Source organism: Euleptes europaea, chromosome 2 (genome assembly GCF_029931775.1).
Source record: "Euleptes europaea isolate rEulEur1 chromosome 2, rEulEur1.hap1, whole genome shotgun sequence".
NCBI classification, from domain to species: Eukaryota; Metazoa; Chordata; class Lepidosauria; order Squamata; family Sphaerodactylidae; genus Euleptes; species Euleptes europaea.
The window spans coordinates 123,567,061-123,711,239 of record NC_079313.1 but is presented as its reverse complement, the minus strand read 5'-3'; the positions used below and the strand labels follow the sequence as shown (position 1 = coordinate 123,711,239).

The 144,179-nt window shown below is 45.4% G+C and overlaps 3 protein-coding genes across 4 annotated transcripts in view; 1 reads left to right on the top strand and 2 right to left on the bottom strand.

Moving 5' to 3' along the window:
* Window positions 1–63,029: 63,029 nt before the first annotated feature.
* On the bottom strand, window positions 63,030–136,385 carry RTF2 (replication termination factor 2). Of its 2 annotated transcripts, none has more exons than XM_056844979.1 (9): window positions 136,276–136,385; window positions 133,540–133,634; window positions 133,346–133,439; window positions 131,841–131,980; window positions 129,064–129,142; window positions 75,358–75,471; window positions 66,608–66,662; window positions 65,170–65,262; window positions 63,030–63,251 (listed from the first exon to the last, which is right to left on the bottom strand). In XM_056844979.1, the coding sequence occupies exons 1-9, from the start codon at window positions 136,342–136,344 to the stop codon at window positions 63,061–63,063; spliced, it is 930 nt and encodes a 309-aa protein (XP_056700957.1). In that variant the 5' UTR covers window positions 136,345–136,385; the 3' UTR covers window positions 63,030–63,060. The 2 variants fall into 2 exon arrangements, with proteins under 2 accessions (XP_056700957.1, XP_056700958.1); XM_056844980.1 differs by having other exon boundaries at window positions 63,030–63,248.
* On the top strand, window positions 94,412–102,282 carry LOC130473454 (beta-1,3-galactosyl-O-glycosyl-glycoprotein beta-1,6-N-acetylglucosaminyltransferase 7-like). Its single transcript, XM_056844978.1, has 4 exons — window positions 94,412–94,545; window positions 96,419–97,455; window positions 99,134–99,229; window positions 102,051–102,282. Exons 2-4 carry the CDS (start codon window positions 96,477–96,479, stop codon window positions 102,275–102,277), a joined length of 1,302 nt encoding a protein of 433 aa, XP_056700956.1. The 5' UTR covers window positions 94,412–94,545; window positions 96,419–96,476; the 3' UTR covers window positions 102,278–102,282.
* A 6,124-nt stretch (window positions 136,386–142,509) lies between the features above and the next one.
* CASS4 (Cas scaffold protein family member 4) overlaps window positions 142,510–144,179 on the bottom strand; it is an 18,294-nt gene continuing 16,624 nt past the window's right edge. Inside the window, exon 6 of the mRNA XM_056844888.1 lies at window positions 142,510–142,939. Within this exon, the coding sequence (XP_056700866.1) occupies window positions 142,526–142,939 (414 nt within the window). The 3' untranslated portion in view covers window positions 142,510–142,525. The remainder of the gene's footprint in view (window positions 142,940–144,179) is intronic.

The window sequence follows — 144,179 nt, the reverse complement described above, 5'->3', positions numbered from 1 at the left end:
ACAAGACGGCTGCAGCAACATTATCCTGCCTGTGTTTCACAGCACCTAATATAATAGGCATGCTCCTCTGATCCAGGAAAGAATAGGTATGCATCATGACTAGTATCCATTTTGACAAGTAGCCATGGATAGCCCTCCATGAACATGTCCACTCCCCTCTTGAACACATGAAGCTACCTTACACTGAATCAGACCCTTGGTCCATCAAAGTCAGTATTGTCTACTCAGATGAACAGTGGCTCTCCAGGGTCTCAGGCAGAGGTCCTTCCCATCACCTACTTGCCTAGTCCCTTTAACTAGAGATGCCGGGGTTTGAACCTGGGACCTTCTGCATGTCGAGCAGATGCTCTACCATCTAGCCCTAGCCCCTCTTAAAGTCTTGCAAGTTGGCAGTCATCACCACATCCCCCCTAGACACTGCCCCCCAAATCTCCAGGCATTTACCAAGCCAGAGATGATAACCAGTGAAGCTTCATTGAGATGATAACCAATGAAGCTTCATTGAGATGATAACCAATGAAGCTTCATTGAGATGATAGCTCAATGAAGATGTCAACCCAGTGTGCCCCTGCTGTAAAAAAGGCAAATTTCATGCTAGCAATAATTAGACGAGGAATAGAGAATAAAACTGCTGATATCATACTGCCCTTGTACAAATCTATGGTGAGACCACACTTGGAATATTTCTGGTCACCACACCTAAAAAAGTATATTACAGAGCTTGAGAAGGTGCAGAAAAAAGCAACCAAAATGATTAGAGAACTAGAGCAACTGTCGTATGGGGAGTGGTTAAGACACTTAGGGCTGTTTAGCTTGGAAAGAAGGCGGCTAAGGGGAGACATGATCGAGGTCTATAAAGTTATGCATGGTTTGAAGAGAGTGGACAGGGAGAGGTTTTTCTCCCTCTCCCATAATACTAGAACACGGGGTCATCTGCTGAAGCTGGAGGGTGAGAGATTCAAAACAGATAAAAAGAAGTATTTTTTCACACAACGCATAGTTAAATTGTGGAACTCCCTGCCCCAGGATGCAGTGATGGCTGCCAACTTGGAGGGCTTTAAGAGGGGAGTGGACATATTCATGGAGGAAAGGGGTATTCATGGCTATTAGTTAGAATGGATAGTAGTCATGCTGCATACCTATTCTCTCTAGTATCAGAGGAGCATGCCTATTATATTGGGTGCAGTGGAACACAGGCAGGATGGTGCTGCTGCGGTCATCTTGTTTGTGGCTTCCTAGAGGCACCTGGTTGGCCACTGTGTGAACAGACTGCTGGACTTGATGGGCCTTGGTCTGATCCAGCATGACTTTTCTTATGTTCTTATGTTAACCATCTTCAAGTACTTGAAGGACTGTCATATAGAAGATGGTGCTGAGTTGTTTTCTGTTGCCCCAGAAGGTTGGACCAGAACCAAAAGGTTGAAATTAAATCAGAAGAGAGGTTCCTCAGTGGAACAGGCTTTCTCGGGAGGTGGTGGTAAGTGCTCCTTTCCTGGAGGTTTTTAAGCAGAGGCTAGATGGCCATCTGTCAGCAATACTGGTTCTATGAACTTAGGCAGATCATGAGAGGGAGGGCATCTTGGCCATCTTCTGGGCATGGAGTAGGGGTCACTGGGTGTGTGTGTGGGAGGTAGTTGTGAAATTCCGGCATTGTGCAGGGGGTTGGACTAGATGACCCTGGTGGTCTATGATTTATGAGAGTTGGCAATCCTAGCTGGCATCTTAAAGGCTAGCTCTGGCCCACAGAAGCTGACTCTGGAATACCCTTTGTTAATCTTTATGATGCCACTTGGCTCCTGTATCCTTTTGCTGTTACCATTCAAGCCAACTTGGCTACTTCTCTGCAATTATCTGCATGAATCCAGTTTTTTTTTGGAGCGGGGGGGGGGGGAGTGAGCTGGTTTGCATTAACTGAGATACTTAACTCAGGTAACATTGAAACAAAGCCCCCTGAATCAAATCACAAAGCAGCAAGGGATGCTTAGACAGGTTTAATAATAGAGATCGCCCCATTTGATAAGGGTTGCATTTAAATAGGCCCCAAGGAGCCTTTGAAACTTGAATGGAGGGGAGGGGATGAGCTGACACTTCTGCTGAGATGACTATTGTTTAAGTGGAGACAGTTTTCTGCAAGACTGGTTTAACAAGGTAACAGTCCATTGACTCCCAAAGCGGCCGAGGCCGCAACAAAAGAAGGGGGTGGGAGATTTTCTCTGGGAGCCAACATTCCAACCCCCCCCCCTCCCAAAGACTTCTGTCTTGGGCCCAGATATCCAGAATTGCATTTCATGCACAAGGAAAACCTCTCTCTCCTGTCTCCTGCTTTTAACCCTGGAAAATTTGCTTTTATCCTACAAGCATTCGGTGGGACCCTGCTAAGATCTGAGCACCGGTTTTTGGAAACACCTGTTGACTTCCTTGGTTGGTCCTTTGGATAAGTTCTAATACTGGAGAATCTTTGGTCAGGTGCACTCATTATCAACTTTAAAATACTCTTTTTAAGACCGGAACACCGGCTTTGCAAAGAGTTTCAGGTGGGGAACCGCGTTGGTCAGCAGTGGAAGAGCAGGATTCAAGTCCAGTTGCACCTTAAACACCAACCGGGTTTCCAGGGGATACATTTTGAGAGTCAAAACTTCCTTTGTCAGATAGGAAGGCAGCTCTAACTCTCAGAATCTTTTTTTATAAGCTTTTTTAATTTATACTTACAAGTGGCAGACATTACACATCAAACGCATACACACCATACAATCTCAGCACAGACTGTTACATCTTAATCAAGGTTAGTTCTAGCTTAGTCTCATAAAATCTTGCATACTCTATTTTACATCAAATATATCAAATCTTACTCAAAATATTGCTATTTTCTTCCACCATCCTTCTTTGGCAGCATTTAATTATAAAATATATTTTCCCAGCTTGCTGGGGGTAAAGGAAAGATGACAGGGGAAGGCACTGGCAAACCACCCCGCAAACAAAGTCTGCCTTGGAAACATTGGGATGTGACGTTACCCCATGGGTCAGGAATGACCCGGTGCTTGAACAGGGGACCTTTAACTTTTATATATATATAAAAGGGTGAATCACTAGTTGTTTTATATATTATATTTCATTTATATATATATTATATATAAATAAATAATTCAAGAGCAGAGAAGAAAAACGACTAGTGATTCACCCTTACTATTTCTAATGATATATATATATATAAAATTCATTTATATATATATAAATATATATTATATATATAAATAAATAATTCAAGAGCAGAGAAGAAAAACGACTAGTGATTCACCCTTACTATTTCTAATATGATTATATAAGTAGATCTTTATGATTTATGTGACCATAGTTATTTATATTTGTATTTAACTATCAGAAACTTGTGTGTGCCGACAAGTCACTTCTGACTCATGGCAACCCTATGAATCAGTGTTCTCCAAAATGTCCTATCCTTAACAGCCTTGCAAATTGAGGGCTGTGGCTTCCTTTATTGAGTCCATCCATCTCTTGCTGGGTCTTCCTTTTTTCCTGCTGCCCTCAACTTTTCCTAGCATGATTGTCTTTTCCAGTGACTCATGTCTTATAATCTGACCAAAATACAATAGCCTCAGTTTAGTCATTTTAGCTTCTAGGGTCAGAATCTTATACCCTGGAAATCTTAATGGTTTTTAAGGTGTTACTGGACTTGAAGCCAGCTTTTGAAAATCACCTTTCCATCCTACTGTTCTTCCAAGGATTTGAGACTGGTATGCATGTCTTCCCTCCCCCCTTTCAGTTCTACAACTAGGGTTGCCAACCTCCAGATAGGACCTGGAGTTCTCTGAGCATTACAACTGATCACTAGACTGCAGGGTTTTGTTCCCCAAGAGGAAAGAGCAGCTTCAGAGGGCGAACAATGGTATACCATAGATGCTCATTGCAATTCCTCCCCAGATTTTTATTTTACATTTTTATATCTCACCTTCTCCTGTATGGACTCGGAGCAGTTTGCAAGAAAACATTCCACAATAGACATTCAACAAAACTCATCTAAACATTAAAATAGCACCTGCTAGTCCAATATAATAACAATTAAAGATTCATAAAACATCAATAGTATAATTAAACAAATTCCAAGAGAGTAAGCCAGTCAGCAATTACCAGGTATGAGGAGTGGGACAGTTCCACAAAATTTAACCAAAGACCTGGAGGAATAAAAGTGGCCTTACATGCCCTGCAGAATGCAGGAAGATCCCACAGAGTGTGGGCCTCATCAAAGAGCTGGCTCCAAAGGGCGGGTGCCACAACCAAGAAGGCCCTGGCGGAAGATAATTGGGCAATTTTGGGACCAAACACCTGCAAGAAGCCCCTAAATGCTGACTGGAGGGGGTGTAGGGAGTTAAAGTGAGAGAGAAAGGGCGAAAACACATGGTCGCTTTAGCCTCCTTTATTCCCTGTTTCAGCCAGGATTCGGCCAGGATCGGACGCATGCATTTTGCTGAACGTGCGTTCAATCCTCACTGAATCCTGGCTGAAACAGGGAATAAAGGAGGCTAAAGCGACCATGCGCTTTCGCCCACAGTCTCACAGTTATGAAGGGCTTTTATAGGCCAAAACCAACACCTTGAATTGGCACTGGAAACTAATTGGGAACCAGTGCAGAAGAAGAAGAGTTGGTTTCTATATGCCGACTTTCTCTATCACTTAAGGAAGAATCAAACTAGCTTAAAATCACCTTCCCCTCCCCACAACAGGCACCTTGTGAGGTAGGTGGAGCTGAGAGAGTTCTAAAAGAGCTGTGACTAGCACAGGGTCACTCAGTTGGCTTCTTGTGTAAAAGTGGGGAAACCAACCCAGTTCACCAGATTATCCTCCGCTGCTCATGTGGAGGAGTGAAGAATCAAACCTGGTACTCCAGATCAGAGTACACCGCTCCAAACCACTGCTCTTAACCACTACACCACGCTGGCTCTCCCACATAGTGGTGATATGAGCCAACTGTGGAGACCAGTCAACAACCTGGAAGCTTCATTCTAGACTACCTGCAGTTTTCGAAGCATCTTCAGGGGTAGCCCTACATTGAGCGCATTACAGTAGTCCAATCCGGAGGTGACCGTTGCATGGATCACTGAGGCAATGTCCGACCAGGACAAACAGAGGGCCGATTGATGCGCTTGGCGCAACCAATAAAACAGTAAAAGTCTTTGCCTCTATGGACACATGCATGCCTGAGACAAGGGAAGAGGCAGCGTGGTGTAGTGGTTAAGAATGGTGGTTTGAAGTGGTGGACTCTGATCTGGAGAACAGGGTTTGATGATTCCCCACAAAACCAGTAAGTTCCAGAGTCATGTGTAGAGCCAGCTTCGGGTAGGAAATACCTGGAGATTTTTGGGGCGGAGCCTGAGGAGGGTGGGGTTCGGGGAGGAACTTCAATGCCATAGAGTCCAATTGCCAAAACAGCCATTTTCTCCAGGTGAACTGATCTCCATCAGCTGGAGATCAATTGTAATAGCAGGAGATCTCCAGCTAGTACCTGGAGGTTGGCAACCCTAGTCATGTAACAGGAAGAGAGATGTTCTTACTGGTATGGCCAGCAGGCCAGGAGATTTGGTAACAGGAAGCCCAAGCTGAACAATTAGCCACAGGTCAGAACCATGAGCAGGTCTCTAGAGATGTGACCCATGCCTTTTCCAAACCAATAAATGGAAGAATTCTGTCCACTGTCCTCACTGTCTTGCAGCTCCATGTGCATGTGGAAGGTGAGGCAGGAAAGAATGGTGCCTTTGCTTTCTGCTAGGGTTGCCAACTTCCAGGCGGGATTTAGGGCTCTTCTGGAATCACAACTGATCACCAAACTACAGAGATCAGATCCCCTGATGCATTGTGAACAGTTAAAAGGCCATGAAATGCAAGACTGCAGAATGCAAAATATACAAAATAAGCACAAGGACCGTTAACTGCCTGGCTGTAATCTGTAAACTGCAATACTGCAGTAAAAGCTCTGCTCATGACCTGAGTTCGATTCCGGCAGAAGTCAGTTTCTGGTAGCTGGCTCAAAGTTGATTCAGCCTTCCATCTTTCCGAGGTTGATAAAATGAGTGCCCAGCTTGCTGGGGGTAAAACACAAATGACTGGGGAAGGCAATAGAAAACCACCCCGTAAACAAAGTCTGCTTAGTGTCTGTTGTTATAACACCCCCTCTTTTAATTTTTAAAATTGGTTCTTTTTTGTTAATCCCTTTCAAATGCCAGGCAAGTAATTTACCTGCTTTGTTTGCATGCTCAAAATATCTCTTGTCTATTAAACAAAACCTTTTTTTTCAATCTCTGTTGTAATCAAAACTGCATACTGTTGTTGTAATAGCTTTAATTCATTCTGTATTTTTGTTTACTAGTTTTATCTTTGCTCTTTATAAGGAGCCTTTCTTTTTGCCTTATATTCTCTAAAATGGAATTTTTATTTTTCTCCTTATTTTTATATCAAATAGAATTTTGTTGAATCAAGACCCCTCTAATAACTGCTTTCCCAGCATCCCACACCACTATATCTGGAGTTCCCCTATCTAAATTGTTGATTAAATACTCTTGTATGGCTAACTGTATTTTTTCTCTACACTCTTTCCTCCTCAATAAGTTTTCATTGATCCTCCATATTTTTCTTCTATCAGAACCCATTTTAAATTTAGCTCTTATTGTATTGTGATCAGTTAAGACCTTTGGTAAAATTTCTACTTCTAGCTTGTTCATTAAAGCCAAGGAGGACCAAATCATATCAATTCTTGATAAGGAAAGATGTCTGTCTGAAAAAAGGTATAGCCTTTTATTAAAATTCTGACTTCTCCAAGTGTCATACATATTCCAATGATGAGCCATATTACAAAAAGCACCTGGGAACTTCCCTTCCCTTTTGTCTCTAGATTATATGAAAGAGGAGATGTAAATGAGCAACAGATAAATAGATATCTTTTGGAAAATAAATGTAATGAGATTAACCAGACATTAAAAAATACCTTGGAAGAACCTATAACTCAGGAGGAATTAAATAAGACAATTAATAAAAGTAAACTTAACAAATCACCAGGACCAGATAGTTTCACAGCATTATATATAAATGTTTTAAGGATCTTCTTAGCCCACTCCTTCTGAAGGTAATGAACGCTAGTTTGGAGACTGGTGTAGTACCACAAACTTGGAAGCAAGCTAATATTACCCTAATACCAAAACAAGATGCAGACCATTTGGAAGTAAAAAACTATAGGCCTATTTCATTGCTGAATAATGATTATAAACTGTTTGCTGACATTTTAGCAGACAGGCTGAAGAATGTATTTAAAGAGATAATTCACGAGGACCAGGCTGGTTTTCTACCTGAAAGACAAATTAGTCATAATGTTAGAGTAGTGCTGAATTTAATAGAATAGCAGATTAAAAACCTGAATTGCAATTAGGATTGTTCTTTCTGGATGCTGAAAAAGCTTTCGATAATGTTCACTGGAGTGTTATGAAAAAAGTATTGCAACAAATGAATTTTGGCCCCAAATTTAGGAGGGCCATAGATAGTATATATAATTTTCAAACAGCTACTTTACTTATAAATGGGGAAGAGACACATATGATAGAGATTCAAAAAGGTACCAGACAGGGTTGCCCTCTTTCCCCACTTTTATTTATTTTAGTGTTAGAAGTATTAAATAAAAGAATTAGGGAAGATAGAACATTAAAAGGGGTTAGAGTTGGTAAATATGAATATAAGGTAAGAGCTTATGCAGATGATATAAAAAGATTGGCAACCACTGCTCTAGGGGAAGTGATCTCTGCAATCTGGTGCTCAGTTGTAGTTTCAGGATATCTCCAAGCTCCGCCTGGACTCTGGATACCCAGTGTTGCTTGTTCAGGCTCTCAGGTGGAGAAACACCTTCTCCAACGCTTGGAAGGCTTGAAGAGGGGAGTGGACATGTTCATGGAGGAGGGGGGTATTCATGGCTACTAGTAAAAATGGCTACTAGTCATGATGCATACCTATTCTCTCCAGGATCAGAGGAGCATGCCTATTATATAGGGTTGCTAGGACCCTCTTCGCCACTGATGGGAGGTTTTTGGGGTGGAGCCAGAGGAGGGCGGAGTTTGGGGAGGGGAGGGACTTCAATGCCATAGAGTCCAATTGCCAAAGCAGCCATTTTCTCCAGGTGGAGACTACCATATGTGAGTACCTGGAGGTTGGCAACCCTGCTATTATTGGAACACAGGCAGGATAATGCTGCTGCAGTGGTCTTGTTTCTGGGCTTCCTAGAGGCACCTGGTTGGCCACTGTGTGAACAGGCCACTGGACTTGATGGACCTTGGTCTGATCCAGCAGGGCCTTTCTTAGGCTCTTATGTTTAACACCTAGTCCCCAAGATCCTTCAACTGGAGTATCCTGGGCTTGATCCAAACTCTTTCCCACTGAGCCACAATCTCCTCCCCAAACCTGCCTTTATCAATCCTCCAGCTCTTAAGAGGAAAATAGCTGTCTTTCAGTTCCTTGCTTTTTCAGGCATACCAAAATTAAGTCCGCAGATTCACAGGCTGCCACACCAGCTCCTCTTTACAGTCGTCTCTGCATTCTCCGTGAATCACCACATTCGCTTGTGGTCTAGCATGCATTTTAGTGCACTCAGTTCTACTGTTTTCCCGTGGGGGTTAATTTGCTTAGCTATGTCATAGATCTGCAGCCGCAGACAAAAGAGTTTTCCAATAAATGGCATTGGTAAGCAATTTGGTCCTTATGAAAACACCTGTTCAGATCATCAATTCGCCAAAATGCATGTGCGCTCGTTCGTTTGTTTTAAAAAATCATCACAGATTTACCCTGGAGTTTTGATAGATAAAACTCAGCGTTGACTTTCAAGAAAGTTAACTGCTGAATCTTGAAATTTCTTTTGGCATGGAATCCTGCAAAATATTTTCAGAGAACACTGAATCCTAGGTACCAGTTTATTTTGATGGAACAAAACCTACTAGAAAATAAATTTTTGCAATGGTGATTGCAATTTTTTTTTTAAAGAACAATGACATTATCAACTATTTGCATTGCAAAATTTTGGCAATTCCAGCTTTTGACCCCACCCTTTCCCCTATATCCTTACAAAAGGCAATCATGTTAACTGTTTAAATCCCAAATATTATGCAACTGTGTAACTGTTTCAGTGCTGAAGATCAAAGCAGAAAGATCTAGGATGGAATCCTAAAGCAGAATTGATCCATTGCAGTTAATGGCTTAGAAGGGTGTAACTCTCTTTAGGATTGTCGTGTTCCATTGACTCTCCCAAGAAAACATTCCAGTCTTTCAGATGGATGCCCATTTGGCAATGACTATGCATGCTTCCGCCTGTTAATCCTGTGGGAATATCACAGTGAGTTAATCTGGGGTGATGCAAGGTCTGATCAAAAGAACATTTGCCAGCTCTGGGCTGGGAAATTCTTGGAGACTTTGGAGGTGGAGCCTGGGGAGGGCAGCATTTGGGAAGAAGAGAGACCTCAGCAGGACACGATGCCATAGAGTCCACCCTCCAAAGCAGCCATTTTCTCCAGAGGAACTGATCTTGGTTGTCTGGAGATCAATTGTAACAGTGGGAGATCTCCAGGGTTGGTGGCCCTGCATCAGAAGTAGGGTTGCCAACCGCCAGGTACTAGATGGAGATCTCCTGTTACAACTGATCTCCAGCCGATAGAGATCAGTTCACCTGGAAAAAATGGCCGCTTTGGCGATTGGACTCTATGGCATTGAAGTCCCTCCCCTCCCCAAACCCCGCCCTCCTCAGGCTCCACCCCAAAAACCTCCTGCCGGTAGCGAAGAGGGACCTGGCAACCCTATACTAGCCGAAGATCTCCTGCTATTAGAACTGATCACCAGCCGGTAGAGATCAGTTCACTTGGAGAAAATGGCCGCTTTGGCAGTTGGACTCTATGACATTGAAGTCCCTCCCTTTCCCAAACCACACCCTCCTCAGGCTCTGCCCCAATCTTGGCTGTTGTTGCCAGGGTTAAATGGAGGCAGGGAAAAATATTTTGCGAGCCATTCTGGGTTTCATGTGGACACACAAAGCTGCCTTACACCGAATCAGACTCTTGATCCATCAAGACCAGTATTGTCTACTCAGACTGGCAGCGACTCTCCAGGGTCTCAGGCAGAGGTCTTTCCCACCATCTCTTAACTGATCTTTTTAACTGGTCATGTCAGAGATTGAGCCTGGGACCGTCTGCATGTCGAGCAGATGTTCTCCCACTAAGCCACAGTCCCTTCCCCATTGGTGATAAAGCCGGAGATCAACATCTAAATAAATAAATCTATTTCAATATGTCGGTTAGTCCTAATAGAACATATTCTAAAACTTTTAACTTTAGATGTTTTGTTTGCTGGTAATGGATCTGAGCCGTGTGGCGCAGAGTGGTAAGCTGCAGTACTGCAGTCAAAAGCTCTGCTCACGACCTGAGTTTGATCCCGACAGAAGTCGGTTTCAGGTAGCCGACTCGAGGTTGACTCATCCTTCTGAGGTCGGTGAAATGAGTACCCAGCTTGCTGGGGGTAAAGGGAAGATGACTGGGGAAGGCACTGGCAAACCATCCTGTACATATAATCTGCCTAGGAAATGTCAGGATGTGACGTCATGGGTCAGTAATGACCCGGTGCTTGCACAGCGGACTACCTTTACCTTTAATGGATCAAGACAGCAACCTGCAATTTTTTTGTTCCAATAACAGCCTAGGAAAAGAGCCAAGAAAAACAGCAGCAACCTTCCCGACAGGTGCAGCTTTTCTCAGCCTGGCAGCCTTCGACCCAGAGCAGCTGCACCAGCCTCCTTCTGCAGCTGGTTGCTCTCGTGTCCTGTTATAAAATCTCGCCAGCTCTGGCAATTACAGCACTTGGTGTTCACCACGCCCGTCCGTGAAGTGCTACAACACCACAAGCCCAGGAAAGAGGCTCCTCTGAGCCAGCACTCAGCCTTAAGAGCCTGTTTTCAGGCCCAAGACATGCCAGAGCATCTGTTGCCCTCTTCCCTGGGAGACTGCGACTGACTATGTGCCACCACAATGTCATGTAGTTAGAGTATCGGCCGAGGATCTGGGAGGCCCTGGTTCGAATTCCCACTCTGTCATGGAAGCTCGCTGGGTGACCTTGAGCTAGGGTTGCCAGCTCCAGGTTGGGAAATACCTTATGGTTGCCAGGTCCCTCTTTGCCACCAGCAGGAGGTTTTTGGGGTGCAGCCAGAGAAGGGTGGGGTTTGAGGAGGGGAGGGATTTCAATGTCATAGAGTCCAATGGCCAAAGCAGCCATTTTCTCCAGGTGAACTGATCTCTATCAGCTGGAGATCAGTTGTAATAGCAGGAGAACTCCAGCTAGTATCTGGAGGTTGGCAACCCTAAAATACCTGGAGATTTTGGGGGCGGAGCCTGAAGAGGATGGGGTTTGGAGAGGGAAGGGACTTCAATGCCATTGAGTACAATTGTCAAAGCAGCCATTTTCTCCAGGGGAACTGATCTCTATCGGCTGGAGATCAGTTGTAACAGCGGGAGATCTCCACTACTTTGGTAATAGAGATCAGTTCACTTGGAGAAAATGGCTGCTTTGAAAATTGGACTCTATGGCATTGAAGTAGGGTTGCCGGATCCCTCTTTGCCACCGGTGGGAGGTTTTTGGGGCGGAGCCTGAGGAGGGCAGGGTTTGGGGAGGGACTGCAATGCCATAGAGTTGAATTGCCAAAGCGGCCAGCTAGTACCTGGAGGCTGGAAACCCTATCCTCTCCCCCAAACTGCCCTCCCCAGGTTCCACTTCCCAAATCTCCAGGTATTTCCATACCCTGACCTGGCAACCCTATGACTAAGGTACACCAGTAGAAATTAGGGGGTGGGGACAAACTGGTCTGCATTGTGTCAACACATGACATCTCTTCTGGCACAAAACCGGAAGTGGCATCATCATACTGGAGTATCTCTCCAGGATTTGCCCCAAACTCTATGGTTTTGTGGCACCAGTGAGCCCCCCCCCCCATTTCTTCCCTGCTAGCCTGTGATGCAGCAGTAGGGAATGGTCAGGGGGCAATGCTGGGAGCTCCCCATAACCACATTTCTCAAGCCCCTTGTAGGCTACCATTCTGGGTCGGCAGGTTATGAACATAAGAAAGGCCCTGCTGGATCAGACCAAGGCCCATCAATTCCAGCAGTCTGTTCACACAGTGGCCAACCAGGTGCCTCTAGGAAGCCACTAACAAGATGAGTGCAGCAGCACCATCCTGCCTGTGTTCCACTGCACCCAAAATAATAGGCATGCTCCTCTGATACTAGAGAGAATAGGTATGCAGCATGACTAGTATCCATTCTAACTAATAGCCATGAATACCCCTCTCCTCCATGAATATGTCTCCTCCCCTCTTAAAGCATAGGGTTATGTTTTGACTGGAGAATCTCAAGTTATGCAGCAAAATAGGACAGAAGTCCAATGGCAATTTAAAGATTAGCAAGTTTTATACCAGCATAAGATTTTGTGAGTCAGAATTATCAGATGCAGTGGAGTTAGAGTTGCCAGGTCCCCTCTAGCCACCAACAGGGGATGGAGGCTTGGGTTACCAGATCCAGGATGGGAAACTTCTGGAGATTTGGGGATGGAGCCTGTGGAGGGCAGGGACCTCAGTGGGGTACGATGCCACACAATCCACCCTCCAAAGCACCCTTTTTCTCTAGGGGAACTGATCTCTGTAGTCTGGAGATGACTGGAATCCCCAGGTTCTACCTGGAGGCTGGCATTCATAACTAGAGTGTATATCCATTACGTTGGATTCACATTCAAGCTGTATCTGAAGAAGTGAGCTGTGGCTCACGAAAGCTCATACCCTACCAGAAAATATTTTTGTTAGTCTTTAAGGTGCTACTGGACTCTTGCCCTTTTTGACTACTGCAAACAGACTAACACGGCTACCCACTGTGAATTATCCATTACGTGATATAGTCACAAAGGAAAGGTGGGTGGACACACATTACAACTGAGAGGTCAGTTTAAAATAATAAAAAGAGTAATCAGTTCACTCAGAATAGGTGAAGGTAGGGCCACTCCTGACTGTTGTTAGTTAGGAAAAGACTTGTACAAGATAAGTAGATGCAACAGTACAAGATAAGTAGATGCAACAGGAAGTCACAGAAAGATATCAAGATGCTGGTGTGTGTGTGTGTGTGTGTGTGTGTGTGTGTGTGTGTGTGTGTGTGTGTGTGTGTGTGTGTGTGTGTAAAGTGCCATCAAATCACAGCTGACTTATGGCGATCCCATAGGGTAGGTTTGCCATCTCTGAGTTCGGAAATACCTGGAGATTTTGGGGATGGAGCCTGAGGGCACGGTTTGGAGAGGGCTGCCATAGAATCCAATGGCCAAAGAGGCCATTTTTCTCCAGGTGAACTGATCTCTGTCGTCAGTTGTAATAGTGGGAGATTTCTAGCCACCATCTGGAGGTTTGTGGGAAAAAGGCACCTCTATGCTGGTACCTGCCCTGACCTGGATGGCCCAGGCTAGCCTGATCTTGTCAGACCTCAGAAGCTAAGCAGGGTCAGCCCTGGTTAGTATTTGGATGGGAGACCACCAAGGAATACCAGGGTTGCTGTGCAGAGGAAGGCACTGGCAAACCACCTCTGTTAGTCTCTTGCCATGAAAACCCCAAAAAGGGGTTGCCATAAGTCGGCTGCTACTTGACGGCACTTGACACACACATGCTGGTACCTAAGTTTGGAATTCAGCACAGATGCAAAAGGTTAAACACAGGACAAAAAACTTTATGGTGCTACACACTTATACAAACCACAAAGGTGATACAATGGATGAAAACATGATAAACATGAACAACAACAATGTAAGAAGAACATACAAAAGCAGTTCATACACAATCCAAAGATAAATGCCTTTTGAAAAATGGAAGTCAACAGTCCTTAGTAAGGTAAGTATTCATAACATGTACAATCCAAAGGCAGAAGCCTTTTGAGAAGAGAAAGTCAACAATCCTTAATAAGGTAAGTGCTCATGTTTGCTAATGGTCCCTCGAAGGTTGCCAAGTAGTGAAGATATAAAGTGAAGGGGAAACGGCCGTTTCGGTTTCTTATATTAGACTCCTTCTTCAGTCCCCAAAACAGCTTGTCTATAGTTGCTACACTTCTCTTATCCCTCTGTGGAATTAACTGACGTGGTCTAAAGAGTGTGAGAGCAGTCAAATGTTACTATAGACAAGCAGGTACTAGTTTAGGATTGCCAGGTCCCTTTTCGCTACCAGCCGGAGATTTTTGGGGAGGAGCCTAAGGAGGGCAGGGTTTGAGGAGGGGAGGGACTTCAATGCCATAGAAACTAATGGGCAAAGCAACCATTTTCTCCAGGTGAACTGATCTCTATCGGCTGGAGATCAGTTGTAATAGCAGGAGATCTCCAGCTAGTACCTGGAGGTTGGCAACCCTATACTAGCTGGAGATCTCCTGCTATTACAACTGATCTCTAGCCGATAAAGATCAGTTCACCTGGAGAAAATGGCCACTTTGGCAATTGGACTCTATGGCATTGAAGTCCCTTCCCTCCCAAACCCCACCCTCCTCAGGCTCCGCCCCAAAAACCTCCCGCTGGTGGCAAAGAGGGACCTGGCAACCCTAGTAAGTAAAGAGGCCTGCTTTAAATACTTGCAGGGATGCAGCCCTGTTAATTGGTTGTAGTGGAATAAAACAAAAGTGCAGAGGCACCTTAAAGGCTAACATCATTTATTTCAACAGGAACTTTACTGACTGCTGCATGTTATCATCGATTGTGTCAGTTTGCATTTTAAAAACTTAAAAGCAGGTTTATTCTGCCTGTGCTTAGGACTCCACTGGGGGTGGGCAATATTAACTGATTACAGCCAGGCTGTTAATGGTCCCTGTGCTTATCTCGTTCATGTGCATTTCACATGAAACAGTCGCAGATCTCTTGCATTTTATGGCTTTTTAACCATTCACAATGCCTGCCTGCCTCATGTTAATGTATAGTTGTGTAGTGAGCTTTGTCTTCAGGCATCTGACAAGGGATTCTAAGTCATGGACAGTTATGTTAAAATCAAACTGTTCACATTTTGAGGTGGGCTGGAGACAGTAGACAGGGAGAATGCCCCCCTCCCCCATGCTAGCACTTGTGACTTTGGGGCCCCACCAGGGAGAAAGGTGGGATACAATTGTGGAAATTTTTTTTGAACAAATCATCACTCAGTCCTTGAGCATTTAGAAAGGATGGATCTGATTACTAAGAGCCAGCATGGGTTTCTCAAGAACAAGTCATGTCAGACTAATCTTATCTCCTTTTTTGAGAAAGTTACTACCTTGCTGGATCAGGGAAATGCTGTAGACATAGTTTATCTTGATTTCAGAAAGGCTTTTGATAAAGTTCCCCATAATATTCTTGTTGACAAATTGGGAAAATATGGTTTAGATCCTGTTACTGTTAGGTGGATCTGTAATTGGTTGACAGATCACACCCAAAGAGTGCTTGTTAATGGTTCCTCTTCCACTTGGACAGAAGTGACTAGTGGAGTGCCTCAGGGATCTGTCCTGGGCCCTGTGTTGTTCAACATCTTTATAAATGATTTGGATGAAGGAATAGAGGGGATGCTTACTAAATCTTCAAAAAAGATAAATGTAAAGTTCTGCTTTTAGGTAGGAAAAATCAAATGCATAATTATAGGATGGAGGAGACTTGTCTGAGCAGTAGTGTGTGTGAAAAGGATCTTGGGGTCTTAGTAGATCAAACACTTAACATGAGTCAGCTCAGCAGTGTGATGCAGTAGCTAAAAAGTCAAATGCGATCTTGGGCTGTATCAACTAGTGTCCAGATCACGCGAAGTGATGGTATCGCTTTACTCTGCTCTGGCTAGACCTCACCTAAAGTACTGTGTTCAGTTTTGGGCACTGCAATTTAAGAAAGATGTAGACAAGTTGGAACATGTCCAGCAGAGGGCAACAAAGATGGTGACAGTTCTGGAGACCAAGTCTTATGAGGAAAGGTTGAAGGAGCTGGATATGTTTAGCCTGAAGAGGAGAAGACTGAGAGGGGATATGATAACCATCTTCAAGTACTTGAAGGGCTGTCATATAGAGGATGGTGCCGAGGTGCCCTACCTGGATGTTGGCAAAGCTAATGATCAGGGAAACAGTGAGTGTTGAGATTCTCTGTGTGTGTAAAGTGCTATCAGGTCACAGCTGACGTATGGCGACCCATTAGGGTTTTCAAGGCAAGAGACTAGCAGAGGTGGTTTGCCATTGTCTTTCTCTGCATACAACTTTGGTATTCCTTGGTGGTCTCCCATCCAAATACTAACCAGGGCCGACCCTGGCTAGCTTCTGAAATCTGATGAGATCAGAGTAACCTGTGTCATCCAGGTCAAGGCATTGAGACAGTGAGTAGACCATATTTCATTAATGAGGAGGGTTGCACAATTTATTTTGTTTCCTTTCACATTACTGCAACCTTGCTGCTGCAGCTGTCCTTTGACCATCCAGGGCTGCTAAATAGCAGGCTGATTTGCATAACCCAATCACAGTGACAGGCCATTCACTTTGCCACTCTCAAACTTAGGCTGTGAACCCAACGGTCAGTTGACAAGTAGTTAGCATTTAGCAACTGATTGTGAATAAATAAATCCAGCCAATGGGCCCACGCCTCCAAGAAAGATAGAGTGCTGCTGATAACTAAGGTGCTTTATTTGTTGTGTTGTTGTTTTTTAAAGAAGATAATCCCATTCCACAAACCAAAGTCAAGTCTGGAAGAAGAGAAGTATGATCAAAGGCCACAAAGAGGGTGAAACTCTGAAGTGTGACAATTGCTTTTAGGATTGCTCACACTCACAGGTTTCGATCTTGGCCTCTCAAGTACAAACGGGGCCTTTTACATGAATTGGTCACACAGTACCTCCAAAGTATTAAAAGACTTAGCTTAGTGGTTCTCACACTTTTCATCTTCACAGGCAAGATTATCACTGAACTCCTCCCAAACCACAAAGAAAAAGATTAAGACATAAAAATAAGTACTCCAGACAAGGGGAGTTTATTTATGTAACATTTTATGATATAGGCATATAATACACCAGCAATTCATATATTCAGAGGATGCTTTGTGCTGGACAGCTGTCAGCTAACCCTTAATGTTAGGTTTGATTCCTGTTTGTCCCTTTTTGAAGTATAAATTTGGGATCTGGGATCTCATCCAGGAGGCTGAAGTTGGTCCCAGTTCATTCCTAGTTCCCAGTTCCTTATTCACATTTCCTAGTTCCTGAATCCAACCACAAATATTGAGAACATAAGAACATAAAAAAGGCCATTCTGGATCAGACCAAGGTCCATCAGGTCCAGCAGTCTGTTCATACAGTGGCCAACCAGGACAATTTAAACGCTCTGCACCCCAAGATAAGGTTTGGACCATCATATACCCATACATTCAGGAAACTCTGCCCTCCAAGGGGACATGTGCTGGATCCTAGTCCAAAGTCCAGTTCTTGTGCCAGTTGCTCCAAAATGAGGCGCCCCCAGGACCAATGCACATACAGACATTGGGGCCCATCTGAACCCTAAAACAATCTTTGGACCGCCCCGAACCACATATCCCCCCCACACTACAGAGACTGTCCCCTGCAAGAAGACATACTTCTCATTGCAAGTGGGGAATTGCTTCAAATCCTCAAATACCAAATGTCCCCACAAATTCTGAATCCCCCACAAGATTTTTAGACACATTTGGGAGGTATATTTCCCTCCCCCTTGTTTTAAGGACTCAGCTACCAAGGCTGAGCATTCCTGCCTGGGGAACAGCAGTTATCATTCAGTGGTGCTGATCATGGCTGTTTACACTAGGGTTGCCAACCTCCCGGTGGTGGCTGGAGATCTCCTGTTATTACAACTGATCTTCACCCAATAGAGATAAGTTCCCCTGGAGAAAATGGCCGCTTTGGCAATTGGACTGTGTGGCACTGAAGTCCCTTCCCTCATCAAACCCCTCACTCCTCAGGATCCCTCCCCTCAAATCTCCAGGGATTTCCCAGCATAGAATTGAAACCCCCATGACTGCAGAAAATGCACCCACCCCCCAAAAAAATCAGTAACAAATTTGCATAACTGAAAGGGGGGTACTGTGACTTCAAAACATATGCATATTAGTTTCTATAATAATATTTGTTTGTTTGTTTGTTTGTTTACGGCTATTTGCCACATAAAACAGATGCAACCCTTACAAAGAGTAAATTTACAATCCAAAACAAATCCCTTTATGAAAGTGGGGTGCTATGACTAGGGTTGCCAACCTCCAGGCGGTGGTTGGAGATCTCCCACTATTACAACTGATCTCCAGCCGATAGAGATCAGTTCACCTGGAGAATATGGCCGCTTTGGCAATTGGACTATGGCACTGAAGTCCCTTCCTTCCCCAAACCCCACCCTCCTCAAGGCTCCGCCGCAAAAACCTCCCTCCGATGGCAAAGAGGGACCTGGCAACTCTAGCTTTGACCTCAAAACATATGCATATTAGTTTTTTATTATTATTATTAGATTTTTTATAGTACCCTCAATGTAGAAGCTCTTCACTGGGTGCCACTTTATTTCTGAGCATAATTTGTCAGCAAAGCCCTAAACAACCAGAGACAGAGGGTATCTGACTGGCTGCCTCCTCTATTTAGGGTTGCCAGCTCCGGACTGGGAAATACCTGGAGATTTTTGGTGGAGCCTGAGGAGGGTAGGGTTTGAGGAGGGAAGGGACTTCAATGGCGTATAATGCCATAGACCCACCTTCCAAAGTGGCCATTTTCTCCAGCTGAACTGATCTCTGTTGTCTGGAGATCGGTTGTAATAGCAGGAGCTCTCCAGACACCACCTGGAGTTTAGACAAAACTAGAAATTCATGCCAAGTAAGCCTGTACAAAAAAAGGAACAGCACCTAGGACCACCCTAAGAGGAAGCTATGCACACATGTATTATCATTTGAAGACTCATTTTTCTAGCATGACGGTCCTATCGGCAATATTGGATACAATTCGTCTTTATTTACTGCCAGATAATTCATAGCGCAGAGTGTTAAGCTGCAGTACTGCAGTCAAAAGCTCTGCTAATGACCTGAGTTCAATCCCGACGGAAGTCGGTTTCAGGTAGCCGGCTCAAGGTTGACTCAGCCTTCCATCCTTCTGAGGTCAGTAAAATGAGTACCCAGCTTGCTGGGGGTAAAGGGAAGATGACTGGGGAAGGCACTGGCAAACCACTCCGTAAAAACAAAGTCTGCCTTGGAAACGTCAGTATGTGACGTCACCCCATGGGTCAGGAATGACCCGGTACTTGCACAGGGGACCTTTAACTTTTTAAATTCATAGCACCTTGAGCTGAGGAAGCCTTTCGAAACGTGGATGCAAGACTAGCCACACGTTCTCCAGCTCTTTATTGTTGGACCTTGACCTCCGGGTTTTTCCTGGACTGTGCACACACCCCGGAGCGTGACACACTTACCTTGATCTGATTAGACTCGTGGGTGGGGTGTTGCTGTATGTCTAAGGGCTTGTTGCCCCAGTTGAATCATTGTGGTTGAGCTTCTATGTGTGATATTCCGTTTTAATATAATTTGGTTTTGTACATTTTGACTACAGTTTGTTGTATTGGTTCTTGTAGGTTATCCGGGCTGTGTAACCGTGGTCTTGGTATTTTCTTTCCTGACGTTTCGCCGGCAGCTGTGGCAGGCATCTTCAGAGGAGTAACACTGAAGGACAGTGTCTCTAAGCATCTTAACTGCTCCCCATAGGGCAGTTGCTCTAGTCCCCTAATCATTTTGGTTGCTCTTTTCTGCACCTTCTCAAGCTCTGTAATATCCTTTTTTAGGTGTGGTGACCAGAACTATGCACAGTATTCCAAGTGTGGTCTCACCACAGATTTGTACAAGGGCAGTATGATATCAGCAGTTTTATTCTCTATTCCTCATCTAATTATGGCCAGCATGGAATTTGCCTTTTTTTTACAGCAGCCACACACTGAGTTGACATCTTCATTCAAGCTATCCACTACCAGCCCAAGATCCCTTTCTTGGTCTGTCGCTGCCAGCACAGATCCCATCAGTGTATATGTGAATTTGGGATTTTTTGCGCCAATATGCGCAACATTTACTCACATTGAATTTCATTTGCCATTTTAATGCCCATTCTTCCAGTATGCAGAGATCCTTCTGGAGCTCTTCACAGTCCAAGTTTGTTTTAACCACCCTAAATAATTTGGTGTCATCTGCAAACTTGGCTACTTCACTGTTTAACCCCAACTCCAGGTCATTGATGAACAGGTTGAAAATCACCGGTCCCAGCACAGATCCCTGAGGCACCCCACTGCTCACATCCCGGCTTTGTGAGAACTGACCATTGATTCCTACTCTCTGCTTCCTATTTTTCAGCCAGCTCTCAATCCATAAGAGGACTTGTCCTCTTATCCCATGACTATGAAGTTTGCTTAGCAGTCTTTGGTGGGGGACTTTGTCAAAAGCTTTTTGGAAATCCAAACACACAATATCCACAGGCTCATTCCTGTCCACATGCTTATTGACACTTTCAAAAAATTCTAATAGCTTAGTGAGACAGGACCTACCCTTACAGAAGCTACCCTTATGAAAGCTCATACCCTCCCAGAAATTTTGTTAGTCTTAAGGTGCTACTGGACTCTTGCTCTTTTCGACAGCCTATATTTGGAATCACATGGCCCTTAGGAGAAAACCTCACTTTAAATCAAGAGTTCGGCTCTCTCTCCCTCCCCTGACTGCATCATAGGATCTAAGAACAGGTAGTTTCAGTCTTCACACCTTATCCCCTGAACATCTGAATTCATTTTTTAAAGTCCAGTATTCCTGGTGGTGGTGGAAAGGGCTGTCAAGTCACAGTGGATTTATAGTGACCCCGTAAGGTTTTCAAGGCAAGCGATGCTTGGAGGTGGTTTGCCATTACCTGCCTCTGCGTCACAACCCTGGACTTCCTTGCTGGTCTCCCATCCAAATACTGTTTAGCTTCCAAGATCACATAAGATCAGGCTAGCCTGGGCCATCCATGTTAGGGCCATCCAGTATTCCTGCACAATAATAAAAGCATTAAAAACTGTAAACATCTGGTTCTGTTTCAGCTTAAAAAAGAAGGTTGCATTTTATTCTTTTTGTTTTACATTGCCATCGACAAGAATGTATCAGCATTCTTTCCTACATAGGTTAAAAGGAAATTTTAAAAAATTAAATACTAACAAAATTATCCATCTACAGGAGCCACTGCTGCTTAAGGTTGCCAGCTCTGGGTTGGGAAATACCTGGGGGTGGAGATTCAGGAGGGCGGGGTTTGAGTAGGGGAGGGACTTCAATGGGGTATAATGCCATAGAGTTCACCTTCCAAGCGACCATTTTCTCCAGGTGATCTCTGTTGCCTGGAGGTCAGCTGTAATAGTAAGAGGTCTTCCAGCTAGTACCTGGAAGTTGGCAACCCTATCAAGGTGGCATACACAGTTCTTCCCACCTCTGTTTTTTCCTCAACAATCCTGTGAAGAATTTGACTGGCCCAAGGTTAGGGTGAGCTTCATGGCCGAGAGAGGACTTGAACCCCGGAATCTCCTGCCCTAGTCTGATACTAACCACACCACCATACTGCATGCTAATTCCAAACTAAAATACTAAAGTTTTTAAAAGTTTAATTGAATGTTTTAAAACAATACCTTATTTATAAAATGTGCCATAGGGATAGGGTTGCCAGCTCCAGTATGGGAAATACCTGGAGATTTTGGGGGTGGAGCCTGAGGAGGGCGGGGTTTGGAGGGGGGAGGGACTTCAATGCCATCAAGTCCAATTGCAGAACTGGCCATTTTCTCCAGGTGAACTGATCTCTGTCGCCTGGGGATCAGTTGTAATAGCGGGAGATCTCCAGCTACCACCTGGAGGTTGGAGCAACCCAAAACAGCACTATGACAATTTTTATGCAAAGAATAAGTGAATTTTATAAAAGTGCTAAAGTGAAAAATTATATACAAAATATAAACAAAATGGAAGTACAACGAGATACAAAATTTACAAAATGCAATCCAATGAATATGACTATCAAGAGGATATCACAGATCCTAATTCAACAGGTAAGTCAAAGTATACGACCCTTTAGGGTATCTTTTGATGCAAAGTCTTTGGTAATTCCAAAATATTTTATAAGTTCCAAATATTGGAGCAAAGCCACGGGAGGAAGATGTCAGAGACCTATATACAAACTGTTTGCGGTCCTCAGGAGACGTTACCTACTAGGGCATTTATATATTTATTACTGATACAGGTCGCTGAAGAAGCCATATGCGAAACGTGGTCCCGATCTAGACGACACGTCTGACATCTTCCTCCCGTGGCTTTGCTCCAATATTTGGAACTTATAAAATATTTTGGAATTACCAAAGACTTTGCATCAAAAGATACCCTAAAGGGTCGTATACTTTGACTTACCTGTTGAATTAGGATCTGTGATATCCTCTTGATAGTCATATTCATTGGATTGCATTTTGTAAATTTTGTATCTCGTTGTACTTCCATTTTGTTTATATTTTGTATATAATTTTTCACTTATTCTTTGCATAAAAATTGTCATAGTGCTGTTTTGGGTTGCTCCAATTATCCTTACAGCACTAAGCCTTAGTTTTGCAGGCGACCACCTGGAGGTTGGCAACCCTATGTAGGGAAAAGTATTTTTTGTCAGTACCTTAAACATTTTTTCTTAGGAAAAATGAGGGTTACTGACTTCCAGGTTAGAAACTCCTTGTGCGTTTCAAGGAAACCGGGTGTGTCTGTGTTCCTCTTTTTAATGTTGCGGGATTTAAAAAAAATAGACTTTGTAAACCGGCAACTTGACATTTTATATCAGATTTCAAAATGTGCATGCGTTTATTTTAAATATTTCTTCCCTGCGAGGCCTCAACCAACTGGTTCACTAGGCAGTTTACAGCAGGTCTAAAACACATTGTAATTAGAAAACACCCCAAATACTTATAAAACAGTTATTAAAAATCCTAAAACCATGAACACCAGCAAGAACAGATAAAGAGGGAAACGTATCTTAAAATCAGTAGAGCTAGCAGTGTCATTAGCGACAAAAGCCAGGTAACGAGAAATCAAATTAGACGACATCCCGCATAAAAATACCTACATCCCACAAAAACCCCACACCTACTAATCAACACGATACCTGGGAAAACAGGTGTGTCTGTTATTTATATAGTGTGCCTGTGAAGTACCTTGGGGTTGTGGAAATTTCCTTCCACTATGAAGGACATATAGGTCACCAAGTCGGGAGCCAGACAGGAGAGAGAATGACGCCAAGCGGATGACTCCAGATCTCTTGGTGGGCCTTTTAAATGCAAATGCAGCTGTTTATTTGTAGAAAAAAAAATAACACAAGAAACCCATCCAGGGTCGTTGAAATTTATTGTGAAATATTTTATGTTGTTAATTAGGTAATAATGATAGATGGGGAGAACATTTCCTGGCTAGTAAGTAAAATCTCCTGACCTTTGGGGGTCAGGATTGGTCACTGAGAAATTATTTCTTTTAAAAAAAGAAGAAGAAGAAGAAGTTGAGCTTTAAAAAAAAGTGTGTGTGTGTGTGCTGTTAAGTCACAGCCAACTTATGGTGACTCTGTAGGGATTTGGTTGGCCGGTAAAGGTATAGGTCCCCTGTGCAAGCACTGGGTCATTCCTGACCCATGGGGTGATGTCACATCCCGACGTTTCCTAGGCAGACTTTGTTTGCGGGGTGGTTTGCCGGTGCCTTCCCCAGTCATCTTCCCGTTACCCCCAGCAAGCTGGATACTCATTTTACCGACCTCGGATGGAAGGCTGAGTCAACCTTGAGCCAGCTACCTGAAACCAACTTATGTCGGGATCGAACTTAGGTCACGAGCAGAGCTTGGACTGCAGTACAGCAGCTTACCACTCTGCACCACGGGGTTGGCTATTGCCTGCCTCAAAATGGCCTGAGAGAGTTCAGAGAGAAGTGTGGCTGGCCCAAGGTCACCCAGCAGGCTTCATGTGGAGGAGTGGGGAATCGAACCCGGTTCTGCAGATTAGATTCTGCCACTGTTAACCACTACACCATACTGGCTTCTTTTAAAAGCAATACCCATGCAAATATTACCTTTTAAGGTTCTGAACCTTGGCTCCTATCATTGCAAAATCAGCTCTTTTGAAAAATCTAGATTGAGCACCCTAGGGACCAACAAGATTTTGAATAAGCTGTAGACCACGGCCAGTTGTAAAATATGCTCCCTTATGGGACCACAGCGAAGTAGGGTACGGTGGTCCCTCCCATAGGGTTGCATAATTCCTGATCCATTGATGCCAGATTCCATAGACATTTGTAAGAAAAGAATTGCAATCTTAGCAATTTATCTGAGAATGTGACTGATAGTGCTATAAAATGCCAGTGTTTCTTAAGAGGAGCTGTCCCTTGGCCTCCTTGCCTGGTATGGAGAGAAATTCCAGAGCTGTAGCCCTATTTTTTGGCGAGAGCCGACGTGGTGTAGTGCTTAAGAGCAGTAGACTCTAATCTGGACAACTGGATTCGATTCCCCATTTCCTCCACATGAAGAAGAAGAAGGGTTGATTTTTATATGCTGGCTTTCTCTACCTTTTTAAGGAGAATCAAACTCGCTTACAATCTCCTTTCCTTCCTCTCCTCACAACAGACTCCTTGTGAAGTAGGTGGGATTGAGAGGGTTCGGAGCGAACTGTGACTAGCCCAAGGTCACCCAGCAGGCTTCATGTGGAGGAGTGGGGAAACCAACCCGGATCTCCAGAATGGAGTCCACTGCTCTTAACCAACACACCACGCTGGCTCACCTACATCACATTGGCCTGGGACCGCCCCCCCCCAAAAAAAACACCCTCCCTCTTAGATATTATAACTGATCATAACACTGTCCAGTTGTGGGAGGGGCTGTGGCTCAGTGGTAGAGCATCTGCTTGGCATGCAGAAAGTCCCAGGCTCAATCCCCGGCATCTCCAGTTAAAGGGACTAGGCCAGTAGGTGATGTGAAAGACCCCTGCCTGAGACACTGGAGAGCTGCTGCCGGTCTGAGTAGGCAGTACTGACTTTGATGGACCAAGGGTCTGATTCAGTATGAGAGCCAGCGTTGTGTAGTGGTTAAGAGCAGTGGACTGTGATCTGGAGAACCGGGTTTGATTCCCCACTCCTCCACATGAGCGGCGGAGGCTAATCTGGTGAACTGGGTTGTTTTCCCCACTCCTATACAACAAGCCAGCTGGGTGACCTTGGGCTAGTCACACTCTCTCAGCTCCACCTACCTCACAGGGTGTCTGTTGGGGAGAGGGGAAGGGAAGGTGATTGTAAGCCGGTTTGAGTCTCCCTTAAAGTCGGCATATGAAAACCAGCTCTTCTTCTTCTACAAGGCAGCTTCATGTGTTCATGTGGTAAGGAATAACATATGGAGCAAAAGGTTTGACTAAGTAAGGCAAAATCTTCTGAACTTAACAAAGTCCATTTTTGGCATATAATTTTTTATTGCTAAAAATTGTAGGGTTTGTTGGGGATGTTACAGAAAGTAATGAGTGGTCTCGAGTCCCAACTGGTTTTGAAAAGCCTCATGGGGCTTTTAAGGCAAGAGATGAGCATAAATGGTTTGCTGTTGCCTTCCTCTGCGTAGCAACCCTGGTTTCCCGTGGTTGTCTCCCATCCACTTACAGACCACGGGCAACCCTGCTTCTAGCTCCCAAGCTCTGACAAGCTCAGGCTAGTCTGGGCTATAAGGAAAAAAATTCTTTCCATTCCTTTATTTGGAGCTGCTCTTGGAAATGTGCCCACTACACTTTTCAAGGAAGGTTGTCTGCAGCCTCATTTGCGGGCAGGATGGTTTTCAGAGTTGCCAGGTCCCTCTTCGCCACCGGCAGGAGGTTTTTGGGGCGGAGCCTGAGGAGGGAGGGGTTTGGGGAGGGGGCCGACTTCAATGCCATAGAGTCCAATTGCCAAAGTGGCCATTTTCTCCATGGGAATTGATCTCTATCAGCTGGAGATCAGTTGTAATAGCAGGAGATCTCTAGCAAGTACCTGGAGGTTGGCAACTCTACTTCTAATTGAGCCATCTGGAAACCTTTTATAAAACAGAAATCTAAATTTTGAATTCAATGTAGTGTTCTCTCCAAATTACCAAAAATATTGGACAGAGGCACAACTACTGATGCAATTGGGGGTAGGGTTGCCAACCTCCAGGTGGTGGCTGGAGATCTCTTGCTATTACAACTGATCTCCAGGCAACAGAGATCAGTTCCCCTGGAGAAAATGGCCATTTTGGCAATTGGACTCTATGGTGTTGAAGTCCCTCCCCCTCCAAATCCCACTCTCCACAGGCTCCGACCCCCAAAATCTCCAGGTTTTTCCCAGCCCGGAGCTGGCAATTGTATGGCACACTCCTTGCAGGTGAATGTGGATTGAGCCAGCAAAATGTGAATGAGCCAGCAAAATCTACCTTGAATTTTGAAGAGTGATTTCTTCAATAGCCCATTAAAATGGTTGTTAGGCCATTTTTTGATATTTAGTACAAATTCACAATTTACGTTTTTTGTTTTAAGAAAGATGCCAGTACTCATATATAAGGTCATGCCAATTTCCACCAATTCCCCCCTCCCTCTGCAGATCCTTGTTAGGCTGTTCCCAAGGGTCCACTCTCTCTCTCTCTGGTGAGGGCACAGGCCTGTGCATAGGGTTGCCAACCTCCAGATGGTAGCTGGAGATCTCCTTTTATTACAACTGATCTCCAGGTAGGGTTGCCAGGTCCTTCTTCACCACCAGCAGGAGGTTTTGGGGCGGAGCCTGAGGGGGGCAGGGTTTGGGGAGGGGAGGGACTGCAATGCCATATAGTCCAGTTGCCAAAGCAGCCATTTTCTCCAGGGGAACTGATCTCTGTCGCCTGGAGATCAGTTGTAATAGTGGGAGATCTCCAGCTAGTACCTGAAGGTTGGCAACCTTATCTCCAGGACACATGGATCAATTCCCCTGAAGAAAATGGCTGCTTTCGAAGGTGAACTCTATGGCAATGTACACCCTTGAAGTCCCTCCCCTCCCCAAACCCCACCCTCCTCAGGCTCCCTCCCCAAATCTCCAGGTATTTCCCAACCTGAAGCTGGCAAACCTGCCAGTACTTGGAACCAATGATAGGGTTGCCAGCTCCGGGTTGGGAAATACCTGGAGATTTTTGGGTCAGAGCCTGAAGAGGGTGGGGTTTGGGGAGGAGGGACTTCAATGCCATAGAGTCCAATTGCCAAAGGGGCCATTTTCTCCAGGGGAACTGATCCCTATCGGCTGGAAATCAATTGTAACAGTAGGAGATCTCCAGATAGTACCTGGAGGTTGGCAACCCTAGAGTACCATCATAAAAAAATAAAACGAAACTGAAATCACCCATAAGAAATTCCCAATAAAACAACTCATTACAGACAAAGGGATAGGGCAACTGTAAAGGCAAGAGACTCTGGGTGAGGGTTGCCAACCTCAAGGTACTATACAATGTAAACTCAAATAATGTATAAACTGAAATAATATGTGAGCTGAAATAATAAGACAGATTGAGCTAAAAGTAGCCTACCTTCATATATCTATTTACTGATGCCCAAATAGGTCATCACCACTTGAGGGCTAATGGTGTTAATTGGAGAAGTTAACTTCCTTTTTTATATGAAAAGCCCATGATAGGCTTAAGGGGACCAGGGCATATTTATACCCTCCGCCCATGAAAATGGCCAAAGCAGGGAAAATGCAGCAACTGTGTAAAGAATGTATATAAGAAGAATGTATATAAGAAGTATATAAGAGTATGCATATAAAAGAGATGTAGAAAAGCTGACACAAAGGTGTCAATATAAAAAACCGAGGAATCCTCCAGAGTTAACTGAGACTCTGAAACAAATCTAATGGAAATACAATGGAAATCAGGGGTCTTCTGCTCAGGCTGCCCTTCCTCCATAGGGTGCTTAAGGTGAGAACTTGCAATGCAAGGCATTCATTATCAATTTATTGGAATTGATATTAGGTTTAGTAAATGTTGTTTATTGAATAATTTTAGGCTGATGAAGCTGGTACAGTGAAAACGGCAAAAAAATATCCGGAAAAGCGTTTCCTTTCACTTTTGCCTGCGGTTGATGCGGCGGCAAACTTATAACATCCAAAAGGAATTTCCAACTCACCTTTGAAAGTGGACTTTGCTTCACGTCTAACCTTGGAAAAAGCCAGTGTGCTTGTTAGTGCTTTTGAAACAGCCAGTGTGCTTGTTGGTGCTATACATTTCTGTAAATAGTTCACTTATTGTTGTATAGTATTTTTATATAGCTATTTGACACTGTACTGTTTTGTAGTTTGTTTGCACTCGTTTAGACTGACTCTGAATACATTTTTGATAATTTTGAAATCTGTGAGCCCGCTCTGTTTGGTTTCTACAACATTGTATTAACAGTGAATTTGAGTCTTTGTGTTGTAACCTCTAGGTACTAGCTGGAGATCTGCTATTACAACTGATCTCCAGCCGATAGAGATCAATTCACCTGGAGAAAATGGCCGCGTTGGCCATTGGACTCTATAGCATTGAAGTCCCTCCCCTCCCCAAACCAAGCCCTCCTCAGGCTCTACCCCAGGAACCTCCCGCTGGTGGCGAAGAGGGACCTGGCAACCCTACTCTGGGTCCTTTTACTCGATCTGAAGACAAATTCAGCAGGTAAAACTTTTCTCATGGCTGCGTTTCTGCTCACAGGGGGAAAAAACTGTACCTAAAGATCGCTGGCTGTGCTGCTGAACTCTTCCAGCAAAAGAAGCCCCGGGCCCTTGAGAGATGGTCCCACTTACACAGGGACAATTCAATGGTGCAGTGAGTGTGCAGAGAGCTAATAAGGTGCCCCATTATCAGATGAAATTAAAATGCCATGCAGGTGGCAGGAAAGGACAATTTTTTTGTTATCCCTGTTATAATATGCTGCCATTTGTTATTTAGCTCAATAGCTTGCTAGCTGGCTATTAGCCACAGTCGCTAATTAGAACTTCCATCTTTAGAGGCAGTGTACCTCTGAGAATCAGTTTGTATGTCCTGCTCGAAACATGCAGTGGTATGAAGGGGTTGAATGGGCTGAACCATTTCAGAGTGTGGGACAGGGATACATGCTTAATGCCCCCCACAGGTTAGAAATCCCTGCATATTAATAAAATTAGCACATCAGGTTCTGGACTCAGCAACAGTGACACAGAAGTTTTGCTCCCTTTTGTCATTCTAACCAGCTTTTTTTTTTAAGGGCATTCACATGACCCCATCTCCTTCACTTTCAGGTTATCCTCTGCTTTGATCTTTCCAAACTGGTTGTGTATGATAGCATCTTTTTGGGAAAATCACAGCCAAAGCATGTTTGTACACTGTGTGGATAGGAAGGTGTACATTTTTGCACATCCTGACCACACTGGCACCATTTTCCTAAACTCAAATGGCTGCCCTTTTCCTTCACCACCAAAACCAGCAGTAGCCACAGTGTTATAGTACTGTGATGATCTGTCTGCTTTGAATTCCCAGCTTTCTAGCTCTTTTTGTTGTAGTGACATGCCTTTCCCCTTATATCTCCACAAGGGAAAGAGCTAGAGACTTACTCTCTGTTTTTATAAATGAAAGCTGAAAATTCAGAAAAGCTACTAGATGGATCATTATAATGTTATATCACCTTGACCTCGATGGCCCAGGCTAGCCTGATCTCATTAGATCTCAGAGGCTAAGCGGGGCCAGCTCCTGTTAGTTTTTGGATGGGAGACCACCAAAAATGCCAGGGTCGCTCTGCAAAGGCAGTCAATAACAAACCCCCTCTGAATATCTCTTGTCTTAAAAACCCTACAGGCTTGCCATAAATTATATCACTATAGCAATATGCCAAATGCAGATTTGTTTTTGAAGAAGAGTTGGGGTTTACACCCTGATTTTCTCTACCTGTAAGGAGTCTCAAACTGGCTTACAATTGCCTTCCCATCCTCTCCCCATAACAGACACCTTGTGAAGTAGGTGGGGCTGAGAGAGTTCAGAGAGAACTGTGACTAGTCCAAGGTCCCCCTGCAGACTTCATGTGTAGGAGTGGGGAAACCAACCTGGTCCACCAGATTAGAGTCTGCCATTTATGTGGAGGAGTGGGGAACCAAACCCGGTTCGCCGGATTAGAGTCCATTGGTCTTAACCACTACACCACACTGGCTCTTCTAGTGGTACTGGGTTGAGTGGGAAGGACAGCCACAAAGGGCTAAGGCAAGGAAAGTGTGGGGCAAGGAAAGTGTGGAGCAAGCTGTCACACGGCTGCTCTGTTTCCACAGCAAAATCCTCTGCATTCACAGTGGCAATGAAAACTAGATAGAGAACCGTCGCTGTGTGGGAGCAACCCTAGCCTTTTGCCAGTTGTCCTAGTTTTCCACTTACAAGGAATTATGCATGTAGGCAAATCTTTGGAAACCATAACCGGGAAGACTGAAGTGGCACAGTCTGTTCCACCATCTTGGCTCTCGGCCCCTTCATTCTCATCTTATTTTGCTCCATGTCTGGAGAGGGTCCTGGTTGAGAGCCAGCGTGGCATAGTGGTTAAGAGTGGTGGACTCTTAATCTGGTGAACCGTGTTGGTTTCCCCACTCAGATGAAACTACCTTACACTGAATCAGACCCTTGGTCCATAAAAATCAATATTGTCTACTCAGACCGGCAGCGGCTCTCCAGGGTCTCAGGCTGAGGTCTTTCACATCACCTACTTGTCTAGTCCCTTTAACTGGAGATGCCGGGGATTGAACCTGGGACCTTGTGCATGCCAAGCAGATGCTCCACCGCTGAGCCACAGCCAACTCCTCCACATGAAGCCTGCAGGGTGACCTTGGGCTAGTCACAGTTCTCTTTGAACTCTCTCAGCCTCACCTACCTAACAAGGTGACTGTTGTGGGGAGAGGAAGGGAAGGAGATTGTAAGTTGGTTTGATTCTCCTTTAAAGGTAGAGAAAGTTGGCATATAAAAACCAACTCTTCTTCTCCTTGTCCTCCTCCTTCTTCTTTCAGTACGGGAAAACACCACCTGCCTGTCTTGCCTGCCATCTTCACAGTGATGCTTCTGACTGGCTGTAAAAGGCAGCCCTTCAGTCTAATCCAACCAGGCCATTTTTATGGTCACGCGTTGTTTCCTTCCGGGTTGACCTAAACTAGTTGGCGTGGCTCAGGGCGACGTCCACAGCAACAAAGCTTTCGACTCACAAAGAGGGTCAGAGGTCCAACCTGTTACCTTTTGGCTGAGAAAAGAATTCCCCCTTCTGCCCTTCCCCAAATTCTTTCCACATATCTTTTGAATTTTTACTGTCGCTGTGGCAAGCGGCTCGCCGGCTGTAAGTTTTATGATGTGGCTGTTTAGACGGAAATATTACAGGAATGTGATCGCTGCTTGATCGGCTTTGTTGCAAATGTTGCTTACAAGTTTGGGGTTGGGTTTTTTGTTTTTTGTTTTTTTTGCTAACGTAACAATCTGGGGAAAAGGTAAGAGCTTTGTTGTCGGGAAGGGTTTGGGTGCTGGTCATCCTGCAAGTCGAGCAAAAGCGTGCCTCAGGTGGGACAGAGCGAGAGGTCTGCACCTCCCAGCAGGCACCAGGTTTTCTGCAATGGCTATTTTGCCATGGGTATATCGGCATTGCCCTCACCTGGATGGCCTGGAGGCTAGGCTGATCTTCTCAGATCTCAGAAGCTAAGCAGGGTTGGCCCTGGTTAGTACTTAGATGGGAGACCACCAAGGAAGTCCAGGGTTGCAGAGGCAGGCAATGGCAAACCACCTCCGTTTGTCTCTTGCCTTGAAAACTCTATGGGGTCACTAAGTCAGCTGCGACTTGACAGACTTTTCCACCTCAGCATCACCTTTTTTAAAAGCATTGTGTGTGTGTGTGTGTGTGTGTGTGTTAAGTGCCGTCAAGTCGCTTCCGCCTCATGGCGACCCTATGAATCAATGTCCTCCAAAGTGTCCTATCCTTAACAGCCTTGCTCAGATCTTGCAAATTGAGGGCCGTGGCTTCCTTTATAGAGTCGATCCATCTCTTGTTGGGCCTTCCTCTTTTCCTGCTGCCTTCAACTTTTCCAAGCATGATTAAAAGCATTACCTTTTTTAAAAAAATTGGGAAATTCACATACTGCTATAATGGTAGATTGTTATGTCAATTACTGGTTTTAAAAATCCTCAAAAGACCCCCAAGTGGCATGTGGGGCCAGGGGGAAAGAAGAAGAGGAGGAGTTGGTTTTTATATGCCAACTTTCTCTACCACTTAAGGAAGAATCAAACCGGCTTACAATCACCTTCCCCTCCCCTCCCCACAACAGACACCCTGTGAGGTAGGTGGGGCTGAGAGAGATCTAAGACAGCTGTGATTAGCCCAAGGTCACCTAGCTGGCTTCATGTGCAGGAGTGGGGAAACCAACCCGGTTCACCAGATTGGCGTCTGCCACTCATGTGGAGGAGTGGGGAATCAAACCCGGTTCTCCAGATCAGAGTCCGTCCACCGCTCCAAACCACTGCTCTTAACCACTACACCATGCTGGCTCTTATCATGGGGACAGGGAAAGGGAAAATGCAGCCCTCTGGAAGCCCTGTTGCTATGGTGGGCTGGTGCATCAGCATCCCTAGCAAGAAAGGGGCTTGTCCAGGAACATTTCACTGTGCAGAAAAGCCCAGCGCAAGATTGCCAAGGCCCACCATGGGCTCCAGACGAACATCCCCTCTAGGATCTGCTCACACCATCTCCAGCGCCATATGAAACAAATGACACGACTTGCTCATCTCTATGGGCTATAGGGTTGCCAACCTTCATGGGCGGCCTGGAGTTCTCAAGAAATTCCAGCCGCTCTCTCCAGACAACAGAGATTAGTTTCTGGTCCTGATGCAAGGCCGTAACCCTCTGCGCCGGAAAGAGGCTTCCAGGCAGCACAGAGCGCTTGAGCTGCTTCTGCCTGAGCCAGTCGCCATCTCAAGAGAAGCACCCAGCAGAATTCGGACGGAAACCACAGCTCCAGAGGGAACAAAAAACGGCTTCAAGCGGATGCTTTTTAAAAAATGATTCTGCAATGCCTATACATGAAAGATGGTAATGAAAAAAAACAACGTACAAGGGCTCTAATCCTCTCCAATCCCTTACATTGTAGAGTTGTGAGGGCATATGTTGTTTTGAGATTATGCACTTCTAAGTGTTAGTTTAGCTGCTTAGTGAAAGATGCCAACTGAATTTTGGCATACTGAACAAAACAACAAGGGGCTGAATCATACGGGAATTGGTCTTTCTTTCTTTCTTTCTTTCTTTCTTTCTTTCTTTCTTTCTTTCTTTCTTTCTTTCTTTCTTTCTTTCTTTCTTTCTTTCTTTCTTTCTTTCTTTCTGGAGACGGATAGTGGAGCAGCATTCAGCCACTTTCAGGGCAGTGGAGAGCTCCTAGAGAGGCAGCACAGCATTTTTTTTTAAGCCACCTTATACTGAAGCAGACCCTTGGTCCATCAAAGTCAGCACTGTCTACTCAGACCGGCAGCAGCTCTCCAGGGTCTCAGGCAGGGGGTTTTCACATCACCTACTTGCCTGGTTCTTTTAACTGGAGATGCTGGGGACCTGGGACCTTCTGCATGCCAAGCAGATGCTCTACCATAGAGTCCAATTGCCAAAGTGGCCATTTTCTCCAGGGGAACTGATCTCTGTTGCCTGGAGATCAGTTGTAATAGTGGGAGATCTCCAGCCACTGCTGGGAGGTTGGCAACCCTAGACCCCAGAGAGCCACTGCCAGTCAAATTGGACAGTACTGATGGTCTGAATCAGTAGAAGGCATCTTCCATATATGTTCAGCAAGGGGCTGGGACCTCAGAGAGCAAGCCTTCACAAGCCTACTCATTTTATTCAGTGAGGCCCACTCCCAGGAAATCATATTTAGGACTGCAGCCTCAGCCATTTCCCGCTCACACAATCTCTTTTGTTTATGCAAAATTTCTGCCTCTTTCTCTCTTCCACTCCAGACCCCCATCCCACACTGTTCAGAAGGTCTACTGACTCCCTCCCTCAGCTCCTTTTTGGGGACAACTACAAACTGTACTTAAGTTGCCAACCTCCGGATGGGACCTGGGGATCACTTGGGCTGATCTCCAGACTACAGAGATCAGTTCACCTGGAGAAACATTTTATTTGGAGGGCAAACTCTATGGTATATATAGATTCTAGAAGTCCCTCCCCAATAGGCTTGCCGACCTCCAGGTGTAGGGTTGCCAACCTCCAGGTACTAGCTGGAGACCTCCCACTATGACAACTGATCTCCAGCTGATAGAGATCAGTTCATCTGGAGAAAATGGCTGCTTTGGCAATTGGACTCTATGGCATTGAAGTCCCTCCCCTCCCCAAACCCCGCCCTCTTCAGGCTCCGCTCCCCAAAACTCCCGCCGGTTGCGAAAAGGGACCTGGCAACCCTAGGTCGCCATGAGTAGGAAGTGACTTGATGGCACTTAACACACACACACACACACAAAGGTGACAAAGCTAAGTAGGAAGGGGAAGGTTTGATTTCATGACTGCAGCTCTGCTGGTGGTGCTTCGGGTCCGAGATGTTGCCGACCTGCAACATGTCCATGAGCCAAGTCTCCATGTGCCCACAACATCCAGAAGTGCGCCTAATGTGCCAAGCTTGAAACAACATATTTTTTAATTCATTGAATAAATGATTCTGCCTTGTATTCCATGTGCTTAGGATTGCGGACTTTCCTATTTCCAGAGCATCCAAGAAGTAATTGTCGTTGCCAGCGAGCGGAGAATGAAATATTTACACGTGAGTAATTGCAACCAATTGGACAAGTACCGACCTCAAGGCTGGGGTCACCGGAATCTTATTGCCAGCTTGCCCCCAGGACAAAATTGGTTTCACTGCTTTTTACCTTTACATGCTCCTTTTGAAAAGGAGCGTGGCAATTACTTTCGGAGTGGGGGGGGGAACCCCTCCTTAGAGATCTCTCGATGGAGATCCCAACACAAGCGGGAAGTATTATTATCACATTTTCCCTCAATCTGGCGACGCCCTTAATGAACCTTTAATGAAGGCTGTGACATTTTAAATTGGCTGGCGCATCCCTGTGTGAGCAAGATAACAGGGGCAGAACCAGCTCATCCGCTGATTCTCTGTGGTCTTTAATTAGGGCTGGCTTTTTTAATTTGTTTAATTTGTACTCTCCATTTAAATGACTTCTTTTTGGCAAGGCTTGAAAAGGAGCACTTCTCTCTCCCCCCCCCCCCCGGTTTGGGAATTTAAGTACAACCGCCTCATCAGAAGAGTCACGGCATAGTTTACCGAGGCACCAAAAGTCCAGGTTCAGAAAGTGCAAGGGAAGGACCCAGATGATTCAGGAGAGGACAGCGCCGAGCGCCTTTGTTGCGTGGCTCCTTACGCAACGGGTGCATTAAGTGTGGGCACATGGGGCGAAGCAGGGCACATGGGACGAAGCTGTTGCGGTCGACAACGGCAGTGGGAAAAACTCCCTGCAGCCCCAAATTCCAATTATAACTGGGGAGGGCCCTGTGACTCAGTGGCGGAACCTTGCAAGCAGAAAGTCCTAAGTTGAATGCCTGGCCTCTCCAGTAAAAAAAAGACTGGGGGAAAAAAAGACTCCCTGAGAGCAGCTGTCTGTCAGAGCAGGCAATACTGAGTGGGTCAGACCAAGGGTCTGACTCAGTGTAAGGTGGTTTCTTACAACCACAATGATAAGCAGTGGCTTGGATCCAAGCTAATGTTCAGGAACGCATGAACACATGAAGCTGCCTTATACCGAACCAGACCCTTGGTCCATCAAAGTCAGTATTGTCTACTTAGACAGGCAGCGGCTCTCCAGAGTCTCAGGCAGAGGTCTTTCCCATCTCCTACTTGCCTAGTCCCTGTAACTGGAGATGCCGGGGATTGAACCTGGGACCTTCTGCATGCCAAGCAGAAGCTCTACCACTGAGCTACAGCCGCAGCGAGTGCAAGGACATATGCCTGCAGAATATCATCCCCCCTCCCGAAGCAGCCCAAAATGCTCCCCCTAATTGTCTCCCCTAGGGACCAGATTTCAGCAGGCATTGGGGGCACCCATGGGAGGGAGGAAAGTCACGCTCTGCAGGTGGAAGTCCTTGTGCCTGCGGAAACGTTAGTCTGGATTCGGCCCAATGTCTGCAAATATTTAAATATTTGAAGGGCTGTCACTTAGAGGAGGGCAGGGAGATGTTCCTGTTGGCAGCGGAGGGTAGGGCTTGCAATAATGGATTTAAATTATGAGCAGAAAGGTACCAGCTGGACATTAGGAATAAATCGTTTACAGTGAGAGTAGTTCAGCAGTGGAATGGGCTGCCTAGGGAGGTGGTGAGCTCCCCCCCACTGGCAGTCCTCAAGCAGTGGCTGAACGAACAATTGTCAGGGATGCTTTAGGCTGATCCTTCATTGAGCAGGGGGTTGGACTAGATGGCCTTTATGTCCCCTTCCAACTCTTATAATTCTGTGATTCTAAATGATTAAGAGTTCTAAATTAGTTTTTTTGGGGGGTTGGCACACTGCCACCTAAGAATATTAGTGAAAAGGCAGTTGCCACATGCCCCTCTACTGTATGGTATGTGCCCCAAGCCTTTTCCCCATCGTGGGCTGTTTGCTCAAACACCAGGTTGAGCAGCCATGATCTTCTCATGGAGGAGGAGAAGGAAGAGTAACCATTCCAGCGGGTGCTACCATCCAGGCCAGAACCTGAGATCCTGGCTCACAGGCTCAGCAAGGGAGCCCCTAGGGTTGCCAACCTCCAGGTACTAGTTGGAGATCTCCTGCTATTACAACTGATCTCCAGCTGATAGAGATCAGTTCACCTGGAGAAAATGGCTGCTTTGGCAATTGGACTCTATGGCATTGAAGTCCCTCCCCTCCCCAAACCCCACTCTCATCAGGCTCACCCTCAAAATCTCCAGGTATTTCCCAACCCGGAGCTGGCAACCCTAGGAGCCCCAAATGTTGGCTGTAGCTAGTAAGCCCTATGGACTTACTTGCTAGTAAATAGGCATGGGATCAGATTACATCATGTGAATTTATCGGTGAAGACAGAGAGATGGAATGAGATTGTTTTAATGATTATTGATTTATTTGTTGGTTGGCTTGTTTAATATCCCGCCTTTCTTCCCAATGGAAACCCAGAGCGCCTTCAATAGTTAAACTGTGGAACTCCCTGCCCCAGGATGTGGTGATGGCTGCTAACTTAGAAGGCTTTAAGAGGGGAATGGACATGTTCATGGAGGAGAGGAGTATTCATGGCTACTAGTAAAAATGGATACTAGTCATGATGTATACCTATTCTCTCCAGGATCAGAGGAGCATGATGAATATATTAAGTGCTGTGGAACACAGGCAGGATGGTGCTGCTGCAGTTGTCTTGTTTGGGGACCTCCTAGAGGCACCTGGTTGGCCACTGGGTGAACAGACAGCTGGACTTGATGGGCCTTGGTCTGATCCGGCAGGCCCCTTCTTATTTTCTTATCCCTCCCATCCACTTCATTTATCTCACAACAACCTGGACTTTGCAAACAAAGTATATATTTCCATAGAAAGCCTCCCCCCACACCTGGCTTATTAAGTTCAGAGTCTAAGATTACTTCCCCCCCACAACTGAGGAGGGTGAGGTTTGGGGAACTGATCTCTATCGGCTGGAGGTCTGTTGTAATAGCTTGGCATGCAGAAGGTCCCAGGTTCAATCCCCAGCATCTCCAGTTAGAGACTAGGCAAGTAGGTGATGTGAAAGACCTCTCTGCCTGAGACCCTGGAGAGCCGCTGCTGGTCTGAGTAGGACAATACTGACTTTGATGGACCAAGGCAAGGGTCTGATTCAGTATAAGGCAGCTTCATGTGTTCATGTGTGCACACTTCCCAGGCCCATCTAGTTGATCATTGCAGAGAAGAAGATACTGAACTAGGTTGACCTTAAAGCTGATCCAGAACAGTTGCAACAGCTCAGAAATACAGTCACTGGCAGCCTTGTTGGCCAGCTAAATTAGTTTCTGCAGCCTCTTCCCCATCATCCAAACCACAGTACAACCCCTCCTTTTATTTTGGCACCACTTGGGAGGGAAACCTCCATAGGTCAGTAGAAACAGAGTGGTGAAACTCGGCCTCGAATGTCTTGCAGCTACGGGATTTAAATGATTCACTGCCTTCTTTGAAGCGAGGATGCCATCTAACCAGCAAAAAACCAGCCCGACCTGCTCCTGTGCTTTGAAAAGACACATCATTGGAAGAAAAGCAGGCACTTGCTGTCAGTAGATCAGGACGCTGTTAAAAGCACAGGGCAGTGACCGCCCCCCCTCCCCCAATAGTCAGCAATCGCTGGCCAAGATGCATTCGGCTTCTCATTAGAAGTGGGGCTACCATTCCACACCATAGCCCATTTTAGCATGGAGACCTCCAGGTAGTAGCTGGAGATCTCCTCCTGTTACAACTGATCTCCAGCCGATAGCGATCAGTTCCCCTGGAGGAAATGGCCGCTTTGGCAATTGGACTCTCTTGCATTGAAGTCCCTCCCCTCCCCAAACCTCGCCCTCCTCAGCCTCCTCCCCCAAAACCTCCTGCCAGTGGCGAAGAGGGATCTGGCAGCCCTAAATGGAGCTGAATTTGATTTACCGTCTCTGATTGGGAAAATGCCTGGGCACCTTCTCTGGGCACCTTCTCTGCCTCAAATGCAAATATTAAGAAAACAGAAGAATCCCTGGCAGGATTAGCTGTTCTCATCCCCCACTCGACAAGATGTACCTGATGAAATTGCTTTGCTTCTTACCAGGATGAAAAGGAACAGGGACTTCGGCTTCCTTTACATCTCCAGAAGAAGAGCCCCGCTGGATCAGACCAAGGGATCCAGGATCCTGTTTCTCCCAGGAAAAGCATAGATCTTCTGCAAATTGACGTTTTACAGGAAGAAGACGCACGTTCCACAGCAGAAACGATCTTGCACGCGTGGAACGCTTTCACAGGATCCAAGGCAGAATGTTTTCATTTCAAACTGTAAGCTACTGTGTGGCACTTGTGTAACAGAAGGCAGGATATCTCTCTGCCCTATAATAATACTGCCTTGGAACATTAAAAAGTTCTGCTTAGCTATAGTTAGGAGAGTAACAAACCTCCTGGAATTACAACTATCTCCACACTTTAGAGTCTAGGAGAAATGAAAGTCCTGGAGCAGCTACAGAGAGGGGATGCTCTAGGACTTCCATTTCTCCGATGACACCTACAGATCTATTGTTGGTACATGGCACTCAGTAGCCAATTGTATAAGCAAACAGTAAGCAAATCACTCAGCCGGCCAGTGAGCAAACGTAAACAATATTTTTTAAAAAAGCTTTACCATTTGGTGTTCATTTAAGTCCATGTTAGTGACTTTATCTTGTGCATGTGTAGCTTTGCACAGAAGAAGAAGAGTTGGCTTTCTGTATGCCGACTTTCTCTACCTTCTAAGGAGGATCAAACCGGCTTACAACCTCCTTCCCTTCTTCTCCCCACCACAGACACCTTATGAGGTAGGTGAGGCTGAGAGAGCTTTAAGAGAACTGTGACTAGCCCAAGGTCACCCAGATGGCTTTGTGTGGAGGAGTGGGGAACCCAGCCCAGTGCTCCAGATTAGAGTCCACCACTCTTAACCACTACACCACACTGGCTTATAGGAGGTGTAGTTCCCTCACCCCATGTCATTTAATTACATGCACCGCTGTCAAACAGCTTCTCAGCTGTGCAGTAGTTGTGGTGGTGCAGTTTCATTGCCTTACCTTGAAGGGACTACTGCATCTGGCTAACCTGATCCCATCAGATCTCAGGGTAAGCCCTGGTTGGTATTTGGATGGGAGACCACCGAGGAATACTAGGGTAGCTATGCAGAGGAAGGTAATGGTAAACCACCGCTGTATCTTGCCTTGAAAACCCCATAAGGGGTCATCATAAGTTGCCTGCAACTTGACAGCACTTTACACACTTAGTAGGTAAGATGATTCTAACCAGGGTCATGACGCTGCAAGGCAGGGCAATGAAGCTCTACCACCACAGCTACTGCGCAGATGAGAAGCTGTTCGACATTTGTTTAAGGAGGATGGCAAATAAGCAAACAGAGCGGACGCTGGGCTTTTGGGTGATTGTAGCTGGCTGGCCACTTGCATCCATACCACAGTAAAACTGAGACTAGACTACTGCAATGCCTTCTACATGGGTCGCCCCTTGAAGACTACTTTAAGACTCCAGTTGGTGCAGAATGCTGCAGCTCGGCTATTATCGGGAGCTAGTTGAGCATGCGTATTTTTCCCATTCTGCAGTCACTCCATTGGCTGCCCCTCAATTACCAGACTCAGTTCTAGCTATAGGCTATCACATACATGGCCTTTCATGGGCTTGGTTCCTCATATCTGCTGGACTGCCTCTTCCCCTATGCTCTGCCATGACAGCTTTGCTTATCTGAGCAGGGCCTTCTGCAAAGGGACAAAATCAACAACTGCTCGCACACGTGCATTCTCTGATGTGACCCCTGCCCCCCCCTTGTGAAACGGCCTGCCTGATAAGGCCAGGAAGGCTCCCACTCTTCTGGTTTTCCACAAACTGTGCAAAATTGAATTATTCAAGAGTGCTTTAAAAGACAGGTAATTAGGGCTGTATTGTAACAAAATGTTTCCGGAAGATGCTTTAGTAAAAGGATAGGGATTGTGGACTATACTGCTATGTTGCATACGTAGAATCTGTTGATATAAGCATGATCCTACTATGTGATTTCTTCATTTAATAATGCTTATGCTTTGTTTCAGCTCCATTTCAGAGTTTTGCTTGTGTTCAGATTTTTGCAATCCAAATTGGGGGAGGGGCTGTGGCTCAGTGGTAGAGCATCTGCTTGGCATGCAGAAGGTCCCAGGTTCAATCCCTGGCATCTCCAGTTAAAGGGACAAGGCAAGTAAGTGATGTGAAAGACCTCCGCCTGAGTCCCTGGAGAGCCGCTGTTGGTCTGAGCAGACATTACTGACTTTGATTCAGTATAAGGCAGCTTCATGTGTTCATGCGTTCAATACTGATGCATTGTTAACTGGCTGTCCCATGCTGTTGACTGTATTTGACTTACACTGTGTAATCCACCTTGAACCTCAATGAGAATGTCAATAAAATAAATATGGTATGTTTGCCTATGGAACATAATTGTTGCAGTGTATCAATCTGCCCCATCCCCCTTTAAGCGTATTTTAGTTCCTAAAGAAGTTGTCTGCTGCAGAACGAAAGCATCCCAAATCATATACACAAATCTTCCCCTTCCAGGTGAGATAAAAATAAACAGGGCAACTGTTGCCCTGCGATTCTATACCCATAAACACAAATGTGGTTTGAAATCCCAGCTCCACCTGTAAATGTGCAGCATGAGAGGTGGGGGGAAATCCATCCTATTAAATAAACATTTCTATTGAGAAAATATACAGGAGCCCGGGTGGCATCTTAACAGTGAATACCATTTGTGAGTCCAAATGTGAATGCAACATGAACATTCAGGCCTGTGTAGGGAGCAGCTAGTGTGTGTTATGCAACCTTCATCGTTACCTTAATTTCCACATTATTAGATGTCTGAATAACTTGTACCATTGTGTGTGTTGAATTCTGGCCGCTTCCCCGTGTCGATTTTTACATGTATGCCATGCTGCTAGTGCCACCAAGAGGACAAAACTAGTAACTGCAGCTCATCACCTCTTGAGGACGACAGGTTGCTGAACCTAAAAGTTTCATTTCATTTCATTCCCATTTCCATTTCATTCTTCACAGCTGTTGCAGCACCAAAATGTATTGCCCGAAGCCTAGAGCCACAACAGACATGGGCAAGCTTAGAGTTAGTTTTTATATGCTGACTTTCTCTACCTTTTAAGGATAATCAAACTCCCAATTTGAGTGGCAAAAGGCCCCTTGCAATGCTTTTACACCCGGAAGTGTCTCATCACAAGGGCCTTTTACCCCTCAAACTGGGAGTTTGAGGGGTAGAAGGCCCCTCGCAATGTGGCCCTTCCGGGTGTAAACTGGCAGTGGCGCATGCGTGTGATCCACTTACCTCTGCCCCAAAAGCCTCCCGCCAGAGGAGAGGAGGGACCTGGCAACCCTAACCAAGTAGTAGGTGATGTGAAAGACCTCTAGCTGAGATCCTGGAGAGCTGCTGCCAGTCTGAGTAGTCAGTACCAACCTTGATGGATCAATGGTCTGATTCAGTATAAGGCAGCTTCATGAGTGTTGTGTCTCGTGCAAGTACGGTGGGCTGTGTCTCAAGGGTGTCTCAATGGAGGAGCAAAGCAGGAGACCCCAGGTTCAATCCCCGGCATCTCCACTTGAAAGTTCCTTAAAAAGTTCCCAGGGCCTGCAAGACCGAGATATGGTCGAGGCGAGGTACGGGTTCCTTTTCTTATAAATGCTGGACTCCATAACATTCATTTATGACCCCTCTCTCCTTTTTTGCAATCACTATGGGGACTTATCCATCTGTTTGACCGGCTGTAACCGCATGGTACACGTGGGGGGGGGGCACAATTGGACATTTTGTCCTCTGTTTTTCCATTTTATGTGTGCGTGTTAAGTGCCGTCAAGTCGCTTCCAACTCATGGCAACCCTATGAATGAAAGTCCTTCAAAATGTCCTATCTTTGACAGCCTTGCTCAGATCTTGCAAATTGAAGGCTGTGGCTTCCTTTATTGAGTCAATCCATCTCTTGTTGGGTCTTCCTCTTTTCCTGCTGCCCTCAACTTTTCCTAGCATGACTGTCTTTTCTAGTGACTCTTGTCGTCTCATGACGTGACCAAAATACGATAGCCTCAGTTTAGTCATTTTAGCTTCTAGGGTCAGTTCAGGCTTGATTTGATCTATAACCCACTGATTTGTTTTTTTGGCAGTCCACGCAATCCGTAACACTCTCCTCCAACACCACATTTCAAAGGAATCTATTTTCTTCCTATCAGCTTTCTTCACTGTCCAGCTTTCACACCCATACATAGTAATAGGAAACACTATGGCATGAATTAATCATCCTTACGCTTTAAAATATTTTCTAGCTCCTTCGTGGCTGCCCTTCCCAGTCTCAATCTCCTTCTGATTTCTTGGCTGCAGTCTCCCTTTTGGTTGATGGTGGAGCCAAGGAATAGAAAGTCTTGAACAATTTCAGTTTCCTCATTGTCAACCTTAAAGTTGTGTAATTCTGCCGTAGTCATTACTTTTGTTTTCTTGATGTTCAGCTTTAGTCCTGCTTTGGCACTTTCTCTTTTAACTTTCAGCAGTAGTCTTTCCATTTTATAGGGCTCTTTAATTGATGTTTTAAGGGTTTTTTTTTACTCTATTTTATCTTATTGTGTCAGCCGCCTGGACCCTAGATTTGACTGGGGAGGGCGGGGTAGAAATGTAATTAATTCATCAATTAATTAATTAAATAAATAAATAGTAGGTGGTGTGAAAGACTGAGATCGTGGGGAGCAGCTGTCAATCAGAGTAAACAAGGCTGATCCTGACAGACCAACAGCGCATTCCTGACCTTCAAGGGCGAAAGCCCTTAGGAGGCCAGGAAGAGGCTGCATCGGTGTTCGAGGCCCCCACACCAGCACCTGGGCTACTTACGCCGGCATTAGTGGCCCCAGTGCTGGCGCTGAGGCCCGGACACTGGTCTCTGGATGTCACCACAGCAGTACCACCCCAGAACAATGGCGGGGCTTTCCGCCAGCGTCCCACCGGTGTAAAGGCACGCGCCCGCATTCCCGGGGGCATTTCGGCATCCTGGAAGGCATTCCTGGGGCATTCAGGGGGGAGGAGCTGCTGTCCCCTTTCAGCCCCGGAGACCAGTGCCGAGAATGGCATTGCTGCACCTGTTTTTTTGCAGGTGCAGCCTCACTGTTCTCTATGGGGCTTTTTGCCCCACTTTACATGAAAAAAGCTGGTTAAAGGCTTTTTTCTAGCTTTCGTCAGGCAGGGAACTGCTTAGAAGATGCCCCGGTGGCGCCTCCTCCCCACCATCTCTGCACTCCAAAAGCTTAGGAATGCACTGCAAATGTCTGACTCAGTTTAAGAAAGCTTTGTGTGTCAGGACTACACTAACTTCCTTCGAAGGAAGTCCCTCACTGAGCAAAGACAGCCTTTTGATCCATGAGCATTTAACTCCAAAGTTTGATCAGACAGGGTCTTCAGATCTTGACCCGGAGAATCTGGTTTTCCCCCCTCCTGAACTTAGTTGGGGGAGGGCGGCATATAAATCGAATAAATTATTATTGTTGTTTTGTTGTTATTAATTATTATCATTATTTTTATCAATAATAATAAATAAATTTTTGTAACATTCAGCCTGTCGAACAGCTCTGATGAGTTCAAAAGCTTGCACAATGTTTTGTGCTAGATTTGAGTCCAGGGGAGGGGCTGTGGCTAAGTGGTAGAGCATCTGCTTGGCATGCAGAAGGTCCCAGGTTCAGTCCCCAGCATCTCCAGTTAAAGGGACTAGGCAAGTAGGTGATGTGAAAGACCTCTCCCTGAGACCCTGGGGAGCCATGGAGAGGGGCTGTGGCTCAGTGGTAGAGCCTCTGCTTGGCATGCAGAAGGTCCCAGGTTCAGTCCCCAGCATCTCCAGTTAAAGGGACTAGGCAAGTAGGTGTGAAAGACCTCTGCCTTGAGACCTCTGTGAAAGACCTCTGCCCGGAGAGCCACTGCTGGTCTGAGTAGACAATACTGACTTTGATGGACCAAGGGTCTGATTCAGTATAAGGCAGCTTCATGTGTTCATGTGTTCAGCACCTTAGAAACCAACAAGGTTTTCGGGGTATCTGAGCTCCCTTGCTTAGATCTAGCTCTTCTACCGCAGACCAACACAGTTACCCTCTGAAACCATATTTTGTGTCATTTAGGTTGGCCCTAAGCAAAGATATCAGGAGCCCTGTGGCACAGAGTGGTAAGCTGCAGTACTACAGTCCAAGCTCTGCTCACAACCTGAGTTCGATCCCAACAGAAATCGGCTTCAGATGGCCGGCTCAAGGTTGACTTAGCCTTCCATCCATCTGAGGTCAGTAAAATGAGTACCCAGCTTGCTGGGGGTAAAGTGTAGACAACTGGGGAAGGCAATGGCAAACCACCCCATAAACATAGTCTGCCTAGTAAACATTGGGATGTGACGTCACCCCATGGATCAGGAATGACCAGGTGTTTGCAACGGCTTATAACTTTTTTTTTTTTTGATCCAGCCCAGTATTTCCTGAAAATGTTGGCTTTTCCCAGTTCCCTTGTGGGGAGGATTACAGCTAAGCAGGGTGCCCAAAGGGGTACATCTCACACACAGATGGTTTCCACGGCCAACAGTAATTACACCAGCTAGATTTTTCAGTTCTTGGTTAGCAGACAGCAGCTGTGCGGTCCCCATTACCTTGGTGGCGTCGCCTGTTCAGCGACACTGTAATTCAACTTGATTTTGATCGCTGCTCAAGGCCTGTTTACACGGGAGAAAGTGCTGGTGGTTTTGGCTTTTTTCCCTTCCTGCTTCCTTCTGCACATCTGAAAGATGCAAATAGGGAAAAAGTATCATCGCTTTTAGAAGAACCTGCAAGTCAGCATGAATCTGAAGCTGCTCTGCTTTTTCTTTTCAGGTATGCAGGTGAAAAATAAGATCCTTTACACCCACGTCGTTACATGTGGCACTGTGAGAACTCATAACAGTGAGACGCACTTATCAGATGTTAAACTTGATGGGATATTAAAAGATAATTATCCCTTTTCTTTCAATTAAACCGAGCGCTAGTGAGTCTCTTTGCTATGGAAAGACAACAGTTTAAAGTTTCTCAGCAGGTGTCGGCTGGGTTTCGAGCTTTATTTAAAATCCAAAGAATGTTCATTTTCCAGACAGGCAGATGGAGAGCCTTTGCTCATGGCAAAATAATGTTACTTGTTCTGATTCTCCATACAAGATAAATATTAATAAGCAGACACAAGTTCCCTGCATAGATACTAATCACACAGTGACCAGGTTGGCTTTCAAGGTACCCTGCTGCTCTTCCCAGCTTTTATTATTATTTTTTAAAGAAGCATATTCTTACCCAAACTCTTCCAACATAAATGCCGTAGAAAGAGAAGGCTGTGTCTTCTGAAGTCTCTGGGTCTGCTGGAATCTCAGCTGTAACGTTTTTATCAAAGCCAGCATGGTGTAGTGAGAGAGGATGGATACGCTTTGGTGGGGTGGCAAGAGAAAGAATGTGTCTCTGTTGTCATGATCGTAACCACGTTTTCTGGGACGTGTGTCTCCCATTTTTCCTTTAGATGTTTGAGCAGGTTTGCTTGGGATTGCAGCCTCTGAATGCCAGAAAACGAATTGATCAGCTCTTCTATTTAAGAAAGGTTGTGCTTCGCTCATTCAAACATGGATGAACTTTGTCTCATGCAGCTAGCGGGGGTGGCTGGGGGGAGCAAAAGAATCATATAGTGCTCTGGAAGATACCCTACAGAACTCTTCCCCCATAGACACACATCCAACCTCTGGCATACCTGTTTGTTCGAAGGAATAGTAGAGACCCTACAATCAAATATGAGCAGCCATGTGATGGTCTAGAAGGCAGGGAGAGGGGCCATGGCTCTGTGGTAGAGCATCTACTTGGCATGCAGAAGGTCCCAGGTTCAATCCCCATCTCCAGTTAAAGGGACTAGGCAAGTAGGTGATGTGAAAGACCTCCGCCTGAGGCCCTGGAAAGCCGCTGCTGCTCTGAGTAGACAATAGTGACTCTGATGGACCAAGAGTCTGATTCAGTATAAGGCAGCTTCATGTGTTCAGGTGTTCATCTTTAGTGGTTAGAGTGTCAGCCTAGGAATGAGAGACCCAGGTTTGAATCCCCAGCTCTGCCATGGAAGCTTGCTGGGTGACCTTGGGCCAGTCTTAGGGATTCTCGCGTTGGGACCTGAGGATTCCCGCCTTGCGTTGGGACCTGAGGAGCCCCTGGAATTACAGCTCATCTCCAGACTACAGAGATCAGTTCCCCTGGAGAAAATGGATGCTCTGGAGGCTGGACTCTGTGGCATTGTACCCCACTGAGGTCCCTGTCCTCCCCAGGCTCCACCCCCAAATCTCCAGGAGTTTCCCAACCTGGATCTGGCAACCCTACCCCCCACCCATGGCCAGAGGAGATCTTGTGCTCTCAGCCTAACCTACTTCAGAGGGTTGTTGTGAAGATAATGTGTGGGAATGGGCGGCAGGTTTAAATGTTATTGCTTCCTTGCATTTTGTTGTTGTGATGTACCTTTAAGCGAGGTATGAGGCCTGTATGGTCGAGGTTGCCAACTCTGGGTTGGGAAGTTCCTGGAGATACTCTGCTACTGAGCCATGCCCCCCATCCCCAGTTCTGATCATAACAGGTGAGAAGTAAAGATATCTGGTGGGGGGACCCCAAGAACTGAAAAAGAAGACAATCAGGCTTTCCACAGCAGACACATCAGAGATAATCTAATGTATATGTACTTTTCAGGGGGCATCAAGCGGGAAACCTTATCCACCCATAAGGTGCAATCCAAGTTACCAAGTTGTTGCTATAAATTTGGGTTTTGGCAGTCACTAAAACAATTTTTTTTAAATGACAGGACCTTACGGGTTTTGCTACGACACTGGCAGAACGAAACACAGGAACACATGAAGCTGCTTAAACTGAATCAGACCGTCAAGGGCCATCAGAGTCAGTGTTGTCTACTCAGATCGGCAGTGGCTCTCCAGGGTCTCAGGCAGAGGTCTTTCACATCACCTGCTTGCCCAGTCCCTTTAACTGGAGATGCCGGGGATTGAACCTGGGGCCTTCTGCATGCCAAGCAGAGGCTCTATCACTGAGCCACAGCCTTTCCCCTAGTGTTCCAGGCTTCCCTTTGGGAATCTGTTTCCATTGGGGGCAGATCAGTGGCCCGCTGACTTCAAAATGGGCCTGGCTCTCCTGGAGCAGATTGCCCTGGGCACAATTAAAATGGTGGTTCTGGTCTGTAGAACTGAAGGTAGCATGGTGTTTATATATCCCCTAGGCTGCCTCTGGGTTGCTGTGCAACCTGAATTTGTAGAGCGCGAGCCTTGTCAGCTGATGACTGGCAGTTTCTCTGGCCGCTCTCGCAGCACTTGATCCTAAATTAAATTTCTTTGAAAGCGACTGGCACCTGCATGGCAGAGTGAGCAAGCCAAGTAATATATATTAAAAGCACAATGCCGGTCCTATAATCTGGCGAAGAACATAACATTAATGAAGTGTCTTGCCACTCCAGAGAAGCATTTCAGTCTCTCTGGAGCCTCTGTCATACATAACAAGCGCATGGCTGGGCCATACGATCAGCAGCATTTTTATTCTAGGCTGATGCTCTAGGCTGATCCTGCATTGAGCAGGCGGTTGGACCAGATGGTCTGTATGGCCCCTTCCATCTCTATGATTCTATTCTTCCATAACTTCTTCTTGGCTGATCTGGGTTGGATCCAGCCAGGTTTTCCCCTGGTGAAAAAGAGAGGAAGGCTCCCCTATGACCACCAAAAAGGCTATGTTAGGGATCATGGGACCTGCATAGAGAAAGGTCATTGTGGGGTGGGGGCTGTAGTTAGGAGGGGAAATGGGTGAAACTGAGTAATTCAAAAGGCAGATGGGATTCAACCCCATATTTGTACATCTTTGAACACTGGCACATTTTCAGAATGAGCAATTTTGGAGCAAACTTAGAATTTGTATTTCTCAATGGGAATAATTTAGAAAGTCAAAGTTCCTTTTTTCAATCAGCATTTCCACCAACTGGAATATTATAGAACATATTAATACGGGAAGGTGGGGGAGAAAGAAAACACTCATTGATGATCATGATACTGAGAGTGTCAAAGGACAATGACAAAGGACAGGGTATAAACCTGAATTCATTTACAAACCCAGTTGTGTTTCCTGGAGCTGGACAAACATTTAAATATTAAGTTTTTACCTCACCCTTCCTCTGTGGAGCGTAAGGCAGCATAAGGGGTTCTCTCATTCTTCATTTTCTCCTCACAACTACCCTGTGAAGTAGGTTATTCTGAGAGAGCAACTGGCCCATTGTCACCCACTGAGCTTCATGGCTCAGGCAGTCCTAGCTGACTTCTCTAACCAATACACCATATGCATTTGTGATTTTTCTCTCTCACGCTGCACAGCAGTGATTTTGCTGATGTTTGTAATTGTCTGGGCAACCCCACTTTTTCTCCCGTCCCCATGAGGAATGAGATTAGGAGACTGTGTCGGTTAATGGAAGGGGGTTGTGAAAAGGAGAAAGTGGAGTGCCTGCAGCTCCTGGACTTCCACCGCTCCTAACCTGGGGGGAATTACCAGTGGGCAAACCAAAGTTACCTTACCAAACAATTAAAAGACAAACCCACAGGCCCTGTAGTAACATTTCTACCTTTCACAAACAGACTTTTAAATACACAACAGGTTTACTCAACAAAGAGGGGTTGGAAGTCAAGGTAGGATGACATCCATAAACACTCACATTTGGCAACCGAATAAAAGAGAGGCCGCCCCACCCCAGGTGACAAAGTCTTTCTCTCTGGAAGCCTCTCAGTCTTTCTGCAGGCTGACTGGGCTCCCTGTATGGCTGCTGGAGATCTCCAAAGGCTGCAGCTCTCTTTGAACAGAAAACATGACCTTCTCCAGCTGAAAACATGACCTTCTCAATACCTCAGGTGAATTGGAGGGTGATTCTCCAATAGAGTTGGCACTGTAAGTTGGGTTCAGAGGGAATCAAACTACACTTCTGAGAGTACAAGGCAATAATACACAGGGAGCAGATGTTGAGGGTGAGAGAGAGATTGGGCGAAAATACATGGTCGCTTTATCCTCCTTTAATCCCTGTTTCAGCCAGGATTCAGCCAGGATCGAATGCATTAATTTCGCCTAATGTGCATTCGATCCTGGCTAAAACAGGGATTAAAGGAGGATAAAGAGACCGTGCGTTTTCGCCTGTTTATTATTATGGCATTAGCCAGAAAAGATACAAACTTTGACAATAAAACCCATTACATGATAAAATAATCTCTTTGTAAAAAAATACAGATAAAATTATATCAATTAAAATTAACCTTATTAACACTAGTAACCTTTTCTGAGCGGATTTTAATTGCTGCAAAACAATATTTGGTGATGCTGGGGGTGTGCATTCAGTATATCCAAACTGGGTGGGGATGGGAAACCTTACTGGTATTTTCCGTGTATTTTGTCCCCCGACTACACATCAGAGAATTCCCTCATGCTAGCTGGTTATTCCACTCCCAACCCCCAAAATTTGGTTTTATTCGGGATTATTCAAGAATGCTTAATAGCATCTGTTAAAGGATTCTATAGTTGCCCTATGCCCTTTTCCTGCCTTTGGGGTGGTTTTCAGGGCAACAGGAGGAAGGGGATGAGGCATTTCTCACAGGCAAATGGGAGAGCATGTTAGGGGGAGCTGTACTGTTTGCCCAATCCTAGCTGTTGTTTTACATGGTGTTTGGCTTCAAATGTGGAGTGCAACAACCTTGTTTTTCCACCATTACCGGGTTTCCCAAACAAGAGGAAGGAGAGGGGAAGGAGGCAGTGGCAAGCAGGATTGTGTGTAAGGGGCAACAGTTGTTTCATGGCTGGTTGTCTTTCAGATTCTTCTGAGCATGGGTAAAGAACATAAAAAAAGACCCTGACTACAGCTTGACTACATTACAGAGAGAGATTTCTGAAGTGTGTACTGCTAAGCTTGGCTTTAGCTGCTTTTCTGAGCCTCTGGAGGTCTGCTGCCGCTGCCTGCGAGTCTGCTGTGACTGCAGCTATATTGGTCCCTGCCTGCCTGAAGAAGATCATCAATCATTGACTGGTTTGAACAAACTGGTTCATTCCAAAACTAAGTTTTCTTAGTTCTTTATCTTTACATTTGTTCTTTAGGCCTGGTGGCAGGTTATGGGGCGGGGAGGCCAAAGAAGAAAAAGAGTTGGTTTTTATATGCCGATTGCCGACTTTCTCTTCCACTTAAGGAAGAATCAAACCGGCTTACGATCACCTTCCCTTCCCCTCCCCACAATAGAAACCTTGTGAGGTAGATGGGGCTGAGAGAGCTGTGACTAGCCCAAGATCACCCAGCTGGCTTCATGTGTAGGAGTGGGGAAACCAACCCAGTTCACCAGATTAGAGTCTGCCGCTCATGTGGAAGAGGAATCAAACCCGGGGAATCAAACCCGGTTCTCCAGATTACAGTCCACCACTCCAAACCACCTCTCTTAACCACACCATGCTGGCCCCTGGAAGGGTCTAGCAAGGCCTAAAGGCCTTTTCTTCCTTCTGTTTGCTTTTGCTGTTGTGTTGCTTGTGTTGTGGTTGAAACTTTTTTTGGGTTTGTGCAGGGTGGCATCTTTGCCTTCACTTTCTCCTGGTTTTATTTGTTGAAAGACTTCTGTTCTGTTTTTGAGTTGCATATGGGACTTTGGGTCTGTTTATTGTAACCTATTTTCCCCTTTAATTTCTAGAGGGTTGGTTGGGGTGGTTGTTCTTTGGAAGTTTAGCATTGCAGCTGTGTACTTTGGGGTTGGTGGAGTTATTGTGTTGTGTTCTTGTTGGTATCCGTTGAGCCATTTAATTGTTGAGATTCTGGTAAGTGTACTTTTAATAGAGGCTACTTTTAATAAAGATGTGTTAGGAATTGGTTAAAAAAGCCCAAATTAAATTTCAGCAAAGAGCTTGTTCCTTCCTAATTAGGCTAGTGCTAGGCAATTAAGAATAGCCAAGGTTGTTTGTCAAACAGTGATTAACTGTTAAAAAAACTTTTTAGTGTCTGCTCTGAGCTTCAAAACAATTCAAGGCAGGTGATTTTAGAAAAATAGTGCTTTAGGCTGTCCTGTAGTTCCATTTTTTCAGAAGGAAGCTCCTGAATTCTTGAAAGGAATTAGATAATCATTGCAGAAAAGGCAGGAAAAGTTTAATAAAATTTATTTACACATCTTAAAAAGTGTTCAGATCCCACCTCGAGGATATTTTCAATTAGTCAGGTTTCAGAACAGAAAGTCATTAGTTCATTAAAAAAAACACTGAAGCAAGGTTAGGTTAGGTGCATTTTTACAAAACAAAAACTTAGTTTTTGGGGAGGAGGGTTGATAAAAAGGTTTCAGAGTCTGTGTGTGTGTTAAGTGCCATCAAGTCGCTTCTGACTCTTGGCGACCCTATGAATCAACGTCCTTCAAAGCATCCTATCGTTAACAGTCTTCCTCAGGAGATAGGTCACGATGGGTAGCCATGTTAGTCTGTCCATAGCAGTAGAAAAGAGCAAGAATCCAGCGGTACTTTGTGTGTGTTAAGTGCCGTCAAGTCGCTTTCGACTCATGGCGACCCTATGAATCAATGTCCTCCAAAATCAATGAATCAAAATCAATGAATCAATGAATCAATGTCCTCTTCAGATCTGAAGAAGTGAGCTGTGGCTCACAAAAGCTCATACCCTGCCAGAAATTTTGTTAGTCTTTAAGGTGCTGCCGGACTCTTGCCCTTTTCTACAGTCTTTCTCAGGTCTCACAAACGGAGGGCCATGGCTTCCTTTATAGAGTCAATCCATCTCATGCGGCTGTTAGGTCATAATGCAGATAGTAAGGTACCTAACTTACCTCAAGTAGTTTGGCCCGGGGACAGAACAAGTGGCAGGAAGGGAATGCATCCAGGCCCTGGGGGAAAAGCAAAGGAGAAACTAGAAGGGAGGGGGAGGGCTGCGGCTTTCCCCCCACCTATGCAGAGGTCTGCTCCATAGTCGCCTTCCACCACCCCACTTCTGTCTAGACTGGTGCAATGAGGAGGCCTTGCCAGGCCCTCTTCGTTGAGACTACTGCTGGAGCACCATCTGCAGGGATGACTGCAGGTGCTGGCGCTGGGCAGGGGTCTTCTGCTCAGGCTGCCCCTCCTCCATAGGGTTGCCAATCTCCAGGTACTAGCTGGAGATCTCCTGCTATTACAACTGATCTCCAGCTGATAGAGATCAGTTCACCTGATGAAAATGGCTGCTTTGGCAATTGGACCCTATGGCATTGAAGTCCCTCCCCTCCCCAAACCCTGCCCTCCTCAGGCTCCACCCAAAAAACCTCCCACCAGTGGCCAAGAGGTACCTGGCAACCTCCTCCAGCTGTTGCTGAGACTCAGCAGCAGGGGGAGTAGTAGCCTGAACTGTCTTTTGGGGGTGAGTCTGGGGGACAAGAGTATTCCGGCTCTGGAGCTCAGCCCAGGGAGCCCAGAGGCTGCTGGAGGAGCTAGAGGGGAGATCGGGTGCCCCTCTTAACATAAGAACATAAGAAAGAACATAAGAAAGGCCATGCTGGATCAAACCAAGGCCCATCAAGTCCAGCAGTCTGTTCACACAGTGGCCAACCAGGTGCCTCTAGGAAGCCACAAACAAGACGACTGCAGCAGCACCATCCTGCCTGTGTTCCACAGCACCTGATATAATAGGCATGCTTCTCTGATACTAGAGAGAATAGGTATGCAGCATGACTAGTATCCATTTTAACTAATAGCCATGAATAACCCTTTCCTCCATGAATATGTCCACTCCCCTCTTAAAGCCCTCCAAGTTTGCAGCCTGGTTCATCCAAGGTCCAGCAGGCCTTACAAGGAGAGACAGGAGCGGAGGCCAGAGGTGGCGCAAGATGACGAGATGGAGGTGCACTCCATGGAGGAGCACCCCAAGATCACGTGCCAACATTTATTACCTGGGCAGGAGCTGGAAAGAAGCCTGCCTCATTCCCCCTCTCTCTGGGTTTCTAGGCAGCAGGCCAAGATGATTCTTTAATTGAGGGCTTTCTGGGATGTTCTAAATGGTCTTAATTTTCAGTTCAGTGCTGTGCAATTTATACTAGCATGCATCCTTCCATTCGACTCAACCAGCCTCCAGCTTAAGGAGCCTTCATCTAATGTAAGTGGCTCTTCCTCCAGCAAAAATGGAATTTAAGTTGAAGGAAGGCGGCTGGGGGTGGGGGTGGGGGTGGAGGTTTCAGACTTTCCTGAGAGGAGTAGTAGGATGCATGCCACGGATTTGGGAGCTGGCTCAGAAACAGGCATCAAAAAGTGATCCCTTTGAATAAATTATTGGGAAACTCGTGGTGGTGGAAAGTGCCATCAAGTCGCAGCCGATTTATGGAGACCCCATAGGATTTTTAGGCAAGAGACAAACCGAGACAGTTTGCCACCAATTACTACTTGGTGGTCTCCCATCCAAGTACTAATCATGGCCAACCCAGCTTAGCTTCAGGGTTGTGATGAGCTCGGGGTAGCCTTGGCCAGCCAGGTTAGGGTGGAAACCACACAATTTCCCCCCCAAATACTCACCCAGGTGGGTTTGCTACTGACCCAGTTCAGAAGAGAACTGGTACATTCCTTTGAATGTCCATTACCAGGTCAGTATGTTCAGTGCTTCAGCAGTTATAGCAGAGTGTGTGTGTGTGTGTGTGTGTGTGTGTGTAAAGTGCCATCAAGTCACAGCTGACTTATAGCGACCCCTGGTGGGGTTTTCAAGGCAAGTGATTGAGCAGAGGCCGTTTGCCATTGCCTTCCTTTGCAGAGTCTTCCTTGGAGGTCTTCCTTCCAAGTACTGACCCTGCTTAGCTTCCAAGATCGGACAAGATTGGGCTATATACCATGATGCCTTCCCTCCTTTTACACTCTTACTAAATTCAACTTTTGTTTTGTTCCCATGGTTTGGCAGTGTACCTTGCTTTGTATACCTGAGGGAGGGTGATCATTGGTTACATATATATATCGATCCCTGGAGATTTTAAGGGTTAGGTGCCCTCATAAATTGAAGATGACCAAAGCATCTCTTTTGTCCAATGAAAGGGAAGAATTCTTCATCTGCTGGTCAGCAACATCTGGTTTTATTGGGTGCCCCCCTTCTCCTCGAGGAGACGATGGAGAACTCTGGCCACCCTCACAGCTTTGCGCACCACCCCACCGAAGATTACCAGGAAGAGCCAACATACTGTGCTGGTTATTCATCAGAGTATTGGATTAGGCCCACGGCAACCCATGCTCAAATCCCTATCCAACCACAAAACCCACTGGTTGACCTTGGGCCAGTCATTTTTCTCTCTCAGCCTAACCTAACTCACAAGGTTGTTTTGAGGATTTGGTGGAGGAAGGGAGAGTCACCTATACCACCCTGCACTCCTTGGAGGAAAGGTGGCACAAAGAAAAATGTACCAAACAAACAAATTACCAGAAAGTATCTCTCTCTCTCCCTCTCTCTCACTCCTTCTTCCTGTTGGCTGGCATCCGAGCTGCCAACGGGCACCCGACAGGGGGCCAAATGTCACTCAAGGGCTGGCAGATACTGATCAGTAACCCTAACCTCATTCAAACGGACGGCGCCCAGAACCCTCTAGCAAGACAGTACTGCGGGGCTCTTGAGAACCAGCAGAGTTTGTCACATTTAATAAGCCAAGAGGTAATAAGCATTTTTAACTATAATTTCCCTGGGACAGGAATGCTCTCTGGAAAAAAAAAAAATTAAGAGATGTTGTCAAAACACAACTAGGCTGTGAATTAGACTGTCGTATTGTGGTTCATTCATTGGGAAGTTTATTGTCTTGGTGCCTTTAAAAAAAAAGCGGGACCATTGTGGGGAGGGAAGAAGCAGAGGGGGGGAAAGCCTCACAATAAATCAAAATGTCAGGTGCCCATTTATACATAGAAAATATGGTGCAATGGTTCCTTGGGGTGCATCAAACACTTGCAATGTTTTGATCTGAAGGGGGAGAAATTCTGAAGGGGACAAAGAGCTTCTTATAGGTTAACATTTTGGATGACAAGAAAGATTATGCAAATCCCATGACAAAGCCAAAGTGTGGAAAATACAACTAATTATGCTTAGAAAAATGGCAAAACTGTTCCAGCTGTTCATAGCCTGCATCCACATATCAGATACAGCACCCAAGTGTAAACACAAGCATCTGAATTTCTAATCAACACTTTTCAATTGCATCTGAGGACACTTTTCAAAATAAATTAAGCCTAATTTATCACCCTCCCTCCACCTACAAGGAGGTAGCCAAGCAACACCACGCCGAACGCTGAAGAACCTACGCTCAAAACATGCCTGATCTGGGTTAGCGTGAACAAAAGTGACTCAAAATATGTCATTTCAAATTAGGTCTTGTAGACAATGGAAAGCACAGCAGTTCAATGAAATGTCAAGCTTTTTACCAAGTGGTCAAAGCATTCCAACTTCCGGAGTGGGAATCTTAGTGTAGGTATCAAGCTGCCGTATTTGGTAAATGGCTGGAATCTGAATACTGGGTCACAAAAGTTCTGTGACCACATCCCAGTTTGTACAATTGAGCCATGGTAATTCACTTTAGCTCAGGGATGGCCAACTGGTGGCCTGCAGAAGGGATCTGGGGCTCTGAAAAAACATGTCTCCTCCCCCCTCCCTTTAAACTTAGGGTGCTTTCACACGTACTGAATAAAGCACTTTCAAACCACTTTCAAAGCACTTTAACGATCGTTTGCAAGTGGATTTTGCCGTTTCACACAGTAAAATCCAGCTGCAAAGTGCATTTAAAGAGCATTGAACGTGCATTATCCGACATGTATGAAATCACCCTTATTTTCAGGCTTTTAACTGAGGGGGCTCTATCTTTTTATGGTTTGCGTGGTGTTTGGCTATGTAAATATTTGGGGTGTGTTTTATTTCTGTGATTTAATGTAAGGTTTTGTATGTAAGCCGCTGTGGTTTAAAATGCATGACTCTAAGAAAGGGGGGCTGGATGAGTGATTGAAGTGTGTTATGATTGAATAGTAGCTGTACCCTAAGTTATTCGCCTAAGTGGCAAGTGAGAAAAATAAACCTGAGTGGAAGTTGTTAGCCTAGGTGGCAAGTGAGGAAAATAGGCCTGAGTGGAAGTTATTATTAGCCTAAGTGGCAAGTGAGGAAAATAAACCTGTGTGGAAAGTGAGGGAAATAAGCCTGAGTAGAAGTTGTTAGCCTAGGTGGAAAGTGAGGAAAATAAGCCTGAGTGGAAGCTTTTAGCCTAAGTGGCAAGTGAGGAAAATAAGCCTGAGTGGAGGTTATTAGCCTAGGTGGCAAGTGAGGAAAATAAGCCTGAGTGGAAACTTTTAGCCTAAGTGGCAAGTGAGGAAAATAAGCCTGAGTGGAAGTTATTAGCCTAGGTGGCAAGTGAGGAAAACAGGCCTGAGTGGAAGCATTTAGCCTAAGTGGAAAGTGAAGAAAATAAGCATTTTGTAGTAAGCTCTATTTAAGGAACTTTAGAGGAAGGAAGGACAACTGTGCCTATCTGAAAAAATTACACTTATGTACTGTACTGAAACTATTATGCTGTTATGCTTCTAAATAAACTATGTTTAAGTGAAAACACTTGTTTTATTTAAAGTAAAGAATTCCCTTTTACCTCAGAGCCACCCCCATGCACTGATTAAATATAACTAAGCCATCCTGTTCTTTGGGTTCAACTAAGAATTGTAAGACAAGAGCCTTTGGTGGCAGTGAAAATAAGCAGTGAACCCTAAGGAAAGCAAGGAGGCAGCATCACACCCATCATCTCAGAACACTCCAGAGAGGTGACTTTACAGGTGTCACATATAAAGGCGTCTCAGAAAAGAAGCAAAACATTACAATTTTCTCCTGAGGACAGCTTTGTAGGAACCACTTTAGTTGCTGAATTTTGTTTAATGTTGCTGTCTTTTTTAAAATGGGTTTAAATCCGTAATTTTTACATTGCAGGGTGGTTGTTTTTTACTCATTCAGTAAAAAATAAAGTTCGTTTTCATTGCTGATGCTCGTGAAAACTGATCATAGCCGTGGATTGGATCCTATCATTTCATCCCATGGGCACCTGCACATTCCTCTAGCTCAGGGACCCCTTCTGCTCATCTCAGAGACCTCCTGAAGGAAATGGCATGGCCCAACCCATAATTTTAGAAACAGTGTTGGTCCCCTTTATTCCTCTCGATACCCTTTCCCTCCTGCTGAGGTTGAATTCCTCTATCTTATGAAAGTTAGACAACCAGATTTTAGCATCTGGTCCGTATTGTTAACCTGGGTGCATCAGAAAATCTGCTCACAGCTCTAGTGATCAGCGTGGACCCAGACTAACATCCCCACTGGTGCAAAGAGTTCTTCTGCCCACAAGGGACAATTTTCCTGCCTACTCTCTTCCTGTGGCAGCTCAAAATGCCCCCTGAAATCCTATTCCTTGGGGACCCCTTCTCCCCTGGAATAGGATTTCAGGCTGTCAGGAGAAGGCAGGAAAATTATGCTGGGGTGGGGGTGGAAGCTCTTGCGCGTGTGGAAATGCTAGCCGGGAGCTAACCCAATAGGAGAAGAAATGCTTTTCAAAACTTGCAAGACTATCTGCATTTGAATGTGACAATGCTTTGGGGCTTGGTTGAGCTCCATAACTTTTACAGCTAGATCACACATCTAACTCCCATCTACTGAATCAGACCATCGGTCCATCCAGGTTTGTATTGTCTACTCCAGCTGGCAACAGCTCTCCAGGGTCTAAGGCTGAGGTCTTTGACGTCACTTACTGCCAGGTCTGTTTAACTGGAGATGCCGGGGATTGAACCTGGGACCTTCTGCATGCCAAGCAGGATGCTCTACCACTGAGCCACAGCCTGGTCTCCCCCTCTCCCAGGGTCACAGTTAGTTTGTGCAGGTATTCCACACCCACACGTGAGTCAGACCATTGGAGTCAGACCATTGGTCCATCAGAGTCATTATTGTCTACTCAGACTGGCAGCGGCTCTCCAGGGTCTTAGGCAGAGGTCTTTCACACCACCTATTGCCAGATTCTTTCAATGGAAATGCCGGGGATTGAACCTGGGACCTTCTGTATGCCAAGCAGATGCTCTGCCACTGAGCCACGTCCCCTCCCTACTGAGCAAGTCACCACCACCATTGGAATACTGTTGCGATCATCCTCATTCACTGCCATTTCAACAGCAAACTGTGTATGCCTGTAGGGAAGGGGGTAAAGGCAAGAGGTTCTTGCTGTAACTGCAGTTTCACACAGTGACCTTGCATGTGTGAAGACAGCTGTCAAGAGACCGGTTTTGACATTGTTGCATGCACTAGAGGGGAAATTTAAGAAGATACCCACGGAGGAGAGATTCTGCCCCTGTAAATCAGGGGACTTAGAAACTATTGAGCACACCCTCCTGAACTGTAATTTTTACACATTACCCCGTTCTAAGTTTATTGAGCCCCTCTTACTGAGAATGGGACCTGACAGGGCAGGAGAAAACATTGAGTTGCTCCTACAAGGGGATAATCCTTCAATCCCTTTACAGGTTGCAAAATTTTGCTCGGCAGCAATGAAAATTCGACACCATAGAACAGTCTCTTAGCCCAATTGGCAGACATGTCTCGGTTGTTATTTCTTTTTTTTAAGTGTTATAAGACTCGGACTGTAATTCTTTGTTTGTAAGAATATTTTAGTCCATGTTTCTGATTTTATCTGGCTAAGGGCCGTAAATAAACTATCTATCTATCTATCTATCTATCTATCTATCTATCTATCTATCTATCTATCTATCTATCTATCTATCTCTATCTATCTATCTATCTATCTATCTATATCTATCTATATCTATCTATCTATCTATCTATCTATCTATCTATCTATCTATCTATCTATCTATCTATCTATCTATCTAGTTTCACGCAATCTCAAGCAAAGCAATCTTCAGTGGAGGCAATGTACACCTCCAGCCAAAGACTGCCAGTAGGTACAATACTGAGTGGTGCATGAGACTTCGCCTTGTCGGGTGAGACAGCCTCTGCTCCTTGGCATCTCTGCCATGGCCCTGATGGCTCTCCAGCTCTGGATGCCAGGCAAAGAGAGCCAAGTGCAGGGAGAACAGTGGCTGAGGGTGGGAAGAGCCGGTGAGTGAACTTGCTGTCTTTTTCAAAGATCCTTTCTCAAATTATGGGCAGGGATCCAAAAGCAGTTGTGACTATCTTGTGAGCAGAGCTTGAGGCCAGGAAGGTGGAGGTGGAAGCCAGTAGAGGAGATTCTGCGAGGGTTGAGGGAAAATCTGGGTTTGCTTCTTCACGTGAAGTGCAAAATGGCCATGAAATGGATTGATTTCATTTATGGTATATTCTGCCTTCTCCCCACCTAGGGGACCCTAGGTGTCTTACGTTGTTCTCTCCTCCATTTTATCCTCCTTGGGTGGAGAGTGTGCGGTTGGCTCAAGGTCACCCAGCAAACTTCCATGGAAGAGTGGGGATTTGAAGCCGGGACTCCCAGATCCTAGACTGACACTACACCACATTGGTATGGCCTCTTGCTCAATAATACTATATATTTATATATGCTAGCCTTGGGGGGTGTGGAATTTTCCTCAGTGTTAGCTAATTATTCTTACTTTTTATGTTGGGAGGGAGAAAAAATAGCTTACTCAGCAAGTGGTTGTCAAAAAGTAGGGTAAGTTTAGAAGCAGGGCCCGATTCAAAACATTTGAAAACCGTTTATTTCTACCCCATCCTTCTTCCAAGAAACTCAAGAGCCAGTGGCGTAGTGGTGAAGAGCGGTGGTTTGGAGCGGTGGACTCTGATCTGGAGAACCGGGCTTGATTCCCCACTCCTCCATATGAGGGGTAGATGCTAATCTGGTGAACTGGGTTTGTTTCCCCACTCCCTACGCATGAAGCCTTGGGTTACCTCGGGCTAGTCAGTTTCTCAGTCCCACCTACCTCACAGGGTGTCTGTTGTGGGGAAGGGGAGGTGATTGTAAGCCAGTTTGATTCTTCCTTAAGTGGTAGAGAAAGTTGGCATATAAAAATGATTCTTCTTCAAGTTTACTTCCCTGCACAACAACCCTGCGAAGTACATTACATGGAGAGATAGTTACTAGACCATCGCCGCCACCCAGTGAGTTTCACAGCTAAGCAGAGGTTGGAATCCAGGTGTCTCTTGCCAAAATTCAAGATGAAACCCCTACAACCACAATGGCAGTGGGCATGCATGGGGGACTTTGCCTTTGTCCAACTCTTGGGAGGGGCAGCACCTCAGCGCTTGGCATATTGTACCTCAGCACTTGGCATATCGCACCTCTCCTGTGCTACTGGTGAGGCTCCAGTTGTGAATGCCAGGGAGGTGGTAAGTGCTCCTTCCCTGGAGGTTTTTAAGCAGAGGCTAGATGGCCATCTGTCAGCAATACTGATTCTATGACCTTAGGCAGATGATGAGAGGGAGGGCACCGTGGCCATCTTCTGGGCATGGAGTAGGGGTCACTGGGGGTGTGGGGTAGTTGTGAAAATCCTGCAATGTGCAGGGGGCTGGACTAGATGACCCTGGTGGTCCCTTCCAACTCCATGATTCTATGATTCTAACAAATTCAGTTCTTTATTATTCTAGTCCACGATCAGTAGGTATATAGAGGAAACATTAATTACAAAAAGAATAAAATTTATATACAGGTGATCTTGATAAACACAGGATAGTCCTAATAGATACCAGCTAAAACTACACATATCTGTCAGCAATTTAACACTTTGACATTCTCCTGGGCAAATACTAGAGATTAAGTCATTTCAGGAACTAAAATCTCGGCCACTCTTCAGGGTTAAAGGCCCTTCTCAATTTTTCTGTGATTACACACCTGGGTGCAAAACTGGGCAACAAATCATGTTGTTTGGTGGTTCTTACCTGACAGAACATATGCAAAGTCTAATTTTCTTAGAGGAACAAGTTGCAGGTAGAAGAGTGGCTGAAGAGGGTGGAAAGGGCCAGTAACCTGAGGCTGGATTGGAGACACACAGCAAAGTGGGGTGTGGTCCATGGATGATGGGGGAGCAAGGATTGGAGAGGGTTCAAGAGAAGGAAATCTCAAGAAGCTGCCTCGAAAAACAGTGCAGTTACTTCAGAGTGGAGGGAAGACAGTATGGTATAGCCCTCTCTTTTCAGGTCTTGGAAGCCAAGAAGGATTGAGATGTGGATGGCAGATCAACCAAGGAAGGCAATGGCAAACCCCCCTGTGCTTCTTACTTGCCTTGAAAGCCCCCGATAGGGTCGCCGTAAGCCAGTTGCAACTCTTCAGTACTTACATACGTACTTAAGCATGGCGCAGTGGATGTGAAAAGTCAGCATGAGACATTCAGGAAAATAAACAAGCAGGCACAGGCTACGCAAATGAAAACTGCACTGAGAATAATCCCTGCAGCAAAGAAGTTCCATTTGTCTTTGGAATTATTTGGGGGGGGGGTGGGGGAGAGGACAGCATCAATTAAGCACACCACACTTTAGGAAACTTGGGATTACACCGTGTTTTATTTGTAAGGAGAAAGACAGGGACAAGAATGGAAATGGAATATTCAGCAACACCCCACGCCTGAGAAACTGGGAGGAGATATCCCTGTTACTAGTGGAACAGCCAGTACAGAGCCTGCAATGCTGCTTATCACTCTGCTAAAAAACAGCCCCCAGCCCTCTCGAACTCTGGAGTATTGCAGATGGGAAATTAGGACTCATTAAAGTAATTTTTTGGTACAGAAAAGGGCTAGTCTAATGTCCTGTTTGTTGGAACCTTCTCAGATTGCTAGTTTTGAAGAAAAACTGGGCAAGAAGGGTGTCCGTATGTAGCTGGACCCCTATCTTACTTTTCTGGGTCTCCGGCCTACAATTTCCAACACAAACAGGGCTGTAGTGATATTGGGTGGTGGCTACACAACCTGGGTGCAGGAATCCCGTCTTCTGTTTCTGTACTAATATGATGCGCGTGCCCCAATTATGAAAACAAAGCAGGGCCAAGTAAAATCATTGAATGAATACGTCAGTCATGAGAAAGGGTAATAGGTGCTTAAAGACTGCCGCTTCAAATAGCCTCTTCTGAAAACAAGCAAAGCCAGTCTGAATAATGTTTTATTTCTTATCCACATCAGCTACTTTTGAATTTACAGATCCCTTGGCAAGCTGCACAAAACTAGATTACAAAGACCTTCCTTGTCAGGGGGAAAGCAGGACTTGCTAGGAATCACGGACTGGACTGCTTCAGAAATAGTAAGCTGTGTGAGTAATCCAATTGGAAGACTGTTCCTTGGAGCGTTTGGCCGAGCTGTGGGAAGTAAAAATAGACTTGTATGCTTCTGATTTCTCTTCCTTATTTGTAGCAGATCGCTTGAGGGGCCCAGATGCATTTTTGCTGCCTTTTCCAGATGAAGACAACGTGCTTTCTTCAACTGCTGCAGAAAAAAAAACACAAAAAAACAAATGGCAAATGTGAGTCAGTGGTCAAACTGCACGCATATGCAGACAGATGACACAGATAAGACTACATTTTAGGGCTAATTTGGATAGGCCCTAAGATAGGTTCACGTTGCAAAGACTGTTGCAATCTTAACATAAGTAATAATCGATTTTTTAAAACAAAAATATACAAAGACCATACATAATTTACTCATATAAGAACCAAGCAGATCCCAAAATTGAACTTAGATGTATCTTCTTACATTTCAATTTTTGTGCATATTCAGCATGGACATCCAACAAAAGTGATTGGGGACGGGCCGTGGCTCAGTGGTAGAGCATCCGCTTGGCATGCAGAAGGTCCCAGGTTCAATCCCCAGCATCTCCAGTTAAAGGGACTAGGCAAGTAGGTGATGTGAAAGACCTCTGCCTGAGACCCTGGAGAGCTGCTGAGTAAACAATACTGACTATGATGGACCAAGGGTCTGATTCAGTATAAGCTCCATGTGTTCATGTGTTCAAGTAATAACTGTGGAAATTCGAATGGTTCCTGGAACAAGGGAACTATAGGGTTCATGATCTACAATGAAACTTTCCAAGTTGGCTTAAAAATGGAACCTGGTTAGTGTCAGCTATAGTTATGGCTAGTACCAAGTTTGCCACAGTTAAAGCTAGCAGGAGAAGGGTGTAGTGTTTGTGTGTCTCTGTGTGATGCCTAAGAAGGGAGAGGGTGGCAGCCGTAACCCTATGGCCCACTCTGACCCTTTAATCTTGGCTAAGGAATGTGTTGTGTTACGGACTGGATCCAGCCAGGTTTTCCCTTGGTGGAAAAAAGGAGGGCGTCTTTGTCTCCTTTGACTACCAAAAAGGGACTTGTCGGTTTCATGGGACTCATTGATTTGAACTATGTAAATCCACTTTCAGTCTCAGTGAGAAAAGTGGACTATAAATAAAGTAAACAAATAACAGTCCATGTGAAGAGACATCTAACAAGTACAGTGTGGGTCAATACAATCACTATGAAGAAACATTAAGAATGTGAGAACATAAGAAAGGCCATGCTGGATCAGACCAAGGCCATCAAGTCCAATAGTCAGTTCACACAATGGCCAACTAGGTGCCTCTAGGAAGCCCACAAACAAGACAACTGCAGAAGCATTGTCCTGCCTGTGTACCACAGTACCTAATAGAATAGGCATGCTCATCTGATCCTGGAGAGAATAGGTATGCATGATGACTAATATCCATTTTGACTAGTAGCCATGAATAGCCCTCTCCTCCATGAACATGTCCACTCCCATCTTAAAGTCTTCCAAGTTGGCAGCCATCACCACATCCTGGGCAGGGGGTTCCACCATTTAACTATGCGTTGTGTGAAGAAATACTTCTTTTTATCTGTTTTGAATCTCTCCCCCTACAGCTTCAGCAGATGACCCCAAGTTCTAGTATTATGAGAGAGGGAGAAAAGCTTCTCCCTGTCCACTCTCTCCATACCATGCATAACTTTATAGACCTCGATCATATCTCCCCTTAACCACCTTTTTTCCAAGCTAAACAGACTTAAGCGTTTTAACCGTTCCTCATAGGGCAGTTGGCTCTGATCATTTTGGTTGCTCTTTTCTGCAGCTTCTCAAGCTCTGCAATAATATTGAATGAGCAATGTAGTACTGGGACTTCATAGTACAGGGAGGGACAAAAGCCATGTGAGACGAGGGCTGCAGTGAAGAGGAAAACTGGGTGAAGTTAAGCCAAAAAGGTGGGCAGGGTGCAACCCTCGGTCTGTACCAGCTCCAAGTAGATTCCTGGACAAAGTTTCCTGGACGTATATTTGACCCCAAGTGTTATACAAAGGATTGTTCACATTGTTATGGGATGTAGGGTTTATGACACTGTGTTTGGGAAGTATATACTAACCTGTACCCTTGCAGAAGGCAATGTTCCTCTTTTCTCCAGAAATAATGGTTGTGGCGTCCTTTCCTGTATTTGCTGTCGATGGTCCAGGTGAATCTTTTTTTAAAAAAGTAAAGGACAGAAGGGGTATGTGGCAGGAGATTAAAGATAAAGAAGCAAGCTGCATCCTATTAAAATCAGTGGCAAAGCTCATGTATCACAGGCACGCCGCCCCCCCCCCCCAATATTATTACTGAAATGGATATCCTGCTTTTCTGCCCAAAGGCTCTGAAAGCAGCTTTTAAAATAAATCAATGGGGGTTACCGCACTTGTATTCCCAGCGATGTATTAAGAGTTTGAAAATGTTATAAAAAATACTGTTCGCACTTTCTATGTATTCCCACCGACGTATTAAGAGTTTGAAAACGTTACAAAAAATACTGTTCGCACTTTGTTTGGCCCCTTTAGCTGTGAAGACGTCTTCCAACCATTTATAAGCCGTGGTATCCAAAAACCCTTTTAAAGCGATGTTATTTATAACATTTTCAAACTCTTAATACATCACTGGGAATATAAAGTGTGGTAACCCCCAAAGGCACAGGCATGCGGACGGAGAGCGATGTCACCAAAGACGGTGAAACCACAGATACTAGGCAATAGGTTCTTATCACTTCTGAACAGCAACAAGCGAGTTGTGCTGGCTTCGGACGGGGTGGGGGGAAATCATTTGTTTTTAAAAAGCAGCGCAATACGGTTGACTATTTGCAAGGGAATGTGAACCTACACTGCAACAGAAGCACAGTTTGGAGGAACGGTGCTTGGACCCTCTTCAACTCAACTGAAAAACAGTTCTGCAGTTGTTGCATTCGAGGGAATAAGGTTGATAGAGGGAGGAGGGAACCAATCCCTCTTTTGATCACCAAAAATGCTATGTGCAGGATGTGGGGACTCACATGGACAAAAGCAAGGTAAGACAAAGGCTGCAGCGAGGAACGGAACTGGGAAAAATTGGGTGGGAAAGCCGGTAGGAGCCAAATCAGCAACCTGAAAAGATTACAACTTGAGACTGCTGAATGTGAGTTCATTCACAAATTCAGAGAATGGACCCCTAGGTCTGAATAGGGACAGGATTCTTATCTCACTAAAGATGCTAATTTTCTGCCCATAGGCATTTCTTCCCTGCTCTAATCAAGCCGGATTACCTTTGTAGCCTGGTTCCTTTCTTTGCAACACCCCTCCCTGACCTTCAGACTGGGATATAAGGGCTCAAGGATCTCCATCCCTACTTTTAACTGATAAGGAAGCTTGGCCTCTTGAAAGCTTATACCCTGAAACTCTTGTTGGTCTCTAAGGCACTTCTGGACTTGAATCTAGCCCTTCTGCTGCAGACCATCTCAGCTGCCCTCTGAAACGGCACCTAGAAAGAGGCTTTGTTGCAGCTCCTCGTGACAATCGCCTTACCTTCGACAACACTGGATTTCACAACGGTCTCTGCCGCCTTTGGCTTCTTGGGTTTCTGAAACAACAGAGGCCAACATGAGGATATCTGAGAGGCTCCAATACTGACAACATCTCAGCATGCATTTGATAATTAGAAAAATCTTACATCCTGCTATGTTTTATACAGAGGACTTTGTTCTGTGTACTTACTCTGTGCTTTTCATATTACACCAGATGTGTGTATGTGTGTGTGTGCCTTCAAGTCACAGCTGACTTATGGTGACCGTGTAGGGTTTTCATGGCAAGAGACTTTCAGAGGTGGTTTGCCAGTGCCTTCCTCTGCATAGCAACCCTGGAATTCCTTGGTGGTTCCCATCCGAATACTAACCATGGCTGATCCGACGAGATTGGGCTTTACCATGCCGCCTTCCCTCCCACACCAGATATCTACTTGGTTGAAATGAGGCTGGTCGGCCACATTGCACTGCTGTGGGTGCCTACTGACTGCTCCCTGGATGTGGACCTATGAGATACAGGGAAGCCACAGGCCAAAGAGGAAGACTCTTCCCTTAAGAATAAAGGGTGCACCAACCTTCTCCAAGTGTTTTGCAAAATCTCTTAAGCCTTGCAACAAATATTAATGTTCTTCAGCAGCTGGAGAAATCAGCCCTATATGCCATGTAATTAAGAAAAAACGATGTGGCTGTTATAATCAGTATATTCTCAAAGGAACATTTCATCCCATCTGCCTCTCAAAGGAGACTTTTCTTTGGGGTCCCCTACTGTCTGAGGACCCTGACCTGGATTGCCCAGGCTAGCCTGATCTCGTCAGATCTCAGAAGGTAAGCAGGGTTGGGCCTGACTAGTAATTGCATGGGAGGCCACCAAAGAATCCCAGGGGCGCTCTGCAGAGGAAGGCAATGGCAAACAGCCTCTGTTAGTCTCCTCCCTGGAAAACCCCATATGGGGTCACCATAAGTCAGCTGTGACCTGATGGCATCTTCCACACACACATTGTCTGAGGACCCAGGTGTAACAAAGGAGCATGAGTTTCTTTGTAGTGGATTCCTACTGTGGAACATCTTTACTGATGTGACAGACAGCCTCTAGTTCTGCCCTCCAGGCACCCCAAGCCAATCCCTGCCCTCAGGTGGAGTAGGCAGATACTAAGCGACATCAGCCAATGAGATGCTGTGGAACCTGGGGGGGGGGAGTTAAGAGGAGGGAAAGTCTGTCCATCTCAGGTGGGGCTTGGGGAAGCAACAGAGAACCAGGGGAAACTGTCTTCTGAATAGTTAGTTACTTAGGCTTCCCCAAGTGATGGAAAAGAAAGGTATATAGGGCTCAGGATAAAGAGGCAGGAATAGAGCAGGTATTCTGTGTTACCAGGGGGAATAGTAGGTTAGGGACTTGTGAGGAGATTGAGGGAAATATCCCAAGTAGGGGTGCCAGGTCCATCCTGGCAACCGGTAGGGGGCAGGGCTTAGAGGGGGCTGGACTTCCCAGAAGTGGGAGGGTGGCCTAGGCCACACAGCTGCAAACATGGTGAAATCACTTTCAGCATCCACCAGAAGCAATATAATCGTAGTGACACTCTGGTATTTGGGCAAGAACTCTATGGTAAAAAATAGCTTCTACCATAGAGTTTTTGAGCAAATACCAGAGCGTTGTCGCAACACGATGATGTCACTTCTGGTACATGCTGGAAGTATTGTCACTGCACTGCTGGCGACAACGGCCTAGATCTGCTCCACTGCTGGTAGGCCCCTTACCGCTGGCCAGCTGATTGGTGATGGTGGAGGTGGCGCCTAGGGGATCCCCCACCTCCAGCAAAGGGCTGGCAACCCTAACCCCAAGAGACAAGCTAATCCTATTTCAATAGGCTGAGATTCTTGGGTTTAAGGAGGAGTTCCAAATGAAATAACTCATTCTCTCTGACAAACACTCTCTCGGTTAAGCTGTGGGTGTGTGAAACCATAATTGTTTTCAAGCAGAGTTCTGCTGTCCCTTGCTGTAAATAACCAACAACGTATTACATTTGTTGCCTTATCCACCAAACCACTAGGAAGTTATCAAGATCTGAGTGGGGATGCCCCTGCAGGTCAGGTGAAATGGAAGGTATAAATCTATTACGAGGGAATCCGTTAGAAGCTAATTCTTCCTCTCATTAACACAATGGAATCCAGTCCGGAGGAAGAGAAAATGAAATTCCTCTTACGGGAGGGAGACTCTCAGTGTTATTTACAGGAAGCCAAATATTGTTCTGCAGCAATTAAAATCCGCTCGGAAAAGGTTACTAGTGTTAATAAGGTTAATTTTAATTGATATAATTTTATCTGTATTTTTTACAAAGACAGTGTTTTATCATGTAATGGGCTTTATTGACAAGGTTTTTTATCTTTTCTGGCTAATGCCATAATAATAAATCTCTCTCACTAAAACACTAAGCATTGAACCCTTCTAAAGATGAGACAATAACCTTGGGCGAAAACGCATGGGAGGTTTTGCTTTGGATTTGCTGCTCTCTAGATGCACATTTCCCCATCTGAATTCTCAAAACTCTGCAAGGGGGGTTATTTTTGAGTTCTGAGAAGTTGGCTGGGGGAAATGTGCATTTAAAGAGTGGCAAATCCAAGGCAAAATCTCCCATGCATTTTCACCCCTTATTTTTTTGTTGTGAAAAGAAAATGTTGGTGTGAATCATTCCAGGAGAAGGGGAGGGGAAACAGTAGAAATTACCTCAGATTCCCATTCTAACTCCCCAGACATCCTCTGTAACAGCAGCACACAATCCAGCACAGTGACTTGTCAACAGAGCCTTACTGATCCCCTGCAACCCACATCATAACTAAAATCAACTCGGCCACAGCTGCCGGAAGGTGTGACGGGGTGAATGGGGTGAATGGGGAGCTGAGAAGGCAGCTGGCCATCACAACCGGCTGGCTCTGTTGGGGTGGCATGGTGGAACCTTCTCATTTGTGCTGCGGCTGGGTTGTGAAGAGGCTGCAGCTGTAATTACTATTTGTATATTGCTGATGGTCACTAACCAAGATGCCCGTCTTTGGCTTGCCTAATGAACTATAATTATTTTTTTCCCAAAAGCCATAAAACCAGAACTCCATCTCCAAACATCTGTTGACTACATTAGTTTTCATTAGACAAGAGTTTGTGATGCTCCTTGAAGCAGATTGTCGCCTGTTACAATAAGCACCCGGTAAAATTGGACACGTTTCCATGGGTGTGTGTGTTGTGAGAGTAATTCAAATGTCTGACGCTTATAATTGAGTGCCTTACGCACACAGCATCCAGGGGCCGTGGCTTAGTGGTAGAGCCTCTGCTTGGAATGCAGAAGGTCCCAGGTTCAATCCCCGGCATCTCCATGTAAAGGGACTAGGCAAATAGGTGATGTGAAGATCTCAGCCTGAGTAGACAATACTGACTTTGATGGACCAAGGGTCTGATTTAGTGTAAGGCAGCTTCATGCGTCCATGTGTCCAGGCGGGATTCACTGGGGAAGGCCTGGTATCTCAAGTTGTATAATTCCTCAGTACTTTTGCCTTTTTGATGGTCAGTTGTAATACTGCTTTGGCACTTTCTGTTTTCACTGTCATCAGTAGTCCTTTCAAGTCTTGCCCAGATACAACCCCATATATTTAGTCTGAGTTAGATATCTCACCTTTTGAAAGGCCTCCGTCCTTTAGACCCCAAAATTTACACAGCAAAGAGGTGACCAACAGCAAAGTCAACAAACAAGAGAGAGACCCTCTTTTGGAAAGACTGGGCAAATATTCCAAAAGCTGAGAGGGCCTCCATAATTGTGAATGAAGAGGGAGGGGGCTAAGGAGAAATATATGCAGGGATGGAAGCAGGTAGGCAGGCTAGTAAAGGCAGGGAGCCATGTGCCTCATGCATTCCGCGGGCTGACGGGAATGACTGTCACGCTCATAAATATCCGGCCATATTTATTATTCTCTTACAATTATTACAATGGGGGGGGGTGAAGTGAGATCCTTGCATTTTAGTTATTATTTTACAAGCATATCCTAAAGGCAGAATGGGTCCCACTTCAAAAAGGACGAGACATACCGAATTACACATGCCTCAAAGATAACCATCTAATTTGTAAGGCAGGGTGGCGTGCATCCTATTAATCCCATCATCAAAGTTGGGAGCTTTCCCCCAGCGTATGGAGCCTTCCTTTAACCTGTGGCCCTTCTTCTGGTGGAAGAGCCATTTAAGTCACAGGAAAGCTTTGGGGAACAAAGGCATTTAACCAGGGGTGTCGAACTCATTTGTTACAAGGGGCCGAATATGACATAAATGTCACTTGGTTGGGACGGGCCATGCCGTGCCAGCCCAGATCGAGACTGGGGGGATGGCTTTCTCCGCTGGCTCGTGGGCCGGATAAGAGATCTCAAGGGGCTGGATCCGGCCACAGGCCTTATGTTTGTCACCCCTGCATTAAACTGTGCTGAGCAGAGAGGTAGCATACACAACACAAATGTTTGTCCATGTTTCATCCAGCAGATGGCAGCAAAGAACTGAGAGAAAGGAAGACTAGCTAGTAAGGGTGAGGAAGACTGGTTTCTTCCCGCCCTTCTGCTGCCCCTTTGTCTTCTCCTCAGGCGAGGTAACTGAGAAGGACATTATGTACTTAGTGCAACCTGAACATTTCTGCTGCTTGCTGGAATCAGACGGCTGCTTCGGATGTTACATAGCCTTTTGCATTCTGAAAGCACTTGCCGGGAAACAGAAAACGGTCCAAAGTACACATCTTTGCAAGGCTTGGGAGGAGTCAGGTGCAAGACGGAGGATCCGCATACGCCACCAAACTCCTTCAGTCTCACCCGCCGTACAGAACTCATTCTTTGGGCTTTCGATTTCTGACCGGATTGCAGCCGCTTTCTGGCCCCCTTCCTTAACAACGAGTTTTGCGAGCGCAAACAGAGAAATGTTAACGCCAGAAACGGCCGACAGAACACAAAGAAGTAGAATGCTGGTAGAAGATAATGGGGACACAACTGAAGTCGTAGCAGTCAGTATCACAGTGGGTAAAAAACCAAGGAGATGCTTTGTGTCTAAAACCTTTGGCTCTAAAAGGGTAAGGGGAGGGGTCGTGGCTCAGTGACAAGAGCACCGGCTTGCATGCAGAGGATCCCCAGTTCAATCCCTGGCATGTTCAGTTAAGAGTCAGGGAACAGGAATGTGAAAGATTCTCCACCTGAAACCCTGTAGAGCTGCAGCCAGTCTTAGACAATACCCATAGTCTCATTCAGTATAGGGCAGCTTCTAGTGTGTTTAAGAAAAGCCCTGCTGGATTCGACCAGCCGTCTACCTCGTCCAGCAACCTGTTCCAGGATCAGAGGGCCTGTCCCAACTTCTGACCCTTCAAGCTGTATGACGCCACCAGGCATGGATCTGGGGGAAGGAGCGCCCGGGGATGGGGGAGAGAGGGAGGAGGAAGGGGTGTGCCATGACCCACTGGAGCCAGGTGTTGATGGCTGCCCTCGCAGAAAGAAAGAGAAGGAGAGCAGTGGCCGGCACGAGCTGGGAGTGGGCGGAAAACACACGCTTCAGTTGGGCCACGGGCAGGCAGCTGTGCCCGTGCCGCAGTGCAGCGGCGTTCCCTCTCCCCATGCCCGTGCTTCCCATACCTGCACTGGCGCCCTCCCTCTCCTTGCACCCGGGGCAAGTGCCCCCGCCAAACCCCTCCCCCAGGATCTGGCCCTGGATGCCACCACCGTCCACATTTTGCGGCTCGGGGGAGACAGGCAAGAAACCTCTCACCCTCTTTGTGTGGACCCAGAAAAGTAGCAAAACCAGGAATTGCATTCAGCCTTGCTAGATTGGTGCCTTATTACTTCTAAGACAGGCAGGTGACAGTGTTAGGTCATCCCATGGTCATTCTCTCCATGATCAGAGGAGCGTGGCTATTATATTAGGTGCTTTGGAACGCAGGCAGGATGGTGCTGCTGCAGTCATCTTGTTTGTGGGCTTCCTAGAGGCACCTGATTGGCCACTGTGTGAACAGACTGCTGGACTTGATGGACCTTGGTCTGATCCAGCATGGCCTTTCTTAAGTTGTCATCCCCATTTCTATGGAGGTACCTAAGTCTTTTTGGATGTACAGTCTCTTCCCAAGTTGGCTTAAAAAAAAAAAAAAAAAAGACTCAGGAGTGGCTCTTGGGCAAAGATACAACCCGTGCAACTATCTTCCCACCACAAAAGAGCCAAGCAGCAGAGTACGCTTGGGTGGCACCTGGCCTCCAGAGTGGAAACTTTTTTTTACCATAGTACCGAACGTGAACGTTGCTGGCCTCAAACAGGAAGCCAGATTCAAATCTGAAAGAGGATCTTTATAGGGGAAAAGTCAGACTTCATAGGGTTTAAAAAAAACACATTTACGCCAGAACGTGTGACAGTAACCATAAAACCACAGTGGTTATTGTTACAAAAAGCCTGCTTCACTGAACCGGTTAGGGACACGAGTAGGAGGAGAGAGATGGGTTCTGGTACAGTAACACTGGAGGCTGGAGGCCTCCTTCATCTGAAAGTGCTGCAAGTCCTTCTGTCAGACCAGAATTTAGTTGCTGGGCTTAAGCCAAATGGCTCTACCCTATGACAATATGATATGTGGAGCAAGGGTGGGATCCAGGGAGAGAGAAGAAGAAGAGTTGGTTTTTATATGCCGACTTCCTCTACCACTTAAGGAAGAATCAAACCAGCTTACAATCACCTTCCCTTCCCCTCCCCACAACAGACACCCTGTGAGGTAGGTGGGGCAGAGAGAGTGCGGCTAGCCCAAGGTCACCCAGCTGGCTTCGTGTGTAAGAGTGGGGAAACCTACCCAGTTCACTCAGCTGCTCATGTGGAGGAGTGGGGAATCAAACCCAGTTCTCCAGATCAGAGCTGTCATTGATGCTATTGGTCCCCTCCACCTAGAGTTGCCAACCTCCAGGTAATAGCTGGAGATCTCCTGCTATTACAACTGATCTCCAGCCAACAGGGATCAGTTCACCTGGAGAAAATGGCCGCTTTGGCAATTGGACTCTATGGCATGGAAGTCCCTCCCCTCCCCAAACCCCGCCCTTCTCAGGCTCTGCCCCACAACCTCCCACTGGAGTGAAGAGGGACCTGCCAACTCTATCTCCACCCCAGGTGCTTTTCCATCTGTGGGGGTGATTTTGAGTGAAATCAAAAACCAGCAGGAGCCCCTAGGGTAACAGCAAAATGTTGGGAAACCCCAGAACATTTAACAATACATTCTTGGTATTCTGAACTGTGGCAAACAGCTATGGCAGAAAAATTGACACATCAACTTAAGAGTAGTCAAAGGTAAAATTAAAATATCAGATTTCTACAAAACGTGGCATGATTGTATTTCATATACGAAATCAGAAAGGTATTCAACATCTATCTAAGCCCTTTCTCAGATTATGGAAAAGTAATTAAGTATAAAATATATAAAGAATTGTGTTTTTTTTAAAATCCCCCCCGCCATTAGTGAATTCCTCTCTTACGTGTAATTGTAAGATAAATGCGTTAAATACTAAGCCCTCTGTCAATAATCTGATTCAACTTCATGTATTTTTTTGTTTTGTTGTTATATTGTTTCTATGTTTGTATTTTTAAAGGTTTTTTGTTTTTGTTGTTTGTTTGGGTGGTGGTTTTCTGTTTGAAAAATTAATTGAAATTAAAAAAAAAACCAGGAGAAGCTGCTTGTGGTTAAGAAGAAAGCACTGGAGAAATGTCCCTTAGGACTATATTTAAGGTCTCATTTCAGACTGAGAGTGGGAGCAGGGAGCCAGAATGTCCCCGGTTCAAGGCTCACAGCAGCCACAAACTCCTGAAGTTGTTCTATAAAGCAAGAGGGCTCCATCAGAGGGAACTTTCCCCAAAGAAAGCCATCACTGAGTTAACTGGACCCAAGTCAGCCTTCTCAACTAAGAACAAGAGACATGCCTGGCAGGGTCAGACTAAGCGCAACCGCCTTTGCAAGGGTTTCAGTGTAGGAAATATCCTGGCTGCTGGCCAGCGGTCCATTTCAGGAGGACTCATCTGCGCTCATCTGCCGCCTGCCCCACGCCTATTATATTAGGTGCTGTGGAACACAGGCAGGATGCTGGTGCCATCATCTTGTCTGTGGGCTTCCTAGAAGCACCTGGTTGGCCACTGTGTGAACAGACAGCTGGACTTGATGGACCTTGGTCTGATCCAGCATGGCCTTTCTTACATTCTTATCTTATTTATTCAACAAGATAGTCTATTCTGAGCACTAGGAGGGAAGCAGCAAGATTCTTTAGTTGGGTTTAAGAGTGAAGTAATTCAAGGCATTCACTTGTTTAAAGCCGGTTTTCCAAAAAATATTCAGTGTCTTAAACTAAATTAACACTGATAAATGCTATATTCCAGGTAAGCTGTGGGGTTTTTTCCATAATATTGGGGGCGGGGGGAGTACACGTGTGACGAAATACCTTGAAGCAAATCCTGACTGCCTGTGTAGATGCCACAGACAACATGTGTGTGTGCATGCTGTCAAGTCACAGCTGACTTATGGCGACCCCGTAAGATTTTCAAGGCAAGTGACTTCGGAGGTGGTTTGCCATGGCCTGCCTCCACGTGGGCTGAGAGAGTTCTGATAGAACTGTGGCTGGCCCAAGGTCACCCAGAAGGCTTCATGTGGAGGAGTGGGGAATCGAACCTGGCTCTTCAGATCAGAGCCCACAGCTCTTAACCCCTACACCACACTGGCTATTATACAGATAACATACCTTTCCCAGTTTGCTCTTAAGCCTTCTGTCTTCCATTCTTTTCTTCAGCAATTCTACATCCTCTTTCGTTCCATTAAGTACAATCACATCATCGTTTTCAAAAGGAACACCACACTGTAATGAGACAAGAACAAGAGTAAACAATAGAATCTTCATATGATCTCAATTACATACTTTATGCTTTTTTTTAAAAAAGTACAAATTCAAATCAATGCTTTTAACAGAAAGCTGTCTGACCCTGTATAGATGATGCACCCACAGACAAACTAGGGGTTTCTACATACTTGGGTGGACTTTCCAGATAAGCAAAAGATTTTAAACTTAACCAAAAGAACAAATGGATAAGTCCTAAATATTTTTCCTGATGAGGACTAAATATGCTCCAAAAAGACGGAATGTTGAGAGTTGATTAAGGGTCAGTCAAAGAATGAAAAGACAGAAGGAGAAATCAGCCTGGTCAAACCTTTGAAAGTTTAGATAATCTTGGAGTGGAAATCTGGGGAGGAGGGAGTTCCAAATTGACCCTTCCTCCACGATTCCTCACAAGTGCCCCCCCCTTGTCACCCATTTAACCCAATAAACCACAACTGGTGGATTCAATAAATTACTCATTTCTGAGGAAGTGACCAAACACTCTCTCCCTACACCACACTTATCTACAATAAACACCTTATTTGTGCAAATTAATTAAATGAGAATGGGCAAAATAGGTGGGGGTAAAGTTTATACTAAACAAACAATAAAATCACGTCTTAAAACCATTAAAACCAATTGGTTGCCATTCACCTAGTCTTAGAAGGCAGAGGCACCTGAACCAGAGCCTTGGAAGATGGCCATAATAGTCAGGTGGCCTCATAATACTGTACCTAAGATCAGTAAACTATACATAAAAATATAAGACATATTAGGATTCACATGTATTGCACTGTCACTGACTACACAGCGAAGGAGAAGGAGGAAACCCGGTTCTCCAGATCACAGTCCACCGCTTCAAACCACTGCTCTTAACCACCACCCCATGCAATTCAGGAGATATATAGGGATGGAACAGCAGTGGTGAAGGTTAACAATGATCACTCGCAGGTTTTTCAGATTCAGAGAGGAGTTCGTCAGGGCTGTCCGCTTTCACCGCTCTTATTTATCATAGCGATAGAACAGCTAGCAGAAAGGATAAGAAATAGCGCAAGCATAGAAGGCTATAAGATGAAGGAAGAAGAAATGAAAATTAATTTATTTGCTGACGATATTATAGTTATTACGACAAACCCTAAAGAAGGGATAAAAGAAATAAAGATTATATTAGAAGACTTTGAAAGGTGTTTAAAGCAGGGAGGGAAAGTCCATCATGTCTCTTTACTGTTTTTGCATAATTTATGTTCCTGTCAAGTAACTAAGGACTTGTGTTGCCCAGGGGTGACAACGGCTGCTCTCTCTGCACGAACGCTTTCACTGCTGGAGAAGGGGCCAGAGATTCACCACACCATTTCAGCGTTTTCTCCTAACACAGGAGGGAGAGGCAACAGGGAGCTACAGCGCATGCGGTCTCTCCCCTCTTCCACTAGGCACATCTTATCTTTGCATGCCTGTGACGTGAGGGAAGTGGCAAGAACTCACTGGCTTTCCGAAGAAATGCCTTCCTAGAAAGGATTGTATCAGAAAGGTAAGCTGACCCTTAGAGCTATCTTGAAGTGCTTTCTAATTCTTTCTACACATATCCCAAATTCGGGAGAATTCTTCCGATGCAAACTGCCTCCACAGGAACACTTTAGGCTTTTTCGTATGGAAGCTCTCCCATGGAAAGTGTTTTGATAGCACGGATCACTTGTGTCGTTGTTTCGGTTACGAGCTGGAAGCCAGCGCCAAAGGGAATGTATTTTCCAAAACTTTCTCAAACGGAATCCTCCCCAAGGCATTCCCATCAAGCAGACAGAAAGAGATATAAATAGAGATTGCTCCTCCCTTGTGGGGCTCATTAGAAAAGGGAACATTCATGCCTAGTCCTGGACTTTTTTGTCCACTGCTCTAATGATATGGAAATGTTTGCAGGAGATGGCAAGAAGGGTTGCTGTCTGTGGTGGTGGAAGGGGCCGTCAAGTCACAGCCGACTTATGGCAACCCCTCCTGGGGTTTTCAGGGCAAGAGACGTTAAGAGGTGGTTTGCCAGTGCCTTCCTCTGCGTAGCAACCCTGAACTTCCTTAGTGGTCTCCCATCCCAAGTACTAACCAGGGGTGAACCTGATTAGCTTCTGAGGTCTGATGAGATCAGGCCACTTGGACCATCCAGGTGAGGACCATTGGCACCAGCTTTTAAACATGCACTTAAGGATGTTCCCCCCACAAAGGGACTTCTGCTGCTGAATGTCTTATTATGCCCTTCTCTCCAAAGCGGTTTACATTGTTCTCTTCTCCTCCACAACCAGCTTGAGAGTGCGTTAGGCTGAGAGCATGTGACTGGTCCAAGATGACTCAGCAAGCTTCCATGGCAGAGTGGGGATTTGAACCTGGGTTTCCCAGATCATAGCTGGATATTCTAACCACTACACCTCACTGGCTCTTTCCGCCTGGCTGAATTAGAATCATAGAGTTGGAAGGGACCACCAGGGTCATCTAGTCCAACCCCCTGCACAATGCAGGAAATTCACAACTACCTCCCCCACCACAAACACACCCAGTGACCTCTCCTCCATGCCCAGAAGATGGCCAAGATGCTCTCCCTCTCATGAACTGCCTACGGTCATAGAATCAGCATTGCTGACAGATGGCCATCTAGCCTCTGCTTAAAAACCTCCAGGGAAGGAGCACTTACCACCTTCTGAGGAAACCTATTCCACTGAGGAACTGCTCTGTTAGAAAAAAATTTCTAATGACTAGGAAGATGTCTAATGATTTGATTTGAACTTTTTGGATTTAATTTCAACCCATTGGTTCTGGTCCGACCTTCTGGGGTAACAAAAAACAACTCAGCACCATCCTCTATATGACAGCCCTTCAAGTACTTAAAGACTATTATCATATCCCCTCTCAGTCTTCTCCTCTTCAGACTAAACATACCCAGCTCCTTCAACCTTTCCTCATAGGACTTGGTCTTCAGACCCCTCACCATCTTTGTTGCCCTCCTCTGGACACGTTCCAACTTGTCTACATCTTTCTTAAATTGAGATGCCCAAAACTGAACACAATACTCTAGGTGAGGTCTAACCAGAGCAGAGTAAAGCAATACCATCACTTCATGTGATCTGGACACTATACTTCTGTTGATGCAGCCCAAGATCGCATTAGCCTTTTTAGCTACTACATCATACTGCTGACTCATGTTCAACGTTTGGTCTACTAAGACCCCAAGATTTTTTTTGCACACACTACTGTTAAGACAAGTGTCCCCCATCCCATAATTATGCATTTGATTTTTCCTACCTAAATGCAGAACTTTACATTTATCTCTGTTGAAATGCATTTTATTGGTTTTAGCCCAATTCTCCAGCCTGTCAAGATCATCCTGTATCCTGGCTCTGTTGTTAGTTACTTGTTTGTTGGTCTTGTTTAAGGTTTTAATATTGAGCTTTCTTACTTTTTTATGCCAGTCAGCCTACTGGTTTGTGAGTGGCTTAGAGTCTCTTTTGGGAATGGCAGAAAATAATCGTGAAATATACATTAAATAAATACACCTCGTTTAAAAAATAAAAAACCCTGTAATACTCATTTTTAAAACTTGCAGCAGTCTTTTGCCAAGAATAATCTACTTTGCATTCTATTCTCCCATGTCTAATCCTTGTCCTGCCAATATTTGCATGAATTACAAATGAAAGCAACACTATCTTGAGGACACCTGTGACAGCTGACAGGCGCTAGTGAAAAAAATGCGAGAAAGCTTGACTTAATTCAGGTTTATGGTTTCATTTTGCAGTTTCCTTCCTTCTCCAGCCTCAGTAGCAATTATTTTTCACTTCACTGGATTGAGGCAACAAGCTGTTACGATAGACCCTGGAGGCATAAAGGGACTGAAAGCGCATTTAAGACATTTGCATGTTTCCACTATCAACTTCAGCTATTAGGCAAGAGCATCTTTTGCACTGTTGCTGAGTAAAGACCTATCCCTGAGCCAGGAGATGCATTTTCTTTGTCTACACTTTGGGAGGGGCTGTGGCTCAGTGGTAGAGCATCTGCTAGGCTTGCAGAAGGTCCCAGGTTCAATTCCCCATGCCTACAGTTAAAGGGACTAGGGCAAGCAAGTGATGTGAAAGACCTCTGCCTGAGACCCTGGAGAACGACTGCCAGTCTGAGTAGAGACAATACGGACTTTGATGGACCAATGGTCTGATTCCGTATAAGGCAGCTTCGTGTGTTCATGCGTCCCCTGCTCCTTGGTGTGGTTTCCTCACTCTCCAGAGGCAATGTGCAACTTAGGAGGGGTCTACAACAGTCAGACAATTACAGACGCCTTGAGCTTGAGACAGTATTTTGGCGGCAGGCCCATCCTACCTGAGAGACAGACTGCTAATGTGCACACCTTGAGGGACGGAGCTGTGCCATTCTGGCGGAGTGATGCAGCAAGTCCGTAAGATGCACCTATTGGGGTGGGGAAGGACAGCAGGGCATTTGACTACACAAAGGGCGACTTGAAGAATATTGGTTACAGATAGGCTCTTCTTCATATTCTCAGTGCAGGGACACTAATGGGAGAATAGGAAGCTGACCTAGTTGGGAGCTGCTGAGACCAGAAGAACATGGAGTTGAGCACTGGACTGGTGAAGGCTTCATTGATTCCAGCCAGACACTTTGGGCATAATGCTTCATGAAAACAGATGTCAGAGACCAGGTTGGGGAGGGGCTGTGGCTCAGTGGTAAAGCATCTGTTTGGCATGCAGAAGGCCCCAGGTTCAATCCCCGGCATCTCCAGTTAAAGGGAGAAACCACTTCTGTGGCATCTATTATGGTAGGAAGGGGGAAATGGTGCCTTTCCAGACGGACCTGCTGAAAACGCCCTCTTCCAGCGCAATGCTAGAGCAATAACAAAATAATTTATAACCAACTTGGTAGCACCCACGCAGCGCTACCCTTGGTAGCACCCTTGGAACTTGAGCTTAAAAAAAAAAGGATGCTCAAAGCAGAGAACACTCTAATGGTGACTTGTAAAGCTGATAAACATCATAGGTTATTAGCTTGGCTTCTGAAGACTAATACTCACAGCACTCAGAGGAAAAACAATAGTATGCAGTTACAAATGAGAACACAGAAAAACTCTTCTCGGGAAACAAACAATAGCACTCCCCAGAAAATCCCAGAAATGACTACAGGAGAATTACACAACTTTAAGGTTGACAATGAGGAAATTGAAGACTTACTATTCCTTGGCTCCATCATCAACCAAAAGGGAGACTGCAGCCAAGAAATCAGAAGGAGATTGAGACTGGGAAGGGCAGCCATGAAGGAGCTAAAAAGATTCTGAAGTGTAAGGATGTGTCACTGGCCATCATGTTTAAGTTAATTCATGCCATCGTATTCCCTATTACTATGTATGGGTGTGAAAGCTGGACAATGAAGAAGGCTGACAGGAAGAAAGTAATTCACAGTGAGCTGTGGCTCACGAAAGCTCATACCCTACCAGAAAATATTTTTGTTAGTCTTTAAGGTGCTACTGGACTCTTGCCCTTTTTGACTACTAGGAAGAAAGTAGACTCCTTTGAAATGTGGTGGTGGAGGAGAGTGTTACGGATACTGTGGACTGCCAAAAAAAAAACCAGTGTGTTATAGATCAAATCAAGCCTGAACTGACCCTAGAAGCTAAAATGACTAAACTGAGGCTATTGTATTTTGGTCACATTATGAGAAGGCAAGAGTCAATGGAAACTAGGAAACGTTGAGGGCAGCAGGAAAAGAGGAAGACCCAACAAGAGATGGATTGACTCTATAAAGGAAGCCACAGCCCTCAATTTGCAAGACCTGAGCAAGGCTGTCAAAGATAGGACATTTTGGAGGACATTGATTCAATGGGTTGCCATGAGTCGGAAGCGACTTGACGGCAGTTAACACACACACACAGAAAATACCCAAACTTGATTAAGATGCTCTGATTTCCCTTCCCTTGAGAGGTATAAAGTCCCAGGCAGACTTCAAGAGGTAAGATTTTTGTGAAGAAAAAGACTGAAGAGAGAAGCTTCCTCTGCAATCATCTGAGCATTTGCAAACGGCGCTGGAGAAACTGGTATATAGAGGATACTGGATTCACAAAACAGCCTAATCCCAGTCCTTTGCCAACATCCCCCTCCCTATCAAAATAACCTCTTAGCACATGAAATACAAAACCACTTTTTCTTTTTTTTACAGCTGCCTTAGACTGGGCAAACCAGTTTCAATCCCTTGCTACTCTGCAGGCAGGTGTGACTTAAGATACATTGCTAGTGACAAAGAGGAGTCAAATTGCTCATTGTGCCTTCCAACTGATAAAGGGGGCCGCATCTTTATACAAAGCATGGGTATTGGAGAGTGGTTGAACAGCTTTCCTGTTCCTTAATAATCCAGGAATATAAGGATTTATTGGATCCTCTCCAAAGCAAAGCCTCCTGGAACTTAAATTATTGAACTGTGTGTGTGTTGTATGAATTTAAGGGATGTAGCCAGCTTAATTTTTTCCTTGATTACACTCGGGAATTATATTATCGATCAGAAATGCATTCTACACAACTTTAAAGATATCAGGTCTTTTGCTGACAGAGCAGATTCCCAAGGGATATAAAGTGCAAAGGAGAGATACACATACAATAGGTACAGCAAGGGAGAGTTGGTTTTTATATGCCGACTTTTTCTACCACTTAAGGAACAATCAAACCGGCTTACAATCATCTTCCCTTCCCCTCCCCACAACAGACATCCTGTGAGGTAGGTAGGGTTGAGAGAGCTGTAAGAGAGCTGTGACTAGCCCAAGGTCACCCAGCTAGCTTCATGTGGAGGAGTAGGGAAACCAACCTGGTTCACCAGATTAGAGTCCGCCACTCATATGGAGGAGTGGGGAATCAAACCTAGTTCTCCAGATTGAAGTCCACTGCTCCAAACCACTGCTCAACCACTACACCACGCTGGCTCTCTAGCTAACACAATGGAAAATAAGGCTGCTGTTTGAATATTCACAAAGTGTGCAGCATCTGAAACTGCTGTCTAACACGGCTCATTCTACACCTGTTTTATTTTAGATTTCTGCTCTCCAATTTTTAGATTCATTAAAGAGGGTGATTTGGGCAGGATGTACTTAGTACACTGACATCAGTATATCAACAAGAAATTTATTTTGAGATTGATAAATGGCACTTTCCCAGATATAAATTACATCTGGTCAGTGCTGGTGGTATGGGGATTCAAAGGCTGGCTGTTGGAACAGAGTTCTAAATTATTCTGAACAAATGACAGGGTACTCAATTTCATCAGAACCATGAGAACATTAAATTATTTGGTAGGAAAAGAGAAATTATAACAAGTCTACCTCAGAGGAGCTAAAATAGCAGCTTCTACAGGAATTTTGAAATGGCTTTACAAGATCTGAGATATAGCAATAACATCAAAGAAAATTTACTTTACCCAAGCAAGAGAATGGTCGATTGGCAGGGATCAGTTTACTTACTTCTTAGCTTTTTGGAATGAGCAATTTCAGAACAGTATCAGATTATGCGCTGTTCCCCCCCCCCCCCATGATCTCATTCATAAGAGCTATAATGAGATTCTGGGTTTTGCAATTGATTTATAACCTGATTAACTAACATTAATAAGTGCATTCATGTGGTCATATGCGCGCATGTGAATTGTGTCTTGTATCCTATGCAGCCTGAGTGGATGGTTATCTGATTTGGAGATGGCACATCTTCTACGTCATGGAATTAACTTGGGTGAGCTTTAATGTTTTACTAATGTAGTTATTTAGGACTTAACCTGAGAGACAGTGTGGTGTACACATGAAGCTGCCTTATACTGAATCAGACCCTTGGTCCATCAAAGTCAGTGTTGTCTACTCAGACTGGCAGCAGCTCTCCAGGGTCTCTGGCAGAGGTCTTTCATATCACCTACTTGCCTAGTCCCTTTAACTGGAGACGCCAGGGATTGAACCTGGGACCTTCTGCATGCCAAGCAGATGCTCTACCACTGAGCCACAGCCCCTCCTGCTTAAGATGTTGGACTAGGACCTGGGAAACCCAGGTTCGAATCCCCACTCGCACCATGGAAGCTTGCTGGGAGACCTTGGGCCAGTCACACACTCTCAGCACTGACCCTGGCTGGTATTTGGATGGGAGAGCCACAAGGGATACCAGGGTGAGGTGGAGGCAGGCAATGGCAAACCTCCTCCGAATGTCTCTTGTCTTGAAACACCTATGGGATCGCCATAAATCAGCTGTGACTTTATAGCAAAAAACATCCACAAAGGACTTAACCTAATAATGAACACATGAAGTTGCCTTATACTGAATCAGACCCTTGGTCCATCAAAGTCAGTACTGTCTACTCTGACCGGCAGCTGCTCTCCAGGGTCTCAGGCAGAGGTCTTTCACATCATCTACTAGCCTAGTCCCCTTAACTGGAGGTGCCAGGGATTGAACCTGGGACCTTCTGCATGCCAAGCAGATGCCCTACCACTGAGCCACAGCCCCTCCCCTGGGCTGTGATTATGTCAGACTGCTACATTTCTCCTTCATTGTTAATTTTAAAAGGGTGGCTGTAAAGGCCATTATTACAAACAGTTACATACTAAATTTAATATATGAGAATTACTAACTCATTTCAGAATTATTGGGGGAAATGTACTTAGCTATCTGACACCCAGGGGATAAGAGATCACTAAGCTTCTTCAGAGGCACTTCTCTTACTGCAGATTGTAAAGGCATGCTGCGCAGAGTCTCTAAAGAAGACCAAAGTTGTTGGGCGGGTTTGTAAGGGAGCAAGCAAGTGGTTCTTTATCCCAGGATCCAGATCATTTAAGGCTTTAAAAGCACTTTGATTTGTGCAGGGAGAAAACAGGAAGCTAATATGGTTCCTTTAAGACCAGAGAGAGAGAGATGCTTTCGATCATTTAATGCTCATCAGCAATTTTGCCTTTTTAGAGTCAAAAGAAGCACAGTTATCAATTCTGCTCTGTGGAGGATGTTGGCAGTAGCTGCATGAGTTTCTGATCTCTGACTGGGAGGCCCTAAAAGTAGGAAGATCTTAGTCCTTTTCATGGGTCCTGCTGAATAGCCTGCCACGGAACACAGATTCCTATTCACAAAGGCCGGCACTTGGCAAACAGAGGATGCTTTTACAAGGTACGGCGGCTTCTGGCCGAAGTAAGTTATACATCAGTTGAGAAGAAAGCAGATAGTCACCATTTCCAACATTAGTCATCAGAAATGTTCTCTCAAGGATCCACATTATTTCCATGGTCTATGATGGCAACAGAAGAGTCCAATATGCGTAGTTGGGATGCTGGGGGATCTCAGACGAAGATTCCCTCTAGGCCCTGGCCCCTGCCATCCAGACTTCCTCCAAATATTGTGTGCGTGTTAAGTGTTGCCAAGTGGCTTCCGACAGACTACCCTTGAGGAAGTGAGAGGGGTGCAGTCCTTGAAAACTTTTAGAAGGTACTGTAAGGATACTTTATTCACCAAAACTTTTAATGGAATGAAAGTTGCAGGCGTGACTTTAGGCTGGGGGGGGAGTACTGGGGTTTTATTGTTATGCAGTGACTTGATGTATTTTGTCGCCATGGGGAAATGCGGGATATAAATCTTTTAATAAATATAATAACATGACAGAATTGAGTGATAACATGCAGCCATTTTAACTTCATCGCCAAACTTTCACCTTGCCCAAGGTCTACTTAAATCACAGGACAGGGAACACATGTATTTAGAATATTTCTTTTTTTCTTTCTTTCTTTGTTTATGCCTTTTTATTATTTCAAACCATGTGAACAATTTTGGTTATTTAGAATATTTCTATGCCACCTCTTCAGAGGACAGCTTGAGGCAGCTTGCCATTCAAAACCACGGTATACATAAAAAACAAACCATTAAACATAAGCAGCATTAAAAAAAATATATCCAGAGAAGAGAAGCAAGACCATTGAAAAGTATTTATTTATGTGGAATATTTCAAGCTGGATCCTGCGAAAGCATGAACAGGAAGCACTGATGGTGGCAGATCCCCCTCCCATCTATTCCTTTCCATTGCAGCCCTCTGCAACTGCCCCACCCCCCACCAGCAAAGGCACTGCTAGAGGCTACGGAGCGCCCTGTGGTCAAAAAGCAATCAGGCACAGAGGGCTGCAGGGAGGACAGGGAAATGGTAACGGAGGTAGTTTGGAATTTCCTGCATTGTGCAGGGTGTTGGACTAGATGACCCTGGTTGTCCCTTCCAAACCTATGATTCTATGATTCGATGGCAAAATGTTTTTCACTGAATTCTCCCCTCCTTACTGCTGCCCCATGTCCAGAAGTTTTTTTGTTCACAAGGGGTCCCATGACCCCAACAGCAATGCCTTTTGAGGGACAGGTCCCAGAAGGCTGTTTTGGGAAGGGGAAAAGGAGAAGAAAGATCCACTACCATGGCTGCCTTCCGTTTACGGAACCACAGGATTCAGCTCAGCATGTTTCAGAATAAGAACATAAGAAAAGCCATGCCGGATTAGACCAAGGCTCATCAAGTCCAGCAGTCTGTTCACATAGTGGCTAACCAGGTACCTCTAGGAAGCCCACAAACAAGACGACTGCAGCAGCATTGTCCTGCCTGTGAGCCACAGCCCCTAATATAATAGGCATGCTCCTCTGATCCTGGAGAGGTATGCATCATGACTAGTACCATTTTGACTGGTAGCTATAGATAGCCCTATCCTCCATGAACATGTCCCCTCCCCTCTTAAAGCTTTCCAAATTGGCAGCCACAACCACATCCTGGGGCAGCGAGTTATACAATTTAACAATCCCGAGAGAGTTCACTCATTTGATTCTGCAAGTGCCACATTAAAACTTTTTTTACTTACCTGGGCATTTGATTCTTTAATTTTATGTTGTATTGATGATTTGGTAGGCAGGCCATTTTCCCCTACAATGATTTTTCTTTTTGCAGCATAAAAACTTTAAACTATGAATTTGGATGCTAATGTTTTAAAACATTCTTACTTTTTTCTGATTTATCCGCTGCCTAACCCATATGTTATATCTTGTGCCATCGTTTTATATTTGTATCTGCTTCCAAAGCCTGCCAATACAGCTTTTTTATATTGCAATGCAGAGAACCGCTTATTTTTATTTACTGACGTTATTTACACATAGTGGGTCTGTATAATCAACACAATAAGACATTCGATAACTTATGCATTAGGAGATTAGAAGTCCGGAACCACCAGAAAGAAACAGAAGCATTGCATAACAGAAACAGAAGGATTGCACTCCTACACATGAAGCCAGCTGAGCTATTCACAGCTCTTGGCGCTCTCTCAGCCCCACCTATCTCACAGGGTGTCTGTTGTGGGGAGGGGATGGGAAGGTGATTGTAAACCGGCTTGATTCCTTCTTAAGTGGTAGAGAAAAGTCGGCATATAAGATCAACTCTTCTTCTTCTTAACATGACACATTAAGTGGTACAGAAATTACATAATAGGATCTTACTTTTTTTTGCTGTCAAGTCACAGCTGACTCATGGTGGGGTTTCAAAGACAAGAGACATTCAGGGGCAGTTTCCCATTGCCTGCCTCCACGTCATGACCCTGGTATTCCTTGGAGGTCTCCCATCCAAATACTAGCCAGGGTTGACCCTGCTTAGCTTCTGAGATCTGACAAGATCAGGCTAGCCTGGACTATCCAGGGCAGGGCAGGATCCTACTTAGCATACGCTATATATAGCAGTAAAGACCACAAGTCCCAATCCTTTATCCAAGTAGGTTTGTGAAACCTTTCTGTACTGTGCAGCTTTGTTACCTGTGCATAAAAGCCTTTTTGAATACTCCATTTTTGCAAAGTTTGTGGAAGGCCAGGAGAGGGGGAGCTTTCCTGACCTCCTTGGGCAGGCCATTTCATTGGGCATTTTAATGTGTTTGATCTGTACGCTACCTTGAGAGCTCTTGCTATGAGGAGGCATGAAAATAACTGTCAAGTTAATGTAATAAAATGTGCAAATCAGACAACAGTATCGAGAAACAAAAGAAGACAAGAGAGGACTAACTTGTTCCTTACAGCAGCTGCCCTTATGGGAATGGTGAAAAATGACTGTTGCAGAATCTACAATTTTAGCAAGACCTGGTTATGATAGGGATATTTTTTGTGTGCTTGTCAACCCACCCTCTTTCTCAGGGTGGCATACCTGAGTCTCCCTTCCTCAAGTATCTCCCCTCAGCCATCCCCTTAAGCAGGTTAGGATGAAAGAGAACCAAGATTGCCAGTAAATTTCAAGGCTCAGCAGGGCTTTGAAGGTGGGAGTCTCCTGGCCTAGGCTCGGCTCTTCGGAAACCCCACTTTTAAAAAAGGGCCCTGATTCTCTACAACATGCTTCATCCTTCGAGGAACGTGGCATGCAGAACCCTCTCTGGTTCCATAAGCATACTGCCCATAGCTGCATCAAGGCTTTTAACATTTACCATCATTAGTTAAAAAAAAGCAATGTATTAAAAGATATTTTGGTATTCTGCAAACATACTGTTTTGAATTGTTCCTGCACACAGCTCTGGTCTGATGGCAGATCTCATACCCAGAGGTTTATTTATTTACTGCATTTACATCATACCTCTTTTCCCCAGTGGGGACCCAAAGCAGCTTACATTGTTGTCTTCTCCGCCTTTTTAGCCTCACAACAGCCCTGTCTTTCTCTTTTCAGCTTCATTTATACCCTGTCTTTCTCCCCAATGGGGACCCAAAGAAGCTTACATTGAACACATGAACACATGAAGCTGCCTTATACTGAATCAGACCCTTGGTCCATCAAAGTCAGTATTGTCTACTCAGACCGGCAGCGGCTCTCCAGGGTCTCAGGCAGAGGTATTTCACATCACCTACTTGCCTAGTCCCTTTAACTGGAGATGCCTGAGATTCAACTTGGGACCTTCTGCATGCCAAGCAGAGGCTCTACCACTGAGCCACAGCCCCTCCCACCAGTTTGTTCTCCCCTCCATCATTTTATCCTCACAACAGACCTTTGAGATAGGTTAGGCTAAGCATGTTCGACTGGCCAAAGGTCACCCAGAGAACTTCCACGGCAGAGTAGAGATTCGAACCTGGGTCTTGCAGATTCTACTATGGCACTCTAAAACACTATATCGTAAAGGGTTCATTTCATTGCTTAAGCCTCTAAAGCCAACCACTTAATTGAAATAAAGATAACTTCAGGCACGACAACTAAAAAAGGTAAAGTGAAATTATTTTGATTAGGAAGAAGGCACGGACGCAAGATCTCTTAGACTGTTTTATCGTCTCTACGGTATCCCTAAAGAAATCCTTAAAACTGCTCTCGTTTGCCTGTCCGTTACATGGAAAGTTTCAGCAGCTAGAGAGTTAAAAAAAACTGTTCACTGCACTCTGCTAGTAGCCAAAGGTTAAAGCCATACCAAGACTATTTATAAGCAACAGTAAGGCTGTATCTACAGATCTCATTTACAAAGACTGGTTTCACTGCCTTACAAGGCTTCCAGAACAAGGCAAGGGGAAGAAAATTCCAAAAAAAAACAAAACAAACTCACACGTAATTTTTAATTATGCTATATGGAATATCACTGCTGTTAAATTCTAGAACAATGGACTTCAGCAGCTCAGGATAACCTACATTAACACTATTGGTAAATATATATTAAATTTTAACTCATTTCATAAGACAGAAGGTCTCAGCATTAAAAATAGAAGGACTGCGTTCTAAACGTGCCTGAAGGGCAATATAGTTCCCTCATTTCTTTAACTTTGGCTCTCGATATCTGCCTTTTCCAGTAGTGGGTGAGTTTATGCCTTCTGAACTTTAAGGGCAATTCTTAAAAGCTACCAATCTCTTTTCTTCTCAAACTACCCAAGTCCATAAGCTTCTCCATCTCAGCAAGTTAGAGGTTTAGAAACATAGCTTGCAACCATTTATTCATGCATACAATTAAACATTTTGAGCAATTACCAACAGAGCAGCTGGTAACAGCGCTTCTTATTCATGATTAACAGTGACTTTAATTGAAAATTGAAAAACATGGCCACTCCTGCAGGCTCAGGTATTTTCTCCTCCACTTCGAAAATGTTGCCGCTAATAGTTTACAATGGTGCCCAGGTTGACATGGTAGGGTTATAGCACCTTGCCTCCAAACCATGACATGACACTAAGCTCTGATGTGGGTTTGCAAATCAAGGTTGAGAGGCAAAGCAATAATAAAGGTATGCCAATTCAGACACCAGAAAAGGCTATGGTTGGTGAAAACCAGCAAAAAAGATGGAGAAGGGAATCAGCATGTGCGAGACACTTTACTCTGCTCTGGTTAGACCTCACCTAGAGTATTGCCTTCAGTTTTGGGCACTGCAATTTAAGAAGGAATTTAAGAACTGCAATTTAAGAACAAGCTGGAACGTGTCCAGAGGAGGGCAACAGAGATGGTGAGGGATCTGGAGACCAAGTCCTACGAGGAAAGGTTGAAGGAGCTGGGTATGCTTAGCCTGGAGAGGAGATGACTGAGAGGGGATATGATAACCATCTTCAAGTACTTGAAGGGCATTCATATAGAGGATGGTGCTGAGTAGATTTCTGTTGCCCCATAAGGTCAGATAGAACCAACAGGTTGAAATTGAATCAAAAGAGTTTTCGTCTAGACATTAGGAAGACTTTTCTAACAGTTAGAGTGGTTCCTCAGTGGAACAGGCTTACTCTGGAGGTGGTCAGCTCTCCTTCCCTGGAGGTTTTTAAGCAGAGGCTAGATGGCCATCTGTCAGCAATGCTAATTCTATGACCTTAGGCAGATCATGAGAGGGAGGGCATCTTGACCACCTTCTGAGCATGGAGTAGGGGTCACTGGGAGTGTGTGGGGTAGGTAGTTGTGAATTTCCTGCATTGTGCAGGGGGTTGGACTAGATGGCCCTGGAGGTCCCTTTCAATTCTATGATTCTATTCTATGAGCACAGGAGGAAAAAGGCATCCAACAAGCACCAAACCACGAACAGGCATGGCCTTTGAATTGAGCCACTAACTATATGCACACAGAAATACAGGCAAACAGATTGTGATGATTGGATGGATTTCATGCAAATTTCCTACATGAAAGAGATCTCAGCATAGTAAAATCATAATGCCTGAGTTGGTGCTTGGAGTGATCAGTTGCTTGAAAGGAAGTAGAAAACAGATAGTCTGGATACCGGGTTGGATGTAAACAGGTTTTCTGAAGGTGGGAAAAGGGAGGAGAGGTTTTCCCCCTAATCTCCAAAAAGGCTACTGCTTTGGATCACGGGACCTGCATGGCAATAAGCCATGTGGGACAGGAAGGTGGAATCGGGAAAGACTGATTGAAAGAGCTGGCTAGATCCACCCCATGGTGAAAAACTATAATTTATGTGATGCTACCTTACATGGAGCTACTGTGGTGACCCTAGCCCAGTGTTGTCCAGTCACTGGCAGCAGTTCTCAGGTAAAGAAGAAGAGTTGGTTTTTATATGCCGACCTTCTCTACCCTGTGAGGTAGGTGGGGCTGAGAGAGAGTGTAGGAGTGGGGAAACAAATCCAGTTCACCAGATTAGCCTCCGCCGCTTATGTGGAGGAGAGGGGAATCAAACCCGGTTCTCCAGATCAGACTCCACGGCTCCAAACCACCGCTCTTAACCACTACACTGCACCAGCTCTCCAGCGGTCATTCCCACTATCAAAGACCCTTTAAGGGAAAATGTAGGAGGTTGAATCCGGGATTTCCTTCGTGTAAAATGTGCCCTAGCACTGAGCTGCCGCCACTCCTATCCAGCCCTTAACACCACCATCATACCTAGACAGAAATTGAATAATACTTTTACATCCACTCAATAAGCAATAAGGAAGGAATGGAGCATTTTACAGAGGCTTAATAAAGGTTTATGACACCAGATGACCTTGATATGTAAACAGCAGGCAGAGCAGAGGTCGTGGCCGTGGCTACAACTGCAATACACAAATGTCCCGCCTCGAAAATTCCTCTCAATGACTTCCAAGGATACCAGATATTACGTGTGCTCCATTCATTGCATGTTGTAGGAAACAAACAGAAAGATGGCGTTTCCACATAGCATAAGAACATAAGAAAAGCCATGCTGGATCAGACCCAGGCCCATCAAGTTCACACAGTGGCCAACCAGGTGCCTCTAGGAAGCCCCCAAACAAGACAGCTGCAGCAGCGCCATCCTGCCTGTGTTCCACAGCACCTAATATATTCAGCATGCTCCCAAAGGCTCCCAAGCTCAATCCTTGCTCACCTTTAAGCAGGAGAACCAGGGGCAGGGCAGATGATGGAACCGTGGTCTTGGTATTTTCTTTCCTGACGTTTCGCCAGCAGCTGTGGCCGGCATCTTCAGAGGAGTAACACTGTAGGACAGAAAATACCAAGACCACGGTTACACAGCCCGGATAACCTACGAGAACCAATGAACTCTGACCGTGAAAGCCTTCGACAATATTCAGATGATGGAAGCTTGCCAAGTTGTGAATGAAGTAATGACCGGTGCATAGCAGCATAGCTTGCACTGCGGTGTCGTGTGCCAGTGGCATTCCATGAGCGGCGATTTCTAGCAAAGTTCTGTGAGGCAGCATCTCGTGTCCTGCCATGGGCTGGCCTTGGACCGTAGCTCTTGCTGGCTCTCTTCCCAAGCCCACCTCCTTTATTTCTTCCTCTCTGAGCAGCTTACACCACAGAGCAAAAGCATAGTTATTTGTCAAGGACTTTTTAGAAACACTGCTTTTAAGTCTCCATAGGGACAACGCTGATCTAATGCAATGGAGGGAGGAGGAGGAGAAGTTGGTTTTTTATACCCCGCTTTTCTCTACCTTTAAGGAGTCCCAAACCGGCTTGCAATCGCCTTTCCTTTCTCTGCCCACAACAGACACCTGGTGAGGTAGGTGGGGCTGAGAGAGTTCAGAGACAACTGTGACTGGCCCAAGGTCGCCCAGCAGGCTTCATGTGGAGGAGCGGGGAAACCAGCCCGATTCACCAGATTAGATCTGTCGCTCATGTGGAGGGAGTGGGGAATCAAACCCGGTTCTCTAGATTAGAGTTCGTCGCTCTTAATCACTACACCATGCTGTTGGAGTTGGACCTGGAAAGGGATGATGATAATAACAATAATAGTGATGATAATGACAGTGATAATATAGACAGGGTGATCTCCATTGCTGGGTTAATATCTGTTGGTGTTCACGATCTCCAGAATTCTTGACAAGGACGACTACAAGCAGCTAGTCAAGTCTCAGGCAAACATGCTGGTAACAAATGAAAAGTGGTTCCCTCCCCCTAAGAGCCAGCGTGGTGTAGTGGTTAAGAGCAGTGGTTTGGAGCAGTGGAGTCTGATCGGGAGAACCTGGTTTGATTCCCCACTCCTCCACGTGAGCGGCGGAGGTTAATCTGGTGAACTGGATTTGTTTTCCCACTCCAACACACGAAGCCAGCTGAGTGACCTTGGGCTAGTCACACACTCTCAGCCCCACCCACCTCACAGGGTGTCTGTTGTGGGGAGGGGAAGGGAAGGTGATTGTAAGCCGGTTTGATTCTCCCTTAAGCAGTAGAGAAAGTCGACATATAAAAACCAACGCTTCTTCTTCTTCTAAGGTGGGCTGTCTCCCTTCAGGAGGCCTGAGGAATCTTAAAAGCAGAAACGGCTCTCTTGCAATGTTTCCCTACCGATTAAAAAAAAAAACAGCACCAGCAGCACAACCTCTAGTGAACTATCGGATTTGCTACCCCTCAACACTCTCTCTCTCTCTCATGCTCTCAGTGATAGAATCCTATGACATCAGCCCTGCAGCCAGAGCGGCTGTGTTATTCCCTTTTTAATTGCCCTTTGCAACACTGCACTCCTGACTCCGTGACACGGGCCCCGCTCGCCCCTCTGTAGCCAGCCCGTCTCCCACAGCCCCACGTTTCCTAACACTCAATGGCAGGGTGCACAGTCCATTATGCTAATCTATTCTTGGCTCCATTAGTCCCTTGGCAGCAGCCTGCGGTTTCCTGAGCGAGCGCGTTTTCTGCTGTGCTCAGAAAACCTTGCACCCAGCTCCACAAAGCTTCCTCCTCCCTCCTCTCCTTCCCACCCCCCTCGAAAAGACAGATGTGATGCGAGAGCCGAGTGTTTTACAGATTCAGAGCGGGGCACGCCGGGCTGCTGTTAACACGCTTGTTTCCCTGTGTATGTTTACACAGTAAGCGTATCCCTTATGAGCTTCTAGAAAAAACGTTATTCTATTGGGGCTGGTGTTCCTGCTGTTTTTTCTTAGGCCCATACCACATAGACCCGTGCAGGAACGAGATGACGAACGCAGAGAGAGGACTGAACGGCAAAATGGATGCATCTTCCAGCTAGCATTCCACGGGAAGGATTTCTGCATCATGAAGTGGGAGAAAGGGCGGTCTCCTTCGTTGAAGCCCAGCATGCGCCAGTAAGGATTTTATTTTTATTTCATTAGCTTCGTTGATAGCCTCGGGGAGAATCAAGGCAAGTTGATAACATGATGCTTTCTCAAATGTGCGTCTGCTTGTTCCCCCACCCCCCCACACACACTTCTGCACGCTCTGTTTTTAAAAGCCTGAAATCGGAATTAGCAAGCTGGGGAAATAAAATTGATGTTGAACATAGATGTTCCGCTTAAAACAGAAATATATAGAAAAACATAGCTACGTAGCTAAACAGAAGTTTATATGGTATCAAAAAACAAAATTCAGTCATCACAGATGCTGAAAATCTAGCAGCAACCCCATGATGTTTCTGATTTTATGTACTGGCACTTATTAAGCTAAAGAATGCTTTCAAGCATGCATTGAAGCGGGGGGGGGGGGGGAAATCAATACTAGTAAATTAGTACCAGAAAACTGCTAGGAATCCGCAGAGCTTTTCAGACTTATCCTTTCTCTTCTAGCGCCAGATATATCCAGCACCTAAGAGTTCAAGGATGGAGGCTTTACCACTCTCTAAGCTCTAAGAGCGCATACTGCCACATTGAGAGTCACAGGATGGTTCAACAAAGCCAACTCTGTGTGAGAATATGTGCAGAAAGGTAAAAGCGTACGACTGTAAACAGATTTTTTTTTTTTTTTTTTACTAAAATGGGACCGGAGACATTAGCCAGAAATAGCACTGCAAGGAAAAGCTGCGTTGTTAGGGTCAGAATTTTCTTGTTTATCAGGAGCGGTTTGAAATGTGCTAAACATACTATTTTTTAACCTTTGATGTTTATCAGGAGAGATTTGAAATGTGCTATTGTTTAACCTTATACCTCACTTTCAAAAGCATTTGCTTTGGTGCTGTGTGTGTGTAAAGTGCCTTCAAGTCACAGCCGACTTACGGTGACCCCTTTTGGGGTTTTCATGGCAAGAGACTAACAGAGGTGGTTTGCCAGTGCCTTCATCTGCACAGCAACCCTGGTATTCCTTGGTGGTCACCCATCCAAATACTAACCAGGGCTGACCCTGCTTAGCTTCTGAGATCTGACGAGATCAGGCTAGCCTGGGCCATCCAGGTCAGGGCTGCTTTGGTGATAATTAAACCAAAATAAGGGGCAAAAAAGAGAGATTGTGCTTTGATGCGGTTTTCCTTACAACAGCGGCACAGACAGCGATTTCCCCCCATGATCCGAACAAAACAAAGCTGCGGCAAAAGCACGCTAAGGTATCATCGCTTGCACAGCAACAACTAACGGCCGCTCTGCCCTCGCTGGAGGAAAAGCTAGCCAAGGCCAACTCCAGACTGAAAACAACACGATCAGATACAGGAAATAAACTTACCGTTTAAAAAGGGAAATGGGATCAGAAGCCAAAAAAGAATTGTGCAACTAGTTCCACACACCACAGCTTTGCATTTGTGCTTCTCAAACAACACAGCCAAGGCATGCCCCCCCCCCCCAATACTGCAGTGTGGAAGCTTGAGAGCAACTTGTAATATGGAGAGGGGCTGTGGCTCAGTGGTAGAGCCTCTGCTTGGCATGCAGAAGGTCCCAAGATCAATCCCAGGCATCTCCAGTTAAAGGGACTAGGCAAGTAGGTGATGGGGAAGACCTCTGCCTGAGACCCTGGAGAGCCGCTGCCAGTCTGAGAAGACAATACTGACTTTGATGGACCAAAGGTCTGATTCAGTATAAGGCAGCTTCATGTGTTCATGTGTTCTAGCGAGGGGGGGGGGGGAGAATAACTTTTGAAAAGGAAGCATCACGCAGTTTGTGTGTGTGTGTGTGTGCCGCCAAGTCACTGCTGACTTATGGCGACCCCGCAGGGTTTTCATGGCAAGAGACGCTCAGAGGTGGTTTGCCATTGCCTGCCTCCGCATGGGCTGAGAGAGTTCTGAGAGAACTGTGACTGGCCCAAGGTCACATAGCAGGCTTCATGCGGAGGAGTAGGGAATCGAACCCGGTTCACCAGATTAGAGTCTGCCCACTCTTAACCACTTTACCACGCTGGGCCCTATCAATTATTTTTAGATGTCACTAAATAATTCTTTGGATACCCGCCTTAAAAAAAAAAGATAAACATTTTAACCCCTCTAAAAAAACTCCTGTAGGAGGAATGAGAATCTACAAAAAAAGTAATAATAATAAGCAGGAACTACTGAACTGACATGGGAATGTAAACAGAAAGTCAGATTGGTTAAGATGAGGGTAGAAATTTAACACTAAGCCACAGAATGGGAAAGGCAAGAAAAGAACAGCCAGTTCTTAAATACGAAGCTGGGCATGTTTTTCTCAATATCTGCATTCCTGAAAATTCCCTATATACGAAGTTCTATAGACCCAGGCGTCACCTCTAACTGGGTGCCTCATGGGAGGGGGCATAGATAGGGAGGAAGCGTGATTCACCCCTTACACATAGTGGCTGACAGAATGCCCGCCCATCTTAACTCAAACCCAAACACTGATTTCTCTCCCTATCCCTCCCCAGGTAGACTGAACATGCTTCCCTGAACTATGGTTAGAAGAAAACCTGCGGATCACGGAAGATGAACCAACTCGAGGCGGTCAAATCTGGGTTTTTAGTATGCATAGTGGGTTGCGTTTGCATCTTTGCCTTCATCTATCTCAGGAATACAATCACCAAGGAAGTCAACGAGCAAAAACGTTCCCCGGAATTAGCCGAGTGTGGCTTCTACCCTGATGAGCTTTGCTCGGCTCTCTTTGAGGGCAAAGATGCTGCTCCTCAAATCGGCCACATGTGCGAACAGGTTCTTCGTGGACAAGCAATGTCTACCTGCATACGGACTCCCTGCAACTGTTCAACAATACAGAAGAGACTCCATTTCATCACTAGGCCACTGTCAGAAGATGAAGGGAACTTCTCTTTGGCATATATCATCACTATTCACAAAGAGCTGGATATGTTTGTTAAGTTATTCAGAGCCATTTACATGCCTCAAAACATTTACTGCATACACATTGACGAAAAATCGCCCAAGGATTACAAGACAGCTGTGCAAACCTTGGTCAACTGCTTTGAAAACGTTTTTATCGCTTCGAAAAGGGAGAATGTCGTCTATGCCGGATTTTCTAGACTGCAAGCAGATATCAACTGCATGCACGATTTGATTCGTTCCAAAACTCAATGGAATTATGTCATTAACCTATGCGGGCAGGATTTCCCCATCAAAACTAACAAGGAGCTGGTGCAATATATCAAAAGCAAATGGAATGGTAAGAACGTGACTCCAGGAATCGTCCAGCCGCCGCACATGAAACATCGAACACACACAAGTTACAACGAATATGTACACGCAGGAAAATCTTATGTGTATCCAACGAAGAAGGTGAAAAGTGAACCACCCCACAATTTGACTATGTATTTTGGGAGCGCTTACTATGTACTCACAAGAAAATTTGTAGAGTTTGCACTGACTGATGAACGTGCAAAAGATTTGCTTGAATGGTCAAGGGACACCTATAGTCCTGATGAGCACTACTGGGTTACACTGAACAGGCTGCCAGGTAAGCAATGTTTTTATACTACAGAGTATTCCCATGCATTTAATACTCAAGCCCATGAGAATCAATTGGGAGCCAGAATCCAATGTGCCAAAACAACTTTCTCATTTTGCCCTTCAGAGTTCAGAAAAACAGCAAACCCACAATATTCAGCATCAAAATGCTGGTACAACCTCCTTTTTTAAAAATCCCTAAATCTACACAACCTGTTAGTTTTTAATAGAGGATTTCCCCCCATCTCAAAGCATCAATTACACGCTAACTTTAAACAGAAAAACCTCTGAAATACACAACAATCTAGATGCTCAATACAATCTCTCATTTAGACACACTTCCATTCTTAACTGATTAGCTACCCATAAAAGATTATGCTTTTCTCTATTCTAGAAAACCTTTAATAAATCGTTATGAAATTGACAATTTCTCCACCTTCCCAATGCTGCAGCCAAAAATGCCCCCATAATGCATCTCCTGGGGGAAAAGGGGAGCCTGAGAAACAGTGTGAGAGGAGTCGGAGATTTGCCACTGGGCGGGGGTGGGGATCAGACACTCAGAAAAAAGCAGAAAAACTGAGTGCACGATATCCCTGTCTCCCTATATTTCAGGCTCCCACTCCATATTTGAGAGCCAGCGTGGTGTAGTGGTTAAGAGCGGTGGTTTGGAGCGGTGGACTCTGATCTGGAGAACCGGGTTTGATTCCCCACTCCCCAACATGAGCGGTGGATGCTAATCTGGTGAACTGGGTTGGTTTCCCCACTCCTACACATGAAGCCGGCTGGGTGACCTTGGGCTAGTCACAGCTCTCTTAGAGCTCTCTCAGCTCCACCTACCTCACAGGGTGTCTGTTGTTGGAAAGGGAAGGTGATTGTAAGCCGGTTTGATTCTTCCTTAAGTGGTAGAAAAAGTCGGCATATAAAAACCAACTCTTCTTCTAACACCAATGCTTCAAACCTGTCAGTCTTAGGTTATTCACATCCACAGAACGCTTGGTCTCCTTGAAAGGAGAAACTAGGAATGGGACAGGACCTTTCACCTTCACAGTTTGAGATGCCCAAATTGAGTCTGGCAGCCACTTGCTGAGACATGAAGGGATCTGTCTCAAGTGAGAGCCGGCCGTCCTACATTGAGGAAACTGCATGAGATTTGGGGAATGGAGTCAAAGATTCCCCCCTCTCCATCCATGGTCTCACGGGAGCACCACCTGACTTATCTTCTCCCACCCCGCTGTCAGTAATGGCAGAGCTGCTCTCCAGAGTGACTCCTCTGCTACCTTTGTCTTCTTCCCTTTGGCAGGCTACTTCTTGCAAGCAACGGGGTGTTGTAAATGCTATCATGCCACACCCTCGCATTGAAGCGCTTTCCCCCTATCAGGCATGACGTGCCCAAGGTTGGGTGCCTCTCTTACAGCTTGGCAGAGCCTTCACAGTCCCCTTCTGATGCCAAGGCTTGCATCTTCTCCTTGACTGGGTGCCAGGGGACTTCCTACGCCTCCCAGAGAGGTTGCAGGGAGTCTTTGCTTCGAAGTATCTTAAGACGTTCTGAACACTTCTCACGCCTCAGAGAACTAAGAATCATGAGACGAGGCAGTACTGAAACTGCCAAAAGAACAATACTGGGTGGAGCGGGGGAGAGAGACTAAGCATTTTCAATAACCAACCCTGCTTTTTCATGCGATTGTTAGATGCCCCAGGCGCCACGCCAGATGCAGAGTGGGAAGGAAACATACGAGCCATCAAGTGGAAAGACCAAGAAGGGAAAGCCCACAACGGCTGCAAAGGTAACACAATAACCAGACAGGGTGCAAGCTCGCCTCGAGACACACTGGGTGCTCCCTCTCTGCCCCAGTCACAACTCCTTCATTCCTGTGGACACGGCTTGAGCACCCAACTGACAAAATCCCCATTCAAACAAGAGGGAGCTGGCACAGCATCAGAGCAGGGAAGGTGGCTGTGGCCGATCTATCACCCCTTTCTTTGAGTCAACAGTTGCTTAACAGCTTTATGATTTGTACCCACAATATACCACTCAGTATTCATAAAGCATGGGAAATTCCACCAGGTAACAATGGATCAAACTGAGATTCCTCCGGCAATTGTAATATTGTGATTATTATACATACTCTAGTAACAAGGTGATGATTTACATTCATTTTGGAACCAATTTTCATGTACACCAGTGAAGTATAGGGGTTGGCATGTCAGACTAGGACCTCGGAGACCCAGGTTTGATTCCCCATTCTGCCATGGAAGCTTGTCATAAGAACATAAGAAAGGCCGCGCTGGATCAGACCAAGGTCCATCAAGTCCAGCAGTCTGTTCACACAGTGACGCAACCAGGTGCCTCCTCTAGGAAGCCCACAAACAAGACTGCAGCAGCATTATCATGCCTGTATTCCAGAGCACCTAATATAACAGGCATGCTCCTCTGATCCTGGAGAGAATAGATATGCATCATGACTAGCATCCATTTTTACTAATAGCCATGACTGTCGGATGACCTTGGACCAGTCACACACTCTCAGCCTGACCTATCTCATAGGGTTGTTGTGAGGAAGAGAGAAGGGCGAACTAAGCCACCTTGGGGCCCCAATGAGCAGAAAAGCAGGGTATAATAAATAAAATATCTTGCCCAAGGAATTTTACTACGATGAGACAGTCAGACAAGACATTTCCCCCCCACACACACTCAGATTTTGTTTTCCCTTTCTGAAAAGAGATGCAGTTGAAGGGGGAAAACTGGGTAACCAGAGTTAGGTTTGAGTCCAGTAGCAACTTAGAGACCAACAAGATTTTTGGTCTCTAAGGTTGGTCTCTAAGGTATTACTGGTCTCAAAACTAGCGCTTCTATGGCAGATCAACATGGCTGCCCTCTTAAAACTCTCTTCATGGGTAACTGGAGGATTCTTATGCTGGGTAGGTTTTACTGGTAGCATTTGCACATCGATTGGTATGTAGAATAGGGAACCTTCTTTTATTTCAGAGAAATGCTGCATTGTGTGTGCCGATGGAGCCCAGCCAAAGAACATGCACATACTTTTATATCTCACATGCTTAAACCACAGCTTTGGTCTCCCAGGATACAAATGTGTTGCAAAAGTGACTCAGGAAAGGGAAACATCACACTAATCTCATTTACTGGAAATATGAATAAGATGAGGAAACATTACCCAGAGCCTTAAATACATTTTCAAGAAGGCTTGGGTTTCAATGATGTATACAATAGTGGTAGTGGTTTCAGGTAGCCAGCTCAAGATTGACTTGGCCTTCCATCCTTCCAAGGTCAGTAAAATGAGTACTCAGTTTGCTGGGGGTAAAGTGTAGATGACTGGGGAAGGCAATGGCAACCCACCCCATAAACATAGTCTGCCTAGTAAACATCGGGATTTGACGTCACCCCGTGGGTCAGAAATGACCTGGTGCTTGCACCTTTACCTTTAAACAGTAGTGGCCTATCTTGAACGTAACAAGATGCTATCATTTTGCAAGGACTGAATGAAGGTCCTGTACCACTACAGCGGCAAAGGTGGGAAAATGACCTCCCAATTACTTTTCCATCTGTGCTCCCACCCCACCCCAAGCTATTTCCTTTACTGTTTTTGCACAGAAGACAAGAAACTTACCCCTGCAGAATCTAGTGTGGCTTTTCTTGCTCCTCCAAATATGGCCACTATACATTGAGCTGGATTCATATATGCAAGAAATCTCCCGACTTAACAACAGCTGGAGCATCCAAACCTTTGATTCCAAGGGCCACAAGGAGATACAAAAACCATTTTGTGGGCTGGGCCAGGGTTGGCCCCATTTTACAGAACCCGATCTAGGAAGGGGGGTTGGAGCACTGCTAAGGAGGCTGGACCTGAGGTCTTAAACTCTTAAGCCCCTCCTTTTAAGCAGATCCAATCCCACCTCTTTGAGTCAGCTTTCAGCACATGCTGACAACCCTGAGGAAGGAGCTTTGGCGCTTATTTGCCAGAACTTTAAAGTGCTAGATTTTCAATTTTTAATTTATAATCTATGTAGAATAGGGAACCTTCTTTTATTTCAGAGAAATGCTGCATTGTCTGTGCCGACGGGGCCCAGCCAAAGAATGTGCACACACTTTTGTATCTCACATGCTCAAACCACGTACAGCTTCACATATGGGTATTCCGTCTCTTCCTTGCACATGTACCCTTTCTACTTAAGTGCAGCACCCCAAGGTTGCCATGAAGAAGTGAGCTGTGGCTCACGAAAGCTCATACCCTACCAGAAAATATTTTTGTTCGTCTTTAAGGTGCTACTGGACTCTTGCCCTTTTCTACCATGGTTGCCACTTAAGCAAAGAATGCCAAGGTAAAACATGGGGGAAATCACCTTTGTTTTCCACACTATTTCAATTCTGACTTCCTCCAGGGAATCACATGCATCTTTAAGATGCCTCACCCTACTCAACATTGCCCAAGGAGATGGTACTGAAGCTGGGGAAAGTGGAAATTTTGGGTTATGAGAAGGGGACCAAGGGAGAGTGCTATGGGGTTTGGCATGAGCTACACAATGCCCACCCCATATTTTAGAATGCACTGTCTTCGGTTGGAAACTTACCATATGGTTTTTCTGCAGGTCACTACATCAGAGACATTTGCGTGTACGGACTCGGCGATATAAAATGGATAATTGAATCTCCTAATTTGTTTGCCAACAAATTTGAGCCAGAAACATATCCGCTTGTCATGGAATGTCTTGAGAGGCATTATCGGCACAAAGTACTCCAGCAGGCTGAAGTCCCACTGGAAGAACACTGGGCTTTACAGGAACATACTTACTTGAATATGAAGCTGAACATCTGACTCAACCAAGGTCAGCATCAGAAGGACCAAAGACAGGAACAAAAGGATGCCATTTTGTTTAATGTGTATGTTACAGATATGAAATCTGTCCAATGCAGCACCCACAGTCTATATTTGGAGACCACCAACAGCATTACAAGGGGGGGGAATTATTCATGGAATTAAGAGCTGATATATACTGGCATCCGCTATCTTTAGCAATGTGGCCCTGAGGACCTTTGGGTGGAACGGCAGCATAAAAACACGCTAAATAAATTCTCTGAACACATTAATTAGGTCTGCAGCATTTAGTGAATTGATCGGTTCATTGACTAAAAACTTTTTAAGAATTCAGTGAACAAAGGTCCCTCCAATTAATCTGGAAGCTGATGTTTTAGAATGCTTAACAGTATTTTCTTAATGAAAGTATCACATTAAGTGATAGGCACTTGAGCACTCTCATTTAAATGGAGGGAATGCCTCTAAGATGCATGTATATGTTGCAGCGAACACCGTCATCTAAGAACGTGAATGATTCCCCCCCACCTTACTGGGTTTTATCCATGCACAAATTTAGGCATATTAAATCAATTAAGTTGACCAAACCATTGAAGTGTCATTGACTGGGGGATAAAAATCCTTTTTAAAAGATTCCAAGTTATCTGTATAAACAAAGTTATATGTAATATGAAAAACAACAACATCATGGATCCCAGAAGAATCAATGAAGAAGACTCAAGATGCAATTTGGTGTTCCATATGCCTCCATTCAGACAGAAGGACAAATTAGGCAATTTACTGGAAGGAAGCAACAACTAAGGTGAACACAAACAAAGACATTGGGTTGGATTCAACACTGGTGCTCTTGCGTAAGAGGAAACGAAAGAAACAGACAATAGTAAACTTGCGATAAGTCAGAATTATTTTATCCCCCTTGAGTTTCCGCTTGCATAAGATGATGTGCCACCCATTTCTGTAACGATATAGGGAGGAAAATGCTAGCTACTGCAAAAGTGCTCGCCCAAGCAGAACTGCAGAAAGTCTGTTTCTGCTTGCGCAAATGGATCCAAGCCATTATATAATACCACTACAGATTTCAGTGGAATGACAAAACACGGAACTCATACAACAAGGTGTTTGATATCACAAACTACTCACTGCTACCTAAGTTACTGAAAATTTGAGATTATATGGAATCATGACTGTGAGGACTGATGTACACATGGATCTTTCGCTTTTTGTGTATGCATGGCTTCCAAAGCTGTCGTGTCGTGATCAGTGTGCATATCTGTACATGAGTTATTGTTTTAGAATAGGGACGGCAAACAAGAGAGACCACAAAACAATTTTATATTATTAACAAAATATACTTGTCCATAGTTTTGATTACATGGGAAAGGAAAATTGGGGTTCAGACGTTTTGAGAAGCAGATGAGTCTCACGCTTTAATATTCGACATTTCAGAGTTTGATTGATCATGTTCCCCTCGCGCTAAGTACCTGTGCCCCACAACCGTGGAAATGGTATGGAAGGCAGCGCCAGACTTGGTGCCTACCCACACAGAATTTTTAACAGTTGGTCATCCCTGTTTTAGAGCACTTTTTAAAAGGGTCGTTTCACTGGTTTTGCAACTGGTTTCTTCTGTCATATAGTACTGGATGAAAGCTACATATACTGCAAGAATAAGGAAGTGGAGTAGTCGGTACTGTGCGTGAACAAGATCTAGGGGTACAAGTGGACCATAAGCTGTCAGTGTGATGAAGCAGCAAATATGAGCAGTCAGTGTAATGAAGCAGCAAAAAAGGCTAATGGAGTGTATCAATAGGGGCATAACATCCAAATTATAAGATGTCATAGTCTTGCTGTACATTGCATTGGTCAGGCTGCACCTGGAGTACTGTGTGAAGTTCTGGAGGCCTCGCTTCTAAAAGGATGGGGACAGAATGGAGTGGGTGCCGAGGAAAGCGACGAGGATTATCAGGGGCCTGGAGACTAAGCGCTACAAGGAAAGGCTGAGGGACTTGGAATGTTTAGTCTGTAAGAGGTTGAGGGGGGACAAGTTTGCTCTCTTTAAATATTTGAAAGGCTGTCACTTAGAGGAGGGCAGAGAGCTGTTCCTGCTGGCTGCGGAAGATAGGACTCGCAATAATGGGTTTAAATTACAGGTGGAAAGGTACCAGCCGGACATTAGGATTTTTTTTATATAGTGAGAGAAGTTCAGCAGTGGAATTGGCTGCCTAGAGAGGTGGTGATCTCCCTCTCACTTGCAGTCTTCAAGCAGCAGCTGGACAAACACTTGTCAGGAATGCTTTAGGCTGATCCTGCATTGAGCAGGGGGATGGACTAGATGGCCTTTATGGCCACTTACAACTCCATGCTTCTATGATTCTACTACTTGAGACCACAGGCGTGGGATACTGTGGCTTGAACCAAGTGGAATGTCTGCAGGACAGAAAGGATTTCCATCCACGGAGTGGGACCATCAATTAGGCTGATGTGCACACATTCAAACAGAGGGCAGGATCCCGCAAATCTGTTCTGCCAGTGGTCATGCTTTCCTTTGCTGCAACGAGTCTTCCCCAATGCAAGAGGTATTCCTGGAACAGCCTCTTGCATCAGAGAAGGCTTCTTGTGCCTGAGGAAAGAGCCACTGGTAGCATAACAGATCTACTGGATCCAACCCATAAAATGTGTTTTGACACAAAACTGAAGAATGTGATCTTTAACTAAGACAATTCAGGAAAAGAAAAATCTGTAACAGTTTTCATAGATACAGCCTTAATTTTACATATGAATCAAACCTCCCCATACGTCTCAACCCTCTTCAAACTTTCCAACTTTAGTGCACAAATTATACAAACCTGCGTATAGCATGTGATATTGCTGCCTGTAATCTGGTGAGTTCTACACACTTTATGTCCTACCAAAACTTTTTTTTAAAAAGTCAGATCAGATGTGAGCCTGTGAATATATGTGGTCGGATGCAGCCAACCTTTTTCACTCAATCTTGCCTATTTCCACTCATTACTACAGCCACTATCACACATAGCTTTGTGCATGCTTGATCTCCAGCACAGCCTTTTGGGCACAAAAAGGGAACCTTCTTGGTTCCTTCTGCACCAGCAGAAAAGCTGGCTGGATCCAACTCAGGCCTTTGGCTACTGGAACTGAAACTCACGTAAGTGTCAAAAGCAAGCATGATATAGTGGTTAACAGCGGTGGTTTGGAGTGGCAGACTCTGATCTGGAGAACCGGGTTTGGTTTCCCACTCCTCCACATGAACCGCGGACGCTCATCCGATGAACCATGCTGGTTTCCCCACTCCTTCACATGAAGCCAGCTGGAGACCTTGGGCTAGTCACAGTTCTCTTAGAGCTCTCTCAGCCTCACCTACCTCACAGGCTTTCTGTTGTGGGGAGGGGAAGGTGATTGTAAGACGGTTTGATTCTTCTGTAAGTGGTAGAGAAAAAGGGTAGCTTTTTTATAGAAAAAGGGGGGGAAATAATGAAAAAGCCTCTCTAATACACGTTGTTGATCTCCCCTTGGGAAAAAGTAACTCCAGTGGCTGGACTTGGGAAAGACCAAGTGCCTTCAAAAAGTAATGTGTAGCTTGTGGTGCAGTAGCAGTAGGAATCCAGAAAGTTGAACTGTAAAACTAAGGTGGCCTTTTGGGGATAGTGTGATAGAACCCAGATGCAACAAGGAAATCAGATCTTTCCAAATAATCCAGCATATGATTATTCGAGTGATGAATCTCTGAAAGAACATTGTAACAGATGAAGACCTTGCCTCCGGTGTCTGAACAGGAAATAATTCTAGAAAATGAGGGGAAACAACTCCAGGAAGGAAGTGACTCCACCTCACAGCTACATACAGTCATAAAACACTCCTTTAAGCTTTGGGCTTTTAGTGTTAGCCAAGTGAGTGGGGAGTAGCTATGAAGACATTAGCATTCAATGCACATTTAACAGCAGATTTCCAGTGTGGTTCACTCATCTTCTGGGCAATTTAACATCTCCCATCTCTTTCTGGTAAGGCACAGAGGAGCTCTATGCACTTGACTGACTTCACCTTTCGATTTTTGTTCTGGTGTCTAGGATTCCACTGCAGGCCCTAACATGCAAGCAGGTCTTTCAATGCCAGAGAAAAATAGGCTTTATCTCCTACTGCTTCTTATTAGACTGGCAGGACCAGGGTAGTGGTGGTGGGTGGTTCATACCTCATCACTCCATTCAGCAAAGTTCAAAGCCTTCCTCCAGTCTAAGCCGCTTCTTGAGATGGAAGAGCAAGATTCAATGGAAGAGCAAGATCTGGTAGCACCTTAGACCAACCAGATGTCCAGGGTACAAGCTTTCAAAAGTCAAAAGGACCTTTGACTCTCAAAAGCTTATACCCAGCAAATCTTGTTGGTTTCTTAAGGTGCTACCGGCCTTGAATCTTGTTCTACTGCAGACCAACATGGCATGAATCATCTTCAGGTGGAAGTGGTTCTTCCTCTGACCAGAATGGTAGGACACAAGCCACTAGGTTGGATTCTGTCAAAAAGATCCATGCATAAAATGTGACTCCATCCAGGATGGATGGCACCTGGTTGGCCACTGTGTGAACAGAAAGCTGGACTTGATGGACCTTGGTCTGATCCAGCATGGCCTTTCTTATGTTCTTATCTCTGCCCCAGTCTTATATGTGTGGACCTTTTTGATGGGATAAGAACATCAGAAAGGCCATGCTGGATCAGACCAAGGCCCATCAAGTCCAGCAGTCTGTTCACACAGTGGCCAAGGTGCCTCTAGGAAACCCACAAAGAAGACGACTGCAGCAGCAGTCTCTCTCTGATCCTGGAGAGAATAGGTATGCATCATGACTAGTATCCATTTTTACTAGTAGCCATGAATAGCCCTCTCCTCCATAAACATGTCCACTCCCCTCTTAAAGCCTTCCAAGTTGGCAGCCATCACCACATCCTGGGGCAGGGAGTTCTACAATTTAACTATGCATCATGTGAAGAAATACTTCCTTTTATCTGTTTTGAATCTCTCACCCTCCAGCTTCAGCCGATGACCCCGCATACTAGTATTATGAGAGAGGTAGAAAAGCTTCTCCCTGTCCACTCTCTCCAAACCATGCATAGTTTTATAGACCTCTATCATGTCTCCCCTTAACCACCTTCTTTCCAAGCTAAACAGCCCTAAGCGTTTTAACTGCTTGTCATAGGGCAGTTGCTCTAATCCCCTGATCATTTTGGTTGCTCTTTTCTGCACCTTCTCAAGCTCTGTAATATCCTTTTTTAGGTGTGATGACCAGAACTGTACACAGTATTCCAAGTGTGGTCTCACCATAGATTTGTACAAGGGCAGTATGATAGCAGCAGTTTTATTCTCTACTCCTCATCTAATTACACCAGCATGGAATTTGCCTTTTTCACAGCACCTGCACACGGGGTTGACATCTTCACCAACCCATTCTTCTGGAGTCTGCCCCTACTGCCTCAGGATCCTACAAGCAAGCAACGCTCATTATGCTTGCTTGAGGGACCAGCATTCCTAATAAATTTCTGAATCACATAATACATTCAGCACTTGAATACCACACCAATCATGCAAGGGGTTTTCATGCACACACAGACACAATCCATGTCAATGACCTCTGATGGGAAAATGCAAACTCCAGTGAAGGGAGCCCACTACTCAACGAACAACAAAGATTCAACCACTGCTCTTACTCAGAACACTATGTAATCTCAACACTTCAACAGCCAAGCAGATAACCAGAACGTGTTTTTAGCAAAAATATGAACTTCAAATGATCTGTTTTTAAGCACTCTCTTTGAACAATATAGCCTTGTTGGAAACAGGAATAGAGGAACCCCTTTTTAGTAATTTCCCGGATACAGATACACCATAGCTTTGTCCTTCAACAAAATCTCCCTCCTTGCTGAATGCAGAAGAATTTGCCAATCATTAATGACTTCATTGCTGTGTTCAATCGTGAGGCACGCTCCACTTTTTCGGGAGTCGAAAATGTGAGCCTGAGAACCGGAGGGGCCGCGCTGACTGCTGTCACGCTCAAGGGGATTGCCCCCCACAGCTTTAAAGGGGGTCTTTGCATTACCAGTGAGACTGAAGGGGTTATTTCCAGACCTCCTGTACAGCACCCGGATCGAGGCCGGCCACCACAGTGAGAACGGGACTGTCTTCAAATTCTCTCATCTGCGGCTTAACTAGAAGGTCATTGGAGCAAATCATTAAACATTTTCCCACAGCTGCGAGGGAGGCCTTTGGCGGCCGATCTCATTTTAAATAACCTCTACTCCGTGCTGGTCATCTGCTCCTTATTTCCTGGGGAAACTGACCCCTTGCGTTCAAGCGTTTTCAAACAAATTTAAAAGATTTTTTTGGGGGGGGGAATGGTCAGCATGCAAAACTTATTAGCTTCACGTCATGCAACAGTCTTGGGCCAGAGGTGATTTGGGACTGACCAGTCACCTGCCAAGCAATTAAAAGTAGAAGAACATTGGTTTTTATATGCTGACTTTCTCTACCACTTAAGGAAGAATCAAAGCGGCGTACAATCGCCTTCCCTTCCCCATAACAGGCAACCTGTGAGGTAGATGAGGCTAAGAGAATGCAGAGAGAACTGTGACTAGCCCAAGGTCACCCAGCTGGCTTCATGTCTAGGAGTGGGGAAACAAATCCAGTTCACCAGATTAGCCTCCACTGCTCATGAGGAGGAGTGGGTAATCAAACCCGGTTCTCCAGATCAGAGTCCACCACTCCATAGTATCCTAGAGTTGGAAGGGACCACCAGGGTCATCTAGTCCAATTCCCTGCACAATGCAGGAAATTCCAAACTACCTCCCCCAAGAGCAGCTCCAAACCACTGCTCTTAACCACTACACCATGCTGGCTCTCCAACCCTCCTCCTCCGGTGCTGCTGCCTTTCTTATCCTTCCCTTTGAAGATACCGCAGCAGTTTCTCTCCTTTCTTTCACGGGGAGGAGGCGGTGTGCAGATGCTCCAAATGAGAAAATGACATCACCAGAACCCTTGCCCATCTGCCTCTTCTTCTCCTCCTCCACTTGCTCTGTAAGAAAAAGGATTGTGCTGCTGACTCTTTCCCCTGCTATTTGCCTCTTCCAGGAAAAACACTGAGGTAACTGTATTTTTTTTAACAGATCCAACTGCAGATCAAGTTGCAACTTGTGGTGGCAGTGGTTTTGCTTTGGGAAACCAGCAGAGGAAAGGTTCCCTTCGCCCACCCCAGAACACTACAGACCTGCTCTTTAGTGCTGCAATTTTTGTACAAGCTGCCCTTTTGTGTTTGGTAGCTCCCAAGAGGGAGGGAAGGCTGCATGGTATAGCCCGATCTCATCAAATTTCAGAAGCTAAACTGGGTTGGTACTCAGCGGGAGACCATCAAGGAAGACTCCACAGAGGAAGGCAATGGCAAACCATCTCTCTGCTTAATGACTTGCCTTGAAAGCCTCTTGCTGTGGTACCCATAAGCTGGTTGCAACTTGACGGCACTTACGTATGTGGCTCCCAAGGGTCTTTGAGTGGAAAAAATTAAGTTGTTCCCAGAAACATAACGGCTGCCCATGTCCCAGTCAAGCAGAATTAACTGGACAAAAATCCATGCTAAAAGCAGTCCCACTGGATTTGACCAACAGAAGGAGGGGTAGAACATCTGCTTGGCATGCAGAAGGTCCCAGGTTCAATCCCCGGCATCTTCAGTTAAAGGAAGCAGGCAAGTAGACTATGATGTGAAAGACCTCTACCTGAGACCTGGAGAGCCGCTGCCGGTCTGAGTAGACAATACTGACTTTGATGGACCAATAGTCTGATTCAGTATAAGGCAGCAGAAGAAAAAAAGAGGGGAATAGAACCCAACCTAGAAAACGAAAGTTGGGTACCCAAGGTTGGGTGGGATGTACATACACACACACACAAAATGAAAACATATAATTTATTAGAAGTGCTATATAAGAATTAAAATTATTTAAAAACAGTTAAAATAACACAATGGCATTTCTTAAGGTTGATATCTGTCAACCTTAAAATATCAACCTTAAGAAATGCCATTATGCGATTTTAACGGTTTTTAAATAATTTTAATTCTTATATGGCGCTTCTAATAAATTATATATATATATCCCACCCAACTGTGGGTACCCAATTTCAGTATAAGGCAGCTTCATGTGTTCAGAAATGGGCCAAAAGACCACAAAGGTGGGGATGTTTAGGATGTGCAGTTGTAAAACTTCATTTTCCATTACAACTGACCACCCAATAAGTGTCTTCAATAAACAAGAAGGATTTCAAAAGGAACACAATACTGGCTTTCTCCTGAGAGTCGGTGCTTCAAGAGCTGAACGTGCCAGACTTGATTACCTCAAACAACAAGAACAAAATATTGCAAGCCAGACAGAAAGCACTCAAATGCTTGACTATATTGGCGAAGCGTCCATCACTGCGATAAAGTACTTCTGAAGCGGCCGGTAATCTGGGTCAGATTCAGAAGTCTTCAACATTCTTCCCAGCCGCTCTAGACATTCTTCCCCCACCATGAAGGCAAGAGCTATGAAAAATCTCCCCCATGAGGCATCTGTATGATCATTCATTATCGATGACCACTACGATTAAACTGCCTCTTGATGAACAGGGGTTCCTTAAACATGGTAGTTAACACCAATGGTAGGAATGTGATAGGCAATGGATTAGTGGTGACTTCTGGTGAGTACTATTTGGGTTATGAACTGGCCCTAAATAACTACTGCCATGAAATTAAGTGAGAAATCATACAGTTCGGGGGGAAGGGATACGCATTTGGAGTCCGTATGCTTCATCCTTCACTCCACAGGGTGTCTGTGGTGGAGAGGGGGAGAGAAGGTGATTGTAAGCCGGTTTGATTCTTCCTTAAGTGGTAGATAAAGTCAGCATATAAAAACCAACTCTCCTTCTTCTTCTACATTATTTTCCTTTGGTGTGCTTAGCAACTGGCACAGGTTCTGCACAGAACGTAACAATTAGATCAGATAAGACAAAGGGACCTGCTTTCTTCACTGAGAGCTTCCTTTCTTCTACAGATTCAAATCAGATACACTTCAGTGGTTTTCATAAATATTTCCAAGAAGAATGATAGACTTCGTACCCACGTCTACATATTAATGACCAACGATAACAGCAGGTATATTTGTGCTTATCACACTTCTCCTAAGAGTCCGTTGTGTGCACGCTGGGGGCGTGCATGCCTATGAACTATGAGCCCTGAGGATATTTAGGCACAGTTATCCAGCTTTTCTGAAGTTCACCTTCTTCACACCAATTATTTTGAGGAGCTGAACAAACAGAGCAATCCAGGTTTGTATCTGAGTCAAACTCTGCCAAGGGGATACGGTGGCTGAACCTATAAAGGGCACAGGATACAGCTCAGTGTAGGTGGGGACACACACAGATACACACCTTGAACATATAAAATTCCAGGTTCAATTGATGGCAGCTTTAGAAATCTCAAGACCCAGGGTTGGAGAGATTTACTCTCTAGGACCCAGCAGACCGACTACTGGTCAGAGGGCCTAGAGCTCGGCTAATATTACTCACCTTTACGCGGCGCTTTTAGACATTTTGAGATGCATCACAACACATTCTCTCTACAACAACCCTATAACATAGATTAATATTGTTACTTCCGTTTTGCTGATGGAGTGACGGCAGCAAGGCTGAGAAAAATAACAGCTTGCCTGCAGCTACTTTTTAAGGTTTCGCGGCCACGGTGAGATTCAGGGTAAAAAAATTATTGCCAGCCGGAGCAGAAAAGAAAGGGAGAAAAGAGCCTGTCTCTCGCTCTCGATGCTGAAATACGGGGGTTGAATGGAGGCCATCGTAGTTCCAGTCCAACAACCTACGGGTAACCAGTACACCTCTTTCCCTATTTCCTTTAAGATTAATATGACCCAATGGATATAGTGTCAGGCTTGGAGAGCCAGCGTGGTGTAGTGGTTAAGAGCGGTGGACTCCAATCTGGAGAACTGGCTTTGATTCCCCACTCCTCCACATGAGCTGCAGACTCTAATCTGGAGAAACGGGTTGGTTTCCCCACTCCTACACATGGAGCCAGCTGGGTGACCTTGGGCTAGTCACAGCTCTTTTCAAGCTCTCTCAGCCCCACCTTCTTCACAGGGTGTCTGTTGTGGGGAGGGAAGGTGATTGTGGGGAGGGAAGGTGATTGTAAGCCAATTTGATTCTTCCTTAAGTGGTAGAGAAAGTCGGCCTATAAAAACCAACTCTTCTTCTTCTTGGATTGAAAGTCACTGCCTCTGACCAGCCACAGAGCTCTCTGGATAACTATTTACAAATATTTCTACAGTGTGCCATCTTATGGTGACCCTGTAGAGTTTTCAAGGCAAGAAACGTTCACAGGCTATTGCCTGCCTCTGCGTGGACTGAGAGAGTTCGGAGAGAACCGTGACTGGCCCAAGCAGGCTTCATGTGGAGGAGTGGGGAATCGAACCCCGTTCTCCAGATCTGAGTCCGCCACTCTTAACCATTACACCACGCTGGCTCGTTTCTACAGTAGCCTCTTTCAACTCCAGGGGTTGGGGAGCTGCAGTGAAGAACGGGCAAAGTCATCCTCTCTTTCATCATAACACAAACATATGCCAATTGTCACTAAAACAACTCCCCCACCAGAGGACTGGAAATCAGCTTACATAATACAAAATTTTAAAACAGGGAACCAGGGCAGAGAAAAAATTACCTGGAATTGACATAAGGGTAACTGAATAAAACAGAAGTCCAGGTTAATATAGATTAAGTGCTATTGGATCTGTTTTATTTTGCTACAACAGAATAACATGGCTACCCTGTTGGTATTAGGCTAACTGGCCTGTAAATGAGTAAAAACTGTTATCAAAATAGAATGATTAGGCATGCAGAAGAACAATCCTTACTGAGGAAAATAATCAGCATGAATTTTGCTATGGGAAGCTCTGTCTCATCCAACTTCTGAAGTTCTTTGACCAGGATTAACATGCATCTGGATAAGGGAAAGCCTGTAGCCATAACATATTTGGACCTTCAAAACAGGCCTTCAACCAAGTCCTTCCACAAAGGCTCCTGAATTAACTCAGCAGCCAGACAGATCCTCTTGTGGATTAGCAACTGGTTAAAAATAAGGAAGCAGAGGGAAGGAATTAACGGACAATTCTCACAGTGGGTGGCAGTATGACATGAAGCCTACCAAAGATCTGCATTAGGGCTGGCGCTGTTTAAGTTGATCTTAAAAGGTCTGAAATTGGAGATCAGCAATGACATTGTCACCCTGAGCTGGGTGGCCCAGGCTAGCTCGATCTCAGAAGGTAAGAAGGGTTGGCCCTTGTTAGTATTTGGATGGGAGGCCATCAAGGAAGTCAAGGGTTGCTATGCGGAAGTAGGCAATGGCATACCACCTTTGTTTGTCGCTTGCCTTGAAAACCCTACGGGGTTGCCATAAGTTGGCTGCGACTTGACAAGACTTTCTACTGCCGATGACATGGTCCTAAGCAGTGAAATATACGCAACACAGCATTATTCAGAATAGTGAGAACCAAAGCTGACTGTAAAGAGCTCCAGGAAGATTTATCCAAAACTGGGGGAGTGGTAAATAAAGTTCTCTCCTAAGTAAGTGTGACATGATACACACTGGGGCAAACCCCCCTAACTTTGTGCATATACTAAAGAGTAATTGACCAGTAATTGACCAGTAAAAAAACAACCTTGGGGGCATGGTAACTGTTTAGCAGCAACTGATCAGCAGCAGCGATGCTAAGGATTGTAAGAAAAATAGCCACTATCATAATGCCCTTGCACAGATCTGTGGTGCAGCCACATTTGGATTAGTGAGTTCTGTCTGGTCAGCCCATATTATAGCACTAGGAAAGGCATAGAAACAGGTAATCAAAATGATCAAGGTGTTCAAAGAATAGCTTCAAAGAATAGCTAAAGAGTTTGGTGGCGTTTTCTCACATGATGAATAATGCTCTTTCAATCAACTTTCAGTGCATTTTGCAGCTGGATTTTACTGTGTGGAATGGCAAAATCCACTTGCAAACGATTGCTAAAGTGCATTGAAAGTAGACTGAAAGTACATCAACTGGGGAATGAGGGAGGGCTAGAAATCAAACAAACAAATAAATTATTCAGCATGCACGAAAGCACCCTGGGGCTTTTCTGTTAAGGAAAAAAAAACAGCTGGGGGAGGAATAAGATAGAGGTTTATTATAGCAGACCCTCTCCATTAATGGGGGATCCGTTCCCAGGATCACCGTAAATAGCAAAATCCAAATGCTGGCAGGGTTCTGCTGCCGCCCAGTAGCAAAACAACCAAATTCTCCCCAACATGTAATCATGCAATGATAAAGATGCTGCTGCAGTAGGAGTAAAAACCAACTGGCGTCTGTATTGCATGACCAGAACGTGAATATGTTAAATCACGAATTTGCAAATGGCATAGTATCAAAAAAGTGGAAGATTTTTCCTCCCTCTGTTGAATAGCAGAGTTGAGATCACCCAATAGTGCTGAAGGGCAATAGATTTAGCACAACAAAAGGAAGTAGCTCCTTCACATAATACAGAATTAAGCTGCACAATTTGCTACCCAAGGTTTAGAGACAATCACAAGCATATGTATTAAGAGGCAGTACATGTCTGAATACTAACTTTCCATGAGCAGTTATCACTGGCCATTGTGGGAAACAGGACGTTCAACTAAATGAAACACTGGTTAGATCCAGCAGAGTTTGTTTGATGTTCCAGTGAGTGCTTGCATTTATGTGTACAAGAACGGAAGACACCACAGTCTTTGCAGGTGAGGCTTTGTGCCCACTAAGACTGTATATTGTTGTAAATGTTTTCTTGGCTTACACCGAGAATGCAGTCCGGCAGGTTTTTGAATGGTGTCTGAAGGGGCTGGAAGAAAAGAAGGCAGCAACAGACAATTCTTGTAAAGTAGGCTTTACTTTGGGGGTGTGCCCAGGAACAATTAAGAAGGGCTGCATAGTATCTCTTTGGCAGAGAACGGAAAGTGCCCTTTGGGGCCAAACCACCGGACAGATTTTTGTAATGATCCAAGAACAGCCTCCAGTTCTTCAAGGTGACATAGGTCATTTATGCATGGGTACTTGGACTCACGTTTGTCCCCCAGGTATGACTCGGTTGTTCCTTGGAGTTCTGCATGAGTTTTCCATCCATTCCGTGGCGCAGAGTGTTAAGCTGCAGTACTGCAGTCAAAAGCTCTGCTCACGACCTGAGTTCGATCCCAACGGAAGTTGGTTTCAGGTAGCCCGCTCAAGGTTGACTCAGCCTTCCATCCTTCCGAGGTCGGTGAAATGAGTACCCAGCTTGCTGGGGGTAAAGGGAAGATGACTGGGGAAGGCACTGGCAAACCACCCCGTAAACAAAGTCTGCCTTGGAAACGTCGGGATGTGACGTCACCCCATGGGTCAGGAATGACCCAGTGCTTGCACAGGGGACCTTTACCTTTACCTTTAGAAATGACCTCGCTGCCAGCCCTCATAATGTCCAGGTCATCCCATTCCTCTGATAACCCGACTCTTCCCTCTCCCCTGTGCTCAGCCCAGCTGAAATCTCTGTGCTGTGCAGAAGGCAATGCACAGGCCACAGAAGCTGGGTTTCTCTCATAGCCAATCACAAAGCAGCGTGTAGAGGTGGGGATTCAAATGGTTCCTGCTTCCTCTGAGCTTTTTCTGAGCAGAAGAAAGGCTTTTTAAAACTGAGGCTTGGATTTCTGCCCCCCCCCTTCCTTTCAGATTGCTCCATTTTTGTTTTTTTCTTCTTAAAATGCTTTTTTATGTGGCAACTGGGTTGGGGGAGGGAATTTTCTCTCACAGTGAGCTCTGCGAAGAAAGCCAATTACAAAGCAGCATTTAAAGGGGAGGGGCTTGATTTGAGCTTGGAGACTGCTGGTGCAGAGATTCCCAACAGGAAAGTGTGGGTCCAGCCAGCAACTGACCTCAGGTAAAACTCCCTTGAATAAATGACCACAGAAGAAGAGTTAGTTTTTATACCCCACTTTTTCTCTACCATAAGGAGTCTCAAAGCAGCTTACAATTGCCTTCCCCACCCACCACACACACACACACACACACACACACACACACACACACACACACACACACACACACACACATAAGAGGCACCATGAGGAAGGTGGGGCTGAGAGGTTTCTGAGAATATCGCGACTAGCCCAAGGTCGCCCAGCAGGCTTCATGTGGAGGAGTGGGGAATCAACCCCAGTTCTCCAGATTAGACTCTGCCACTCTTAACCATTCTACCACGCTGGCTCTCAGTGAGCATCCAACATACTAGAAAGCCCAGGAGAAAGGCAAGCATATAAATATTGAACATTAAATATTTAAACAGTCATTGTTTCAGACATTCAGCACTGTAACACTCAGTAACCACCTCCAAGCGACAACATTTAAGCTTCACTTTTTGATGTTTGTTCACTAGCTCAGTCTTGCTCATTCCCCATTACTGGACTGGCATTTCTCCTTGGGCAACGGCCCCTGCATATGCAGAACCGTGCTAAGCTGCAAAAATCCATGTTCAGTTTGGGGGATACAAACCGGAACCAGATTAACGCTAACGTATCAAGACTGTGATCGCTACTGCTAAAGGTTTTGTGGACTATCTTACCACTCCACTCAGCTAAATCTGAGGTATTCCTCCAACTTAAGAAGAGGAGTTGGTTTTTATATGCCGCCTTTCTCTACCACTTAAGGGAGACTCAAACCGGCTTACAATCACACATGAACACATGAAGCTGCCTTATATTGCAGCATACTCTTGGTCCATCAAAGTTAGTATTGCCTACTCAGACCAGCAGCGGCTCTCCAGAGTCTCAAGCAGAGGTCTTTCACATCACCTCCTTGCCTAGTCCCTTTAACTGATGATGCCAGGGATTGAACCTGGGACCTTCTGCATGCCAAGCAGATGATCTACCACTGAGCCACAGTCCCTCCCCTCACCTTCCCTTCCCCACAACAGACACCCTGTGAGTTAGGTGGGGCTGAGAGAGCCGTGACTAGCCCAAGATCACCCAGCTGGCTTCATGTGTAGGAGTGAGGAAACAAATCCAGTTCACCAGATTAGCTTCCACCACTCATGTGGAGGAGTGGGGAATCAAACCCGGTTCTCCAGATCAGAGTCCACTGCTCCAAACCACCACTCTTAACCACTACACCACGCTCTTAACCACTACACCTCTAGTGCAAGGGCCACTCAAGTTGAGGCAAGGCTCTGCATAGGCAGCAGCAGGGTCTCAAGCCTCCCAGAACACAGCAGTAGCACGCACGACACTGCACAAAGAAGTGGTAGTGTAAACCCACCTGTGCAAAGAAGAGGTAGTGTAAACGGAGCCTTGTTTACTTACGTGAGGGCTTCTTCTGTTCTGGGATCGAAGGCATCTTGCAACTGTGGGTTTTACCATCACGTGCCCAGGGAGGCAGGACTAAAAGCTTCACTTCCTGTCTTCCTGGGCGGGATCTCCACCCATATCCAGTTTTCGGACTCACCGAGCTAAAGGAGACAGGTAAGTGCAAAAAACAGCAACAACGCTACCCGGGATTATTAGAGTGTGAGAAGGAAATGAGAGGAAACATATCCACATGAGCACTTAAGGATACACACGCTCTTGTTGAGAGCAAGTTGACGGGCGAAGGAGACGGTATGGTCCCTTACAGGGTGCCCCATGAAAAACCTGAAACTGATTTCATTAAATTACTACTACGTCTTGGAAGTGAGCTCTGGGCGGGCAAGATGCCTTCGATCCCAGAACAGAAGGAGCCCTCATGTAAGTAAACAAGGCTCCGTTCTCATTCTGGGCTCTCCAGGCATCTTGCAACTGTGGGATCTCCAAGAGCTACCCTGTTTGGGTAGGCTGAGGAGCTTCCAAGACATGTTGCAGAACTCTCTTGCCGAAGGCTGCGTCGGCAGAGGCCATGGTGTTAATCTTATAGTGCCTGGTGAAGGTGGACACTGACGTTCAGGTGGCTGCCTTACAAATCTCCTCCACCGAGGCTTGTCTATCGAAGGCTGCCAAGGTGGCAGCGCTCCGCACTGAATGAGCTGTGATCCCTTCCGGGACCGGGACCTTATTGGCTTGGTACGCCGTAGCGATGCACTGCCTTATGGCGTAGCCTATAGCCGTCCTAGACATCTTAAGACCCTTGCTGGGGTTGGTTAAGGAGATGAACAGAGAGTCTGACCTTCTCAGGTGAGAAGTACGCTTAATGTAGACCCTGAGTGTTCTCCGCAGATCCAAGTTGTGCCACTCCTTTTCCTTTGGATGGCTGGGTTGGGGAAGAAAGACGGCAGGTGGATTTCTTGCTCCCGGTGAAACACCAAATTAACTTTTGGAACGAATGTAGGGTCCGGTCGCAGGACATCCTTGTCCCTGTGAAAAACACACAAGCCCTTCCTAACTGACAATGCTCCTAATTCCAAGACCCTCCTGGCCGAGGTAACTGCCGTTAAGAAAATTGCTTTCATTCTTAGCATTTTTAGCGGGATCTCCCTGATGGGTTCAGGAAGGTCTGAATGTGTGGGTGCCTGGAGAGTGCAATGCCGTTAATGGAAGGAATGACTGAAGATAGAGCTGCTATCTGCCTGCATAGTGTAGCTGCTTTCAGTCCCTGTTCCACCCCGTCTTGCAAGAATTCCAGGACCTCAGGAACTCTAGGAAATAGAGGATCTCTGCAACACAGAACGAAGGCCTTCCACGACAGGCCATATATTCTCCTAGTGGATAGCTTTCTAGCCTCGATCATGGTATTGACAATTGCTGTGCTGTATCCCTGTTCTAGGAGCCGGTTCCGCTCAACTTCCAGGCAGTCAAGCGCAGCCATTGAGGGTCTGGATGGCGCAGGGGCCCCTGAAGTAGCAGGTCTGGTATCGGGGGCAGCTCCCAGGGCTTCTGTATCGCCAGCTCCTTGAGACTGGGAAACCATGGCCTTCTTGTCCAGAAGGGGGCAACCAGGATGACTGTTGCCTCCTCCTTCCTGATCTTTCTGAGTACCTTCGGGAAAATGGGAAGAGGTGGAAAGGCGAAGAGGAGCTCTGATGGCCATGGAGACACCACGGCACCCATTTTCTCTGCTTGTGGATGGAAGTACCTCGTGAAGAAGCGTGGGAGGAGATGATTCTCGCCCGAAGCAAACAGGTCCAATGTCGGCTGTCCGAATCTCTCTGAGATTTGGAGAAAGATTGATCTGTTGAGGGTCCATTCCCCTTCGTCGAATGTCTGGCGACTCAGCCAGTCGGCTTGGAGATTTAGGGCTCCTCTGACATGTTCCGCCGAGATGGACCGGAGGTTCTGTTCTGCCCAGGTGAATATGAGGACTGCTTCCTTGTGAAGTCTTGATGACCTGGAGCCCCCTTGCTTGTTTAAGTGTGCCTTGGCTGACACATTGTCTGTTCTCACGAGGACGTGACGATGGCGAAGCGTGTCTTGGAACTGGATCAGGGCTAGGCGAATGGCTCTGAGCTCGAGGAGGTTTATGTGAAGACGTTTTCCTGACCTTGACCACGTTCCTTGGGATATGTGAGATAGGCATGTCGCTCCCCATCCTTCCATGCTGGCGTCCGTGTGGATCTGGATCTGATCCTCCATCAGGAAGGCCAATCCCTTGCTGAGATTCCTTGGGTTGTGCCACCACAGTAGGCTGGACCGGAAGCTCTGGTCCAGCAGTAGGCTTTTGTTTAACTTCTTGGTGATCAGCTGCTGGTGAGGCTGTAGAAGACTCTGCAGTGGTCTCGAGTGGAACCTGGCCCAGGGAACACAACTCAGGCAACACACCATTAGTCCCATCAACTTGGTTAGAAACATTACTTTTCCCGATTTTGCCCTTAGCAGTGTTAGGAAGGCGGATCTGATTTTTTGTATCTAGTCTGGAGGCAGGGAGACTAAATTCCTGCTGGTGTCCAAAATGACCCCTAGATGGCGTAGGCGCTGAGTGGGTGTCAACTGGCTTTTCTCCAGATTTATCAGGAAGCCATGCTCTGCACTACCTTGTGGGTGTGGGCCTCTGCTTCTGGCACCGACCTGGAGCAGATCAGCAAATCGTCCAAGTAGGGAAAAACTCTTATCCCCTCCAGTCTGAGGGTAGCCACCAGGGTTATAAGTACCTTGGTGAACACTTGAGGGGCGGAGCCCAATCCAAAGGGGAGGGCCCTGAATTGGTAATGTTTTCCCGCATAGTAAAAGTGGAGAAACCTCCTGTGCAGTGGGTGAATAAGGATATGCAGGTAGGCTTCTTTCAGATCCAAGGACGTCATGAAGTCCCCTGGCTGCAGGGCCTCTATGATGGACTTCAACGTCTCCATCCTGAGCCTTCTGTACCTTACAGCCCTGTTCAGGGGCTTCAGGTTCAGGATGGCCCTCCAGTCCCCGTTGCATTTTGGGATTGTAAAGAAGCTTGAATAAGTCCCGCTGCCAATCTCCATGGAGGGAACCGCTTCTATGGCCTGCATGGACATGAGATGGGTTATGGCTGCCAGGGTTCTCTGGTGCTTTCCCCTTTTTTGTGATCTGGGAGACCTCAGGAATCTGCTTTTTGGTGTGTTCACAAACTCTATTCGATATCCCTCGGACACCCAAACGTCTGTGCGGGGAGGGACCCACTTGTGGCTGAAGTGCTGCAGTCTCCCCCCCCCCCCCACTGCCAGGTGTTCAGCATCATGGCTTATTGCCCTTGGAGAACTTGTCTCCCTTTGGGTGGAAATGCTGTTGGCCCTGTTGGGGATGAAAAAACTTTCCACTGCCCCTGCGAAAGGAGCCCCTGGAGCTGTTCCAGCTATCTCTACGCTGGTCTGGCCTGAAATGCGGTAGTGCGTGGAAGGACCTGAAGGCAGGGTAGGAAGTGGTGGATCTCCTATCCTTTCTAGCTGACTTTGGTAGTACCTTCCTCTTGTCCTTGTCCTCAACCAGGATCTTTTCAAGCCTATCCCCAAACAGCTTCCCTCCTGTGAAGGGGTAGGAAGGGGTAAGTGACTTGGTTTTGAACTCATTCTGCCAAGGCCTCAACCACAGGAACCTTCTCACTGCTATGGTGGAGGATAGGCTGCGGGCTGCAAAGGTCATTGAGTCAAAGGACGCATCTGCCATGAAAGCATCCGCTTTGGAGAGGCGATTAAGGCCCTCTACAACCTTGCGGTTCTCTCCTGAATACAGCTGAGCTATCTTTCTAATCCAAACTATGGATGCTCTGGCCATGATTGAAGTGGCTGCCGAGGCTTGAATGGCTAGCGCCGAGGAGTCATGAATTTTCCTGGTCAGATTCTCGGCCTTTCTGTCCATGGGGTCTCTTATGTTGCCCATGCCGTCCTCAGCGGGTAGGTCCGGGTAGTGGACTGCCGCGACTGGGGCATCAATGATAGGTACCTGTAAAAGTTCCATAGCCTGAGGCGTCATGGCATAGAGCCTCTTGACGCTGGGTGGGAACTGTCTGTTGGCCAGGGGCTTGTCTAATTCTGCTTTGACCTGGTTTTCAAAGTATTCCGGGAAAGGAAAGGTATGTTGCCGGGGCTGGGATCTGGGGGAGAATTTCTTATCCCCTTTTTTCTTTGTGCTAGTAGTCACTGGAGCAGAGTCTGGCTCTTCATTCAGATCTAGGGCAACTAGAGCCTTTGTTAGTAGGCTCTGAAAATCCTCTGCCCCAAAAAGGTGAGGCTGTTGTTCCTCCCAAACCAGTGGGTTGTCTTCGTCGGAGTCAAATTCGTCTTCCTCTCTGCTCTCCCCTTCAGAATCACCCAAAACGGATGAGTCATCCTCCAGGGAGGCCCTAGTCTGGAGAGCGCGGGAAGATTTCCTTGTCGCCTTTGTGTTCCAGCCCGGCCCTTTTGTCTCTAGGGGGCCCTCACCAGTTGTGCCCTGAGGGTCTCCAGAATCTGAGCTCGTAGCACTATCCTGGGAAAATTTCCCCAAGGACCTGAACAGAGGGGAGAGGGACTCGCTAAAAGCCTGCAGCATCTGTGCCTGCTTTTCCATAACCCCCATAAACAAATTAAAGGCTTCCCTGAGGGAAAGCAGAGAATCTGGGGCAAACGTGCATGCCCCCCGCTTTTAAAAGGTGCGCCTTCCTCTGGCAGAGTACTCACGTCCGGCATGCGGTCGCTCAACTCGCCGCCGCGCGGGAACCCGTGGGCGCTATTTTCAAGCGGCTCGGCTGAGCGCACTCTCTTTGTGGCGCCAGAAGCCTCCGTGCCTGAGTTCACGGCGCACACCGTTTTTGAGGCGCCTGGGCTCTCCGCGCCCGATTCCACGGAACCGCAAAGGCGGCTGTTGGAATTCCTCTTGCGACTCCGCCCTGTCAAGGCGACGAGGGCTCGGTTGTTCTCCCCCTCGGAGAGGAGCTCCTCGTCCGAGTCGCCCATCATCTTGCTCTCCGGAGCGAAGAGGGAGGAGTGGGAGTGGGGGAACGGTAAAGAAGCAGGAGGGAGAGACTAGATCTCTCTCCTTTTTTTTTTTTAACAGAGGAGGAATTAGGAAGTGAAGAGCCAAGGGAACAGAAGGTAAAGGATCAGAAGACAGAGGAAAATCCCGGGTGAAAAGGGTACTCCAACGGCGGAGCCTATCAGCGAAGCTGCTTCCCTGTACAAGGCAGGACGGAAACTGGATATGGGTGGAGATCCCGCCCAGGAAGACAGGAAGTGAAGCTTTTAGTCCTGCCTCCCTGGGCATGTGGTGGTAAACCCACAGTTGCAAGATGCCTGGAGAGCCCTTCTGTGTCACGTTAGGCCCTATACTTTGGGCCCCTCTGCTGGGAGAAAAACAAAATTCTGATGCACTGTGTTCTTTTCCTGTCTTCTTAAAAAACAAAAACAAAAAAAAGCATTTGTCTCGTCAGAGCTTGGAAGCTAAGCAGGGTTCAGCCATGGTTCGTCCCTGGATGGGAGACTGCCAAGAAAAACTGGGGTTGCTATGCAGAGGCAGGCAATGACAAACCACCTCTGCTCATCTCTTGCCTTGAAAATCCCATGGTCCTGGGGACACCATGAGTCGGTTGCAACTTGATGGCATGCATAGAATCATAGATCTGGAAGGGACCACTAGGGTCATCTAGTCCAACCCCCTGCATAACTACCTCCCCCCCACACCTCCAGTAACCCCTACTCCATGCCCAGAAGATGGCCAAGATGCCCTCCCTCTCATGATCTCCCTAAGGTCATAGAATCAGCATTGCTGACAGAATTTATGCAATTATTTATCAATATTTATTGTGCGATTATTTTATTATCTATTATTATGCAATTATTTATTATTATGCAATTATTTTATTATTATTAACAGCCCTTGCTCGGTATGATAAAACTGCCACTGCCCCTTCAGAGCTGACATGTCACACCATGCCTACAATGCTCGACGTGTCAACACTCCCCAACTGTAATGCTGCTCAGGTTTCTCATTCATCACTCTGCAGGCAGGTATCCACCAACCATTTTTGGACAAAGTGCTTTGGAAGTCAGCGGAACGGAGAAGCCATTCCAAGCGAACAAAGCATTTCCAAGAAATGGGCTTGTCTTCACTGTGTAAAGACTGTAAAACTTTGGGGAAACTCAGGCCAGCTGCTTTCTTAGAGGAACAAACAGGACTGAAAACAGCAGACAAAAAACCTGGCTAGCTGGCCACTGTTGAAAGCAAAACAGGACGTAACAATGCAGTTATCAATAGTAGTCAACAACACCCAATCAAAGAAATCTTTGTTGATTAATGGTAATCAACCACTTGGCTCATACAAATATAAACCTTTGTTTAAAAAAAGCATACTTCATATTTCTTCCATGCATTTTTCTACAATGTCAGAGTAGATGTCATTTTAGAAGAGGCATTCCTCCAGGAAAGACCAATAAGAACATAAGAAGGGCCATGAAGGATCAGACCAAGGTTCATCAAGTCCAGCAGTCTGTTCACACAGTGGCCAACCAGGTGCCTCTAGGAAGCCCACAAACAAGACGACTGCAGCAGCACCATCCTGCCTGTGTTCCAAAGCACCTAATATAATGGGCATGCTCCTCTGATCCTGGAGAGAATAGATATGCATCATGACTAGCATCCATTTTTACTAGTAGCCATGAATAGCCCTCTCCTCCATGAACATGTCCACTCCCCTCTTAAAGCCTTCCAAGTTGGCAGCCATCACCGCATCCTGGGGCAGGCAGTTACACAATTTAACTGTGCATTGTGTGAAGAAATACTTCCTTATATCTGTTTTGAATCTCTCACCCTCCTGCTTCAGCAGATGACCCGGCATTCTAGTATTATAAGAGAGGGAGAAAAGCTTCTCCCTGTCCACTCTCTCCATACCATGCCATAATTTTATAGACCTCTATCATGTCTCCCCTTAACCGCCTTCTTTCCAGGCTAAACAGTTGAGAATGGAACAGTTATGCCTTGGTGTTTCTGATGGGAATGTTGTAAGCTATAACGAGTGGCAAGGAGACAAAACAGGGTCTGGTGACCCTAAAGATGTGCTCAGGAGAAGGCGCTGAGTGATCACAACCATGCCATGAATGTCAGACTAAATCCCCCACCAAGGCGTAAAGGCGGCAATGAATAAAACAAGAGTGCTTAATTATCCTCTGTTGTGCCACAGTAATGGAGCCTTGCTGTGTATAAACTACACAGACACAATACCCATACTTAGCTGTCAGCACAACAATGCCTCCCTCCAGCTAGAAGGCAAATTCAGCTGGATCTAGGAGTTATCTTTAAAAAGACCCTCCTTTTGTTTTAGGGAGGCAAGGGAGATGGAAGCAGGGACTGCATATGCAATGCGTGTCACACCCGATACCTAGAACATCACAAGGTGTTTCTTCTTTTCCTGCTTTGAGCACATTTGCATTGCAGTTAATTTTGCTGCTATGCGCAAAGGGGGGGTGTACGATTGGGGAATAGAGCTAATTGCCGCTTTAAATAAAAACAAAACATTATATGCCCAATACATGGCAACCAGTGCCCTCCGGGCCCATTTACTAAACCTCGGCTGATCTTAAGAAGGTGTTATCAGTCATGCTTCTGAGAGTAACTTGTGATCTGTTATCAACTCATTCTTTTAATAGTAGAGACCACGAAACCTGGAAGACGATAACAGACTCTTTTTTCTGTCCCAACTGTTACTTCTGTCTAATTTCTTTTGAACCAAGACACATGGGTCTCTCTGCAATGTGCATGTGGGGGAAAAACCTAAGGCTACAAATCAAAGCTTTAACAAAAACATTTGAAATGAACTGTTTAGTGTAAAGTTTCAGGCAAGTGGTCGTGTTGGTCTTCAGTAGAAGAGCAAGATCTGAGTCCAGTAGCACATTAGAAACCAACAAGATTTGCAGGGCATAAGCTTTGAGAGTCCAAGCTCCCTTTCATAGAATCATGGAGTTGGAAGGGACCACCAGGGTCATCTAATCCAACCCCCTGCACAATGCAGGAAATTCGCAACTACCCCCCCCACCCCCAGTGACCCCCCTACTCCATGTCCAGAAGATGGCCAAGATGCCCTCCCTCTCATCATCTGCTTAAGGTTCTAGAATCAGCATTGCTGACAGATGGCTGTCCAACTTTTGTCAGATACTTTGTCTTGAGTCAAAGCTCCCTTCGCCAGATACATCATTTTGTATCTGGCGAAGGGAGCTTTGACTCTCAAAAGCTTATACCCTGCAAATCCTGTTGATCTTTAAGGTGCTACTGAACTCGAACCTCATTTATTGTAAAGATGATAATATTTCAAGCCAGCAGTACTGTGATGAGTATTGACTCATTGTGGAAATAAGCCTTTAACTGTAAAATTATGTTTTTTTGGTTTTTTTTACTCCTTATGGTTTTATGCTGCAATTAAACACAAGCCCTATGTGGCAGGGGCCCACGGTATCTGAAGCATCAGGTAATCAGATCACAGGGAGAGGCCCTCGACTGTTCCACCAATCAAAGAAGTTAACTTGGAGGGTACATGAGAGAGGGCCTTTTCAGTGGCAGCCCCACAATTATGGGACAGCCTTTCCAAGGAGGTGCATCTGGCCCCCTCACTTTCAATCTTTAGGGGGCAGCTGAAGAAGGTATTTATTTAGGACCCCGTTTGATTAAATTATTAGCGGTCCTAACTTGTGATTTTAATTTTTTTTATGTATTTTATCTATATTGTAAGCTGCCTTGAGCTCCATAAGGAGCTGAAAGAGAGAGAGAGAGAACATCATTATATTAGGTGCAATAACTGAAGGGACAACCATATGAGGATTACTGTTTGTTAGGGTGCCTCCGTTTCCAAGGAGTACATGGCAACTGCTTGTGGAAGAAACCGGCAGAGCCAACACAGATAATATAGCTATGGTTGCTGAACTGTGTTCAACATTTCAACCTTCCTGTTTACAATCAACAGTCGCTTCAATTAAGCCTGTGTGTAGAGGGCAAACACATGTAACACTTCTGTAACGATACGCTCACAATGAAATCCAACTCACTTAAAGCAAACAGCTACTAGAAACATTCTGAAAACACTACCTCTTTATTACCAACTTGTGGACTGGTTGGAAACTACAGTCTAGACATTAGGAAGAATTTTCTAACAGTTAGAGTGGTTCCTCAGTGGAACAGGCTTCCTCGGGAGGTGGTGAGCTCTTCTTCCCTGGAGGTTTTTAAGAAGAGGTTAGATGGCCATCTGTCAGCAATGCTGATTCTATGACCTTAAGCAGATGATGAGAAGGAGGGCATCTTGGCCATCTTCTGGGCATGGAGTAGGAGTCACTGGGGATGTGGGGGGAGGTAGATGTTAATTTCCTGCATTGTGCAGGGGGTTGGACTAGATAACCCTGGTGGTACCTTCCAATTCTATGATTCTATGACATAATAAAATCCTGGAGAGGGAACAGGCCGGCTTCAGGTGAAGGGCTTGTATAGATTATCATCTTTTGACTTTACAGTTCTTAATTAAGAAATACACAACCAAGAGTCGGGGGATTCTTGCTGTTGCCTTCATGGATCTGAAGGCAGCTTTTGACACTGTACTCCATGCCTGACTGTGGCACAAGCTAAAATCAACACCTATTGACAAGAGACTGTTGGCTCTGATTGAGATTCTGTATTCTAATCCCACTGCACAAGTCCACAATGGGTTAGACACACAACTTTACAACATAATTCCCCTGCAGAAGGGAGTACATCGGAGGGGTGCTTGCCCCCTTATTGTTCAACATATATTAACAATATGAGTTCTGTTGTCTCTACTCAGGACTGCTCTTCTCCATCTATTGCCAACATTAAAGTTCCTATTCAACTTCTGTTGATGATGCAGCATATAAAACAGGTGCTTTACTACTGATCAATGGCATAACTGAAGTCCAAGTGACCCTAGCTGCGGTAGTCCACAGTGCTCCAGAAAACGCCCTCTGTCCATGCCCCTGCAACAACATGATCTTCAAGTGGAGAGGGTAGACTACAAGCCACTGATTGGTTTCAAGATGAGATACATTTATGAAGCACGTCATTTATTCCTTTGGCTACCACAAGTGTTGGAGGCTGCATCAGAAAGGCGACACCTTCTTTGATCTTCCAGTCCAACATTTTGTTCTCAACACAGACAGAATCCAACTTAAATTCACACAAACATCACACCACAACAACGCCTTTGTTCACAAAAGCAAGTTCTAGGTTAAAGCCCTGTGACCGGGGGGGAGGGGGATCTCTCCCTTGTCTCCTACTTCGTTTTACCTCAGATAATGGAGACGCCAGAGGCTTTATTCAGTTCAACAATAAAATAACAGAATTTTATTATACTTCACAGGAAAAGATATGGGAGAAAAAGGAAAGGTACAAGTTTTCTATACAAATAATGAGTTACTCAACAAGTACAGCACAGATGTCATTTTACTTAACCCCGATTTCCAACACTTTAAGGTAGCTTAGTCCCAGAACCTGCACACAGAGGTTCATGTGTATACTCTGGTGCCTAAAACTAGTAAAATATGAAGATTCTCCCTTCTTCCTTCCTTTTTCTCTCTGTGGAATTACTTCACAGCACTTAAAGTAATGATCTCACAATGTTTGGGCCAGGAATACCTCTTTCCTCAGAAATTATTCCTCTCCTCTGTGACTAGAGCCAGGGACCTCCCCAACACCCCCAAACTCTCTCTTTCTTCACCCTTCTGGGTTTTCCCCCAGTCACACTAGGCATAACCCATTATGCTGGAACCCAGTGTCAAAAAAAAACCCCTCTTTTTCCCAGCAGCTCTCTCTTAAGCTCCGCCCACTCCCCCGTATGCCCCTCTCACATACAGTCACTGACAAACATTAACGCCCCTACAACACCAGTGTGAAAAAACACACCACAAAGAATCATTTGGAGCAGGCAACCCATGAAAAAAGGATAAAAACATTTCCTGGAAACTTAGAGTGGGCAATGACTGAGCTTCCTGAGGACGCTGGGGGACAGACGTTTGTCTAAACTGTTTTGCACAGGCTATTAGTGACACATCTGTGAACACAAAGTAAAAGACGACTTTCTTGCATTACTTTCACTAGGCCATCGAACAGAAGAAGACAAGATCCTCTCAAGGATAAACAGAACCTCTACTGAGCTCAGAGCATTGAAGATGAAATCCAGGGGGAAATTCCCAAAAGCAATCTAAGCAGCAGTTAAACAAGTTTCAGCTCTTACTGTTCTTAAAAGAACATAAGCATACACACTTCTGGGCCAGAGCACAGTACAAATTTACAAGCGGTGACTTGGTGGGAGGAAGAGGGTTTTTACGACAAAAAATATCACTTACCTTGTGACAAGCTTCTGTTTTAATTTCCTTGAGGGCACGTTCAGAGAACACACACCCACAGTTCCGCAGGAAGCAAAACCTTGCAAGAATAAAAATAAAAATACATGTTACCAGATGGAAAGCAGAAGTCCAAGCTAGCTAAAGTCCGCACGAAAAGCCATCCCACTTAAACTTGTATGACTAACGTTTACCTTCATGCTGTAATCCTATGCACGCTTACCTGGGAAGAAGCCCTATTTAAACTCATGGGACTTATTTCCAAGTATAGCATGAGTGTTCCAAATCACAACTAGTCCAGAATTTGTAAGCAACAGACTGGGGGGGGGGGGGGGGCACATCTCATTGACTACACAGGCTAGTTGCCAGTAACTGGCGGTTTAGTTGGTATATGTCAAAGTGCCCTCTTGTGGATATCCCTAGGAGTACATAGTAAGAAAAGGACTTTATAGAGCCAGCACAGTGTATTGGTTAAGATGGATGGACTCTATATCGGAGAAGCAGGTTCGATTCCCCACCCCTCCACATGAAGCCTGCTGGGCAATCTTGGGCCAGTCACAGTTCTCTCAGAAGTCTCTCAGCTCACGTGGAGGCAGGAAATGGCAAACCACCTCCGAATGAATGTCTCTTGCCTCGAAAACCCCAAGGGGCAGTCACTGTAAGTCAGCTGTGACTTGATGGTATCGCTTTACTCTGCTCTGGTTAGACCTCACCTAGAGTACTGTGTTCAGTTTTGGGCACCACAATTTAAGAAAGATGTAGACAAGCTGGAATGTGTCCAGAGGAGAGCAACAAAGATGGTGAGGGGTCTGGAGACCAAGTCCTATGAGGAAAGGTTGAAGGGGCTGGGTATGTTTACCCTGAAGAGGAGAAGACTGAGAGGGGATATGATAACCATGTTCAAATACTTGAGGGGCTGTCATATAGAGGATGGAGCTGAGTTGTTTTCTGTTGCCCAAGGTCAGACCAGAACCAACGGGTTGAAATTAAATCAAAAGAGTTTCCGTCTAGACATTAGGAAGAATTTTCTAGCAGTCAGAGCGGTTCGTCAGTGGAACAGGCTTCCTCAGGAGGTGGCAAGCTCTCCTTCCCTGGAGGTTTTTAAGAAGAGGTTAGATGGCCATCTGTCAGAACGCTGATTCTGTGACAGGCAGATGATGAGAGGGAGGGCATCTTGGCCATCTTCTGGTCACGGGGGGGGGGGAGGTAGTTGTGAATTTCCTGCATTGTGCAGGGGGTTGGACTTGATGACCCTGGTGGTCCCTTCCAACTCTATGATTTTATGACGGCACACACACAATTAGCAATACTCCCGAGGTCCAATCATGCATTTTCAGTAAATAAGCAATTAAAAATGAAGCAATCACATTCACTTGTATAGATGTCGGAGTTGTATAGATGTGCAACTGCAGAGTACTTGGTCTCATGCTAACACACCTGACTGGTAAGGACCCCAGCTAGCAACACACCTGATGGGTTAAGGTCACCTGGCTAGAAATTCATTTGACTGGTCCATTAGAATCAATGCAGACAGTTTGGCATAAAGGAAAATCCTTCATTCTAGTCTGTACCCTTTGCTCAGATTGTATCTTCCTTTGGGTACCTCTTGATTCTGGACCTGTTGGGAGCCTTGTTGGCCAGAACACCTGCCTGGGACTTGGAAACTCTGTTTGGACTCAGTCTGGGCAGATAACATCTGGATTAGAGAACCAAAGTCTGTATAAGTATTCTAACTTAGTTATTTAGCTTTTATCATTTTTTCCATGATGGACACTGCTCTTACATTTGTATATTCCTGCACAACCCTGTTAATAAACCTTACTAATTATATTCTGTGGGTTTTGGGGCTACAATCTGATTCCAGTACTTTGGCCTTCACTGGCTACAGCTACCAGAGTAATTGTTTTCGATCCCCATCTTGCAAGTGTCCCACCTTGCAGGGATAACTTCTTCCTTAAAACCTGGTAAAGCTGGAGACTCTCCCTTGGTCTCTTGGCAGAAGGGTTAGTTCGAGACTGATGGGGGCTAGGACGTGGGGCATGAGGACTCATTTCTGAGCACTTTGCGCTTGTCCAACCTGTCACCATTAATGACAACTTTTGACAGGTGGGGGTGAAAGGGGGGCGCGGCAGGGCCCCTTGGGTAGTGTTTGCCAGGGGCTCCTCAAAACCTGGAACCAGTCCCGTAGGCAGGCATTCTCAACAGAATCCCACAGATTCCCCTGAAGAATCCCACAGATTCACCAAACCCAAAGTACTGTATATAAACACTGCAATGAAAGGAAATCAGGATCAAGCCAGGTGACAGCTGCGGGGGGGGGGGAGTTAGCAACTCTACTGGGTACTTTACTTGTTTCAATCTGGTACTACCAACTCCTGATACTTCAAGGTGCTGTAAGTTTAAATTCAGCACATTAAAAGTAACAAAGGACTTGAGAAAATAGGCAAGAAGACAAAGAAGGCACCAAGGAGGTTAGTGACATAGGAATTCAGGTGTATTGTTTTCCATTGATTTTACTGGGAAATACAGTTACTGGAGTGCAAAGGCCCTTATTCTGGAGAACCACCGGGGCTTGGATCTTAAGTTCTAATACACATTTCTTGGAGTTGGCTGCCAGCCCCTTATTTGTAAAATGAGGCTATACGCTACAAATGGATTCAACTGGATCATAACCAAATTAACTGATGAAGAAACTACTGAAATATACAAACCAAAATCAGTTAAGGGAAGAGAATGACTCAGAATAGGCATTTTCTTACAATTAAACAGAAAACACTAACCGATGTCTTCCATTCATTTCCAGTCCCACTATAGGGCAAATAAAACGAGCACTCTGGATGTCATCGTATTTATCTCCCTTGGTGTTCCCCTTGTCGCCGGCCCAAGCTGGATTGTCTGTAAGGTTCAGTTCTATGACATTCTGAAAGAGAATACACAGAAGCCTTAGCTAAGTTGCCTTTTGTCCACGTAACCTGGAAGGAAGATACAGCCAAAGATACCACAATCCTCCTGTCTACCAGTCTAACATTAATAAAGTTATATGTTGACTTACTTAGAGCCGAAGTCCTGATCTTTAATGGGGGTGGGGGATCTGTGCCAAACAAGTGATGGAACTTGCTTCTAGCAAGCCTAAATGGTTTCTAAAACTTCAGCTGGTGGAGGCAAGCTAGGATGGAGTAAAAATTAGAGTACTGGACCAGGATCAGGGAAACAGGGTTTATATCAGTCTTCCACTTTACCCTCAGGAGGAAACCTTGGGCCTGTCACCATCTCTCAGCTGGACCTAGGTAACAGGGTTGTTGTGGGGATAAAATGGGGTGGGGGAGAACTAAATATGCTGCCCTGATCTCCTTGGAGGAAGGACAGAATAAAGATCAAATAATCAAACAAGCCACAGTAAGCAAACCTTAAAGTACCAATGAGATATGTGCTGATCACACCCTGAGCACTAAGGCCTGACTTCTATGATTATGTGCCACCAAGTCCCAGCAAGGTAAGCAATTAAGCACATAGGTGACAGAAATAGGCATTATGAAGAATAAATCCATTAAAAACTGGATTTAAAAGTGCTGGCCGATTAGGCATTCAAATCAGACTAAACATAATAAGCAAAAAAGTACTATCAAATATATTATTAAAAAGGTCAAGGTAGTCCCCTGTGCAAGCACCAAATCATTACTAACCAACAGGGTGACACTGCACCCCAACGTTTACTAGGCAGATTATGTTTACGGGGTGGTCTGCCGTTGCCTTCACCAGTCATCTACACTTTACCCCCAGCCAGCTGGGTACTCATTTTACTGACCTCGGAAGGATGGAAGGCTGAGTCAATCTGAAGGTGACTATCTGAAACCGACTTCCGTTGGGATCGAACTCAGGTCATGAGCAGAGCTTGGACTGCAGTACTGCAGTTTACCACTCTGCGCCAGTGGGCTGGACTAGATGACCCTGGTGGACCCCTCCAACTCTATCATTCTATGATCTCAACAGGAGAGGCAAGAAGCAATTGGATCAACGAAAGACGAGCCACGCAAGGGGTCAAAGGGCCACGGAGAAGCACATGGAACTTCATTAGAGAGAAAAACAAACAAACCCACATCTCAAGGCTGCCTGATTTTACAAATGGGCATCATTCCAAAGAAATCTGTTCTTCTGAATTTCTTTAAAATAAACTGAGCTTGTGTTGAGGAACCAGGCATAATTAACTGACTCTGAACTGGGCACAACAGATACAGCCTTCAGTACAAAAATACTGAAAAAGATCACAAGCAGACAGTTTTTTTACCTTAATACTCTTTATATGGGATGCAGCCTCCATGATGGCTTTCTCGGAAGATTTTTCCAGCAAAAATTCAATGATGGCATCTTTGTTATACAGCCTGTCATAAGAAACACATTGCGAAAATGGATTAACTTCACAACTGAGAGTTATTCAGAAATTAGGATTCCTTTAAAAGAAAAAAAAAATTACAATCATACCTGCCAAGCTCACAAGCGACTATAGGTCTGCTTAATTTTTCCTGACTCAGAGTGCAGTAGTACCACTGGGCCACTAGTTCGGCGTTTTTGTCAACCTGAGGAAGAGCAACAGGTACATCAAGAAGGTAAAGGCTCGCTCAAAGCCAACACATTTTACACCCATCTTTTGTCACACTTTAGAATCCTACCTCTCACAAACACTTCATATTCAATGTGCTTTAAAAAAAACACCACAGAATAATTATTAGCAGACAAGCACATGGCTAGTGCTACTTAAACGATTCATCTGCAGGTTTCTGGCACCAATCTCCAAATTCATCAGTGGAGGGTAGGACCTTCCATTGTCCCGTTTCTATGTGGCCCTTTGCAATAGGTCTGTGCAAAAATTGCCAAGAGAAGGGGCAGAAGAGCAGTTGCACACACACACTTACCATTATATACATGCTGACATATCAGAATTGACAGTAGCTTCTTAATGTATAGACATGCAATGAAATATCTGTATGGAGGCAATCATGGCTTGCATGTTCCTTCTGACGCCGAAGGGCAGCCCCCACACTATGCCCACACTATCTTGAAATCTTCAAGGTCCACCTCTTGTTTTCAGTTCTTTACTTGGATGTGAACCTTTCTCTATTACGGTATGTTATACAAACCACATTTGAACTCAATTTATCTCCAATTTGCTTGTATGTTCAAGCAGTAAAACTGAGTTGACAGAGGCTTTGTGCTCATTTGCCTTGATATCACTGTATAAATAATAAATAAGCACTATTCTCTGGTGCAATTCTATACAGAACCACAATACAGGATCATTAGTAACTGGGCCGTGGCAGAAACACTATGCAGTTCTTTGTGTAGATAATAGCTACTCCCTTAGTAAGAACAAGTTCTGAATTTTAAATATATCCACTGTCTCCAGTAGCACTCATGGTCTAGAGGCTGAACTATGAAGCTCTCATAAAATACTGGCCAGCCTCAAGCAAACAGCTTTGGGGAAAGAAATTTTACCAGTGGCCAACCAGGTAGCTAACTATCTCAAATTCCTACAGAGCTCAAGTCTGATAGTGTTGACTGGTGACAGTTTTTCAACCAACAGATTCGTCCCTTGGTGTGCCGGCCCAATAAGCACACCAAGGAGGAGAAGGTTTAAAGATTTATTATTCAGCTGAATAACAGGCTCCAGTCCAAAGCAGAAGCAAACACTTTTAGTCCAACATAAGATTACATACTTGCCAAGATGTCAATTACAAACGTCACGTTCTCCTCCTCTTTACACCATTCTCTTACCACCTTAGACATACAACCTTAGACATACATTGTCCTGTTACACCCACAACATACCTCTTCATAGATCCCATGATCAGAAAATGGAGGCAATACCTCCCCTTAGGGTGGGCAATTTACAGTGCTAATGAGGTAACACCCCTACTTCTGTCCTTGACCAAGTTAGCAACCTAATCCACAATTGCTGAAACAATGAATGCCCGGAGAAGTTCTGTGGGAGATGGGCATATATCATCCTTTTCTTATCTCCTGTCTTCTTGCAGTTACTTTTTGCAGCTACTATTTACCAAAGAGTCCTTCATTCATTATCTTGCAGCTTTATGGCTGTCTTTTAGCTCAGTTTAGCAAAAACCTTTATTTCTTTAGTGCATTTTCTCATTAACCCTTTGGTCAAGCCTACAGCTGTATCAAACCTATACATGAATACCAGGCTCAGCAGCTCCTCGCTGGAGTCTCCTTCTGAAACATTTTAGAGTCCTCCCCCCAACAGTGTTGTTACCCACCCTGAGCCGGCTGCGGCTGGAGAGGGCAGGCTAGAAATTTGAAAAATTAATAGAATGTGTGAAACGAACCCAAGAAGCTTCATGCCTTTCGGGGTGGGGGTGGGGGATTGCTATGTGGAAAGTGTTCCTTCTCCTGTTTTCCAGTCAACAGTTCTCTCCCAGTATGTACTTTCAGGTCATGCTAGGAAAAGTTGAGGGCAGCAGGAAAAGAGGAAAACCCAAGAAGGGATGGATTGACTCGATAAAGGAAGCCGCAGCCCTCAGTTTGGAAGATCTGAGCAAGGCTGTCAAAGGTAGGACATTTGGAGGACTTTCATTCATAGGTCGCCATGAGTCGGAAGCGACTTGACGGTACTTAACACACACACACACGTACTTTCAGGAGGCGAGAAGGAGAGGAGGCGGTGGGGGAGATGCTTCACCCTTGCAGGATGGTGAAACAGTAGAAAAGGGCAGGAGTCCAGTAGCACCTTAAAGGAACGTTGATTGCACTATATTTTCCCCCTTTTAATATACAAATCCAATGCTTAAGTGACTGACATAACGCCTTTTTTACTAAGTGATAGGGACCCCAAGGCTACATTCTCAGTGGCAATATTTGTTTCAGTCCTTATATCCCTCCAACACTAGATATATGCTGCTCAAGATCAATTGATCAAGGAGCTTCTAAGGGATAAAAGGAAAGTAGCACCTTAAAGACTAACAAAAATATTTTCTGGTAGGGTATGAGCTCTCGTATTTCACCCTACTAGAAAATATTTGTGTTCGTCTTTAAGGTGCTACTGGACTCTTGCCCTTTTCTACTACTGCAGACAGACTAACACGGCGACCCACTGAGGATGGGGAAACGGTTCACCAGCACTCCCATAGTTGCCCGTCTCCTAGGACCTTGGCCTCCACCCACACCCCCCATCCCCGTCCGGCCCCCTCCCATGCCGTCTTTCACCTTCTCGACCTTACGAGGCCCCTTCACCAGCTCGTGCCTCTTGGGGATGGTCCCCCCATCGCAACCCATCTCGCCCCTTCAGCTCCCGCCTCACACTTCCGGGTTGCCCCGCAACGAAGGAACGTCCGGTCACGAAAGACAAGGCCTTCCGGCGCAGGACTTCGGAACCGGGAAGGGGTTGATGACGTACGCCGCTGCGTTGCTAACGGGCCCCTAGCAACGCGACTCGCACGCCCCGGGAGGAGGCGGGGCAGGCGGGCGGGTCGAACGATCCGCGCTGATAGGGTTGACGCCCGCGTGGGCACGATGAGGGTTGGGCTGCGTGGTGCCGTTACTGCCCCTATCAGTTTTAAATCATCTGCTTGTACTCTTAGGGGGCTTTGAGAGTAAACGCTCCTGGGGATTAGGTCTGGGCAAACGTGCATAGGTTCTCTTACAAAGGAATTGCAAAGGGAGATTGGAAAGAGAAACTGCTGAATTCCAGCTGCTATTCAAACTAAAGTCAATGCATTGACCTGGGCTGAATAAAGACCTTGCATTCATGGCTCATGACCAATGCTGATTTCTCCACATCCATCTCTCCCCTGGACATCACAGACTCTGCTGCAGACCACACCTAATCCCATCACGCCTGCTATTCACATTTGCATGCTGTTAACATTTACATGTTAACATTTACATGTTAACATTTAGAAGCTAAAATGACTAAACTGAGGCTGTCGTATTTTGGTCACGTCATGAGACGGCAAGAGTCACTGGGAAAGACCGTCATGATAGGAAAAGTTGAGGGCAGCAGGAAAAGAGGAAGACCCAACAAGAGATGGATTGACTCAATAAAGGACGCCACAGCCTTCAGTTTGCAAGATCTGAGCAAGGCTGTCAAAGACTGGACATTTTGGAGGACTTTCATTCATAAGGCCGCCAGGAGTCGGAAGCGACTTGACGGCACTTAACACACACACACAACATTTACATACTAATGCTTGTCTGAATTCACTCTACTTAAAGACAGATGGGATTCACAATTCTAGCTGTATCTGAAGAAGTGAGCTGTGGCTCACGAAAGCTCATACCCTGCCAGAAAATATTTTTGTTAGTCTTTAAGGTGCTACTGGACTCTTGCCCTTTTCTACTAGTGCATACGTTTGGTTCTGCAGCCTTAAACTGATTTCTTTGGGGGTAGACTGCATTGTTAGGGTTGCCAGGTTTATGGTGGGTGGTGGGTCAAAAGGATATTTTGCATTTTGTAATTTTTTTAACTTTGAATGTACTATGTAGATTATAAGATGAATATTCTTTTGTATTTTTTATTAGTTATTACTTTTTGTTATTGTATTTGTTTTATTTTATATGTTTATGTTATAAAAATAAAAAAATATGTTTGTTTGTTTTTTAAGGGTTGCCAGGTCCCTCTTTGCCACCAGCGGGAGGTTTTTGGGGCGGAGCCTGAGGAGGGCGGGGCTTGGGGAGGGACTTCAATGCCATAGAGTCCAATTGCCAAAGCGGCTATTTTCTCCAGGTGAACCAATCTCTTATTGGCTAGAGATCAGTTGGAATAGCAGGAGATCGCCAGCTAGTACCTGGAGGTTGGCAACCCTATGCATTGTACTCAGGTTTACATCTGACTAAACGTGCATGGCCCAGGCTAGCCTGATCTCGTCAGATCTCAGAGGCTAAGCAGGGTCAGCCCTGGTTAGTATTTGGATGGGAGACCACCAAGTAATACCAGGGTTGCTGTGCAGAGGAAGGCACTGGCAAACCGCCTCTGCTAGTCTCTTGCCATGAAAACCCCAAAAAGAGATCGCCATAAGTCGGCTGCGACATAACGGCACTTCACACACACAAACGTGCATACTGGGTTGTGTCTGCAGACTTAAGGTCCAGTAAAGTCAGTGAGAAATCAGAGTTAAAATACCTAGGATCGGATTGCAGCTCTTATGCACCTTTGTTTGGAAATAAATTCCACGGACCCGACTAAAAATACGTTAAGCTCACAAAAAGGCTGCCATCCCATGCAAGACACCCATTAGGACTTATGCATAAACTATTTTTGATCCAGGTGCATGTCTCACCTGTATCATAGTGGAAATTGTTGTTGCCCGTGTAGAAATTGCCTTTGAATTCCCCCTTGGCAGGAGGCAGATATGAGCAGCATCATTTTCCTTGCAAAGTGTAGGATTGTGTACTAATATGCAGCTGTTGGATTAAAGTTTCAAAAAATAGTCCCTGAAGAAATAATGCCACAGTTCCCCTTTTTATATCAAGTCAGGATCATTTTTTAAAAGCAACAACTGTCTTTTAAAGGGGACATTTTAAAAAATAGTTTTTACAGTATAAAAAAATGCTTTAACTGTAAATAAACTGACAGGTTTTCCAGGACGAAAGCCACAGAGAAGAATCCTTTAGTGGATAGTTCACAGTTAGAGAAACCTTGGGGGTTACCGCACTTTGGGGGTTACCGCACTTGTATTCCCAGCGATGTATTAAGAGTTTGAAAATGTTATAAAAAATACTGTTCGCACTTTCTATGTATTCCCAGCGATGTATTAAGAGTTTGAAAACGTTACAAAAAATACTGTTCGCACTTTGTTTGGCCCCTTTAGCTGTGAAGACGTCTTCCAACCATTTATAAGCCGTGGTATCCAAAAACTTTTTAAAGCAATGTTTTTTATATCATTTTCAAACTCTTAATACATCGCTGGGAATACAAAGTGCGGTATTGTATTCCCAGGGATGTATTAAGAGTTTGAAAATGTTGTAAAAAACATCGCTTTAAAAGGGTTTTTTGGATACCACGGCTTATAAATGGTTGGAAGACGTCTTCACAGCTAAAGGGGCCAAACAAAGTGCGAACAGTATTTTTAAAAACGTTTTCAAACTCTTACTACATCGCTGAGAATAAAAGTGCGGTAACCCCCCCCTTGTCTAATGTTAAAAGTTTACTTCATTTTTTAAGTTAATTGATTGTTTCATAGTAGTAGTTAATCACCCTGCTTTTGAAATTAGCGTCAAGACAGTTAATGATTAAAGCACCTTTCAGTTGTCCTAATAAAATTAATGGTTTAAGAATACTTGTCCAATATATGGCAGGTCATTTGACCAGATCTTTTTTGGCTAAGAGCCCATTCCTGAAGGGGCAGCAAGCTGGGAATAAAGGGGGAGAGCACAGGGGAAAGCCTGTGGAACTCCCCATAGAGTTCCACAGGGCTGCACCACAATTTTGCAGGTGAAACTGAACACCTGCACTGCAAAATGGTGCATTCCGGGCCTGGGTGGGCTTAGGAAGCTGCCTAAAGGCAGCTCTGCCCCGGGAACACCCCCGTGGATGCCGGTGCAGGGAGATATGCTGGAAAAGTTTAAACGCCAGCAGGAGGCAGCATCGGCACTCAAGCACCACACTGCCGCCGGCGTCCAGGAGGGCCAGCGAAAGTCACTCTACACCAGCGTCCGTGCCAGTTTGCACAAGTGGTACGGACGCCGGCATAAGGGTCAAGCTAGTTCCACTGTGGCTGCAGCCTTCCCTCTTCAGGAATGGGCTGCCTGTCTGATTCTCAACCCTAATTCTATGAAGCTGCAGTATTTAGGAATATCCTTTAAAGTAAAAGTTTCTGCCCACTATGAAATCCTTGTTCCTTTCTTCAGTTTGTAGATCCTGGTTGTCCCAGGTAGCTGGTTTAGGACTGTGGCCTTCCTCCCATGGTTTGGGATTTTCAGGTGGGTTGCAGAACCCACCTACTGGGCTGCAAGCCCCTGTAGATAGGCTATTTTTAATTAAATTTTAATATTAATAATGCTTACTTAACACATTACAACCATCTTTCTAATACAGAAATCCATGTACCAAAACAAATAGAAAAACGTCTTTATATTATCCAGATCTCTAAATTGAAATATAAATCTTAACATGATAATGCTCAGGGCTGCATTGATTCATTTGGTTTAATATTATTCCAGTATTGTTTAAATAAGAACGATCTTTGTATAAATTTCTGTGCAGAAAATCTCTTTTCTTGTTTGCCTGTATGATGTAATCTTATCTATCAGCATAATATACCAACATCTCCTGAGCCAAGATGCGGCAGAGGGACTAGACATGCTGTTTTGGGGGCACCTACTGTTAGTGGGAATGCATAGAAAGCTGTGGCCCAGTACCTCCTGTCTCTGTTCTCACGCACACTGTGAGGACCAGCAAAATTGTAAGGTGAGGTCACTCGGAGCGGGAGAAGATTCCTTCTTAGCAAAGATAGGTTCAGAGAGGAATATGAAGCTGCCTTCTGCTGAAGCAGCCTTCTGCTGAATCAGGAGGGTTGCCAGGTCCCTCTTCACCACCAGTGGGAGGTTTTTGGGGTGGAGCCTGAGAAGGGTGGGGTTTGGGGAGGGGAGGGACTTTAATGCCATAGAGTCCAATTCCCAAAGTGGCCATTTTCTCCAGGTGAACTGATCTCTATCGGCTGGAGATCAGTTGTAATAGCAGATCTCCAGCTACTATCTGGAGGTTGGCAACCTTATGAATCAGACCATTGGTCCATCAAGATCAGTACTGTCCCACACACTCCCCTACTTGCCAGGTTCTCTCCTTTACCTTCTCTCCGTTGCCCCCACTCTTGCCAGTTGATGCTCCAGTGCTGTGTGTGAGGCACAGAGCTCTCTTTTTCCCAGAGAAATGATGCAAGTATGGGTGGATGACTGATGAAGGTCAAAGTGGCTGAGCAGAGAGCAAGACAAGGCAAGGGAGAGCTTTTGCAAGGTGTGTGTTAGGGTTGCCAATCTCCAGGTGGCACCTGGAGATCTCCCGCTATTACAGTTGGTTGTTAGACCGAAATCATCCGGACAATGCGTGATCACTGCCCAAATTTGAACATAAGGATGTGTGTGTGAGCTTATAATAAAATAAGGTTAAACGAAGGTGGACTTAGTAAAACATGTGATTCTTTTGTGAGCGTTGTATAAAAGACCTGAGAGGGTGGGTGTGCGTTCGGAGAGAGCTGTGACTAGCCCAAGGTCGCCCAGCTGGCTTCATGTGTAGGGGTGGGGAAACCAACCCAGTTCACCAGATTAGTGTCCACCACTCATGTGGAGGAATGGGGACTCAAGCCTGGTTCTCCAGGTTAGAGTCCACTACTCCAAAACTCTGCTCTTAACCATTAAACCACACTGGTGTAGTGAGAGAGAAGTGGGTGCACGTGGTCCAGCCCCTTGATCTCTGATGGGGTACACTGTTATCAAATCACAGTTGACTTATGGCAACCCCATAAGATTTTCAAGGCAAGAGATGGACAGAGGTGGTCTACCATTGCCTGGACTTTTGTTGTGGTCTCCCATTCACGTACTAACCAGGGCTGATCCTGCTTCGCTCCTGAGATCTGACAAGATCTGGCTAGCCTGGGCTCCTTTATCCCTAAGACATTTTTACTGGGTACAGAATTTATCAGTGGCCCATTCTGAAGATTAGAAGAGCGTGAAGCTCTCATATAGCTGCCACCTGGTCTTTCTGTAGCATTTGGCCTCTTTAAAGGAGACAGCAACCCCCCTTCTCCTGGCCTCCTTTCCTTTGCAAGCTCTCTCAATATTTCTTTAGAAACCAAAAGAAAGATGTGATGCAAGTGTAATAAACAAGCAATAAATAAATGCATTTGCCCCGCTCTAGACTACCCGCCAGCTTTTATCCCCCCACATGAACCATTGGGCTGGAATTAGATCAAAAGAGTTTGCGTCTAAACATTAGGAAGAACTTTCTAACAGAGCCGTTCCTCAGCGGAACAGGCTTCCTCAGGAGGTGGTGAGCTCTCCTTCTCTGGAGGTTTGTAAGCAGGAGCTAGATGGCCATCTGTCAGCAATGCTGATTCTATGACCTTAGGCAGATCATGAGAGGAAGGGCACCTTGGCCGTCTTCTGGGCATGGAGTAGGGGGTACGGTGTGTGTGTGGGGGGTGAATTTCATGCATTGTGCAGGGGGTTGGACTAGATGACCCTGGTGGTCCCTTCCAACCCTTATGATTCTACATGGACTGCTCTAGGGAAGCCTTGGGAGCTGTGGTTGAACACACCATCAATCTGAGCAGCCCGGATTGGCAGACCGCAAAGCATTGTACCAAATGTTTTATGCATTTATTTTAAAAACATCTACAGTACTAATGTCCCCCTTGGGCAGGTGGATAAACAAGGAGTCTCTCAGCCACAGCTAGAAACTAATCTCAGTTGTTGCAGTCACGGCACTGGATATCCTCGGGACACCAGCAGAAGGGATACTTCATTCCACCATCGCTTGGAACTGCTGTGTGTATTTAGACAGCCCGTCAGCTTGATCCTGAAGTTCCCTTATGGCCTCAGCGCTTGGATATTGCATAGCAGCGTTTTTGGTGGCAATGGCCACGCTCTTCAGCAGGCTACAAAACTTGCTGCTGTAGTGCAGGATCTCATTCCGCGTGGCTTTCTCGAGGGCTTCCTGACACAGGCCGTCCACCAACTTTTGGCCCACCATAATGATTAGTTTGCTCTGCGCGATGAAGATTTCTGGGGCTTGATTTCCGCTCAGGCTGTCTCGGAGAACACTGATAGCTTTCTGAACAGCCCCAAAATACAGTCTGCAGAGATCGGAGAGCTCCATTTTCTTGGCAGGATCCGGCTCGCTCAGAACATTAGGCTTGGTTTTGGATAGGGAACCCTAGAGAGGGAGACATGAAATAAGAAATAGATTCACAGGTGTTGGTGACTTCGGTAACTCTTTCTACAAAGCTTGGTTTATCAAGCATAGTCAGAACTATATTACCTATCAACAGAAGAAACATCCAAAAGTAATACAGCTAATAATGCTGATAAATTAGATTGAAATTGTTATGCCCTTGGAATCTAACTGGGTTGCTCTTACTAGTCTGAACACAGCCAGTCACGCACACTGAGCATAAACCAAGGGTGTTGAACTCAATTGTTACGAGGGCCAGATATGACATAAATATCACTTGGTCTGGCCGGGCCCTGCCTTGCCAGCCCAGATCAAGAGTGAGGCGAGTGACTGCCTTGAATGGCTCGTGGGCTGGATAAGAGCTCTCAAGGGGTCGCATCCGGCCCGAGGCCTTAACAGACCCTTGATTTCCTCACTCATTCTTCATCTGTTTTTCTGCTTATATCCTAGTTACTTTTCTTTCTTTCTTTCTTTCTTTCTTTCTTTCTTTCCTTCCTTCCTTCCTTCCTTCCTTCCTTCCTTCCTTCCTTCTTCCTTCCTTCCTTCCTTCCTTCCTTCCTTCCTTCCTTCCTTCCTTCCTTCCCCCTGTTCTTAGACCGAGGTATTGAACAATAAAACCATAAAACTTAAATAAGACCCATCTCTAAAAATGTCTCCCTTCGTCTCTTCTCTGAAGCCTCAAAAAAATGAGCAACAAAGGTTGCTCGAGAAGATGTGGACCATTTGTTAAACCATGGTATAATCCATTTTAGCCTAAGTTGGTATATGTAAAGGCGATGCAAAAGGATATGTACCAAGGAGTCCACTGACTGAAGAGGGCAGGGTCACAGCCGGTCTGAAAAAGGGATCTTTAGCATACGGCCCAGCAAAACCATTGAAAAAGGGCAATTAAATCTTGAAAGCATACAGATTCTACATAACTCTGGACTAACCAGAGAATCCATATAGGAAGGGAGATTACCCTTAGGTAACAGGCCCAGGGCAAGTGGAGAACACGTCCTCTAAGCATCAAAATGAATGCAACTCTTATCTCTAGCATATCCTAGTTACATTCTGAGCCAGTTCCCACAAAATCATTCTCACAATGAGGTACTCACTTGCAAACGATGTATTATGTAGCAAGGAAAAATCTGCACTGTTCATCCTGAATGAGGCATCAGAAGGAATTCTTCCTTCCCACCTTTTCTCCTCCTTCCCGCTTTCCTTTTGGGAACCAGTAGGG

Bases quoted from the DNA above. Each gene is read 5' to 3' on its own strand.
- LOC130473454 (XM_056844978.1), top strand. From the start codon at position 96,477: ATGAACCAACTCGAGGCGGTCAAATCTGGGTTTTTAGTATGCATAGTG. The intron at 97,456-99,133 runs GTAAGCAATGTT...TGCGATTGTTAG, and splicing joins TACACTGAACAGGCTGCCAG to ATGCCCCAGGCGCCACGCCA. The intron at 99,230-102,050 runs GTAACACAATAA...GTTTTTCTGCAG, and splicing joins AGCCCACAACGGCTGCAAAG to GTCACTACATCAGAGACATT.
- RTF2 (XM_056844979.1), bottom strand. From the start codon at position 136,344: ATGGGTTGCGATGGGGGGACCATCCCCAAGAGGCACGAGCTGGTGAAG. The intron at 133,635-136,275 runs GTGAAAGACGGC...GCTCTTCCTCAG, and splicing joins GGCCTCGTAAGGTCGAGAAG to GTTGACAAAAACGCCGAACT. The intron at 66,663-75,357 runs GTATGTTATCTG...CTGTTGTTTCAG, and splicing joins TTAAGAGCAAACTGGGAAAG to AAACCCAAGAAGCCAAAGGC.